The sequence below is a fragment of the Artibeus jamaicensis genome, unplaced genomic scaffold, assembly GCF_021234435.1.
Source record: "Artibeus jamaicensis isolate MK-2021 breed Jamaican fruit bat unplaced genomic scaffold, CSHL_Jam_final scaffold_847, whole genome shotgun sequence".
NCBI lineage: Eukaryota > Metazoa > Chordata > Mammalia > Chiroptera > Phyllostomidae > Artibeus > Artibeus jamaicensis.
The window spans coordinates 16,789,907-16,930,802 of record NW_026522057.1 but is presented as its reverse complement, the minus strand read 5'-3'; the positions used below and the strand labels follow the sequence as shown (position 1 = coordinate 16,930,802).

The 140,896-nt window shown below is 52.2% G+C and overlaps 3 protein-coding genes across 3 annotated transcripts; 2 read left to right on the top strand and 1 right to left on the bottom strand.

Moving 5' to 3' along the window:
* Positions 1–25,804: 25,804 nt before the first annotated feature.
* On the top strand, positions 25,805–58,080 carry GRHL3 (grainyhead like transcription factor 3). The gene is made up of 16 exons (XM_037135998.2): positions 25,805–26,022; positions 37,571–37,757; positions 40,191–40,252; positions 41,453–41,798; positions 42,027–42,100; positions 42,579–42,732; positions 42,952–43,063; positions 44,400–44,494; positions 46,697–46,855; positions 47,302–47,380; positions 47,504–47,637; positions 49,214–49,248; positions 50,425–50,513; positions 51,356–51,441; positions 53,760–53,824; positions 57,762–58,080. Exons 1-16 carry the CDS (start codon positions 26,006–26,008, stop codon positions 57,874–57,876), a joined length of 1,809 nt encoding a protein of 602 aa, XP_036991893.1. The 5' UTR covers positions 25,805–26,005; the 3' UTR covers positions 57,877–58,080.
* A 3,976-nt stretch (positions 58,081–62,056) lies between these two features.
* STPG1 (sperm tail PG-rich repeat containing 1) lies at positions 62,057–98,304 on the bottom strand. Its single transcript, XM_037135773.2, has 8 exons — positions 98,229–98,304; positions 94,139–94,257; positions 87,175–87,276; positions 80,754–80,924; positions 76,591–76,699; positions 72,179–72,344; positions 64,161–64,345; positions 62,057–62,133 (listed from the first exon to the last, which is right to left on the bottom strand). Exons 1-8 carry the CDS (start codon positions 98,302–98,304, stop codon positions 62,057–62,059), a joined length of 1,005 nt encoding a protein of 334 aa, XP_036991668.2.
* Positions 91,103–134,743, top strand: NIPAL3 (NIPA like domain containing 3). Its single transcript, XM_053660464.1, has 14 exons — positions 91,103–91,182; positions 94,468–94,689; positions 102,141–102,346; positions 105,308–105,647; positions 111,335–111,403; positions 112,651–112,822; positions 115,324–115,383; positions 115,924–116,069; positions 119,353–119,449; positions 121,948–122,083; positions 124,069–124,157; positions 125,472–125,535; positions 127,253–127,347; positions 131,431–134,743. The coding sequence occupies exons 4-14, from the start codon at positions 105,555–105,557 to the stop codon at positions 131,628–131,630; spliced, it is 1,221 nt and encodes a 406-aa protein (XP_053516439.1). The 5' UTR covers positions 91,103–91,182; positions 94,468–94,689; positions 102,141–102,346; positions 105,308–105,554; the 3' UTR covers positions 131,631–134,743.
* The last annotated feature ends 6,153 nt before the right edge of the window (positions 134,744–140,896 follow it).

Below are 140,896 nucleotides of genomic sequence, written 5' to 3'. Positions count from 1 at the left end.
ATGCCTTGGCTTGCCTTCGCTCACCTCTTTTCTATTTTTCCTCTGTCTGCGCTGACAGAAGTTTCTGGTCTGATCTCCTTCCACCTCCTTGCCTGCACCGAATGCCGTGCCCCCAGCCCAGCCCAGTGGCTCCTTGTGCCCCCGTCACACCCACGCGTTCCTTCGGGCCTTCCCTGCTGCCGTTCCTTCCTCGGCCCGGAATGTGCTCTCCCATCTCTGTCACAGCCTCCCCGCATCTGCAAGTCAAACGTGGATGCCACTCTGCCTGTAAAGCCCTCCCTGATTGTCCCTGTCAGAACATGTCGCACCTCGCCCGCCTGTGCGCTTCAGTGGCTGACTCTTCATCACCCCAACCCCCACCTCCCACCCCCACATCCCACCCTAAGAAATTCTCATTGACCAGCACCCAAGGCTGCATCTTCAAACCCCTCCCCACCCTAGACGTTGGCATGCCAGAGAGAGGGAACTCTGTCTAGCTCACGCCCTTGTCCATACAGCCTAGCATAGTGCCTGGAGTTGTAAACGGAAGTTCTTCTGACCCCTCAGGTGCAGTGAGTACACTGACCGTAAGAGCCAATGACAACTGGAACGTCATCCACCCTGTGAGTCCGTGTTCAGCCAGTAGCTGGAAACAACATGCGGTGCCCCAGAGTCTTCCATTCCAGGGCTCCTTAAGGCTCCCTCTGTACACGCCATTTTCCATCACAGCCTTTGCCTTGCTGCTGCCTCTATCTGGAATGCTCTTCCCCACGTTGGTTGCTTGGAGAATCCAATCCTTGCTAGCTCAGTTCAGTGTCCCCTCCTCCAAGAAGCCTTCCCTGATTGCTCAGTGGTTGCCCCAGAGCTTATACTTCTTTCAAGTTGTGTCCTCATATCACACCTGCCTGGGTAGTTGCAGAGCCTGCTGCTGTACTGCCATGGATTTGTTCGTAGGTCTGTCCAAAGACCTAACACAATAATTTTCAAGCGTGTTTAGGGGTGGACCGTTTTCTCCAAAAGAAAATCAATGTGCATCTCAACATAAAGCAGATGCAAAGAAGGCATTTCTTGACGGAGTAGGGGCAGGGTTGGGGGCTGGGGATAACCCTGCCTGTGTGGTCCCCTCAGACCTTGCCTGGGACCCTCCCTCAGAGCTCCTGAAAGCCCCTAACTCAGCACAATGCCGGGAACAAGGTCACTGTTCAGCAAATGCCTTTTAAACCATTTGAAGACCAAGCACCTTCATGACCCAAAAGAATGGATTCCTTAGAGTGGAATTTCCGATACCTGGACAGTAGGAGGGACGCTCTTGGACTTTGGGTCAGCAGTAGAGGCTGGAGTCTCAGTCCCATCGCTCTGCGGCTAGGCAAGAACCACACCCCTTTGGGCCTCATTTTTCTCCTCCACAAAATGAGGAGGACAACAGTCCCTCACCGGGGCGATGAGGTGTGACTATTCCTGGGGGACAGGCAGTCTGCCCCTCTCCTCCTCATTCGTCACATTATTCGTGTCCACCTGCAGAAGGCCAGCAGCAGTCAGGATGCAGGCCAGCCGTACAAAGATTTGAGCCTGGGCCCTGGCCCCAGATCCCAGCTCTGACATTGACTAGCTGTGGACTCTGAGCCTCCGTTCACTCATCTGCCAAATGGGGATAAGAACAGCAGCTTATGGGATTGGGGTAAGTAGGTGGCCAGGTCCTGACTGCCTGCTTTAGGGACTGGCTCTGTCACTTTCTAGCCCTGTCGCCTGGAGCAGGTTAGGTCACTCAGTCTCTCTGACCCGCAGCTTCCCCACCTGTAAAAAGGGGTAATAGTGGGACTCACCTCACAGGCTTGGGTAGATGAACACACAGGAAGTGCTCAGAGCGGGGCCTGGCACCTAGCAACAGTTAGATACATACACGCAATGATTCCACCCCACAAGACTGTTAGGAGCATTAAATTAGATCGTATGTAAAATGTGCCCAGCCCAGAGCTTAGTATATGCTAAGAATTCAAATGACAGGGGCTATTATTTAATGTGAATTTAGTGCAAATTCAGCATATTACACAGGAACTCTTGAGGGGAAAGAAAGCTGGGCAGAAACTCCAGGGCTTTCGAGCTCACGCTGCAATCTCCCTGAGAGGGGCAGCGGCAACCCTCCGTGTGGGCGGGTGCCGTGCGGTGCGGTTCTGGGTGTGTCCTGCCTCCTGACTCAGAGAAAAGGGCCCGGCTGCCTGCTCCCCACCCGATTCCGAGGCACAGCTGCTGCTCTTCCGTGCGATGATCGGACTGACCCTGGAGAGCTGCAGAGATCCTATCACTGCCCCAGGGCTGGGGGTGGCAGGAGGGGTTATAATTATGGGTTTCATCGAAATTGTGGATATGAGGCGCTCCGCTTTCTGTGGCTCCTCTAAGGAATCTGCCCGGGCCTCCCCGGCCCCTCCCCCTGGTACCCCCAGAAGCCAGCCCTCCCAGGCCAGTGACTGACCAGTGCTAAGCACTTTGTGTGAAGCATCTCATTTAATGCCCACAAAGGGCTTTGCTTTTACCATTGTATAAATGAGGAAACTGAGGCTCAGGGAGAGGCCAAGAAGCTCCGAGGACCTTCTGGCTCCACAGCCCTGAATCGCCCAGTTCGCGTCCCAAACATTCCCACACTCGGGCTGCTGTCACACGGCCAGGAACCTGGGCTCCGGAACACAGCAGCCCTGGGTTTGATTCTAGCCTCCGATGCTGCGTGATCCTGTACAAAGACATCACCTCTCTGAGCCTCGGTTTCCTGCCAGGTCTCCTGGGAGGACGAGGTGAGAAAATATACCTGTCTACACGCACCTGAAATAGACAAGGATTCCGTAGGGGTCAGGTGCCACTCACTGACCATTGTTGGTACTGGTAGGCTTTAGTCCTGAAATCGCTGTCCATGTGGAGATGGCCATTACAGCATTAGGAGTCCACGTGGTATTGTATGTGCCACATGTGGCATTTCTGTCCAGATCCTGAGCAGTGACAATGTGGACTAGGTCACAGGGTTTCCTTTGCTTACATTAAGACATCCAAATTGTGGGGTCTATAGTAAGCAGCTGGATCTTTCATGGGAAGCAAATAAAACTGATCCCCCATATGCTGTGTGTGTGGACTTCAGTCAATGAGCCATTCTGTTCCCCAGTTTTTCTCTAGTCAAACGTGTTGTTCTCTTGCCAGTGAGGACCCAGGAGCTCTTAGAGCAAAAGGGACTTTAGAAGCCCAGGTGGTCCTGCTTTGCTTCCCAGCTGTCCCTTATTTTCCGTGATAAAAGACAGGGAGGGGAGGATGTGCAACAGGGAGAGGGGGAGGGAGGGGGGTGTTGTTTACCAACCTGCGAGCACCTCTCTGAGACAAAGCCCGTGCTCTGCTCATCCCTGGCAGAGCCACTTCCCTCTGACCCAGAGCAAGTATTGCTCGGGTTGGCGGTGACGGTGCTGTGATCACCTCCCTCTAACTTACTCATCTCTGCTAGGGAGGCAGGAAGGAAGCACCGTGCCCAGTGTTGCGCAAACCCAGGGACCAGGCGGGTTCCATTAACCCCAGAAATGAACCTGGGCTCCATCCACCAGGCCCCACCCTCAACTATGCTGGGCTTTGTCGGTAATTTATGAGCTTCTCCACGTTGCCTGTTATTATGTTCCCTCTCATTAATGAGCATGCTTAGGAGATTCAGGATTTCCTTAATTAGAGTTTCCTTCTTCCTGAGCCTTCTGTCCCTGGATTTTTATAGGTCATTTACAGCATTGTTGCAAAGTTTGACATTGGACCAGGCAGCTAGGTTACATCACTGGGAAGGACAAGGGGCAGGTTGAAGGACAGCTCACACCAGCGGGTAGAGAGGTGCTATTTCAGCTCAGATCAAGCGGCGTCGGGGGCCGTCTTCCTCATCCAGGGCCACGAGCTTCCCACTTCCTGGCCCCAGAGGCAAACACAATGCACACAACTATCATGGAACTGAGGAGACTTTGCACACACATTTCTTTTCACTTCAAAGGCCCTGACATTGGTCTCCAGAGGCGGCAGGGTCACCTCCTCTCCATTGCGTTTCTAGCATCCTGGGCTCTGAGGAAGGCTCAGCCTCCAGCTGCTACACAGAGGTGGGTGGGGGAGGGGGCAGGGGAGGGACACAGTCCTCGTTCACACACACGCATGCACACAAAGCCTCCCTTTTCATTCCGAGGCGTTGGACACACCAGCACGCTTAATAAAACAGGTGGCAGCAGGGCGAAGGCAGAGTGCTGACTCAGCCCCGCCACGGCCCTTGCATCTGGGGCCCGGACGGCTGAACAGCCTCCCGAGAAGAGACGGAGGAGTTCATCTCCTTAATAAGCCCCCTCGAAGTTGCTGTGCTTAATCGTCTTCATCTCCCAGGAGGCGGGGGGATCATTGCTGGTTATATTAATAATTTACCTGGTGTGCCTCAGAACTATTGACATGGACATTTAAAAAACAACGACAAAGAAAAACCATTGATACGGTTTTCTTATTTTTTAAAGCAAGTCGGAGACACAGCACCTGGTGCGCAACTCCAGTCGTGTGCGCAAACCCACTTAGAACAGGAGGAAATAGTTTGGAAGGTTTTAAATAACGGTGCTGACGACACTGTGGGGGTCACATGGTAGGGAATACAGATGGCACGTCCCTGTGTTGTCCGCCTGAAACTAATATAATATTGCATGTCAACTATGCTTTAATTAAAAAAATTAAAATGGTTATTTATGGTTATTTATTTGCTTTTGGCAATTTTGAAAAGTTTCTCCAGCAAACATATTATATTCGAGACTTAAAAAAAAAAAGTAAGCCCATAAACCCCAGCATATCCTTGGTAAATCAAACCCAAGCTTAGTTTAAACGTCTTTCAGATTTAGGCCAAAACAAAATCTCTTTATTGATTTTTGGTAACTTACACCACCTTTTGCCATTCAGGCCCACCTCCCCGAAAGCCCAGAGAGTTGAAGCTAAAGAGACATTCTCGCTCCTCATTGGCACTTGGCTCTGTAGCACTCTCTTTTTTTCTTTTTTCTTTAAGTTCTGGCTTCTTCCCGTAGTGAGAGCTGCCCCAGAAGTGCACAGGGCGGGAGCGGCCGCCTTTCCCCAGCCCTGAAATGTTCCGTTTCCCCTCCCCTGTGCTTTACCCTGAAAGGCAGGGGATTAGACTCACTGCACGGTTCCCAGAGTGGGTGTGATTACAAAAATTTGCTCGTTAAGCTTGGGTCGAGGTGACCAGAACCTGTGTGTGGAACCAGCCTTCTCTGTCTGGGACTGAGTTCTCAGCAGGCCCCGGGGACAAGTGAGGCCTCGGAGACAAGATCTGTTCCTAAACCTCCTCAGCTCCCTCCAAACAGCCTGAACCCCGCCTCACCCGAAGTTAAAACTGGGAAGTCTGGGTGTCATCCCACTTTGAGGAAGGAGAAAAGTTTATAAAACAAACCCAGGGTATACACCCAGAAGTGGAATCACTGGGTCAAAAGGCAGTTCCATTCTTCATTTTTTGGAGGAAATTCCATACCGTTTCCCACAGTGGCTGCGCCAGTCTGCATTCCCACCAACAGTGCACAAGGGGGCTCTTTGCTCTGCATCCTTGCCAGCACTTGTTGTTTGTTGATTTACCATGCTAAGTAAAATAGCCAGTCCGTGAAAGACAAATACCATATGATCTCTCTTGTAAGTGGAATCTAATGAACAAAATAAACTAACGAGCAAAACAGAGCCAGAGGCAGAGAAGCGTGGAACAGCCGGACAGCTGCGAGAGGGGAGGGGTGGGGAGCGGGGGCCGGGTGAAGGAAGGTGACGAGATTAGCGGAGAACACAGCTGCACTGACCCACGGACATGGACCACGGTGTGGGGATGGCCTGTGGGAGTGGGGGGCAGCGGGCGGGGAGGAGGGGGGCCAAGGGGGGAAAATCTGGACAACCGTAATAGCATAAATAATAAAATATTTAAATTAAAAACATAACAAAACAGATCTAGAAGATCCAGGTGATGACAATAGGTCATTCTGGAGTAAAACAAACATTTTTAGCCAAAAAGGAAGGCTGAAAACGCGTTTTGAAACCCCAGAATGCAGTTTCCCACAGGATGGGGTGAAAGACCCCAGCCCGCCAGGCAGGGGGCAGCTGGCTGCTGGTCCCTGCTCCTCCGTTGCCCTGCGGTGCCCCCCTTCCTCCCCGTGTGGGTGCAGGGGGCCCTTCTGAGCGGCCCCGTGCTGAAGGGGGAGTAAAGTGGACTTCGGAGCTGGCGGATCTGGGCTCACATCCCCATGCTCCACCGGGGGCTGTCTTTGAGGCGACAGAACCGAAGGCCCACCTCACAGGGCTGTGGAAGGGATTTTTGAAGAAAGCTTCTGTGCAGCCCAAAGCTGGGGCCTGGTAAGTGGTGGGCAGCCGAACACTGAAAGTGCGGGACGATTATGGGCAGCAGAAGGGAACTGGGGAGTGTCAACCGTTCTGCATCGTGACTGTGGTTGAGGACACGGATGCGGAGCAGTGCACCACAAAGAGAAGGTGACTTTTTGAAACCTGGTTGCGTCAGTCCCTTCCGACTTTGACGGCCTGTGGAATTCCTCAGCTGCAGAGTTGCTGTTGGGAAGGTGTGATGAAATTGGTGTGATTTGGCACCAATGGCGGGGAGGAAAGGGGCGCACACACCCTTTCAGCTTCATTCATTCACCCCGCCGTCCTCGTACCCGATCTGCCTCCAGTCCTGCAGGACTTGCCCAGGGAGTGGCCCGGGGCGGCCTGTCAGGACCTCAGTGGGTCGCCTGGAGCAGCAACACCCAGAGCGGCATTGTCTATCACGGTTGCCATTGGCCACACGTGGCTTTAGAAACTGGAGCTGGGGCTGGTGTGACCGGGAACTGAATTTTAAATTTTATTTAAATCTCAGCTAGTTGACATCTAAGTTTGGAAACGGAGTCAGCATAAAATATTTTCCTATTAAAGGCAACTTTATTGCTTCGGTAGGAATACATTTTATTTTTAATGTATTTTACCATTCATTTTTATTGAGATATAATTCACGTGCCATTAAATGTACCATTTTAATGTCTACTATTCAGTGGCTGTTCACATATTCACAAGGTTATGCAACCGTCACCACTAACACTGCATCACCCCGAAGAGCAGCCCGTACCTTTTCATTAGTCACCCCGCACTTGCCCCAACCCCCAGGCCCTGGCGACCATCATCTACTCGCTACCTCGATGGGTTTGCTTAGTCTGGACATTTCCACATGCATGGACTCATTCAGTGCATGGTCTTTGTGTCTGGCTTCTCTCACTTCCCACGTTCTCAAGGATTCCTCCATGATGTACTTCACATTTTTATGGCTGAGTGACATTCCGCCGTGCGGACACACTGCCTTTGGTTGAGCTCTTCATCAGCCGGCGGCCATCCGGGTTGTTTGTAGCTTTTGACTCCTGGCCCCTGAAACTCTAGGATCCAAACTGAGGTGGGTTGCAGGCGTACAACATCTATCAGATTTCAAAGACTTGTACAAAAAACATATAAAATACTTCATTAATAGTTTATATTAATGACATGTTGAAATGACAGTTTTTATATACTAGTGTGAATAAAAGGTACCATGTGGAAAAGATTACCCTAAAAACAAGGCAGGGGAAGTATGAGCTGCGGGGGTGGGGGCGAGGCAGGGGCCCCTCGTTCCCAGTCTCATCCTTCAGCTGCCCCGCCCACTGGTGGCCTCACATGGGGTGCAGGGTCGGGCCTGCCAAAAGAGTGGCCACTTCTGGCGTCATCCTGCCTTGGCGCCGAGGGGGCTGTGGAGAGGACACGTCCAGGCAGAGCTTGGCAGGCGCTGTCCCCCTGCAGCGGGACTGGGGACTAGAACCACTGGTGGCTGGCCTGTGCTGGACTGCGGGGGTGCTCGAGTCCGCACGTGCTCCTGGGCTCCTCTCCCTGGCCCAGGAGCAAGGGCAGCGAGGTGAGAGGCTTGCTCACCTCTGGGCGTCAGGCGGCCGGCATAATAAATCCTCAATAAATGTTAGAAGGGAGAGGGAGGCAGAATCCCATGATTGTTAAAACACCTCTGGTGGGAACACTGTTAAACTCCCCCAATAAACAGATGGGGACACCAAGCCCAAAAGGATGAGATGACCTGTCCTGAGCCACTGCCAAAAGGGTGACAGTGCGAAACTCAGAGCTGCCCTTAGCATCTGAAACTGCAGGAGAGCTCGGGTTACACCTGCAAATCCACTGGCAGAGAAGCGGCCCCAGCCCAGGCTGATGGCAGAGCCTGTCACTTGGCTGATTAACATCTGCATCTCATCAGGGCAGTGCCTCTGGAGATGCCTTTGCCTTGCCCCCTGTGCAGTCTCTGAGCCCCAAGGGTGCCATGCCAGGCACCACTCCTGGTTGCTCGGCTTTGCACTGGACAGGAACTGGCTGTCCAGGGTACTTCAATGCCACTCTAGGCTTCCGAGACTCCGTTCACATGTTTCTTGCGTGCCTACTGTGGGCAGAGCACGCAGGAGGCTCAGGAGCTGCCAGAGATGAAGGAACTACCTGTCCTGCCCTCCAGGAGTTCCCAGTTGAATCAGGTAGATAAAAGAAATTCCCTTGCTCAACAATAATTGTTTCAAGATGAACAAAAACGATAAAAGCAGGTGTTGGTGACGGTGCAGCGAGCTCATCACTCTCGTTCCTTACTTGGCACAACCTCTCTGCAGGGCAGTCTGGTAACAGGTATCAAGTATAAAACTGTTTGTTCCTATAAAACCCTGCACTTCTCCCCCTTGAAACTGGCCCCAAGGAAATAATTAGGTCTGGGCACAAAGATGTAGTCACAGTTGTGTCCACGCAGCACTGTTTGTAGTAACGAAACACTGGATAAAACTTGAGTGTCCGTCCGTGGGGGACTGGTAAATGAGGCCAGGTCTTCTGTGCAAAGATCGTTAGGGACTATTTAGCCCTGCCCGGTGTGACTCAGTGGCTTCGCACTCACCTCCAAACTGAAGCCTCACTGGTTCGGTTCCCAGTCAGGGCACATGCCTGGGTTGCAGGCCAGGTCCCCAGTGGGGGGGCACACAAGAGGCAACCAATCAGTGTTTCTCTCCCTCTCTTTCCCCCTCCCTTCTCCTCTCTCTAAAAATAAATAAGATCTTCTTTTTTCAAAGAATATTTAATGCCAGAAAGAGATCCACATTGTTGCTGGGTGTGAGGGGAAAAGGCAGGTTACAAACAGTGTCTATGGCGTGAGAGCCACTTGGACGGGAGAATCTGTATTTGCTACACTAAGAACTAGCATTTACTGAGTCATATCCAGGCATCATTTTAATGTAACGACATAGACGCTCTCTTTATTTTCCATTCACGACTGAGGAAATAAGGCTGGGGGGTGGTCTCAGCGTCCAGGGCTGGGGTGAGGGTCCCGCTGGAGGAACCTGTGCTCTAACCCTGGGGTGGCGGCCCCCCTCGGAGCAGAGAAAAACAGCGGGGAGAATAGCAGTGGTTCTCTCTGGATGAACAAGTGTCATCAGTATTGAATATTTTCCTTGTATTTATCAGCATTTTTGTTTGTTTTTCCCTGTCAGTGAGCGTGGGTTGCTTCTGTAATAATAACACTTGCCTGTTGAACTCTCCAGATTAAAGAGACCGAAGCTTCACTTGCTGGGAGGGTTTTTCCTGGCAAGTCCTCCACCTGACAGAGGGTTGTTTCAGGCGGAGGCCGGGAGCCCCGAGGTCTGGTCCTCAGAACGACAGTGGGTGCACCTCATCCCGAGCCAGCCCCCTCCGACGGAATCCCAAAGGGCAAGCAAGGGTCCAGCTGGCAGCTGCCCGTCTCCCCACCGACCCCCAAACTCCAAGGCCTGGACTCCACCTGCACTTCAAAGGTGGGCCTCGTGGACCACAGCGGCCCCGTTCATCCTGTTGTAAGGCTTCTGACCACCTCATCTCAGGACAGAGTGGTCAAGGAGAACCCTGAAACAGGTGGCAAGGATTCTTTAAAAAAAATAAGGAAAGCTCCCTGCCCCGCCCCCCGCCCCCGCAAATCATCCCGGGATCCCTGGGCTGACTGGTGCCGTGCTGAGTGTTCCTGATGCAACTGTTTGTCACAGCTGCCTGTAGTGAACCACATCCTGGGGTTCTGGCCTCATAGGAAAGGGAGGGGTTGGGAGCGGGCCAAAGGACTGCTGGGGGTGGGTGGGCCGGGGAAGGAGGAGGAGGGCAGGGAGTTATAATCACAGTAAAAATAGTGAAGTAATAATAATAAACTGGGCAGACATTTACTGGGAACGTCCCCATGCTGAGAGATTTACACGCATGATCTCAGAGAATCCTCCCCTAAAACGCCATGAGGTAGGCGCTGTTTCACAGCAGCCTGGGTGACAGTAAATGACCTGCCCCAGGGCACATCCTGCAGCTGCGAAGTGGCACAGTTAGGACCATAAAGCCAAGGGCTCCTCTTGCTAAGCACCCCCTTCCCGGAACCGAGGAAGCCAGACACGGCCTTGACTCTTCTCAGAAAACGCACGTGCACCCTCGCTCACATCAAATTTTCATTTCCAGAGAAACTGCTGTTTTTAAGTCTCTTGGCCAGAAGCCTCACAACATTTCTTCTGGATTATGCGATGCCTCTTTGGAGGTGGTCCGGTGAATGGCTCTGATGGCAGCATCCTGGGCCAGCACCGCGTGTGTCCCCGACTGTGGGTCTGTGTTCTCAGGGTAAACTGGAGACTGGTGATTGATCATAAACACACACACAGTCGCACAGTGACCACCAAGTTTGGAAACAGACACGATTGTTTTGCCTGTATTATGATGTAATAGAGCTAAACCATTCACATTTGTGAGGCATGTTTGCCTACTTTCAAGCTTAATGGCTACTCTGCATTTATCTTGTGGGGGTTATACATATGTATGTGCATACACATCTGTATACGTATACACCTGTATGTGTAAATGCATGCAGTCATACAGTTAAATGTGTGTGTAGGGAACTCAGCGTGCAGCCTGGCACACAGTGGGTGCTTAACACAGGATAGACGTTGTTCTTTAGTTTTATGGGTCTGGCCTCATCAATCCCGTGTTTGCTGAATGCTTGCTGTGCAAGGGCCGAAGGGGCAGCTCACGCGCAGCAGAGGAAGAGACTGGACCTGGCCCCGAGTGACCCCCCAGAAGGCCGTCCCTGTTAAGTGTGTGCTGCCAGAACAGACGAAGCGCTTGGAGAGAATAGTGAACAAAGGGGTGCACTCTCGCTAGGGAGATCCAGGTGGCACGATTTTAATTCTTAGATTAAATTTACAATACAAAGAAATGCACGGGTCTAAATTCAATGACTTCTTTTTTTTTTAAGCAGAGACTTTTTTTTAAAACTTTTTTATTGATTATGCCATTACATTTGTTCTATTCCCCCCTCCGTTCCCCTCCACCCTGCATACCCCTCCCCCACCATTTCCCCCTTTAGTTCATGAACACGTGTCTCAAATTCTTTAGATTCTGTATTTCCCCTACTATTCTTACCCTCCCCCTATCTATTTTCTACCTACCATCTATGCTACTTATTTTCTGTACCTTTTTCCCCCTCTCTCCCCCTCCCACTCTCCTGTTGCTAACCCTCCATGTGATCATTTCTATGGTTCTGCTCCTGATCTAGCTGTCCTCTTAGTTTGCTTTTGTTTTAGGTGTGGTTCTTAATAACTGTGAGTTTGCTGTCCTTTCACTGTTCATCTTTTTTATCTTCTTTTTCTTAGATAAGTCCCTTTAACATTTCATATAATAAGGGCTTGGTGATGATGAACTCCTTTAACTTGGTCTTATCTGGGAAGCACTTTATCTGCCCTTCCATTCTAAATGAAAGTTTTGCTGGATAGAGCCATTTTGGATGTAGGTCCTTGGTTTTCATGACTTGGAATACTTCTTTCCAGCCCCTTCTTGCCTGTAAGGTCTCTTTTGAGAAATCCGCTGACAGTCTGATGGGAACTCCTTTGTAGGTGACTGTCCCCTTATCTCTCGCTGCTTCTAGAATTCTCTCCTTCATTTTCATTTTGGCTAATGTCATTCTGATGTGCCTTGGTGTGTTCCTCCTTGGGTCCAACTTCTTTGGGACTCTCTGAGCTCCTGGATTTCCTGGCAGTCTATTTCCTCTGCCAGATTGGGGAAGTTCTCTTTTATTATTTGTTCAAATAAGGTTTCCACTCGTGATTCTTCCCCTTCAGGTAACCCTATAATTCGGATGTTGGAACGTTTAAAGATGTCCTGGAGGTTCCTAAGCCTCTCCTCATTTTTTTGAATTCTTGTTTCTTCATTCTTTTCTGTTTGATCATTTTTTTCTTCCTTCTGGTCCACTCCATTGATTTGAGTCCCAATCTCCTTTCCATTACTATTGGTTTCCTTTGCATTACCATTCATTTCAATTAGTTTAGCTTTCATATGTTTCTCTAATTTGTGACTAAAATCAACCAGTTCTGTGAGGATCCTGATAACCAGTGTTTTGAACCGTGCATCTGAAAGTTTGGCTATTTCTTGGTCACTTAGAGTTATTGGCTCTGGGGCTCTGAGTTGTTCTTGAGCCATTTTTGGTCTGTTCATGCTGGTAAGTAAGAGAAGCGAAGCCTTAGTTGTTTACCAGGGCAGGGCCACCCAGGTCGCTGGTTTGTGACGTTGTGTGTGGGGGCGGGGTCAGAGAGGGAGCAATGGCGGCGCTCCTGTCCCATCTCACCACTCGCCCCGGCCTGTTTATCTGATCGTAATTGTGGGATCCTGCTGCCCCGCGCCTTGCGGTCTCAATGCTCACCTCTTCACTGGTTTATCTGCACGCAGATGCTCGACCTACTGCAAACAGCCAGCCGCGCCTCTTCCCTGTGTGCTCCCGTAGCTAGCCCGCGATCCGCGCCTTCGGCTGCTGCGCACCACCAGGTCAGGGATCTTTTTGGTCAACCTGCTCCACTGCTGGCTTCGCTCCTCTTACCAGTTTAGCTGAGCATTTTGTTTTTTTTCGGACTCCGTATTGTCGATTTTCTGTGTGGTTTGGTTGTGTTTATTGTTGTTAAAAATAGTTGTTCTTAGATTTGGTTGTGCACGGAAGCAAGGTATTTCCACCTACGCCTCCATCTTGGCGCAAGTCCTAAATTCAATGACTTCTGACACACGTATATGCTCACGTAACTACCACCAGCATCCAGGTATAGAATATTTCCCCCAGAGCCCTTTGGAGCCTCTTCCAGTCAATGCCACAGCTCTGTTTTTCTACAATAGATTAGTTTTGCCTGTTCTTCACCCTTATACTGTCCAATTTTTGTATCTGACTTCTTTCAATTAACGTGGGTGGTAGGTTCTGAGCTGAGCCTCACAACACTGCTGGGGTTGACTAAGTAACAGTCGGGGCAGGAGAGACCTGAGGCAAAGAGAGTCGTTTGAGAAAAGGCAAAAAGGGAGAAAGACCTACATAAAGTGCATTCGGGAGTGGAGAGTGGGACCACAGTGAGGGGGAAGGATAGAAGGCAGGTGGAGTTTTGTTTTGCAGGGTTTCAAATGCCAGGTCGAGGCATGTGACTGTTTTCCTGAAGGCAGCGGGCAGCCACTGGGGTCTCCCGATCAAAGGAGCAGGCTGACAGGACCTGGGTTTGGAGAACGTGCATCTGTCTCCGCAGCAGGTAGCATGAAACGCACACGTCTGGAGGCCCAGAGACTAGTTGGTCATTTGTTCGTTCATTCATTCATTCATTCATTCACACACACACATCCATTCAGTCAGCCAGTCTCCCAACTCTCTCACCAAACAGTCCATTCACTCATTTGTTCATTTGCCCCAAAGTTCTTTACCTCCTATTGGGTGCTGGACTTTATCCCCATCACATCACATGGCTTTGGTCCTTTGACTAGAAAGCAAATAAAAGTTTGGTTAACCCCAGCTGTTTAAATTCTGATCCCCTTTCCCAAGTTCTGGAAAACCCTCAATCTTTTCTAACAGCATCCTCTTGAAGTTTTGTTAGGAAAGTCTTCATCCCTGTCCAGTGTGTCTTTCTAGAAGACCCTACTGAGTACACATCTCCTTAGACTATCTGTGAGCTTAGCCCAGAGAAACAGGAAGGGTCTAAATCCATGAAGGTCAACTCCACGCTTTGGTAGAGGCTGGGGGCAGCATTTCCCAAAGCGTTGTCCACAGAGGACCACTGGTTCTGTGCGTTGCTATAGATACATGGCGAGGATGCAGGAGATGATTTCACAGTCATCTCGGTCTGGAAAACTCTGGGTTAAAAACACAAACAAAACAGGTTTCCTGACTGCAGGACTTTCCAGGGACTTGCCTTGATGGCCTGGTATGAAGCTTTTCCCAGATGTTTTGATCCCAGAATCCTTTCTGCCTGGACCATTCTTGGGCATTCTTGTGTTACCCAGAATGCAGTTGTGGGATTCTCTGATATGACCTGGGGAATTCAGAGGTGGTTCAGGTCCAGGAGAAGTATGGGGCAAGCTGCCTGGAGCCTGGTGCCATGAAGTAGAGGGAGCTAATTTCTCAGGAAGATACAGGGAAAGGAGGGAAAGGAAGTGGACCTGAGCTGAGCCTAGCAGTTGCAAGGAAATAGGAAGAGGAAAACAACTTCCAAGCTACAAAGGGAACTAGCTCAGGGGTGGTCTGGTGCCTAGAAATGATATCAGTATTGCAGAATTGCTACAGAAACTTTATCTTCAAAACTGGCCTCATCTTGCCCTGGCCGGTGTAGCTCAGTGGATTGAGCATGGGCCTGTGAAGCAAAGGGTAGCCAGTTCGATTCCCAGTCAGGGCACATGCCTGGGTTACAGGCCAGGTCCCCAGTAGGGGACACATGAGAGGCAACCACACATTGAGGTTTCTCTCCCACTCTTTCTCCTTCCATTCCCCTCTCTCTAAAAATAAATAAATAAAATATTTTTAAAAAACAAAAACACCGGCCTCATCTGGACTCTGCAATTGCTGGACAGAAGGGAAACGTTCATGGTTACTGGCTACTGGACAGGACAGTGACTGGGAGACAGGGTCCCCCTTTGCACTCTCACCCCCAAGTCGGCCTCTTTCATGCAAACAGAGGCGCGAAGACCGCTGAGCTCTGCCCCCTTTGCTTATGGCTCGGACAAGCTGCCTCTCCTCGCTGTGCTTCAGTCCCCCAGCTGTCGAAGGACCAGAGGTGCCCCAGGGGGTCTTCCGGAAACAGAGTCTGGGCTTTCCTGGAACGTGGGCAGATCTGTGTCTCTTCACGGTCAACGAGGCTTCAGTTCGCATATGCAGCCATGGCTGCTGCTGATGTTTTGGAGTAATGTGGGCCCTGGGTTCAAGTCCTACCCCTTTCCTTGAGAAAATCACTTTACTTTTCGGAGACTCAGTCTTCCCACCTAAAAAATGAAAATCACATTTTTCCCCTATGGCAAATATGAGGGGGGAATAATATTTTTAATGTTATTTTATTATATTTTAAAATATTTTATTATTTTAATAAAAGAATTTTTAAAAAATATTTTATTTATTTATTTTTCGAGAGAGGGGAAGGGAAGGAGAAAGAGTAGGAGACAAACATCAATGTATGGTTGCCTCTCATGCGTCCCCTGCTGGGAACTGGCCTGCAACCCAGGCATGTGCCCTGACTGGGAATCGAACTGCGATACTCTGGTTCGCAGGCCTGCGCTCAATCCACTGAGCTACACCAGCCAGGGCCCTAAAAGAATATTTTTGAATAATAGATTAATGGGTATAAACTGTTGGGTGCCATTTGGACAGTAGGAGCTTGATCAAAGCTGCCTGTGTCTGTTAGTTGCCACCAATAAATTCCTCTGAAAACTTCATCTCTGCAAAGAAAAATGTGTTACATTAAAATGGTTAAGTGGTGTTTGACTGGAGGGGGAGGGGGAAAAACTGGCAGAACTAGTTGAAATCAATTCTTTTTCGTTTTGCGTAAATCCCACCTATAGTATCCCCCATAACTCAGGGGGACTCTGCCTAAACAGAGACCCTTACAGGAAAAACTTCTCATTCTTAGGGGTGCTGGTTGCCTCCTCGGGGCTCCTGCATTCCCAGCCTTGGTCTCCTGTGGGGGGTTTCTCAGACTGCTAGGCGGCCATGCATAGAGGAAGGGGGTCAGAGAGGTCACTAGACCAAAAAAAAAAAAAAAATTCTATTGCCCTGGTGGGCCTGTTTTACTGCAGATCAGGACACCCTCAGGCTCCAGAAGAAAGGTCCCTCCCGGGCAGTAAACTAATCCATTCTGGGGAAGGGAAGGGCAGCCCTTGCCCAGGGCACCGAAGGGGGAGGTCCCCGAGTGCGACTGGCTGGCGCTTTGTGCTGTGGGCCTTCCTTCCCAGGCCTTGCTATGGCTCCAGGGGGCCTCCCGGGGTCTCACAAACAGCTTGCGTGGTTGGGAGGTTCTCCCGAGAGGCTGCAGGACGGGGTGGCTTTTGGAAGGTGGCGTCCAGGCCCTGGGAGACACATGTGATTTTGTGAAATGTGATTTTGGCGACAAAGACATCTGCTACTAATTCTTTTTTCCTTCTGTTTTCTTTCTTTTTTGAATGGAACCTTCAAAGTCATAGATCTTAGATAGCTGGAAAGAACCTAAGTGACCTTCAAATCCAAACCTTTCATTTCACATTGAAGAAATGCAAGCTCAGAGAAGGGAGTTAACTTGCCTAAGGTCGGCACAGCCAGTGAGCAGGAGAGCGGAAACAAACCCTCATCTCCCAACTCTTGGTCCAGCGCTCTCTCTCCCACTGCAGAACCATGGTCCTGGTTACAACTATGTCCCAGACACTATATTAGGTACTTCGCCTGCATTAAATCCTCATAACCTATAAAGCAAATACCATTATCCCCACTTTACGGATGGGGAAACAGACTCAGAAAAACAAATGATAAAGTTCAGGGTCACAGTTAACAAAAAGCTGAGCCAGGCTTCAAACCTAGGTCTGTTTAGAAATCTGAAGCTTGGCACACAAAACTATCTAAGACACACTGAGTCTTTCAAGATGAGGGCCTTAACTTTGAACACCCCAAGTCCCCTCACGGGAGTTAGGGAAGCCCAGGACCTGGGGACTGAGAGAGGATGAAACAAAACACTCCCAAACATGCCCCATCCAGACCGGCCGTGTCTGAGTTGTCACTCAGTCCAGGGCAGCCACATGAAATACTGTGACCCAACACTGGGTCATCCGTCATACTCAGAGGCCACTAGTGTTTTTGAAACATGGCCAACCAGCCACCTGCTAGAGAGTCAAGTCACTGTCACCTGCCTGTCAACACTCTTCACTTCTTGGAGGTTTCCTCAAGGCCCAGCCGTGGGCAATACTGATCGTGTCAGAAAGGAGCGAATGACTGAGCTCATTGTGAAAGGCGAGAGGGCTGAGACTCAAGGAAGCATCTCTTCAGGGAGCGCGGTGGAGGCGTGACTCAGATTTGGAAGGAGCCTGGGAAGAGAGGAACACCCACGCTTGCCTGCCCTCTGAAGCTGTGGAGCCCGGTGACTAACACCCCCCCCCACCAGGCACATCTGCACCGGGCTGAGCGCCCCGGGTGGCAGGAGCAAAGGAGGAGACAGGGAACTCACTGTTTCCCTGGGAAGGTAAGATAGGCCCGCCCCTAAAGATGACAACAAGTGATGACATTATCTGGACTTAGTGAATGAGAGAAGCCCTGCATGCTTTACACCGGTTACCTCATTTAATCTTTGCAAGAACCAACACAGTAGGAGCTATGCCTACTTTAAAGATAAACTAACTTAGATGCAGAAAGACCAGAGAACGTGCCCAAGGTCACACAGGTGGTACACAGCAGAGCCGAGATTTGAGCTGCAGTAATTCGGTCCAGAATTCAAGCTCTCAACCAGAAGTGCTCTACCTGGTGTGTGTGTGAGTGTGTGAGTGTGTGAGTGTGTGTGTGTGTGTGTAAGTGTGTGTGTGGGGGGGGCGTGCTCTGCAGTACAGAGCCCTGCGTCACCCGGAGGGTGACATTAGAGAACGCCCATGGAGACCTCCGGAAAGAGGATCTCTGAAACTTGATGGCAAAATGAATTTGGAAGAATTCCAGTTGTAGATAAAGGAGGAAAGGGCTTCCAGAATAGAGGGGTTGGTGAAGGTGCCCCACCAGGCTTCCTTATGGGCGGAAATGCACCTCACTTTTTTCCCTCCGCAGCCCACGAGACAGATGCTTGACCAGGACGGTTCCTAAGTTTACTGAACGGCTGCTCGTTGAGGAAACATACCGTGGTGGTTCACAGCTCGAGTATCCGAGCCAAACAGCCTAGGTTGAAATCCCACCTTGACCTGACTGAGTTCTCTAGCCTCTTTAAGCCTCGGTTTCCACGTCTGTAAAAGGGAGGAGGTGATCGTGCCTAAATCCCTGGGCAGTTGTAGGAATTGAAGGACACGGGGAGGTGAAGTGCTCGGCACAGAGCCCGGCACACAGTTAAATGCTCAAAAATGAGAGCTGCCTTTGTCATTTTTAATGATTAAACAAATCCCTATATTCATCGCATAAGCGAATGATGCATCAGTGCAGAGATCTGGGTTTAGCATGGAGAACATCCGAGAGCAATTGGAGAACGAAAGGTGGGGCTTACAGAACCAAATAAACGAACCCCATCTGGGAGGGAAAGCTAACCACAGCACGGCCTGTGTCCGGGCAGTGGGGACAGCCTGTGCAGTGCCCCGTCTGAGCGGGTGGGCAGAGGCAAGGGTGCTGAATTGATGGTCACTTTTCCTGAGGGAAGAGCCAGAGGGGCCTGATTTGGTGCGAGACCGGTTTCCACCGGGCCAGTTTCTATGCCCTTCCCCTTCTCACCCCCCACTGCCCAACCACCTGCACCCAAACTTAGAGCCTTAAAAATTCAGGCAGGTCGGCCATGGATTTAGAGAAACCTTCACCAGAGTGTCCAAGGTCCAAGGTCAAGTGCTTAGCCTCTGGCCACATGGCCTCTGCCTTCCTGAGAAGGTGCGGGGCCCAGAGGCCTTAGCAAATCACTCCCCCTCATCCCACCTCCAGTGAGATTGGATCTAAACAAACACCAGTGGCAGTTTGAAGGAAAACTCTTATGGAACAGGAAGGGGCCTTATGGGTTCATTGTGTCCCCTGAACCTCTCTGAGCTCAGAGCAGGCCCCATCCAGCTCTACCCCGCCCTACCGCACCCTGCCCCACCTCACCTCACCTAGGAAAGCAGCGCTGCCCCCAAACGCTCACCCCTCCTGTTCGGCCCGGGGGCACCAGGACCCTATCTGCCCGAGCCAGGCATTGGGCATTTCTCCTCTGCATACAGTTCCTTAAGGAGACCCTCATTTGAGCCCTCCAAGCCCCCAGCTTGACCACTTCAGATAGATGGGGGGTATGTTTTTAGTGCTGTTTACCATGCTGGTAGTGGGGATACATAGGTTCTTCTCAGCAAAGCCCTCTTGTATTTGGCAGAGGCAGTATTTTGTTTACTGGCCCTTTTAAGATGCAGACTGGTGATGGCCAACAGCGGGCGGTGCGGGCACGGGCGCTGCTGGGCTCCCAGGAAAGAGTGGGGCCTCTGGGGCAACGCCCGCTGGATTCCGTCGGTCCGGTGGGCACTCTCCTTCTGGGGCCGAGGCTGCACCCTTCCTGGTGGTCCGCTCCCTGGCTGCGTCCCCTTCTGCCTGGTTCCTGGCAACAGAGAAAGACCTCAGACAGCCGTCTGGCTGCCTGCACTGTCCCAGCTCAGGGATCCGCCTTCTCTGACCTGTTACTTTATAATACCTGTAAACAGTTTCTTTATTCCTAGTAACAGAAGAAATAATGTCCACAGACAAGCTAAAAGAATAAAATGTAAATCACCCCTCACCCCATTATCCATGACATTCTGATGTGTATCTTTCCTGTATTTTCTCTATTCACACAAATGGGTTTTAAAAAATAGGAATGGACCAATTTACTAAAGGTAAGTGGAAAACGTAAAGGTAGGCTACCAGACCCAAGTTCAAGATCCAGCTCAGAGACTCCCCAGAAGTAACCTTGGGTAGACCATTCCACTTCTGAGCCTCGCTCGTCTCCTGTGTGACGTGAGGATAACAGTCCTTCCGTTACAGGGTTGTGGGGACTAGACGGGAGTCCGAGCTGAGCCCAGGGCCTCCCATACGGGAAGGACTCCTGCGTGCTGTCAACTGTGCCGCGAGCTTGGTAGGCGACTTCCATGGCGCTAAGGGGCCTCGTGTGGCGCCCTTTTAAACTGGGGCTCAGGATGCAGCTGTGTTCAGTATCTTCATTTTCCTCGCCGAGCCTCTGCTGAAGGGTATTTATATTCATTCTCATTCTCCAGGATTATGAACAGTGCTCTGCAGACAGCTCTGCTCATGGAGATCATTCGCTCAGACTAAATTCCTGTGAGTGAAATTGCTAGATGAAAGGGTGAGCTCACACCCGAGGCCAGAGTTTGGACTGGTTCACACTCCCTCCAGCAAGGAGAGAGGGTTCCCTTCACCCGTGCTGGCACTGGGGCCTAGCATCCTCTTTCATCCTTATCACCTTGATTAAAAAACAATAAAAAAAATAACTGCTTGTTTGTTTCCAGACTATTGGGAGACTCTTGGCTTTTTAAAGGGAGCTTTTAAGAATGACTTTCGACCCCATGATCCCGCATGTCCAAGGAACCTCGGGAGGAATGTAGGTGGTGGTGTTGGCAGAACTGTGATAAAAATCTAAAGTACAGAATGTAAAAGGGCCTGGGGACTGCCCTCTCCTTCTCCTGACCGTCCACAAGCGCAACTTCCAGGTCCTTCTATGCCTTCATGTTAGGGCCATATTCTCTACGAAGGGTGGGGACCTCTCCCCTCACTTAACTCCACTGACGGGGTAGGGATTGTGACGAAGTATTGGCAGAGCTTCTGGTGTGCACCCAGCATAGGACTTCTGGGACCCATCAGGATCCATAGTGGCATCAGGGGTGATGCTTTACCCAAAATCCGGGGCTCCAATCCAAACTCCTTTGCTTAAGTAGGGGTGCTTTCTCTGAACCTATTTATCTACCCCACGGGGCCAATAACACTCTCCCTTTCCCCACCCCTGGCTTTATCAGAGGAGATAAGCACAGGGAGACACTCTGTGAACTGAAAAGGGCCTTACGCGCAGAGGGGGCTCATTTGAGGGGAGACCCAGCTGTGGACTAAGCTGCGCATTGAGGCTGGCAATGGGTGGTGGCAACACACCCCTAAGCCGGGCGCTCGCCCGGGACACCAGCTGCCCTTTGCCGTGCTCCTGACGCTTGCCATTGGCTTTCCATTGCGATCTTGTTCAGTGTCATCCTCAGAGCAGCCCAGTGAGGTATGATGGGAGCCAAGACTTACAGAAACGAGTCATGGGGCCAAGTGCGTACACTAATAAGAGGGAGAGTGGGAATTCAAACGGCTAGTGGGAGGTCTTCCCTGGGGGTGGAGGTGGGACAGAGGCAATGGCTGATTTTCCCACACACTCCCCCATTTTTCATCTATTTAACATGTATTTATTGAAAACTTACTATATTGAGGGCTGGGACAAATGCCACTTAAACTTTATTTTTCCTTGTGTAGTTTCATATTCCAGAAGCATACACATCCTTCCTATCTTACGAATCCTATCAAGAGACTTTATCTACTTTTCTTCTTTTTTGTTCCTTCCCTCTTTCCTTCTCCCCACCCATCCGTCCTAGGCTTTGTTCTGAAAAGGAATGCAGGAGCCTTAAAGAACTATTTCCAAGGCTTTTCGGTAAGGCACGCCTTGGTCTGATTCTATCTCTGCCTCTAAGGAGAGAGCCAGCTGACCAGCTGCCTCACCCCTCCGAGTCTGCTTCTCTTCATGCAGATAATTATGGTGACTCCTGGATAAGATTCAAGAGAATTCCGTAACATGTACCTAGAGCATGGGACGCACTAAGGACATTGTGTTATATCCTCTAATCCGTGTAACAGTCATTTCCCTGAGCAGGAGTTTAAGTGTGAGGAAGTGAGTTGCCTGTTCTAGGTCTTATCAACTCCTTTAGCAGCTTGGCCCACACTCCAGCCGCCAATTCCAGCTGGGTGAATAATGCAACCCTATCTTATAGGGAGGAATTAGACAAAATATCTAAAGCAAATATCATAAAATGCTCATTTTATGATAGCTGATCATTTTAATTAAGTCGAGATCAGATCTGATTCCCAAACTCACTGCTCACAGCCCGCAGGCTGGGTGACGTACTTCGCAGGGAGGCTGCAAGCCGGGATTCTGAATCTTTGCTGTCTTCCCCTGCACCTTTGCCCCAGGGAGAGCAGGGACACACTGACCTCTTAGTCAGTGGACATTTATCTGGGTTAACGGCATTTAAACTGGAATTTTTATATAGAATTTCTCATTACAAAAGCAATGGGAGATTAATGCAGAAAGTTTAAGGCAGGAAGCTGGTTGGGGAGAGGGGATAAAAAAATTTTAAATTCTGTCATTTAGGAACCTCCAGAGAAGCACCATTGACATTTGGGTACTTGTCCTTCCAATATTTTTATAGAGGTCAATGGATTTTCATTGTATTGGATAACCGTGATGTCTTAAAGAGTACAAGGAGCAAGGGCTGTTCGCAAGGCCATCACGCCCAACGGAGCAAGTCCCGCACTTTAAGTGGCGCTGTGACTGTAGTACCCAACCTTCACGGACACACAAAGCAGCCCTGGCTCTTGGCGCGTACTTGACTTTGTGGTTCTAACCTTTACTCCTCCCCGTGCTAAGGGTATCACGCTCCTTTCGAACAGTGTCTCATGGGCAGCCGTGGTCCTGGAAAGGGGAGGGAAGGATGACGCACAGGGCCATCCTTCAGGGAGGCCGGAGGAGTAATGTCAGGAGGAAGCGCATTTCTGTTCCGGAAGTAATCTAGAAGCTAAGTGATTTAACATGCAACTGCACCCTTATAGTGATTCACTAATCTTGTCTTACACAGAGGGAAACTGAGGCTCCAGGATACGAACTTTACCCAGTCAGGCAGCTAGTGAGTGGCTAGTGATCAGGCAGAACTTGAATCCAGGACCATCCCTAACTCAGAGTCTAGTCCTACAAGAACGGAAACAGAAAGATGTGGGCTCAAATCTCAACTCTTTCGCTTATTAACTTCTGACTTTTAACAAATCATTCAATCCCTCTGAGTCTCAGTGGCTTCATCTGTAAAATGAAGTTGCAACAGCTTCCTCGTTACATTAGGTTTACATGAAAATGAAATAAGGAAAAAAGCTTTCCTTAAGATGATTAAGTGCTGTGTATCAGGCACTGCACCATGTAATGCATAGACATTATCTCATTTAATCTTCACGACAACCCCCTGAGGGGGACACTCTTTTCATGTCCGGTTTTACAGATGAGAAGACCGAGGCCCAGGAAGACTGGCTGCCAAGCAGCACCCAGCAGTGAGTGGCTGAGCTGGGCTTTGCACCCAGGTCTGTCGGTTCCAGAGCGACACTGTCAGATAACACAGGTAACTTTCAGCACAGTGCTTATGGCCTACAAACACAAAACGAATAGTAGCTATTGTTTACCGTGACTGTTGTGAATGTGATTATTCTGTCACATGTGATCAGCTGGTCTCAGATTCTTGGTCCCTGGGCCAAGAATCCAAGAACCGGGCCCATCCAAGAAGGGGAGGAGAGGCCGGCCCAGCCTCGCCCTGCCCCAGACCACGCCATCCCCTCCGGGGCACCTTCTGGGGGACCCTCTGTGTGGAGACACAGAGACCCTCTGCCCCGGGGTCTGGGCCTCTGCCGATCTCTGCAGATGGGCGCAGGCGATTGAAGAGGCAGGATTCAGTGGGGGAGGGAGAGGACCCATTTCAAAAAGCCCAGCAAGCACAGACACGACACCTAGCTCCCAGTCTCCACCTGGGCCCAGCCAGCGTGAGTCACCCCACAGCCCTTTACCTGTGAATTGCAACACAGCTGACAGAAACTCCAGGCCTTCCAGGAGGTGGGCAGACAGGCGCACAGACCAGCGTGCCGTCGTTTGGGCTGCCGTAAGCCTTGCAGGCACCTCTGTGAAGTGGTTGGGCGCCCCGGCTCCGCTCTGCGGTCCCAGCCATACAGCTCTGCCACCCCCAGGTCCGCGGCCCAAGTAACTTATTTAAACACTTTGTACTTCAGTGTTCTCGTCTCTAAAACAAGGGTCATGAAAGTGCCTGTCTCAAAGGGTTGTTCTAAGGATTAAATGAGACAACGTATGTAAAGGTTTAGCACAATGTGGTATATTGAGCACCTACTGTGTGCAGGACGGTGCAGTGGGCACTGGCCATGCAACAGGGAACAAGACCGACAAGGTCCTCGCTCCTATGGAGTGCACGTTCCAGAAGAGAAGACAGACAATAAATAATTAGAAAACGATCAAATGTCCTGAGGGCTTTGCAGAGAACCGAAATAAAGTGGTATGACACAGTGACGGAATGACTCCACTTTAGTAAGGACAGGTAGAGAGGCCTGCTCCGAGGAGGTGGCGTTATTAGCAATTATCATCACTATTTACTAGTATCTGACGAGCCCATCTGGGCTGCCCCCAGCACAGCCTCCAGTTCGGGACCAAACCTTGACGGCTCCCAAACCTACTTCTCCCTCTTCGTAGGCCTGACCCCCCTCCAAGAGGGCTCCTTTGGATTCTGGCTTTACCCTGAACACCTCCATCAAACTGGCAGGAGTAACTGAAACCCCACCTTTCCCCGAGAAGGGGTGGGCCACGGTAAGACTCGCAGGAAAGCAAAGCAAAGGAGTAATTTGCCAAAAGAGAGGGGGGGGGGGGCGGTAAGAAAGAAAAAAATGGGAAAAGGATGCCAAGATTTTTGGCTTAGATTTAATTTCAAATTAATCCTGGTGTAAGCTCTAAAAAAGGCTCCAGCGTTCTCCTGTTTGTGTTTGTGGATCTTCTGGGTTTACCAGCCTTGTTCTGCACAGAGACAGCTCTCGGCAGCTACTCCGCAGTTAGTCAGTCTAACAGGCACCTGATTTCTCTGTTTCCAGTGCGGAGTGCAGCAGGCATTCAGGGTTTGTGAAATGCCCAGTTTGCCCCGGCTCTGGAGGTGGCTGACCAAGTTTTCCACCCTTCCCGTGCTGGCCAGAGGTATGTGGTTTGCTTGCTTCTCATTCAGATCTGTATCGCACCAAATAAAAGGTTGCCTCCCACCCCATTCCCCCACCCCGTGCCACCAACACACACACACACACACACACACACACACACACACGCCACACTGTACACTCACTCCCCCAGAGCAGCGATCCTGTCATTCTGGCCTGTGTCTTCTCAGAACCCAGAGTAGGGCATGGCACACAATAGGTGCTCAATGAATGCTGAATCGAGGCCACTGAGTGCAGCTCGCAGGGACAGCCGGGCTTGGAGCGAGGTGGCTGGAGAGGTGGGTCTGGGCTCTGACACTCACTAGCCTGTGCCCTTGGGCAGGTCGCTTTACCTCTCTGGGCTCCATTTTCTCACCTACAAAGGTGATAGTAACCTGGAAAAAAAGGAAGGGAACTTATACAGAGACCCACCAAGATCTCCTCTTTCCTTTGAAAATTCCTCCATGGCTCTGGCGTGTGATGCTGGGTAGAGGAGGGGGCAAAAGAACTGGGGGTGGGTGGGCAGCTGTTCCTGGGTATCCAGAACACTAACTAGACACAGGAACTGAGATTTCCTTCAGCCAAGTTTCTGTTTTGTCCCTGTACTTTTCCTCTAGCTGTCTTCTGTCCAACTTTTTTTTTTTCTTCCCTCTCTCCTCCCTCATCTCCACCCCCCACCCCCTCACCAAGAAAGGAATTGGCCAGCTCCACCCAGCCGGCCCCCAGGGCTCCACCCCCAGCTCAGCAGGGCAAGAGTTAACAGCTGCACCTGTTGAGGTATACCTGCTGTCGCCGGCACCTGTACCTGTAGCCAATCAGCACCAGCGCTGCCAGGAACCTACCTGTCAGCAAAATCCCGACACTCAAACCTCAACATAAATCACACACTTCCCTGGGCAGAGAATGTCTGTGTCAAGCGAGGACTAGAGACCAGAGCAGTCAGCAGAGTCTCCGTGCGGGTGCCGGTGCCGCCTGTCGCTGGAGCCTGGAAGCAGGAAGATGTCGAATGAACTTGAGTGAGTAAACACCAGTGGATGCCTGGCGCTCCGCGAGCGTGGAGGCTGGATGGGATTTCCAGAGGGGAAAGAGCAGGGAGGCCGGCGCCAGGATTCACAGAGCAATTTGTAAGGGTAAATGAATGGGCTGACGATCGCACTCCGGCGTGTAGGGGCAAGCACCGTCTCAAGGGAGAGCTGAGTGTTTCCCTGGGAAAATAGGGCGTTTTTTTTTTTTTCTTTCCGTCTCTGCCAAGCAGTTTCGAGCTAAGCAGGGGAACACAGGGCTGAAACTCTGAAGGCTTTCGGCACCACTTTCTGATACTCCGAGAGGGCTCGGCAATCAGAGAGAGCCTCAATTCCGTCTCAGCTTTCTACCTTCTTGCCAAAAGAAACTTCTCTGAGGTGGTTGATTCTAAGAGCTGTCTTAGGCAGAGAGCTGGGTTACGCCAAAGGGACTTGTTTGTTGGGTTGGAACCGTCCCGAGTGGGAAGGATACAGTGTGATGGTTAAATACACACACTCTGCTGTCTGCCTGACCTGGGTTCGAATTCAGACTCTGCTCCTCATGGGCCGTGGAATCTTGGATAAGTCATTCAACTTATCTGAGCTTCATTTTCCTCATCTGGAAAATGGGGATAAGAATGCTTTGTTGGATTCTTAAGAGAGTTAAGTGCGATAAAGGCTGTAAAAGGCTTAGCAAAGCCAAGGTCTGAGGAGGCATTCGATAAAATCCAGGGGATTTTATTGTGGGGCAGGTCAGGCTGACGAAGCTGAGAGGTGGTTTTCCGTGAAGTCATCTCCACTGGCAGGATCCGGGTGCCCGCCTCCCACATCTGGGGTTTAGAATCCCCACTGGCCGATGCTGACCTTCAGCAGGACCCCCTTCCTGGGGTATGGATCTCAGGGAAGGTGGGATGAGGCTGAGATTCTGGGCCGCTTTAGCCAGGCTTCTAAAATACACTCTTTCTGCCACCTTCAGAGGTGAGTGGGCACAGACAAGGTCAGAGCGATCTTTTTTTTTTTCCAGCTGCCCTTCCACTGATTGTTTTTGAAACGTGAAGGCAGAGTAGTTGGTGGGTCCTGACTGCAGACAGGGTTCCATGATACCAGCTAGCTTTGGGGCTCTCCTGGGCTAGACAACTACGCTCACAGTACAGTCACTAGGCGTCGGGTTTCTCTTGAATGAATTCCCTGGAGGTGATGATGTGTTGCTAACCGGAGTTGGAGCAGGGGCACTGGAACCAATACCCGAGCCCCAGCTCTGCCACAACTTAGCTGTGTGACCTTGGGCTAGTCATTTCTGAGTCTCAGTTCCCTTGCCTGTACATTGTGGCCACAGGGGCACCTACCTCACGGAGTTGTTGGGTGGATCCAACAGCTTCAGAGAAGTGATCAGCTTACAACCTGGTGAGGGACGAGCTGATCCTGCTCCCGGTACATCACACACGAATTAGCAGGCATTGAACATTTCTGAACCTCGTGCTATTTTCCACACTTTGAAAACAAAGAGTGTGTGTGTGTGTGTGTGTGTGTGTGTGTGTGTGAGTGAGATGTGTCTCTAACCCACTTAGAGCTGCTTCTTCACACTGCAAAGGCTGCAGGCAGAAGCTGCTCATTGATGCCCCACAGGGGGTAAGTGTCCCAGGGCCGAGTTCCTCCCCAGAAAGGCTTCCTGCTTTTCCTTAATGATTTGGGTTTGAAGTCAGACGGCTGACAGTCAGGGCTTCTCCATGTGGGGTAGGGTGGGGTGAGGGGTCTTGGGCCTGCAGAGTAATTGCAGGGGACTCTGAAGCCACTATTTAAGATTACAATGACAGAGCCTCAGTGCCTGGGGGCTCAGCTGCCCTAACTGAGGTGTGTGGGGGGGGGCGGCAGCAGGGCATCCAGTGCTCGGTTTGCTGCTGGTGCTGCTGCTGCTGCGGTCACGCTCCTGCTGCCCCTACACTCCTGCTGCCCCATTCCCTTAAACGGTGTCACGTTGAAGAGGACTGACTGGTCCTGGAGTCCACCTCGATCCCCATAGATAGATAGCGGGACTTGAAGGTGACTCTAAATTCTGTCCCTTCCCAACCTCGAGATCCTGGTGAATTTGGTCCTCCACCCTGACCCTCCGTTTCCTCCTCTGTCCCACAGGGACTATAAACACCTGGCAGTGGCACAGTGTGGGCCCCTCGGCCCAGAGCAGGCGCTCCATAAACACGAGCCTGATTCCTAGGCTTCAGGTGGAAGGCCCTCTTCGAGGGTTGGGTGTGGAGGAGCCTGGAGGCCAGGGTGGTGTCGTTAGACTCAGCTCCAGGCAGCTGCGGGGTGGAGCCCGGGGCCTTTCTTGTGGCCCGGCCCAGCCCACTGGGGAGCGTCAGCCAGCCTCCAGGCCTCTGCAAGCGATTGCCTCCAGCGCTTGGCTTCCAGCGTTTGGCGCTCCGCTGCCCCGGGGCTAGAGCAGGCCGCAGGGCACCTTGGGGCCGTGGGAGACTCGAAGTCGCTGTCAGAAGTCCTTCTCTGCGGGGAAGACGGCGGGTGCCTGTGCACTGCTGCTTTGGGGGCTGCAGGTCTGGCGGCCTGAGCCCGGGCCGCAGGAGGGGTGCTGTGGGGCCCTTCCGGATGCTTTGGGGTTCTATGTGCAGTGGTGCCCAGGGGCCCACTGTGTGCCAGGCACAGCTGCGCCATCTCATCCTGCCCCTGCCCTCGAGGAAATGAGGGTTAGGGTTAGTGACCAGCACGTAGTATGTCTGTGGAATGGACAGCTAAGTGAGCGAGGCCCTCCCAAATTCCCCTGCACAATCTCTCTGGGTCCACAGGCTGGGCTACGGAGCCTTGGAGAGATTCAGGGTGTGTGTGTGTGGGGGGGGGGGGACAAGGGCTGTCCCGGCTAGACCGCAGGCCTTGGACACGTCTCCATCTGATTCCAGGAGGCTCAGCTCCAGACTGCCTGGAGCGCTGAAAGAGTTAACCAGGAACGCCTCCCTGCTGTGGTTTTGTGGTCGAAACCATGATTGCCAGGAGCAAATTTTTGTCGTGCACAAGGTGTGTTATTAAAAGTCTATGCTGGTGGTGAATGAAAAGTTAAAAGCCCTCATTAAGCTCGGGCTGTAAAACAGGGGGACTGGGCAGAGAGGCCGAGACAACCCTAACGGCGGTGGGAACCCCAGGGCGCGGATCGGCCACTCCGTGGCGAGCTGCCCCCCAGTTCGCTCAGTGAGGGCCCCGGGGAGGGTGCCTGGAGGCAAGAGGGTCTTCAGGGCCCACAGAGAGGCCGCAGGGCTGAAGCACAGTTAGTATACCCAAAGCTCTACCTTGGTTAAAACAAAAATAACAGTCAAGCATTTATTGAGCGTGGATCCCACACTTGACTCAGTGTGCAGTGCCTTGATCAATACGTGATCTCCTTGAACCCTCCCACAATCCCTCAAAGGGTGAGGAGTGTAAATGCAAGTTTGCAAAGAAGAGGACTTAGGCTTGTCGTGAGCTTGCCCAGGATTTCATGGAATAACCGGGATTCTAACTGAGGGGTCCAAAGGATGTCACCAGGATGCCACCCTGCTTCCCATCGGCACAGGCGCTGAAAGGACAAGCAGATGCGTCAGACTGACACAGTCATACAGTAGCAACCTCTGAGGGAAGGAGTGCAGGTGACTCCCGTGTTTCGGTTTGTTCCCCATTTTATACATTATGTTTTACAAACCCACATTACTTTTGAAATGGGAAGGGGAAAGCGAATACTTTTTTTTAAAGGGAAAATTATTGGTTCACCTGAAAACAGTATTCTCAAAATGTGATCCCTGGACTATCACCATCATCACCATCATCATCGCCACCTGGGAACTTGTTCCAAATGCAAGTTCTCAGCCCCACCCTAGACCAACTGAATCAGAAATTCTGGGGGTGAGACTCAGCAATATGTGTTTTAACAGGCCCTCCGTGTGATGCCGATGCGTGTTCGGGTTTCAGAACCACTGGCCTGGAGGACGTGGCAGAGAACTGGGAGGCAGGAGTTCCCAGATCCCCTGCTGACCGGCAGCGTAGTTGCTGAGTCAGCAGGCTGAGAGCTTTGCCACTTAGGACTGGGGGGCTTTTCACTGAGCCTCTTCTGAACCTCTGGAAGTGTGCGTTCCTGCACGTGTGAAACAACAACAATAGCCCCGCCTCCCATGGGCTGGTGCTAAGAGAAATAACTTCATTCCTTTCCCTTCCCTTCCCTGCCCCTCCCTCCCCTCTCTGGATTCAGCTTTCCCGTGTGTAAAATGGAGCACATCCAGGCTGGCTGCCTCCCTGCCTCTCTGTTCCTTTTGCCTCCTAAAAGGATCAGAGCAAATGATCTAGTGAAGATTCGGAAGAAGTAATCTTTCCGATATTTGTTGTTATTTCGCTGGATCTTCCCAGCAGGTCAGCAAAATTGGAAGCTTTTGAGGGCGGGGACAGCACGGTATTCGCCTTTCGTATCCCAGCACCCAGCACAGGCCCCGATACAGAGTAACCTTCAGCCAATGTTTGTGGAATGAATCAGCGAGCGAATGAATGAATGAAAAGATGTGGCACCCTGGGTTCGTGTCAACTCCTTTCACAACTTTATTGAACAATAAAGAAAAATAAAAGGGAAAGGGGACCCAAAGAAACCCAAGAGAAGAATAGAGCATGAAAAATAAATTCAAAGGGAAAGTGAGTTTCTGGTATAATTAGAAAGTGGCATGTAAGTAATTTATGTGCAACTAGAAGAGTTTGGCTGGAGCCTGACCGCCCTCAACCTGCCCGCCTGCACCCAGACGATGAAGCTCGCAGTGCTTGCCCTTGTATCTGGGGATCTCCAAGCATCGGGTCTCCTTCTGCCACGAGGAGGAGATGCCCCACTTATGGGTGGGAGAGAGTGAGGCTGTGACTTGTCAGGCATGGTGCTGGGCTGTCCCACAAGGTGTATGTAATAAGAATAAGAGTTCATGTTATTATGTGTCGGCACTGTGCTGACTATTTACCTGCATTATCTCATAGCATTTTCCAACAGTAATACCTCACAGAGTTGTTGTAAAGATTAAGTAAAACAATGACTGAGAAATAGTTGAGCCAGCACCTGGCACTTGGTAAGCCTCAACGAACCGTAGCTATCATAATAACTCCGTGAGGTTAGCAGCCTCATCTTCCCCCCCATTTAGCAGGAAAACCCCCTGAGGCACAGAGAGGTCGAATTGCACCGTCACACAGCCGTGCACAGCAGAGCTGGAGCCCAGGTCTGGAGCTCGGGGGCCCACCCCCAGCCAGGAATCGGTACTGCCTCATTCAAACTGGAACCAGTGCAGAGCCATCCCCCACGCTCTGCCATTTTCTCACTGACGCCCCCACACGAGCCCCAGCATGTGATGAGGCGCATTTCACAGCCTGTGCCTCCAGAGACCAGATGGGCCACAGGAAGCGTGAGAAGCCCAGGGCACCCCTGCGGTGCCAGGGGCCACCTTGCATGGGGCTGACTGTCAAATGAGTCCTTCATGAGTGGCTGTGCCAGGGCCTCCCTGTGGGTAATTAGTGAGTGTGATTGATCACCACTGGTGAGGCTGGGTGGCTCACGCAGGGTTTGGCAAGTCATTGGGTGTATCTGGGTGTCAACACCCAGCCCAGGTGGCCCCTGGAACGCTTCCTCCTCGGCTTGGAGAGCCATGGGGTCCGGCTTGCTCAATTTGTCCTGTGCCAGGACCTCCTCCTTGGGTGGGGCTTGAGGTCACCCCCCTGGTGGTGAGTTTTCTTCCCCCTTCTGCAAAGTTGGGTAAGTCCTTATCCACCTCTGAATCAGTGAGACGCCTTCGAGATAGGGCAGTGGTTGAAGGAAGCCCTGGACAGGAAGCTAGGAGACATGAGTCCCAGTCCTGTGAAATAGCCTCAGGCAAGACATGCCTTTTCTCTGAGATGAGATTTCTAAGGTCTTTTCGTACCCTAAATCGCTAGGATCCTAACAAAAGGAAATGAAACCAGAAGGCTTCAGCTAATGGCTGAGACACATTTACCTAATCTTCCTGGGAGGTTTAAGTGGCTCAGCCAGAAAGCATGGGCAGGTAGAATCCAAGAGGACTTGTGGGGATGAAACCCTACTTCCCCACAGTGGGCTTCCACTGGTGCCGACGGTGCATGTAGGGGTTGGAGGCTGAGTCTGAGTGGGCAGGAGCAACTGGAACCACCCCACCCCCTCCCCTGCCTGAGGAAGGGCCCCACCCACATTGGAGCCCCTGCTTAGCACAACTGCACATGCTCACATTCTCACCGGCAAGGGGTAGGATATCTGTTAGATGCCCGGGCGCCTCTCTCTTGATTTTGGGCGCAGCCCTCTCTCAGGAGAGAAGCCAGACCAGGCACGCTCTGAGGAAACAGCCCTGTGAAGGTTCTCAGTGCTGGAAGCCAGAGCGCCTCTGTTCTAGGCTCAATGCCATGAGATACCAGCTGAGTGGCCTTAGGCAAGCCGGTGGCCTCTCTGTGGCACGGTTTTTCCTTCTATCGAATGAGGACAGTCATACCTTCCCTCCCTGCCTTATGGGGCGTTGCAGGACAGAGGCGATGACAAATGTATGAGAAGCATGTTGAAAAATATAGCACAGTATGCAAATATGAGAGATTATCAAATCTTGGACTTGAGTTTCCTCCTCCGTAGGCTGGCCTTCCTTGAAACAAGGGAACGTATGCAGGACCAGGCTCACACCTGACACATAGTAGGCAAACAAGCTCTGGGAGCCGTCCCACTCACATCCATGTTCCCTCTCCCCACTTTGGCCTTTTTCTCAACAGCATCCAGTCACTCTCCGGAGTTCAGCGCTGGGGGGAGGGGGGTCCTCCTGCTCCTTCACCTCTGCAGCTTTCTTCACCTCTCCGATCTTAGCTGATTTGGCGGTCATTCTGTCTTGCTACCACTAAAACGCAGCCTCTGAGACGGCAGGGATGACCTTACTGTCTTGTTGGCCTAGGGCAAGACCTGGCACATGATGGGAACTTGATAAATGTTCGTTCAGATGAGGGATGGGTGCCTCCCAGAATTATTACTTTTATCCCTCTCTCCTACATTCCTTCTTGGAAACTGGTGGTTTGATGGAAAGGTGTCCAGTCACGGAGTTAGTTCCCAGGCCAGCCCCTGGGGCTGGAGGGAGGTCTGGCTTTGTAACTCACGGGCCAGCCCCCACCCCCCCCGCCCCCCGGAGCAGGTTATCTGTCGTCTATTCCCTGGCCCGCAAAGTAGACATAATAACATGGCATTCGTGCTGGGAGGCTCTGTGAGATAATGAATGTGAAAGTCAAGGCAGGGGGTTATTACATGTCTCTTGTTTTTCACTCAGAACCTCACTCACAGGAGGCTTGGGGAGGCTCTTAATTTAAGAACCTCAGGCAGAGTCTCCCCTTTACTCTCATTCGGGGGTTCTGTGACGATGATGGTCATGATGATGGTGGTGGTGGTGACGATAGCTAGTATTTACGGAGCGATTAGTCTCTGGCAGGCTCTAGGCTAAGCACATTTCTGACATTAATGCACTTAATTCTCCTAACAGCCCGCGAGATTAGCCCCGCTCCAAAGCGGCCAGCCCTGGTGACTCCATCGCTTGACTGTGTTCTAATTTTCTCCACAGCACTTATCGCCGACTAAAATTAACTTATTTACCTGCTTGTCATGGTCTGTCTTCCCAATTAGACAGTGGGTTTCGTGGGAGCGGAGCCTTATCTCTCTTGTTCTTGGCCAATGCCCCAGTGCCTAGGAGATTTCTGGACTGGCACAGAGAAGACACTCAATAGACCCATTTAACAGATGGAAAAACAGGCTCAGGGGCGCTGAGTGCCTTCCCCAAGGACACACAGTTCCTCGGGTTGGCCAGGCTCTGACCCTGGTGCTCCCGGTTCTCCCACGCTGTGCTCTGGCAGGGACATCGCCCGGGGCCAAGTCCTCTCCCCATTCCCTGCACCCCATTCCCTTTTTCTCTTCTGTTATCTGAGGAGCTCTGCCTGCAACGGGGACACCAACAGGGAGCTTGTGGAGGCCCCATGGACGGCGGCCGCGTTGGGTGGGCGTTGCCCCGTCTCTCCTCTCGGTTCTGGCTTTGTCATCCGGAGGCCTCTCTCCTTCTCTGAACGCTTTTCATGGCTCCGACCCACTGGCCCCTCAGCCCTCAATTCCAGCCTTGAAGGGAGCAGGTTCTTGGACTTCAGGATTTGGCACAGGAGGCAATGTTAACCTGTTCCATGGCCAAGACTTTCTAGAAGGCCGTTCTTAGTCTTGGAACATAAAGTTGGTTGGTAGCATGAGCGGGCTTCTGGCCAGAAACTTCCAGTTATCTGGCTTCCTCACGTATGTCTCCTGCACCGTACGGGTGGGGGACCCCTCTTTGTCTGGTGGTTGAGGATTAGTTCAATGTGTTGTTCCCGAGGAGGGGACTTTCCACAGCAGGAAAGGCGTCTAAAAGGAGATTAGTTTGGGGTTCAGAGCTGGATCTTGAAGTCCCACAGACCCAGGTTCAAGTCAGCCTCCGCCGCCTGCTAGCTGGGTTACCTTGAACGGGTGAAAGTGCCTGTTTGGGTCTCTATGTCCCTGAGAGCCGTCTCTCAGGGCTCTTGTGCAGAGCAGAGGCTTTGACACAGAGGAAGAGCTGGTGACGGCGTCTGCCCATGGTAAATGCTTAAGGCAGCAGCTGCTGTGCATCCGGGAATCCGAGTCTGGGACCGCGGCAGGGTGGACTGGAGACCCTGGTGGGCCAGGAGAGCCTCCCAGGCGAAGAGCAGACATTGTCTCTTTTGTCTCTGATGTGACTTTATTATTCTCTTCTAAAATGGTCATTCCACTAGAATCAGCAAGTTGGGGCTCGGGGCCCAAATGTGCCACCGACTTGCAGGGTGGCCACGCCTTGTGCCACTTTGCAAGAGCTTGGTGTCCAGCTCCAAGCCAGGCCCAGGCCCAATAACAGCTCAAATACACTTGGCACTTGTTAGGCACCAGAAAGGGTTCTGAGCATTTTTCATGTGGCAATGCAGCCAGTCCCCATAATTTTACATGGTGGGTACGTTTATTACGCCCCTTTTACAGACAAGAAACAGCGCTGAGCACTGGGGGTCCCCGCTGACCAAGGGTGCGAGGTCTACAAGGCCTTTCCCTACTTCTCCCACGCCCTTTGGTTTGGGAGTTCCCTGTAGCCCGGGGCCGGGAGGGGTGGTGGCAGCCACCCTGGGCTTGCTCTGTGAGTTCCTCTAACCCCAGACCCAGGAGGCAGCTAGGAGGGAGGGGCCTCTTCTCACCTCTCATCTTGAGGCCCTTGATTTACAGCAGCAGAATCTCGGGGTGTGCCTTCCTCTCCGCACCCCTGGAGCAGGAAGGTTTCTGTCATTTCTCTTTTTTTGTGACAGCTCTCTCTCCCTCCCTGCCTCTCAAAGCCCAACGCCCTGTACCCTGGGGCCCGGTGGGATGGGAGACACTGTGCCCTGGATGAAGCCCCTGGGAGGGCCGCTGCCCACGGGCTGCCTGGGTGTGGCCTGGCTGCTGCTCCCACTCGGTGTCTGAGAATGCAGGCCTGAGCCGCAGGGCAGCAGGAAGGTGCTCCCTGTGACGTTATTTGCACCCCCCCACCCCCCCACCCCCGTCTGCCACAGCACCTGGACGTTTGCCCCTTCAGTGTGCATCTGCTGGGGCAAGGGCTGCCCTCCTGCAGGGCGGTAAGGCTGTGTGGCTTAGTGGGGAGTCTGTGGCTCTGGTCCGAGACAAGCCGGGCATTATATCCAGTTGTGCCGTGGGCTGGGCTAGCAGCCTCATCTTGGGCATTTTCTTATCCTCTCCAAGCCTCTGGTTTCTTCGTCTGTGGAGCGAAGCAAACATCCCTTACCTTGTAGTGCTCTTGTATGGAACAGGGTTAATGAGTGGAGAGTGTTCAGACATATTCAATGAAAAGCAGCTGACACTGTTGTTCCCATGTGCCTAACCTGAGCGAGTCTACTAGGCTCACATAGGAAGAAGGGACCTGGGGACCCGGAGACCAACCAGTGTCCACTCCATCTCTGCGGCTCTCTCTCCCAGCCTGACTGTCCCCATCGTCTCGCTCACCGCTGCCCTTTGCACACTCTTCGCTCTGAAATGAACACGGACAGAACTTTCTCACCTCCGTGCCTTTGCTCACGAAGAAGAGCGTGCTCTACGCCAGAGAGTCTCTGAGTGTGGCTCCCAGACTGCCCGCACCAGCATGGCCGGGGAACCTGTTGGAAAAGCAAGTTCTCGGCCACCCCAGACTCACTGCATCAGAAATTCTAAGCGTCAGGCCCAGGCATCTGTTTTAACAAGCCTTCCAGGTCATTCTGATGCAGCTCAAGTTCAAGACCACTGTTCTGTATGACGGCATCATCCCACTGAAGCCTCACCCACCTCTGGGCCAGGAGTTTGGGCAAGAGCCTTAAATTCTCTGAGTTTCAGCTTCCTCACCTGCCAAATAGGAATAATAATAGTACCCACCTTACAGGGTTGCCGAGACAGTTAAATGAGAGAATCCATGAAAAGGGCTTAGCAACGTGCCTAAAACATGGTTGATGCTCAAAAAAGATTAGGGATTGTTTTTTTTAAAACCTGCTTTAAAAAGATTTTATTTATTTATTTTTAAAGAGGGGGAAGGAACAGAGAGAGGGAGGGAAACATCAGTGTGTGGGTGCCTCTGTCACACCCCCTGCTGGGGACCTGGCCCACAACAAGGCATGGGCCCTGCTTGGGAATCCAACTGGCAACCCTTCGGTTCTCAGACCAGCGCTCAACCACTGAGCCACACCGGCCAGGACAAGTATTGTTTTTATCTTCATTATCATTATTTGGTGTATCCCTATTCCCCACCCCTCCTGCACATATTCCTGAGCGATTTAACCCCCCGAGCTGGGCATCCCCAACTACAGTGTCTGTGTCCTCCAAAGAGCCTTTCCCGATCTCTCTCCTTTGAGCCCACGTGGCTTGACTCTTGGGCCGCATGCCTTGTGTTTGTCCAAGTTCTCAGCACAGTGCCCAGGCCCTGCTTGCCTCGGGGGGCCAGCAGTGTTCTGCTCTAGGTCCTGGCCTCTGCTGGGGACATCTGCTCGGACACAGCAGTGCATGTTGGTCTGAAATACCGACCCAGTGCCCCCTGAGGGCTTCCTCGCCCTGATTCTCTCTCTCTCTCCACAATCAGAAATGATCTCCAGCCTTTTGTACCTGTGGCTTTGAAGAGAACTTCTTTAGAAGAACCCACGCTGGGTTATCTGGAAATGTTATTCTTTGCAGCTTGTCTTTGTTAGTTCCCATCCTGGTGATGCACATTTCCCTCGAATACCTATCTACTACGGAAGCATTTCATGAACCCTCTCTGAAGCCTTGCCAGGTTGGGATTATGGTCCTCAGGTTGTAGGTGAGGGAACGGAGGCCCCGGGTCTGCAGCCTCTACATGGTGACATTTGGTGTTGACCCGAGCACCTAGCTCCAGGGCTCTGGTGCGTTCTGGGAGAAGAAGGGCTTTCAGGGTTACTCTCTGCATTCCTGGGCATGGGTCTGAGGCCAACCATTCTTGGACCTTCTTCTGGGACAGCCTAAATTTGCCCCTTCTCACTTGCCTTCCAGTTTCAGGTCTGTGCGGCTGCTCAAGAACGACCCGGTCAACTTCCAGAAATTCCCCTACACCAGTGAAGACGAGGCCTGGAAGACCTACCTGGAAAACCCCTTGACGGCTGCCACGAAGGCCATGATGAGAGTCAACGGGGATGACGACAGCGTGGCGGCCCTGAGCTTCCTCTACGACTACTACATGGTACGTCAGCCACCGTGGGCGCGGCCCGCTTCCACACTTCACGGCTCAACAGCCTACGGCCATGCCCAGCCCGTCACCACGTTCTTTCTCTGCCCTCGGCCCGACACCCTCTGCGTTCCCCTGGCTAAATCCTCCTCTCGGCTTTGGGCCTCAGCTTCCGCCTTACTCATTCACTCACTGAGATGGGGACAGGCTTTCTTGGCTCTCCCACTGGGAGCCTCCGCTGGGCACCCTCGGCAACCGCCATCATCGTCCTTGATTCGGGCTGCAGAAACTTGCTATTTGTGTACGTATTTCTTCCTCTCCCCTTGGTCCTGAGCTCCTGGGGGTCAGGAACCGCGTTGTGATCAGTACCGAGTCCCCGGCACCCGGTACTGCCTGCCGCACAGTACTCGGTACGTTCCGACCGAATGGTTCGCCGCCCCACCCACACTCACTTCACCATAGCAACACCCCCGACCTGCCATCTTCTCTCTGTCCCTGTCCCTCAGGTCATCCCAACTGCCTTGTCAGTCCCACCTGCCTATTTGAACCCCACTGCCTAGGACATGCCTTCTGCTCTTGAACCCATTCCCTCCCTTCAGGGCCCTCCCCACGGCCCACCTTCTCTGGGGAGCTGTCCTGCCGCATCGCTCCCCCCTCTGCTGTCCTACCAGCCTTCCTGCCCCTACCCCTGCCACCGCTGCATGCACTGGAATACCTCTGACAGGTCGTCTCTTATCATCCTCTCATGGTTTCCAGGGCTTTGGCCTTGAGTCTGGGAAACGGTCAGTTACTGGGGACAGGAGTGAGGTCCTCCCACATTTGACAGGCAGGCTCGAACCAGCTAGCAATCACAAATGTATAACACTTCCGACATCACCCTGCCTGGCCACTGTCTGCTGCACAGGAGGCTGCAGAAGTACGGCCCGCATTCCCACGGGGGGGGGGGGGGGGGCGGGGGTGAGGCCACAGAAGCCTTTTAAACCCAGGCAGCCCTGCCCAGGTGTCTGAATCGTCATGTGGCAGCCAACTTCCTTGCCATCCCTGGGCTGGGTGATGGCTCCAGGAGACTTTCTCAACTTTGAGGATGGGGGACATCAACAGCTAACTGTTGAGATCACTGGCTCTGAGCTTGAAGACGTAAAGCCATCTTGTAAGTTCTCAAATTCACTGGCCCAGGCAGTGTTTTATCTACCCTCAAAAGAAGAAAAGCAGACTGTAAATTTAGACACCAAGGGACGATATGGTCCCAGGTATGAGAAGGCCCTACTTCTCTGTCTGGCATTGGTTGTCATCCTGGAATGGTGTGGTTACCCTCGCCGCACCGGACCAAGAGCATCCTGGTAGCATTTAGTCCAGGTTGATGGAGAAGAAATTTGAATTGGCCGCCTTAGCTTGGGGACATGGTAGGAGGCAGAATTCTAGGTCTGGACTTAAACACCGGCCTGGTATTTACAGCTTATGGTTCAACCATAAAATAAAATCCACCTCCCCTGGGCAATCGGCCATTCCCAGGGCCGGAATGGTGGGGACAGGCTCTGTAGGTGACACATGAAATAAAGGTTTATTGAGATACAAAGTCCTGGTGAGGTACACCCACCCCACCCCAGAGCACTATGGATTCAAAGCAGCCCTGAGGGTGGCCTGACAGCGTGGAAAGAGCAGCAAGTTGGGAGTTTGAGATCTCGTTGTGCCGCAAACTGGCAAGGCGGCTTTGGGCAGTGCAGTCTCGAAGGCCACTGCTGACCGTTTCTTACTCTCTGTGGGGTGTGATGAGGAGCCCAGGCACTGGGGGGACTGGACTGGGTTGGAGACCCGGGTCTGGCTTTAGGAGTCTGAGGGAGAAACGACCTGGACGCTCAGAGATACAGCAATATTATAATTATAGTCAAAAGGTGACATTTATGTAGTGCTCTCCATGTGCAGGGCGCTGGCCTGAGCACTCACACCCCGAGGATGGTATTCCTCTTATGATCCCTGTTCTACAAATAAGGACAATAAGCTACAGAGAGGGTCAGGGACTCTCCCAAGGTCACACAGCCAGCATGCGGCAGATCTAAAACCTGAGCCAAGAAGTGTGGATTCAGAGTCCATGCAGGTGTTGTGATCTCCATCTGAGGTAGGAAGAAATGGTCCCGGAGAGGTGCAATCATTTATTCAAAGCACAAAGCCCTTTACAGTGGCACAGCCAGGACTGGAGCCGAGCCTACCTGACTCTAGCATTCTGAAATTTCTAACTGCCAGCCTGGGGGTACTTCTCCCACCTCTGACTCAGGACGCAGACTGAATGAATGATGGCTGGAGCTCCCGCCGTCTTGAAGTATAGGCGGTTTTCTCCCAGTGACCAGGGTTGCTCCCCTGCCTGGTCAAGTGTGCAGAAGTGGGTTGAGGCTCCTGACAGCCAGGCCTCACCCAAAAGCCATGCGTAAATCCTTCCTTTTCTCATCCCAGGGCCCCAAGGAGAAGCGGATCCTGTCCTCCAGCACTGGGGGCCGGAACGACCAAGGAAAGCGGTGAGGCCCCCACACCACCGTCTCTGCCCTCTGCCCTGCCCACCTCCACCTCCACTGCGGGCCTCTTAGCCACGGAGCACAGAAGGCGCAGTGCTTAGGGCCCGCGGTATTTTTTAGGGGCCCAGAAATGTATGTTAATGTCTTTTAACATTAGAAAGAAAAACATATAATCTAACCTGAGTTATATTTGTTTTCATACCAATGCAACTGTAAAAGATATTTTAAACTATTTTTTAACTATGTTTTATTGGAGAAAGGGACCTGTGAAGGCAAACTACGTCAGGGCTGACAAAAGTCCATGAGACCCTGCAGACACGCACACACTGAGACACACACCCCAGACACATGAGCACACACAGGGACACTCACAGATGCCAGCAGGCCATGCGGGCTGGAGTTTACAGAAAACAAACTTGGAAAGGCCCTGAAGGCAGCTTCCCGCCCCCCTCCCCCCCCAAACCCTCCGCCTGCAGCCTTCTGGGGAGGGGACGCCAAGTTCCTGTGCTTCTCTCCCCTGGCTTTCTGGGGCCTCTGCCAGCCCGTCCCTCTCCAGGTCCCCCTTTCCCCGGGGAGGTCCTCTGCTGGGAAACCTCTGGGCTCCTCTGCCCACGCTGCTGAGGCCCCTGTGGCTGGCGTGGGGCCCTCTCCTGCTGGGAGCAGGGAGTGGGTCTTGGTGCATGGAGACTTTTCTCAACATGAACTTGTAAAAATGTTAGCTTTGCTGATTATAAAAATAATACCTGCTTGTTGGAAAATATCCTAACTCTACTGCAATGTAAAAAGTAAAACATTTCCCGTAATCATACTCCTCCACCTCCCCGAAAGTTCGGGCCATATCTTTCCAGACCTTTCTCTCGGCGTACATTAACTATGCTCACAAAGACGCACTTCCCGCTCACACACTCATGGGAGAGTCAGCAGTTGTTTTAAAGTAGGGACATTGAACTCTGGCTACCAAAATGAACAAGCTTTCAGTTGTTAATATTGCCAAAAACTTAAATGAATAAGGCAACTCTGAGCCTGTCCTTGGTTCCGTTTTTGCCCCCCTGCTCATTCCTGTGACAAACTGGCCTACTCCCCAAGTCTGGTTCCATGCGAGCATCTAAACGTCACATGGGATTAAAGAAGGCCCGGTGCCAGTGTGAGGGCCGCCCCTCGGAGGGAAGGGGCGCGCTCACTTAGCCCCCCCTCTCTCCCCAGGTACTACCACGGCATGGAGTATGAGATGGACCTCGCCCCCCTTGAAAGCCCCACGCACCTCATGAAGTTCCTGACAGAGAACGTGTCTGGAAGCCCGGAGTACCCAGATGTGCTCAAGAAGAATAACCTGATGAGCTTGGAAGGGGCCATGCCCTCCCCCGGCAAGGCAGCCCCGCTCCCCGCAGGCCCCAGCAAACTGGAAGTGGGCTCTGTGGACAGCTACCTGCTGCCCACCAGTGACGTGTATGACAACGGCTCCCTCAGCTCCCTGTTCGAGAGCATTCACGGGGTGCCGCCCACACAGCGCTGGCAGCCGGACAGCACCTTCAAAGATGACCCGCAGGAGGTGAGGCCCAGAGGGAAATGCGCATGCGTGTGGCGAAGGAGCGAGGGCAGCGAGGAGGCCGGAGCTCCGAAGTCCAGGGGAGAGGGTCCTAGAGCGGAGGCGGGGCTGCCCCGTGCTGTAGTCCAGGTCGGCACCGTGTGACCTGCACCGCCACACGCAGCGCCCCAGGCTGAGGCCCCAGCGGCCTAAACACGTCATTTATTCCCTTGGGGTTGTGCTTCTCTGCAGTCGCTGCTCTTCCCGGATATCCTGAAAACATCCCCGGAACCCCTGTGTCCAGAGGACTATCCCAGCCCCAAAAGGTAACTTGGCCCCTATGAACCCTCTGCCACCTGGACAGTGGGCAGGGGACGGCAGACAGAGCCTTGCACTGTCCAAAACCAGGCATCGTCATGAACGAAAATTGGGGAGTGAAGATACATAAAAGAAAAGGCATAAGAAGGATGATTTCCACATCCCTTTCCTGGTCTCCGGTCTCAGCACCCTGTTAGAAAACCAAGGCTCTGTGGCCCCTAGTCTGGCCTGGGGCTTTGTCACCTCTCCAAGGTCTCTCTGCTTTCCATTATGCATTATTCAGCAGGATGGTGACTCAACAAAGCCATTAAATAGAACACCTCAAAATGTGGAAACTGAGGCCCAGAGAGGTAGAGTGACTTACCAAGGTCACACAGCAAGTCCACAGCAGAGCCTGAGGCTTCCTGTCCCATTGACCTCTGAAACACTTCTGCCTGGGAGCCCAGTCTCACTGTCCTGTACCTCCTGTCCTCTGCCTCCTCACAGTGACTTTGAGTACACCCTGGGCTCCCCCAAGGCCATCCACATCAAGTCAGGCGAGTCGCCCATGGCCTACCTCAACAAGGGCCAGTTCTACCCCATTACTCTGCGGACCCCGGGAGGCGGCAAAGGCCTTGCCTTGTCCTCCAACAAAGTCAAGGTGCGTTGGACCTGGAGCAGCTTGGGAAGGGGGTCGGATGGCCGGGTCAGCCTGGCCTGCCAGGGGCCCAGAGAGATAGTTCTGTGGGATAATTGCCCATTGCCATGGAGGGGGGAAGCTGGGGCAAAAGGGCAGGGCCACTGGAGCCAGGCTCAGGGAAGGGACCCAGACAGCGGGGAGCTCCCCAAGGCTGGGGTCACACGGCTGCTGTGCTTGCAGAGTGTGGTGATGGTGGTCTTCGACAACGAGAAGGTCCCGGTGGAGCAGCTGCGGTTCTGGAAGCACTGGCATTCCCGGCAACCCACTGCCAAGCAGCGGGTCATCGACGTGGGTGAGAGCCGGCCCGAGTGCCCCTCCCAGCCTCTCTCTCTCTCTCTCTCTCACACATACACACACACCAATCACACCCTTTCTTTCTGTGCCCCCTTTCCCTAGCCCCCTGACCTCTGCAGGACTTAGTTCTGACCCCAGCTTCCTGCCTGGCCCCTGTCTCTAGGTCAAAATCTATGGGTTTGCAGGGATTTGCATGTTGCCTGGAAGCAGCGGTCCCTGTTCTGTGTCCTTCGGGATATACAGGGCCTTGGGGGTCCCAGTTGTGTCAGATAAATGGCCCCTCGGACACGGGCTGCTCCTCTCCATCAGGGGCCTTAGAGGACCGAGATGCAGATGCGTAAGATAACAGTGCGGCAGGTCACTGGTGATTCTGTAGGCTTGAGGCCCGGCGCTGGCAGGTCTGTTTCGGGAGCTGGGATGTGGGCTTTGTCAGAAGTCAGGGGGCGGGGGCAGGCCCTCTGTGTGTGCCGCCTTATCCCTGTCCCAGGCCCCGAGGTGGGTGGGAGACCAGACCATGCTCAGGCCTCCTGGTCCTGGCTCCATCACTCTCTTCTGGGTGTGTGGCCTCTGTCACCTCTCCTTCCTGAGCCTCAGGTTCTTCCACTGTCAGATGGGGTAAGGCCAGCTGCCCTGCCTGCCTGGTGCCCTGTTTCTGCCTCGGAGCAATGTATGCTGGAGGACACACTGCAGACAGGGACAGCCCAGTGGCTTATCTGAGAGGCTAGAGAGCGGAGTGCCTAGGAGCCAGGGTTCAAGAGCCAGACAGAGCTGAGCTCCACTCCTTCCGCCTATTCACTGTGTGACCCTGGGCAGGTGACCAAGCTTCTCTGAGCTTCACTTTCTTCATGTATCATTGTTTGTGAGGAAATACCAAGTGCTGGCTATACTGTACATGTTCTAAGTGGTAGTGGTACGGCTGTTTGTTCACTGCTGGTTCAGTGGTTCAGTGTCAGTGGTACTGGTGCCGCTGCTGTTCCTGCCACTGTTACTGCTGCTGTTCCTTCTGCTCCATCTGAAGGGCCTCCTAACTCACCATCTCAATGAGAGTATAATCTTCACCCTGAAACAACGAAGACCTTGGCCTAGGTGGCAGAGTTGGAGATTCCTTCCAGGCTTCGGGCAAATCTGCTACCCAGGCTTGACCTCGGTTTTCTCACCAGTGACCCAGGGCAGAGGAACTGGTTTCCTCTCTAGATTCTGAATTCTCTGCATGGTTCTTAGGGGAAAGTATATCAGTCCCTGCAAGAATGGGCCCCAGCTTCTCAATGCCTCTTCCCCGTGGTGGCCACAAATCCCTTCCCTCCTGACTGCCCGTCCGGTCTCCTGCATTTCAGCCGACTGCAAAGAAAACTTCAACACCGTGCAGCACATTGAGGAGGTGGCCTATAATGCACTGTCCTTTGTGTGGAATGTCCACGAGGAGGCCAAGGTCAGTGCTGGGGGGCGAGGCTGGGCTGCAGAAGTCACCATCCTGGGCGAAAGGCCTGCCTGCCCCTAGGACAGTGGCAGCTGCTCCTCGGGGGGCACCGATGGAGGAGGCAGGATAGAGAGTGGTCAAGAAGCACAGGCTCTGAGGCCAGAAGGGCTGGGCCCGCATCCCAGCTCTGTGGTCTCGGGCCAGTGCTGGGGCTTTAAAACTGGGATATAATCGTAGCACCAACTGTTCGGCGGTGGACAGAGGGTCATGTGGGGTAAGAGAAAGGTAGAGCACAGCCTGGCTCAGGAGCAGCGGCTGTTGTCCGTGGTCAGCCCACCTGTTTACCAGAGAGGGAACCCAAGCGCAGAGAGGTCACACAGCGAGCCGCGGGTGACACCAGGCTTCCTGACTTGCGGGGCAGTGCAGAGAGTTGTAGGGGAGATGCTTGGGGGGTCCAGAGACAAGGACTGAAATCCCAGTCGCCTCCCTTCTCGGGCCCATAGGGAGGAAGCAGTAATCTGCCTCCTGGGGTTGTGGTGAAGATGCCACGAGATCCTTTCTGTCTGTGAGGTGGGCACATGGCCAACCCATCAGGAAGGCCTGTGAAATGGAGCCTCTGGTGGTTTTTTTCGTACCGGCAATTAAGCCACTTAGTGCTTAAGGCCAGCCTCCAACTCACCGTGTGCTTCTGGGCCTCTCGGTGTCTCGGTTTTCTGTTTGGAGAGCAGGCATCGTGTGGAGGCCATGCACTAGTCTGAGCCTCAGGGGCTGGCTGACCTTGCCCCTGTCCCTTCCCCTGCCCTGTCCCTTACTTCGCCAGAGCAGGGTTGGGTCCAGTTCATGGCAAGGGCATTCCTGGCCTTGGACAGGCTGGGAGCTAATCCCTGTCTCCCCGCCGTCCAGGGAGCTGGGGGGGAAATGGAGGTGAGGGGCTCTGAAGACACAAAGGCAGGGATTATTATTATTCAAACAGACGCCAGGAGCAGGAGGAGGAGCTGAGGCCTCCAGTTCGGGGAGGTGGGGAAGGAGTTTCGTGGGAAGGGAGAGGTGGGTTTCGGTTGGATTTTCTCACAGCCTCTTAAGCCCCCAGGCTTGGGTCTTTCTCAGGTGCGGGCTGGGCGGGGGCTGCAGTAGGGCTGAGCTGGCTGGGGGGAAGGTATGTCTGGCATGTGCCCAGGGCCCCCACAGCCTGGGAAGGAAGGGGGTCTGCTCGCACCCCACCCCTGCTGTGTAGGTCAGAGTCGTTTCCAAGGGAAATGTCTGGAAGAATAGGGGCCAGCTTGGGGTCAGCTGGCCAAGGACTGCCCAGCTGAGACTGGCCCCAGGCTGCCCTCAGTTGGGCATAGGCTGTGGGGCGAGACTCCAGTTGTCCCACTCACAACAGCTATGTGTGCCCAGCTGTCACTGTGTGTCAAGCTGACCGGGCAATCCACACATCCTCCCAGCACCACAAGATAGGTTTAATTGTGCCCATTTTGCAGATAAAGAAACTGAGCTCCATGTGGTTAAAGCAGTTGTCTTGTCCAAAGCAGCTTGGCTAGTGAATGGCAGAGCCCAGCTTCCCGCCCCAGGTCTGGGTGGCCCCACGTCCAGGCTCATCCCACTGTGCACCCTGCCCGTGGAAACATCAGAAAGTCACGTCCCTGCCCAGAGCCTCTGTTTCCTTGGCTGTAGAGGGCGCTGACTGGTCCTGGGGTGGCTGGAGCTGGTGGTCGGGTGCCGGGGGGCAGTGTCTTGCTTGCTGTGGCCCAGACCCAGCAGGAAAGTGGTCTCCTGAAGCTGGGAGACTAGGAGTAGGAATCTGGTCCTTCTCCGCCTTCTCACTCTGAACTGCAGAAAAAGGAGGCCCTTGACTTTAAGTGCCCAAGGGGCCCTTCATCTCCCCCTCAGGACCTTGCTCCTCAGCAGTGCCATGCATGGGTCACTGGTGAAGGACTGGGCGCAAACCCTGGCTCCCCTGCACCCTCCCTGAGTGACCTTGGGCAGTTGTCCCCCTGCCCCTGAACATCAGCCTCCCTTCTGTAAGAGGGGTGATGTTCGCCTCCCAGGGCAGTGGGAGAGGACAGACGCCCGCCCTCCCCCCCAACACACACACACACACACACACACACACACACACACACACGCGCGCGCGCGCGGCTCCATAAAGGGGACTGTGGGCAGCAGAACCGGGGATGTGGGCAGGCTGCTTACTCAGCTCCCGTCTCTCCCCAGGTGTTCATCGGTGTCAACTGCCTCAGCACAGACTTCTCCTCGCAGAAGGGGGTGAAGGGTGTCCCCCTGAACCTGCAGATTGATACCTACGACTGTGGCTCAGGTGCCGAGCGCCTGGTGCACCGTGCTGTCTGCCAGATCAAGATCTTCTGTGACAAGGTAACCCTCTCCCGTGCCCAGGGAGGGGAAAGCGCTGGCATCCTCACCGACCATTCTGGGGGTGCCTGTCCCTCTCTGTGCTTGCTCTCTGAACCTCCCCCCCCCATGTGTGCCATCTGTCTTGGTCTCTCTATGTACATCTTTTTCTGTCACTCTTCATTCCTATCTCATCTCTTTCTGAAGATGTCTTTCTAGAGCTCTATAGATGTCTCTCTCTTTCACATTTGTGTTTCTTCTCATCTCCCTCTGACTCCATTTCTTCTCCCTCCCTCCCTCTCTCTGCATTGATGTTGGGCTGGGCAGGGCCAGGCAGGGCCAGGCACTGGTACCTTCCTGTTTCCTGGTCTCTGGGTAGAAAGCAGCACCAGAGGCTGGCCATATTTAATATGCAAAGCAGCCAGCCCCTCCCAGACACTCGTTCACTGCCTCCCCCTCTGCCCTGGCAGGGAGCTGAGAGAAAGATGCGGGACGATGAGCGGAAGCAGTTCCGGAGGAAAGTCAAGTGCCCCGACTCTGGCAACAACGGTCAGTGGGGTGGAGTCGAGGGCTGCACTGGGCCGGGCTGGGGTGAGGGGGGAGACTAGAGGGCAGAGGTTGGGGACGTAGATGGCGGGACCTCAGGTCACAGTGCCTCCCTTTTCTCATCAGGCATCAAGGGCTGCCTGCTGTCCGGCTTCAGGGGCAATGAGACCACCTACCTTCGGCCTGAGGCTGACCTGGAGACCCCGCCGGTGCTGTTCATTCCCAACGTGCACTTCTCTGGCCTGCAGCGTCCTGGAGGGGTGAGGGCCTTGGGCTGAGAGAGGATCCCGGGCCCTGGGCGGGGCCCGCCTTAGCACAGGCCAGCGGGGGGCAACCCGCCACTCGGCCAGTCCAGGCCTGTTTTAGATGTATAGGGGTCCTAATATTCTTCACATCAGATACCTTTACTGAATCCCAGGAAATTAGACAAACCTATAAATATGGTCCCAGAACTTCAGTGACCTTTTCTACTCAAGAGGAGAGTGCTAGTGAGGAAATGGACTTCAGAGCCATCAGAACCATTCTGCCCGAAGCAGACACGGAGCAGGTGTCTGATGTCTGAGCCCCAGATTTGGCTGCAGCCCCCTAAAGCTGGGAGGATAACAACCGTCGAGGGGACCGTTGAGGGGACCCTCGGGTGCATTCCCTGTGCACTAGGCTCGGCGCTCTCCCCGCACCCCTGGGAGGTGGACCGCACTGTTCTCCCTGAATTTGTAGGGCAGAAATTGAGGCACAGAGAACTCCCAGAGTTATGCCGGCAGCGGCCAAGCTGGAGCCAGGCGACCTGTCTGTAGGATCGGTGCCCTTTACCACTGGCTACACCCCCTCGCAAGGCGGGAGCCGTTCACCGAGCACCGGCACGTGCCGGGCATGCTGGGCCCAGCCCTGTCTGCGCCCTCTCGGGTCCCCTCACAGCCATCCTTTGAGGCAGAAACTGTGTCCCCATTTTCTGGACAAGGTTGCACAACAAGTCAGTGGCAGGATCAGGATCCCAGAGCCTGTCTACTGGTTTGCTGCCACATTAAACAATTTGACGATTTCCTTCCCTTGAGTTGAAGCTCACCACTGACCAGGTGGGGCTGTGGCAAAAACAGCCTTTGGGGTCTGAGACAGATAATGGGACTGGAAGAGCCACCGATACTGGTGTGGCCCTTGGCACACTTTTAAAGCCCTTTCCACGTCCACGGCCTTCTCCTCACTCTGCTCCACGATAGGTGCCATGGCCTGCACGCATAGGTCACTCTTCTTCCCCAACCAGGGGCCAAGCAGGGAGATGAGCCCTGGAGATTCAGGGCCCTGTGGCCAGGCCAACAGCTCAACTGTGGGGAGGCAGGAGGGACCAGTCTTCGCATAAATACCCTGGGAGGGGAAGGCCCTGGGAGGTGGGGAGCCTGGATCCTGACTGCATCCTGCCAGGGTTTCCTCGGGGTCTCTCTGCCCTCTCTGGGCCTCAGTGCCTCCTCTCAGGGGGCTGGTGGAGACGCACCAGGCAGCTCCCACACCTAGTTGCCTGCTGCAGGACAGCCTGTGGCGCCGGCCCTCCTGGGCGTGCTGGGGCTCCGGTGGGACTCCCCGATCCTGCCAGCACTGCGGCGCCTCCTGTGGCACCGAGTCCCTGACATATCCCACCAGGGTGGGATGCTTCCTCTCAACTCAGGACCTGGGCTCACCGGGGGCTGTCACCCGAGCATCGTGGTTGGAGATGGGGAAGCGCTGAGACTGAGCCTCCGTCCTCTGCCCCCGCCAAAGGCCGTCTCTCCCTGACAACCCCCGGAAGCTCAGGGCTCCTCTCATCTTCCTGCACATGACGGAAAACGTCTCCTCTTTTTATTTCAGGCGGTGCCCTCGGCAGGACAGGGCAGCTCCAACAGGTACGGAGACAACAGCCCAGGGCCTCACCTCCCCTCCTGGCCCCCTCACTGCTCTCCCTGCCCCCACCTGCCCTTCCCTCTGCTGCTCCCCAAGCCAAGGGCTGGGCTCAGGGGAAGCAGCCACGGGACTCTGCCCCCAACCCCAAGCTCCTGGATTCATGCTCCTTGCTCACTGAAACTGCCTGGGTTTTTATGGGTTTGTTTTATGTGAAAAGCTGGCGAATCTCTGGCGAGACATTTGCTTGTAAAAGGGGGAAGAGAAGGTCTCAGAGATGGTGATGCAGATTTGGAGAGTGAGGAGGGGAAGCTGTGCTGTAGGACGGGGGTCAGGGGTGGGGGGTGCAGTCAGAGCCCCTCCTCTCCTCGGGAGGGGCCTGGAAGGACCTCCGTCCTCTGTCTGTCAGCCACAGTCCCTTCAGGTCCCCCAGCCTCGGCCCAGAAATCCGTCAGATGAGGAAGGTGACCCGTGGGGATGAGTCTGCTAGGAGTAGATGGAGCGGAGATGGGATCTTTGTAAACGGGAAGCACTTTAGAAGGTCATTTGTTGATACCAGTCTCGTCCCCATAAACAAGAGGTACTTTTCCTGAGGGGCTTTGACACCAAATTATGTCACCCCCCCCCCCGCCACAGGCTTGGTGAGGCAGGCGAGCAGGGGTTAGTGTTCCGCTTATAGACGAGGACGCGGAGGCTCAGAGAAGCTAAGTGACTTGCCCAAGGTCACACAGCTCTTAAGTAGCAGAGACAGGCTGGAACCTTAGTCTTACTCCAAGCGCACACCCTGCCTCCTCCCGTGGACTCACATCCGATCTGATTCTGGCAAAGATGAATACCGATGATGAAACAGTGGCCCATGTTCACTGAGGTCCTCCTGTGGGCCACACGCTGTTCTGCGGCCTCACGGCCTTATGAAATACTGTCATCATTACTCTATTGTCACCCCATTTTATAGATGGGAAAGCCGAGTGGCTAAGAGACTTAACCCAAGTCACCCAGCTAGTGAGAGGCAAGGCTGGGATTGGAACCCAGGCAGTCCACCTCCAGAACGTGCTCCTCTAACCACTGCTCCGCTACCTGGTGCCTGCCCTTGGGGGGTCTCCCTCACCTCTGAGGCTCGTGGGCCCTCCGGCCTCTGGACTCCCCTGGGTTCCTGATGAGCCCCCTCTGCCGCCCCACAGGCTGCCTCTGAAGCGTGCCCACTTGCCCTTTGCTGAGGAGTTCGAGCCTCTGCCCTCCAAGCAGGCCAAGGAAGATGATCTGCAGAGAGGTAGCCTCACCCCCCTCCTCGGTCGTCTGAGCCCACCCTGCCCCGGCCCCTGTGGGCGTCCCTCAAAGCCCTGGCCGCTGATCCTGGCCCAGGCAGCAGCCGTTCCAGAAAGGGTGCGGGGGACTGCTTAGACCCCAGAGCTGGGGTGGGGCCGAGAGGAGAGCATGGGGGAGGGGTAAGGAGGGCACCCAAGGTGCCTAGAGGGACAGTCACAGAGCTGGAAGGCTCCTGCCACCTTTGACCTTGTTGGACGTGGGTGTCCTGGGGCAGCTGGTGGAGGTGATGGGCTGGTCTTGTCGGGCAGGTCCCCTCACCGTCTCTAATGGAGGTGGGAGCAGGGTGGGGTTCCCATCGCTGGCTTTCTGGCTTGGACACTCCAAATCTGTGATTTCCTGGGGGCAGAGGGCATGCCCAAAATCCTGGGGGCCAGGGCTGACCCTCAGGAAGACACCCACCAGCTGCTAAGATCCAAAGCTTCCAGTGACCTTGAGCTGAGCCCTACCTTGCACTTGGCATTTCCAAATGTCATATTGATAATTCCCACAGCAACACGGTGGGTTCCACCTTTGTTTTCTGTTTGGATGAAATGGGACTCAGCGACGTTAAAAATAACCTCTTTGGGTCACACAGTTGGCAGGGGGGACAGTGGGGATTCACACCCGCCAAGGTCGGCAGGTATGAGCAAGTGGGTGGCGCCTGCAGGGCCGGGGGTTTCCCAGCTGCGTGCTGTCCCTCAGCAAGAACTGGCTTTTTCTGCAGAAATCAGTCTTATATTAAAAAAGAGTATTCTTTTACCCTGGTAGCCCTCTGGTAGTCCTAAAAGTGACCCCTTTGCCTCTCAGTTCTGCTGTACGTGCGGAGGGAGACCGAGGAGGTGTTTGACGCGCTCATGTTGAAGACCCCGGACCTGAAAGGGCTGAGGAACGCGGTAAGTGCCCGCGGACCCCACCTTGCCTGGCCAGAAACACCCTCGTGCGCCTGCGCATGTGCTTCCTCACCCTTTGCCACACAGTTCCTTCCGATTTCCCACAGGAAGGCCCTGGGAAGGAAGCTGGGCTTTGCGGTGGCCCACCCGGCCCCCCTCGCTGGGGAGGCCGGCTGGGCTGGGGGGGCGGGGCGGGGCGGGCCTCAGTGATGTTATCTGGCAACCAGAGCCCTGGCTCCACCCGGGTGTCCCACACGCCATAAATCCTCCGTAATGAGGATTGGGGGACCTAGCTAGGCCTGGAGACACTTTTTTCTTTCCCAGGGGGCCTCATTCCTGTAACTTCTGGTTGGCTGGGATGGGGCGGGGGTGGCACTGGTACAAGACACCCCCCAACCCCCACCTCCGAAACTGTCAGAGAGCAGGTGAAATGGCCCCGGACAACACCCACGGCAGCTTCAGAGCTCAACTAAAAACTAAGCAAGCAGCCTCAGCAGGGCCAGCTGTGCTTAAAGGTCAAACCGCTCAGAACAGCCAGATCTCAGGCTGCAGGAGGAAACCATGAATCGGACTGTAACGTTAGCTACCCTCCGCAGACCCACACTGTGCCAGGCCTTGTGCGGGCACGCTGCCTTTGCCGGCTCTCCATACTCTCCTAACAACCCTGAACAGCGAGCACTGTGATTGGCCCCCCATTTCCTGTGGGGAGACAGCTGCCCAGACAGCAGTCAGGTGACTTGCCAAGGTGACCAAAAGTGACAGAGCCAGGACTGCAGCCGGCCGCTGTCCACTCTGCTCTGCTCTCCTGTTCTCTTCACAGGTCCTCAGCCCTGCTTGGCGCCACCCCAGCAAGCTGGGTTCACAAAAGGCCATTAAGTGGCATTTGAATATGCTGGGTCTCATTTGGGTTCTCTGAATACAGACTCACAAGCACCCGAAAGCCTCAGCTCCCCATCTGGTGCCTGAGCTCTCTCTGCAGTGGCTCCTGCCAGTGGGTGCCCGCTCTGGATGGGTACAGTTCCTGGGACGGAGAGCTCTTAACTAGTAGGGTGGCCCATATTCTCTCTGTGGAACTTACGGTGAGAAAGTTCCTGAAGTCTTGCACACACTGACTGGAGAGCTTCCTGGTAGCTTGCGGCCACATCACCACTGAGATAGCCCAGGAATTTTCCTTGCCTGGAGGGACCTCTGTCAAAGCAGAGCATAACTGAGGAGCTGAAGCTGCTCCTTGTCCTAAAAGGCCCAGCGAGGACCCCGTCAGCCAGAAGCCCGTGGCCTGAGGTTCACTGCCCTTCGAGGCAGCCAGTAGCACTAACGTGCAGCACTTGACTGGGCCCTCCCCCAGGGGCCGGGCGCCCTGTTGGTGCCCCACTTATCACCCCATTTTATAAACGAGGAAACTGAGGCTCGACAAAGTTGGGCTTCTGCAATCCCACGTGGAGAAGCTGGGACCAGGCCAGCTGCGTCGGCCTGGAGGAGACTTGAGGTGCTCTGGGCAGAAGTGGCTGACGGGTGAAGTGCGTGCCGGCAGGTGCTCACAGCCACTGAGCTGCAGTTCCCTCACCTGTAGGAGAAGCTCTGATGTTCTGGGGGTGGGGCGGGGGCAGGAAGCCTGGGCTCTCGGCTGGGCCTGGGCAGTGCTATAGCTTCTTCAAGCTTAGCATCCCCGCCCATCAAATGGGATTACGGATTCCTGATCGAAGGAGGAAAGGTTTGGGTTATCTGCCCCCACCCCACCACCATAGGGCGAGAGCATCCCCACTGTTACACTTCTGCAGTAATGACATGGCCACTGACTGAGTACTGACAGTTTATTCAGTAGGTACCAGGAACTGTCCTACGTGTTGTATGTGGACCAGTTCATTCAGTTCTTCCAGCCACCTTAGGAGCTGTGCACTGTGGCCGCTGCCATGAGCAGTGTGCACAGAATTGGCCAGCTGGCGGAAGGGGCGCCCTCAGCACTGGAGCAAAGCTCTGCCGTTAGCCTCGGGTGGAGGCAGGTGTTTTCGGGATATTTTATAGCCACTGAACGTGCTGTTTATTGTGATGTGGGAAGACTTATAACATGCAGTGATAAGTAAAACTGCCTACCTAGAACATAAAAATACCTATGTGCATGGCCAAGTGGCGGGAAGAAAGACATCCAGATGTTGATGGTTATTTCCCCAGGAAACAGGATGATTGTAATGTTCTTCTTTGTGTCTTCCCACTATCTGGACATGTATTACCTTCATAATTCGGAAAGTGGAAGTTGTGACATAAAGGAATGTTGCACATCCACTTGGGGCAGCAGCCAATGAGCTCCTACCATTCTCTTCCAGATCTCTGAGAAGTACGGGCTTCCTGAGGAGAACATTTACAAAGTCTACAAGAAGTGCAAGCGGGGGTAAGTGCTCAGTGCAGCTCCCCTCTCCGTCCCCCCTCTGCCATTTTCCTATGAAGCATCGGCTCAGGGAGCTCCCAGCAGGGCCACTCCCACGGACGTAGCCCTGCCGCTCAGGGCTGCGTGGTGCTTGTACTTGGCTTTGTGGAGAGGACCAGGGGGTCTAGAGTTGGGTAGAGCGCTCCCAGGCAGGCCAGTGCCACCTAAAGGACCAGACAGCCATCTCTGTTGGGAAGGAAAGGAGTGGGAGATGGGGAGGTGTAGGGCCACGTGCCGGGAGACTCAAGTCCAAATCCCAAGACAGCTGGATAACCAAGTCCTTTGATGGTAATGATGATGACAGTGACTGTCATTCACTTGACCACCTACTATTGTCAGATAATGCGCTTAATGTATCTCATTTAACCCCCACTGGCCACACTTCACAGGTAGAGAAACGGAGGCTCAGAGGTGGTAACGTGTCCAGGGGCAGGAACAGAGTAAAGTCTCAGCGCAACGGGCCCAGCAGGGGTGCTCCCGGCTGAGTCAGGGTGCCCAGCAGGGAGTGGCTGGCTGTGTGTCTGGAATGCGACTGGGTGTGGTGTAGAGGGAGCCCCACCGGGGATGCTCCCCAGGCCTCCTCCACCTTCGGGTCTGCACCAGGCATGGGGGGTAAAACCACACCGTCCAGGGGGCCAGGCAGTACCTGCCGCCCGCCCTGGGCTCCTGGGGATTTGTGGTAAGGACCCCGGCACTCTTTGTTTTCTTTCCAGGGGACCTCTGGGTAGGGCGAGGTGGGGACAACATGGTGACTGCCCTTCCAGGCCTCAGTCCCTTGGTCAGAGCCCTTGCTACCTAGGTCACCCCGCCAGCCCAGCTTGGGGCCCCCGGGCAGTGAGGAATGGCCATTGTCATGCCCTGCCCAGAGGACTGAGGCTCGGGGCTCTGGGAAATACCCCCAGCCTCCCGTGCATAGCCCCGACCCCAGACAGCTACTCCTACTGGCTGTCCCCGAAAGGTATTTAGGCATTGTCCCCAGGTACTGTCTGTGGCCTTTCCTTTTTAGAAGACTGCAAAGTGAGGCAGATTTTGGACTCAGGCTGAGGCCCCATCCAGTTCGGCCCAGGGGCGGCTTCCTGCTCGCAGGCCCAGCCCTGCCTGCCGCCTCGGTTCCCACCCAACTTCCCATAGGAGGGCGGGGTGGGGAAGGTGTGCGCCCCGCAGCCCCTGGGAAAGCATCTGTTTGGTTTTGGTTGTATGTGTCTAGTGTTTTTGTGTGTGTTTTTTCTTCCAAGTTTCGGTTTCAAACTGGGGCTCACACACTCTTGGGAGCGGGACCCAGCTCACAGCAGCAGGCAGGCTCTGCTCTGCCCAGACAAGCCCAGCTCCGCTCCTGTCCGGTGCCAGTGCCGGCACCCGGCTGCGGCCCCGCCTGCGGCGGCCTCCCTCCCAGGTCGCACCACAGGCTGGGCTGAGGGGCTGGGCAGAGCCCTCACGTATGGTCTGGGGTATGGGGGGTACTGCGTATGAGGATGCCCCGGCCCCTGGCCCCACTGGCTGAGTTGCAGGTCTTTCCCTTCAGCTCAGCTAGCTGGCTGAACCGTAATTGTAACAACTTCCGTTTGTATAGCACTTTGCACTGCCAGGTGCTGGGCTGGATAACTCTCAGAGGTCATCTCAGTGACCCTTCAGTTTAGTACAATTGTCTCTGTTTCTACAGAGGAGGAAGCTGAGGTTCTGGGTAGTTGCAGCCACAGAGTTAGTGACTGGCAGAAGGAACCCCGGCCTGGGCACACAATCACTGTTTTATCTTGCCTCCTGCTTCTTCCTCTAACCACTAGCAATGAGCAAATAAAGGCTGTGTCCAGGCCAGCTTCGCAGCCCTGGGCATCACTCGGCAGCCCTTCAGAGGTACCCCACACCCCCTTGCACACCCCCAGCCATAAAGACCTCAGGTCTAGGACTGTCTGTGATGCCCAGTGAGCAGAGTCCCCGAAAACCCTCTGGGGTGAGGCCAGGTTCAGCGCCACCTCCGGCAGAGTCAGACTCTCCTCATCTGAGGAGCGGGAAGTTCTCATCAGCGGCCTAGTTTATTTTCATAGAGCCCTCCCAACAGTCCTCTGGACAAAGGTAGATACAATCAGTTTTACAAGCACCACTGAATGCTTGAAAGATGAACAAATACATTGTTTTTGCTGGCAGCTGGCCAGCAGTTTCATGCAAACCAGGAGAGAAGACAGCTAGATGCTAGCAAGTGAAGAGGCCCCCATTCAGGGACGGCGGTCCCTGACAAGCCCCTGCCTCCAGGGCCTTGTTGTCTTTGACCTGTAAGGGTCTGCGGGCCTGTCTGGGAGCGCACAGGTGTGTGCCTGGGCCCTTGGGGGCCTGGCCTGGGAGCAGGTGGGAGGCAGTCCTCAGTCTGTGCACGTGGGTGCTTACTCAGTGCCCGGCCCCTGGGCTCACCCAGTACAGGCCCCTGTGAAACAAACAGAACCCTGCCCACCCCTCCACCCTGGGCCTGGTCCCCTGCGGCCCCCAAAGACCCCTCTGTGGAATGGAGGACCTGCAGGTGATACCCGAGGACGCAGGTGCCCGTGATGAGACACCGGCGCCAGCACCCAGGCCCCAGGGCCGGAGCCCCGACCTCCTCCCGAACAGCAGCAGCAGCCTGACGCTCCCGCAGAGGCCACCGAACCGGGGCAGTGGCTTTGCTCACTGCCATCCCCGTTGCCCCTCCTGATCTGCGATGGTGGGGACAAGGCAGCCACCTCCCCTCCAGGGTCCTCAGGAAAGCAGACAGCTCCCTGCCAGGAATGGTGGCCTGGCCTTCTCGCCCTCCTGCCCCTCTTAAAGGAACCGAGCCCCATCTGAGCTCTCCCCCAGCCTTGCCTTTTATCTTCCTTGTATTTCTACTTCTCTCATTTATGGGGTTTTCGTATTTTCTTTCTAAAAAATGATAACAGTGGAAATGGACAAAAGTCTGGATTCTAATCCCAGCCCAGCCATCTGCTGCCTGTGTGACCTGAGGGAAATGACTTGGCCTCCGTGAGCCTCAGCTTCCCCATCTATGAGCTAGAGGAACGGGGTTACAGGGCTTCCACTCCGGGGGGGCCTGGCTAGAGTCTGCATGCTGGGCAGACAGGATCTAGGACCTCTGTGTGTCCCTTGTTTCTGTTTGGGTCAAGGCGCTGCCTGTGGAAAGGCCTCAGCAGATGCTGGTGGGACGGGCTGATGAATGAGTGGATGGGATACTCAATTCCATTACGAAGGAAGAGCTGATCTGATCAGGTCGGGTCACGTCTCTGTGGGTCCTTCATCAGGGTGACCTTTGGTGTGTGCTCTGGCTTCATCCCCCTGCAGAGGGCCACCGCCATGGAGGCTTTGTCCCTGGAAGGTTGGCCCAGGTGCTTGCCTGGAGAGTGTGGGGAGACGGCCAAGCCCTTCCAGTCTGTTGCTCTGCCTCTGGGACTCAGCTTCATGGGGGTGGAGTCAAGAGTGGGCTCTCGTAGCACCTGCCTCTAGTTTGGGCAGGCGCACCTGAGTGACACACCTCATCTGGTGGACGGGGCCATGCCGGCCCGCCCACCACGCCTCCTGTACGTGAACTCACATTCTGTGCCCGAGTCCTCGGTCTGGCCCGGTAACTAAGGAGCACCACATCTTCCCCAGGGCAACAGTTGCTCGAACGTGTCCATACGCATATGTTTTAAGAGAGGCACCCGGCACAGCAGGTGGGCCTGGTCTGAGTTGTGGCTTGGCCACTTGGGCATCGTGCCGCCCCTGCAAAGTGGGACAGTGAATACCCACCTCGTGGGCTGATGTGAGGGTGAGAGAGTATCTGTGAGGTGCTCAAAATATTTGGGGCACCTGATATGTAGTAACCATTACTGTCATCCTTGACTCTCAGAGGCCCTGAACACAAGGGCCCACCCTCAGTTCAACCCTGTCCCTTGTCTTCCAGAATCTTGGTCAACATGGACAACAACATCATTCAGCACTACAGCAACCATGTCGCCTTCCTGCTGGACATGGGGGAGCTTGACGGCAAGATCCAGATCACCCTCAAGGAGCTGTGAGGCCCGGGGTCGGGTCCAGGCACGGAGCCAGCCTCACGGTGGCCCTGCCACACACAACCTCTCCTCTTGCCTCAGTGCTGCTACTTGAACGCCTTCCCCGGGGGAAGTGGCCCCGGAGCCACAGAGGGCGGCCAGGAAGGACCCCGTCTCATGCTTGAATCTGCTCTCTGAGCTCCCGCCAGTGACTGCTCAGCCAGGGACAGCGTCACCTGGGTTAACACGCCCGACAGGCCCTCCTTGTCTGCAGCTGCGCCGCACTTTGCCCATCGGGTGGGGGGGGGCGGACCCGCTCTCCCCTCGCTGACTCGGCCGCCGTTTTTGGCTATTCCATTGACTTCAGACCAAGGAGCCCTCCCTCTTTGGTCAGTTAAACTTGAACAGTCTTGATTTTCAGTGCAAATGACTTTTAAAAGACACTGTGGAGGATACACCTCTTTCTCATGGACTTTGTCCACACCAGATGTACATAACGGAGCTGATCCACCCAAACCCAGTGGCTGCTGCTGACCACCATGTCTGCTCAACTGTTGTACACATTTCTCACGCCCGGTTTTCATTCATGTTATATATATAAGTATATATTGTATATATATGCAACATTTTATATTTTTCATGGATACATTTTTATCATTTCAAAAAATGTGTATTTCACATTTCTTGGACTATTTTTGTAGTCGTTATTCAACTATGCATTTTGTATACTCATATAGTGTTTAGTAATAAAATTCCTCCTATGTATGACTTCAAATGCTACGCCTGTGCCTTTTGTGGGAGTCTTTCAGGAAGAGAGGGTGGAGGTAGACAAGGCCTCGCTCCTTCTCTGCCCGTGAGCGGTTTGCCCTGGACTTGACGGGCGGAGGAAGTGCTGGGCACTGGGGAAGCCGAGGTCCCTGCCCAAGGGCAGCAGGCTCCTGGTGCCCAGATCTCTGTCTTGTGTGGTCCCACAGGCTGGAGGTTATGACCTTAGGGCCACTGACTGGACACGAAGACGTCCTGGGAGAAGGGTCCAGGACGACCTTGTTGCTGGGGGCCAGCAGGCAGAGCCGGGGCTGGGAGCGGTGCGACCTGACTTCGAGTGCCCACTCCGCCCCTGCGCTCCGGGCCAGGCCATTTCCCCAAGAGCCTGCTCCTGCCGGCCCACAGAAGCTGCTGTGCTCGTGTCTTCTCAGTGAGACCCGTGTCGGTGGAAGTGCTCACACCACGGGAACTGACATGCTGCCCACCAGACCCCTTGTGTCCCTAAGGAACAAATCACAAACCACTCCTCCCTCCCTCCCTCCCTCCTCTCCCGGCTTACCGCCTCCAGCCCTCAGTTTCTCGGGCTACACAGCGAGGGGTGTGGTCTGCGTGGGTCATTTGTAACTATCGTCTTCGAGCCCCAGGCTTCAGTGGTGGGTCTCAAAAGCTACCACGATGTGGGTGCAAGGACAGCAGGCAGCTCTCGAGTATCCTCCCGGACTTAATCGTAGCAGCTTTGCTTTTCTCCACATACATACGAGAGTTTCTCACAAACTTTTGTCTGCACAAAACATTTTCTTTAAAGTCTGAAAACCCTGGGGATCTCTAAGGGCCCCCAGCCCTGACAGCAGAGTGTACGGTGCTCGTTCCGAGGCCCTGCCTGGAGCTGGGGCCGGGGCTGCAGTTGGGCACGTGTGGCACCGGTCCCGGGTACAAAAGGAAGAGAAGCCTCAGGACTCAGGACTCGGTGATCAAGATAAACCATAGTTCAGTGCAACTGTGTCTGTTTAACAACCAAAAGCTTTACGATGAACAAAATATCAAAATTTGAAGTCAGGATCAGTACTGATGCCTCCCACGGCCTCGGGCTCAGACAGGGCTTGCCTGGAGCACCCAGAGTGGGCACCTTGCCCGCTGCAGGCCCCACCACTGCTCCGACACCACCCGAGTGGCCAGAGCGGCGTGATGTGTGAGGGTGAAACGGCAGAGTGGGTGCCGAGTGCCGGCACGTGGCCGGGCACGCTGCGGTCCCCAAGTCTGCGCATTTCCTTCCTTCCTGGGCTTCCGGCCTCCTCCCCTCCGGGAGCCAGCTGGGAAGCTGGGAGGTGGTGCTTGTCACCCTTGGCTGCACATTGGAACCGACCAGGCAGCTTTTGTCTCAGCGCAGACCCCACCCTGGAACGATGAACTCAGAATTGCGGGAGGTAGGGCCCAGGCCTCAGGACCTTTGAAAGCCCCCTTGGTGATTACATTGCACGATCAAGTTCGAGAACCACTGCTCTGAAGGGGCCAGAATTGCACTGGCGTCTGGCTGCAGGAATACGCACAGGGAACTGGCAGTCTCGGTGCGAAGCCTGCTGCAGAGCTCAGGGAAGGGGGGCCAGCTCCCAGCCACTGTACCACAGCCTGCCTCCAGCGGAGCCACCTGTCCGTTCTCTTCCCCTCCACACGAGGAGACGAGGGCCGTTGGGGCCCAGAAAGGCCCCTGGACCTCGAGGACAGAGCACCGCCGGCTGGGAGGAAGCCCAGAGCTGCTCTCACAGAAGGTCCAGGAGGGACGCTCAAACCCGACACCAGCCACTCAGGGCCTGTCCTTCCCTCCAGAGAGTGAAAAAGGTGACAGGCGTGAAGGGAAGTCCTTTCCAAACAGGGGGCCACTAAAGAAAAGTAGCTGCTGGCGGGTGGGGCAAGCACCCCCTGCCTGCAGGGAGCGTGGGCCTAGTAGTCACAGTCAGTGGGTGAGGGGAGGAGGCGATGGGTGAGGGAAGCCCACGTGTGGGCAAGAATGAGGGAGTCAGTGAGGAGACAGGGAGGAAGGGAAGATGGGAGGCAGGAAGGAGGGAGGGAGGGAGGGAGGGAGGGGGAGGGGGAAGGACAAACGGAAGGCCCGGTGAAGGGCAGAATAATGGGGTGTATTTTCCAGACCGTTACCCCTCTGAGTGTGGCCCATGGGCCAGCAGCATCGGGACCACCTGGGAGCGTGTAAGAAACGTTTCCACCTCAAACTAATGTAATGTTCTATGTCAACTATATTTCAATTTTTTTAAAGGGAAAAAAATGCAGACGGGCCCTGCCCCAGACCTACGGAATCTGCCTTTGTAACGAGCTCTCCAAGTGACCTGCGTACACATTCACATTTGCAACACTTTATTAAACTACCAGTGTATCCTAACCCTAACTAGACACATCGTAACCACGCTGAAAACTTGAATAAAGACACCCACGTGCAGCCCCTCCCCCAGATCAATTCGGTCAGAACTCTGAGGGTTGGGGCCTCCTGGGCAGGCTGTCCCTGCACCAGCCCCCGAGGGATCCGTACAAACAGCCAGGCCTTCAGAACTGGGGGGCTTCACGGAGCTGCGAGCAGCCTACGTCATCTTAAGAGGGGACGGAGACAACCCAGCCCCTCTGAGCTCATGGCCTCAGCTCCAGTCATGTCTCCTCCAGCACACAGACCCAGCACGGCCCAGAGCAGCCCTGCTGTTCTCCTCCCAGGCTCCCTTCTTCCCTGACCCTGCTGGGAGGGGGCTCCTCCTGGAGGGACGGTCTTCACCTGCCAGGGCTCAGCCCAGCCGGTCGAGGGGAGGAGGAGCCTGTCTTGTCTTCCCATGTGTCACCCCCAGCCTCTGGGCACAGTGACTGCAGGGCTGGCTGCTTCCAGCCCAGTGGCCTGCTAAGGTCCCCCAGGGTCAGAGGGACCTGAAAGCCAGGGCCTTAGGGTCTGTCTGGCGCCACTGTTAAGAGTCTGGGATCAAGGAGAGGCACAGCTCCAAGCGTCAGCTTTGAAAGGGCCTTCCAGACTGTCCAGCACCCGAGGGGACAACTAATGGCTTGCAGAAGCATCTCCTTTGGCCCAAACAAAAGAATTTAAATTGGAGTGTGGTTGTGAACATCTCAAATGAAGAGGCTGCACGACTTAAAGGTTTCCCAGACGCTGCTGAACAATCTGCACACCTGGCAACTGTTTGCTGGACCCGTGGCTCTGTCCACTCCTCGTTTCTGTTCAGGAAACCGAGGGGTTGGTGGGCGGGGAGAGGGGGGGTCCAATTTCCCCAGGCAGCTGGGGGCCACGACAAATGCAGCAGCTTAGCTGTAACACCAGACAGGGGTGGCAGACATCATCAGCTGTCACTCATTAAAATATGCGTTCTCTGACTGAATGTCCCGGGGAACCTGGGTGGGGCGCTGGTGGCCGGAGCTCTCGCCATGGCGTCGGAGGCCTCTACAGCACTGGGATCCACTTGTTGTCCTCATTGTAGAGGAAGGACTGCTTGCCAGGGAATTCCGGCTGGTACGTGGCTGTGGGGACAGAGCAGGGCAGCATTAAGAGAGAAGAGGCCGAGGAATAGTATAGGAAACACAGAAGCCAAAGAGCTCGTATGTACGACCCATGGACGCGAACGAAGGGCGTGAAGGAAAGCTGGTGAGAAGGGGGTGCAGGGCAGAGGGGAATAAAAGGGGGAAAATGGGGGCAATTGTAATAGCATTATCAATACAATCTATATTTTTTTAAAAAAGAAGAAGAGAAAAGGCCAGTTGCTGGAGTCTCTTTCCTTCTCTGTACGTCAGAGCTGGCGAGGCCAGCGGTCCCGCCCCGGCCCCTGCACCAGCCGTGTGGGGAGACCGATGGAGGAAGTTCCTGCCCAAGGTCGTCGGGTGCTTAACTGGCCCAGGCAGGCCTCCAACATGGCTTCCCGCCTTCTCTAACTCACTTTAACAAGAAAATTGACCAGAGATCTTGCTATGAAATTTGGAAAAAATATACTGAGCGAATCTATACTCTTAAAGAAGCAAGGTGTCGGCTTGATGAGATTTTGTTTGGCTCTAGTTCAGAAATTCCCAGACAAGCAAGAGCCAAGACATCGTGGGCACTCTAGGCCGCCAGCTGCCAGGAGCACATGGGGCGGCGGGACCACCACCGGGGAGACTCTCTGTCAACACCGATTTGGCTGCTGAGGGGCCGTGCTGGGCCCAGCTGGTTAGCCGCAGAGCTGCCGCTGGGGGCACATGGCGGTCCAGGCAGATCTGCACCCACCGGAAGCCAAGAGGGCAGATGTCTCATGCGCTCACACCCAGGAGGCGCCTCCGGGAAGCCCACCTTGGGGTGGACAATCGGCCTGCCTGGAGTGCCAGGTGTCTTGCACCAGGCACGGCACAGAGAAGTTACCGAGAGAAAGCTCCTTGGGGATGGGGCCCAACAGGGTCAGACGAGGCTGTCTGCAGGTCCCCACCCGCCGGAGCTCACCACTGGTCTGGAACATTATTAGCACATTTACTGAACGAAACCGAGTTCTATCTGGACTGACCAGATGACCTTAGTTAAGATCAAACCTCCGCAGGCTTGTTGGTTTGATTACATTTCCAAGGCCAGAGCTATGAGAATGACTTTCTCCCTGTCCTGTCCACCTTACACCCTACTCACAGATGTGTTTGGAGGGGACGGTGTCTCCCCCACCAGACGGACACCTCTGGGGGAAAGCACAGGGCTGAAGTCGCCTTTGCCTCCCCAGGGTGGGAGCAGCACCCACACTCCCCGAAGGGCTGCACGCGGCAGGCCTTCCTCCGCCCGCACCAGCTGCCCATCAGTCCCGTGCCACCAGGTCTGGTCAATGTCGGGGGGTGATAAAGAGCCAAGGGGACCTACAGACAGCTACGGATAGGTCGGTGGGTCCAGAGACCACCCACCAGAGTGAGTCCCTCAAGCTATTAGCTCTCAGGTAGGTCCCAGAGGGGACAGGGTATCACCGCTTACGCCGCCGGTAGAAAGGGGATGGAACTGGGCGTCTCAAAAGAGCTGCCCCAGTGAATCGTCCTCGGTTTATTTCTCAACAAGCCAGGCACAGGGGGAAAGGGCCGTGCTCTGCCCTGGCCCTGGCTCCCTGAGACCTGCGTTCCAGGGCCGCCCCCCAACCCCCACCCCGCAGAGAGTGACTCAGCCAGACGAGGCCGGTCGGTCTCAGCATTTTAAAGAACATGGACTTTTCTGAAAACCTGGCCAAAGCCACAGCTCCTTCCCCAGAAAACGGTGTCTGCAGACAACTCGGGGTCCCAGACCCAGACCCCTCGGTGCCTGTCTCTGAGCCTCTAGGACGCTCACAGTCCTTGGCTGTGGATCCCTGGCCCGGATCATCCCTGAGATGCCTTTCACCTTAAGAAAAGAAGAACCTTTCATACTCTGAAAGTGTACGCTGAAAAGTCTTCTAAGTCTGCTCTCACCCCTGTAACCTGTTTGGCAAACAGCCCACAGATCAGCGGCATCTGATGGCCCAGGAATGACAAACAGCTCCAGGTTCGGTTTTTACGATCATTTCAAACACCCCTCTGACCTGGGCCAGGCAGGCCGGGCTGGGTCGGCACCGCCGTCCACCGTCTGGTGTTGGACACGAACGAGGCACTGGAGACGAAAAGCTTGGGGGGGCCGTTGTAGTCCACGATCTCGTACTGACCGGGGCCTGGGAGAGGCGGCGCCGGGGGCAGAGGCGGGGCGGAGAACTTCAGGTTGGGTTTTCTCCTGTAGAAAAGAAAATGCAAAGCTGTCACTGAAGCCATCTGTTGGGGAATTGGGAGTGTTTGGACACAGCCAAGACCTGCCCCACACTGTCTGTGAGAGGGCCAGACATGGTGCGGGGCGGGGGAGTTGGGGGGGCACTGGGGACATGGCGTCGGGGGACCTGCTTCTTCCTGGGGCCTGTCCTCAGGGTCCCCGAGACAGTACATTTAAGACAGCCCAGCCCCAAGTGGGAGCTGAGGACACACTGTGGCTGTAACGACGCTACTGAGCCACTCAGGAACAGCAGGAGGCACTCAGCTCGTTGTCAACTCTGTCCCCTGGGTAGTGCCTCGCAGGAAGGTCTGTGTGAAGACTGAGGCTTCACGGGGGCTCTATGGGAAGAGCATCGGCAATCTACTTGTGATGTCTGCCTTGGCCAGGGGACAGGCCTCCCACATTCCTGGGGTTTGCTGCCCCCAAACCAGTGGATCTCTAGAGGCCACCCCAACATTGGCATTCCGGAATCCTACCAAATACCTTCCCGTCCAGGCAGGACACGGGAGTAGGAGAACGTTGGGTTGGAAATTAAGGGACGTCTGCCTAACACTCACCACTTATGTTGGAATTGTTTGTTTTCAGGTCTGCCTCCCCTTCTTCCAGAAAAGGGGGTCTTTCATGTCTGGTGTCGAGAGAATAAGTGAAAGAGAAATGGCACCTGGACTTAAACCCTGGCTCTGGCGCTAATTTACTCTGTGCCTCAGTCTCCCCAACTGTAAAATGAGGAAATTGGGCCTGATGACCTGTGAGGTCCTTTCCAGCTGTGACATTTCATCAAGCTTTGACTCAAAGGGGGTCCACTGGGTTGCCCAGGGAGTTCTGGGATTCTTACGGGAGTCAAACGGCTCCCCTGGCCACGCCATAGAAGGGCTGCAAACTTTCGCCTCACACCCGAAGCTTCTCCTAAGGTGTCTCAGCACAAGGGAATGGAAGGTCCCCAGAGCCCTGAACAGCCACAGGAGCCTCCCCCAGCTCGAAGCCAACCCATCGGAAGAGAGGAGGGAACAGGGCTTCCCGGCCACTGAAGCTCTGCTGTCCCCTGGCCAGCTCCTTCTAGAATAGAGGTATTCTTAAACTTGGGGAGCAAGAGGGGACCTAGAAATGTCTTTTCCAACCTCCTTGTTTTGCTAAAGCAGTTGGTGCCCAGAGAAAGCGAGTCACCCCCAGTGCAGAGCAGATGGGAGGTCACACCAGCACCGGAACCCAAGTGTCAGCTGCCCACCAGTTTGGGGAAGGCACCATGGCGGGGGCGGGGAGCTTTTGGGTTTTAGAGCCACGCAGACCTGAGTCTGAATTCCCGTCGTGCCTGTCACTGGCTGCGTGACCTTGGCCGGTCCGCTGACCGGCCTGCCTGCGGCAGGGCACAGCACCACCCACTCTTCCCAGCAGAGCTGGTGAACGGGGAGAAGGCACGTAAGGCACCCAGCGGAGTGCCAGCACACAGTAAGTGCTCAATAAAAGTCGTCATTGTCATTGTTATGATCCCTGCAGCGCCTCTGCCCGCTGCTCGGCCTCAGAGGAGCCACCGAGCCTCAGGACACGGAGACTAAAGGGCTCCCTCCCAGAGCCACCCGGAGAGTGGACGCTCCCACCCCCGGGGAGCCTTTGGAAGCCACGGTAAACCTTCCCGAGGCTCAGGCAGCTCTGACGCTTATTTTTAGAACAAAGGTGCCCGTAGAAGGGGGGAAACACGTGGCCTCCCGTCCTCCCCTCCAGCTGGCATGGAAGAACGGGTTATAGTGTGTGATCAACCTCCTCTCCCCTTAAAAATCAAAGCCGGCTGCTCCTTGTTCTGGCTTGGGCCACCCCTTCAAAGCACCTCAGAAATCGGATGCGTGCGGGACTGGCATCCTTGAGAAACAGGCTTGACTCCCGGGCATTAGGTCTGAAATGAGCCAACCGCTGTGGGAGGTCACTGTCCGGGTCACCCCCAAGCCCGAGTCTCTGAGAAGACCACGAGGTAGCTGCTCTCCCAGCCGGAATGGCTTGCAGGAGGCTGAGCAGCCCGGGAGAGGGACCCGTCAGCGTTCTTGGGGGGACTGGGTGGGCGTGGCCCCGTGCCCTCCACTCCCTCAGCACCTCCGGGGGACCTGGACACCGCCAACTCTGCTCTCTGGGTCTGCAGAGAGTGCCGGCCACGAGTGCAGCTCTGCCCCCGGCACTCTGGGGGGTCCAGGCTCTTCTGTGTGAAGACACAGACCCTGAGAGCTCCTGAGGGCGTGGCCACCCACCGCCAGGGACAGCCGTGCTGGTGACAACTTCGGCAATCGCACTTGGCTTTGCCCTCAGATGGGCTTCCCCGGTCACTAGCTGTGTGTCGTTGAAAAAGTGTCTTCACCCCTCCCTGCCTGTTTATCCTTCTGTGAAATGGGGGGCTCATGATACCTGCCGCCCAGGGCTGTCATTAAAACTAGCTAGTGCTTGGTACCCGCATTGGTATTTTTTAATTTTTTTTGAAAATATGAAATGTAAGACTAGAGATACAAACTACCTTGGGAATACAGAGAGAGACTAATTGCACCTGAGTGAATCCAGAAGTCTGCCCTAGCAGAGAGAGCACTAGCCCTGAAAGGGAAGCTGGAATTCTTCAGGTAGAACATGTGGGGGAGGCGGCATTTCCAGCAGAGGAAAGAGCAGGGGCGGAAGTGGTAGCCCCACGTGACAGGAGCTGGGACACGAGGAGATAAAAGATGCGCCACCCAGGCTGCCTTCAAACCGCAGTCGCCCCACGATTCTGGGCTGTTTGCTTGTTTCTGAACATCTGCCCTCATAGACCCCGATGAGAAGCTACAGGAAAAGCTTCTATTCATGGCCCTCAGTCCAGCCCAACCTGCTCTGTACCTGCTCCCCTGCCACCTTCCAGAAACGCCCCACGCCACACGGTAGCAGCTCCACGCCTTCGCCCGAGCGGTCCCGTCCGCCAGGAGCGCCCCTTCCCCTGCAGACTCTGATTCAGTCTTCCCTGTTCTCTGCCTGCAGGGAACCCTCTCTGACTGTGGCGCTCTCCCCCACCCCCACCCCACCGGGCTCCTGGGGGAGCAGGTGTTGGGGTCCCACGGGCCTGGACTCTGCTCCGCGCTCCAGCACTGGGGCAGGTCCACGTGTCAGCTGCGCAGTCCACGGACAGTGCCGCCTGCAGAGCACGGGCCCAGATGATATCGGTGCACCTGGCCCTCCACACATTCTAGCCATTCTCTCCTTGGCACAAAAACGGGCTGCATTTTTTATGCTCCTTGCTTGCCCAGCTCTCTAAGGGGGAGGGTTCTGTCTGCCCGACTCATCTCTGAGGCCCCTGACTCATCTTCTGGGACATGTGCTGAAGGGCAGAGAAGAGCAGAGGGGCTGAAGCAAGGAGGGGAGCCCAGAAAAAACGTCGCCCCAGCCTTCCTGTTTTATCATCACCCAGGGCTGCCCCCTTCCACGGCTGCGGGACTGGGCAAATCCAAAGGTCAGGCTGGATCAAACCTCGGGCAGCCCTCAGTGCTCTGTGGCCAGGGTTTTGTGAGCCTCATGGCTCAGTTATGAAAGCCAACCAGGCCCTGCCCTGTGGAAAGAAAACATCTGTCAAAGGCTCTGCGGTGGCCACAGCTGGATTAAGTGTGTTTGCAGCTTCCAGCGTGAGCTGTTTGCAAATCTCCCGAGAAGAAAGGGTGCCTTGGAGGACTCAGCAGGTCGCTGGGGGAAGGCTTCGGGACCCTCGGGACACTCCCAGGCACAGCTTCACTCTGCCTCGGGGGTTCCCAGGGTCTGGAGGGATAAAGGGGCAATTTTTTTTCTCATCATTAAAGGGCAGCCGATGCCTCTGGGGTGGAATGCAGTATCTGTTTAACAGGGTAGCAGGTGACAGATTACAGTGCTTGGGAAGAAGCACCCCATGTCTAATTGAAAATCCCGGGGGAACTTTAGGTGGGTCCCTCGTAATTACCCAAATTGAAGCGGGGCCAGCAGGCTTGATTCTTGGGCCCTGGTTGTGACAGCGCAGCGTGTCGGCGCAAAGCCGGGGACTTAAACCTCCGGGAAGTGGCTGGGAGGTTAGGAGAATGTCAGTGGGTGCGTCACCTCCTCACCGGGAGCGTGAGCTGGGTGGCGGCAGCTGGGAGGGACTGTTTTGATCTCTGACAGCCCTTCTCCCGGCTCGCCTTGACGGACTGAGTCAGCGCTGAGACACGCTCTCCGGCCCTGAAGACGGGCACCTTGGCTGACCCCTCTCTTCTAAAGATCCCTGGAAGCGGACACATCAGCTTAGGTTTTGAGTCGGCAAGGTGAGCCATAGCGAAGGGACACTCTGGGACGTGTTCTGCAACCAAGGACCCCAGAAATGGCCACGCTAACAGCCTGCCAGCCCCTGGCACAGACCTGCCCCCCAGGGGCGCCGCCATCCTGGAAACACCAGTCCAGCGTGGAAAGCCCTCTTCGGCCGTGTGCCGTTCCTGGTGTGCCGTGTGGGTCACCTTATTTTATTCTCCCGAGCACCTTATGAGCATCTGCTCTAATTCACAGAGAATGAATTTACATTTCCCAGGGAGTGAGGCTACCAGCCCCCCGCCTCACCCCTGGTTCTCAAAGCTGGTGAGTGGGAAGGCGGGAGGTTGGCAGGGGTGGGGGCAGGGCCCTGGGTCGGCCTCCTGAGCACTCCTGTCAATCACCAACCTCTCACCTGGCTGGGACCCACTCCCGCTGGTGGGGAACCTGGCTGACCACTCCAGGGAGAATGAACATCTCCCCCATTCCTCCTGAAGAAAGCAGAACCAGACATCACTTTGCAAGCCGGAGCCCTAGCCCAAAACACGGAGCCAAGCACTTCCAACCCAAGACACACTGTCACATGCATGTTTGGTGCTGGTGACAGGAAGTCGAGCAGACCTTCTCAGGGGCCTGACAATCCCGGACCATCAGCGCCCAGGCCCTCCCGTCCCTCCTTCCTCCAGGGACACGGGAGAGCACCCAGAACTCGAATTGAAGAGGCTGAATTTGGACATTCCCTCAATATTCCAACATTGAGCTGTATCTGTTCTTCATATTATTACATCATTTACCATCCAACGTACATGGACAGATGCCTTTTTAGAATAACCCAAAGCACACCTCAGCTCTCTGCTCTGTTTCTCAAACGAAATCACACATTTCTCACTTTCATCCCCTCCTTGTCAATCTAGAACTATATTTTTTGGACCTCCTCCGTGGGTCCAGGCTGGCTCCACGGTCACTGTCCCCTCCATGCTCTCCCGAGTGGCATGCTGAGCACACCTGGGGTCACGAAGTGTCAGAAATGAAAAGAGCTCCCCTCTTTTCACACACGCAGAGACGGAGGTGCAGCGAGGGGCAGAGAGCGGCCCCGGTTCTGCCGCAGACGCTGGGACACCATCCACTCAACAAAGTAAACCTGGACCTGAGAGACCCCGGGCTTGCCAGGTTCCTTCCCTGCAGGCTTTCTCGGAGCCTGTCCTACGCCCACGCTCTCTGCAGTGGCCCCAGGGGCAGAGGGTTTGTTAGGGGCAGTGTTTCCAAGGCTCCTTAACCGAGGACACACAATTCACAAAGTGTCCCAGAGAGCCAGGGAGCTGGACACCCACAGGCACCCGGCCCCAGAGCACTGCCCAGCCGGAAAGGCTGCCCTCGGGGAGGTGTGGGCACACGGCCTGGTGTTCTGAGCACGCTCCTCGCCCTTGCCCTGAGCTGCTCCCAGGTGGGCCTGGCCGAAGGTGTGCATGGTGTTCTGCTCACCTGAGCAACTCCACAGCCTCCAGCACAGAACCTGAAACCTCCAGAGCCTGTTGATTGACAGATGCAAATGCCATTAAATGAGAATATTTCAAACCACTCATCCTAACTTAAGCAAAGCCGAGTGGCACCTCTCCGGAGAAAGCTGTTAAACACTGAGGATTTGCCACGCTCCTTGCACCAATGCCTTGATGCAGCTGCCAGACGTGTGCTGGGGGCTTGAGTGGCCCGGCTGATTGCCAGCTGCTCCCTCCGTCCTGATACGCCTGTAGGTTACCGAGCAGTAGCAGCTGTACTAGGAACGGCTATGTTCAAGCACTTTCTCATCTGATCCTTGCAGCACCCCCTGAGATAAAGTTCTCCACCTAACAACGTGGGAACGGAGGGTCAGAGACAGAAGTGTCTGCAGGGGACAGAGCCAGGGCTCCCACTCGGGTCCGCCAAGCTGGTCCTCTTGCCCACTCTGCTGTCCAGTGGAGCGGGGGACAGGCAGTGCGCTGCGGTGCTCCCGGGCAACCTGGAGGCAGGAAGTCCCCGAGGTGCGGAGACCGTCTGCTCCTGCAGACTTTCCTGCCCCAGTCCCGAGGCCCGGAGCCTGTGAAGGGTCAACGTGCAGGAGCCCAGGACCAAAGGGCAGAAGCGGCTTACGCGGTGGGCTCCACCTGAGGCCTGGATCCCTCCTTGGGACCCTGAGCTGCCCTCGTCAGGTTCCAGTCTTGCTTCCCTCCCCGACTCCCCTCTCCTCACCCTGGTCAGAGTGTGCCCGGTGCTGCCCGCCTCCCCGGGTGCCCAGAATTCTGACCGACTGTGGCCACGAGCCCACGCGCCTGCTCCGAGGTGCCCAGGTGCCTCTACAGGTGGTCCCAGCCCCCCCCCCCCCCGCCCCGGCGGCCGGTCCTGCCTGGAGAAGACTATGCAGGGCTGAGGTCTGAGACGCTGACAGCAGGCCCGTCCTTAACTGCTGTTAGTTTTAGAAGTTCTAGAACCATCTGAGGAATAAGTAAGCCTTGTGAGTTTTTTAGCCTCTTAGGTGAAAGTAACATTAAATTAAAAAGTAAACGTAAATTAAAAGTAAAATAAAAAGTATATAAATTAAAAGTAAATAGACAGGATATTAAAAATGGTAACACAAATCCCTGTCTTTTCAACTTGTATTAATATTAAGTCACCATTTGTACCTACTATTCATATGCCAAATATGTGTGTGTGTATGTGTGTACATTTTATTTATTTATTTTTAGAAAGAAGGAAGGGGAGGGAGAAAGAGAAGGAGAGAAACACGGATCAATTGCTTCTCACACACACCCCCAACCAGGGATCTGACCTGCCTTGCAGACACGTGCCCTGGCCAGGAATCGAACAGGTGACTTTTCAGTTTATCAGATGATACCCAAGCCACACCAGTCAGGGCATATGCCAGATACATATTTTTAAATCTGAAAACAACACTATGGGGCATGAGTTATCCCCACTTTACAGACGAGAGCATGGAGGCTCCGAGGGGCTCGCACAGTGCCCACGGTCACACAGCATAAAAATGGCAGGGGTGCAGTTTCCGTCCAGGTCTGGCCCACATCAAAGTCTAGGCTTTTAACCCATCAGCACAAAACTGGGAGAGTGTCGCTGCTTCAGTATGTCCTGCCCCACCCCCCAGGGCAGGTTTTGTGTTGTGAAACAGAATAAAGTTGGCACAAGGGGAGTGCGGCCTCACGGGGAATGTGGGAAGAGCCAGATGGCCCCGAGCCCCATGCCCGCTGCACCGCCAACTGGTGGGGTGGGCTCGGGCCAGGCTCAGTCTCACTGAAGCCTGACTTCCTCCTCTAGGAAAAATAACTCTTACAACAGGGTTATTATGATAATTGAATGAGATGTTAAGTTCCTGGAACATAGTAGTTGCTCAATAAATATTATACTGCCAATACACATTTATTGAGCACCTACTATGTGTCAACAAGTGTCCTGGAGAGCAACCTGGCATAGCGTCCTGACAAACTGTGACTCCCCTTCCTTTTCCGCCCATGTTGGGGTCCTTCCCAGAACCACCTTTCAAAAGAAATCAGAAAAATCAGGACTCACGGGATGACAGTCTTTGTTGGAATTTTGATGTGCTCATTTGGGCTGTAGTAACCGGGTCCCGGGACTGTTGATGTCACTTTGAATCCACGGCCAGTTTTTGATTTAAAACAGGACATTAATACCTTTGGCGATGGTTTCACAAGGGATTCATTGATATTATAATGCCCTAAAGAGAAGGAAATATTAAAACAGAATAAGAAACTCTTCTCAAATAAATAAAAAGCTATACCTCACTCTGAAGGACATATCGAATGACTGGAAGGTGACATCAGTCCAAGATGATCACATGGAAGGGCCGCCACTCATGGAACACGAGCACCTGCACCACATACGTAGCTCACTGGACCCTCCCAGCAGCCCAGCAATGTGCCTGCTGTCCCCTCCGTTCTAAACGCAAGCCATCTGAGACTAGGCGACACTAAATAATTTGCCCAGAGACATTCATCTAACCAGGGACTGAGCCCAGCTTCCTCCTCTACACAGTAAGAAGAATAATTCTTCCAGCAACAGCTGGTTATAACAGTTAAATAACATTTTAGGTTCCTGGCACATAGTAGCTGTTTCATAGCTATTTTGCAACCAACAAATATCTATTGAACACCTACCCTGCAGACCCGGGGCCGTCTGTCTCCAAAGCCCTTGCTTCCCCACCACGCCCCGTCTCAGGAAACTGTGGCAGAATGAAAGTGACCTGACTGTGCACAGCCTTCCAGGAAGAACAGGAAGGTCTGAGCTGGGGTGCCGAGGAACAGTTTTGCCCACTGGGGGTAGAAGTTGTGCAGTCCAGGAGCAGTGCTCGGCAGAAGCCTGGAAGACGTCTGCACACCCAGGCCCCCCCTTACTCAGAAGTTAAGAAAATGATCCAGCGTGATGGAAAGGCTCTAAGCACCAGGATGCACATCAAAGGTCTCTACACCGTAAGGAAGGATAGCCTAAGTGTCTACAGCCCAATCTGAGGGAACGTCAGCCCTGAAGATGATAAATATGAAGACCGTAAGGCCACATGGCCAAGTTTCTGAAAATAAAGGTGAGTGAGAAGTAAAATAAAGCCTGAAAGTCTACATGTTCTGTGATGACATCTGGATACAAATGGACGTGTCTGAATAAAAACAGGCAGGAACCCAGGAAAGTGGAAGTAATTACGAGGTCTGTCCAGAAGGTATCAAGCCATGCAATGTGAAAAATAGAGACATTTATTGCACAAGATACAAATACAAGAAACATTGTACATAGGGCAATGGCACCTCACTCCCCTTCCCAGTAGGTACATTGGGACCTCACACAGTTCTCCCAATCACCATCAGCTGCTCCATTGTATTTTCTTGAATCTCACTGATGGTCTGAAATCTCTTCCCTTTCAAAGGTGATTTTAGTTTTGGGAAAATCCAGAAGTTGCTGGGCTCCAAATCTGGGCTGTAGAGGGGCTGAGTCACCTGGATGATTCGATGTTTCACCAAAAAACGCTGCATGAGATGTGATACATGAGCAGGTGTGTTATCAGGATAAAGCTGCCAATCACCAGCTGCCCATACATAGCCTTGGCTTTCTGAATCATCCCAATACTTTCCAGTGAGGAATGTTCAAACTTAACACAAAATCTGTTGCAGATTCATTGCTCTACTTGCTCAGTTTGAATCTGACGGCCACACAGTGCACATGCTCACTGAACAGTGTCTGCCACCCCCACTGACTAGTTCAGTGAGTCATCATTGTTCACGCATGTGCATTTCAGTCCACTCTCTTTACAGGTTACACTGATGTCGTGCAAACTGTTCACCTTATATTAACAATGGCTGGACTTTTCCCAGACAGACCTCATATATTAGTGGTAGCATTCTGGGGCAGGGGGGCAAATATTCCAAATTTTCTAAACATTGAGAACTTAATTTTGTTTTAAATAAAATGTACTTTTCATTGCCAAAGTACTGAAAACATCATTACTACCCGATTAGCAAGATTTTACTTGGATGGTCAGAGGCAGGGACGGCAAGGACAAGGGACGCGGTGCCTCAGAGAAGCAGGAGGACAGACCGTCCCTGGGCTGAGGGCAGCTCCCTCAGGAGTAGCAGACACCTGAACGATGCCCCCTTCCTTCTGACTCGGCAACTTCACTTTGAGCGGTCCCCGTGCGGAAGGACTCCCGATTGCACACAAGCTGTGAACTGCGGGGATGCCGGCTGCCACTGTATGTACACCAGTGATCGGTTCAAAACAGCGGACATCTCCTCAGAAGACGTTTGTTCCTTAACCGTGGTTCGCCATTCAACGGAATACTATACGTCTGTTTAGTACACTCTGGTTTCCCTTCAGGTGTATAGATCTTTCCCTTTTTTCTATACACCTGTTTTAAAAATGATGTTCTAGGAGGATTTTTAATAACTTGGAAAGATGTTTCCAGACTATAGTTAAGTTTTGTTAAAGCGCATGTCCAGCCAGCAGCATGTATAACACTGGTTTGTGTTTCTCAAGTTATTTTCCTGTTTCTTCCCTCCCCTCTGTCTCCCATTTACCCCTACAAAAAAGAAAAAAGAGGATAAAGCAATGCTTGATTATAAAATGCTGAAAGGCAGAAGTAAAAAAAAAAGGAACTCCCCCTGCCACCGGGGCTCAGGGGGCACCGAGGGTGACATTCTGGTTCTCGAGGGTCGTGGGACTCTTTTGCAATGCGGCGGGGCTCACGCAGCGGATCCAGTTCTGCACCCCACGTTTTTCAGATGGCACTTTAGCACAGGCATTTCCCTCTGTGGTTGGTACATGCAAACTTTAGAAAAGCCAACCAGCGAACGGGTAGAGGTGAGCATGTTGCCCAGGCTTGAGGGCAGGGCAGGCGGACGGGCCCTCAGCCTGAGGCAGGGCCCTGGACCTGCAGGACAGAGTGGGGGTGCGAGGGGGGTGCCATCTGCGCTCACGTCTGCTTTTGTCCCTCCAGGGGGGAAGTGGGACCACAACATTGCTTCCAGAGGTCAAGGCGGAGTTTTTCTGGCAGGCAGCAGAGGTGTGGGAGGTGTCAGGCATCACGTAGGCCTCAAGCCCAGTAGGCCTGGGTTCAAATCCAAAGGGACCCTGGGCACGTCGCCTGCTTTCTAAGTATCACTGAAGCTGTAAAGTGGGCATAAGGTATTAGCAATAGCTCACACCTTCTGATCGCATGCTGGGCAAGTGCTCTGCGGGGCAATGCGTGTCAAGCCTCGGACTCACAGGAGGAGTTTAGCAGCTATTGGTGCCTCCCTCCCCCTTCCTGTTCTCTGTCCTAAGGGGCCGGGGCCCCTCTGACCCCCCTCACAGGTGGTTGGCTGTGGGGGTGCCACACCACCGGCTCCCTGGCAGGCCTCTGGCCAAACCCCAGGGACACCGGCTTTGTTCTCCTGTGTAAACAAACAAGGCGGGGCTGTGCCCTCGATGATGCAAGGCGGGGGAGCTCCGGGGAGGTTTAGCCTCCTAATTAGGGCTGCTTTTGTTATTTGGCTGCAGACTGATCTCAGCTCTAATCTGGATTTGCACAAATCTGAAATCTGACGTGCGCTGCAATTTCAACCACGCCCCCCCTCCGAGAAGCGTGACTGCTGGGGCAAACCCTCCTGTTCCTCCAGGCCCTGGGGTCCCTTGGGGTCTTCTGTCCCCATTAGAAAAAAAGTCTGATAGAAAAAGTGCTTATGGGGTGCAGACCTCGCTGAAAACTTTTCACTTGGGCTGGCAGGCGGGGGCAGGGGAGGTCGGGGCACCGGAGGGGCTCAGTCACGCAGGGAAGACACTTGACCACATGCTCTCATGCGCTCCCGAATCCTGTCGATTCCGGATGTCAGAAAGGAATGACAGGGGAATAGTCTCCTCAGTCAGACACCTCTGCCCTTGGGTCGGCCGGCCGTGTGGTGCTGGGTAAAGTCACTGCCCCTCTTTGAGCCTCTTCCTCACCTGGATCACAGGCCCAGGAGTGCGGACTGTGAGGACAGGCGTGTTCGGGCCGCAGGGAGTGGGCGCTGGGTGATTGATAGGGCTGTTTTCCTCTGTTTGGGGGCTAGATGGTGAGGTCGCCTCCAGGCACAGGAGGAAAGGAGTCCTGCAGCTGAATGCCAGGGCACTGGGTGTCGTGCGCCCCCAGCGGTGGCGCCTGGGGTACAGGGATGTGCACACTTCGGAGGTGAGACACCACTTCCCCACCTGGCTGTCCCAGGCAAGTGTAAAAGGGGACGCCAACCAGGCTGCTCTGGGGACATTGCAGGAGCCAGCCACTCTTCCCCAAAGGGGGACAGCTGGTCTTTGCCTCCACCTTCTCCTCTTTGTTCAGCACCTGCCTCCACCCCCACCTCCCCAAGGCCCAGCTCCTTGCAGAGACCCCCTGCAGGAATGGGTGCCCACAGCTCAGGTCTGCACAGGAGCCCTTAGGTCAAGGCCAGTGCGAGGCGGCTGCTCACCTGGGGCAGGTGCCCTTTCAGCAGTAGTGCAGTGTCCTCGCTGGGTTTTGGACACGAAGCCGGCTCGGGCACTGACGTTATTTCTCTGCTTGCAGCACGAGACAGAGGCCTGGGGAGAGAAACTCGGCATGAGGTGCCCGGTGCCTTCCCTCCCTTCGTCTTTGTCACCATGCCTGGACCAGGGTCACGTTTGGGGACAAAATCAAATTTAAACGTGTCCTCAGAACATGAACTGACGTGAGCAGAAAGGCCACATGGACAGCACCTCACCGCCACGCCAGCCAGAGCAGTCCTCGAGCTGGGGTCTTCCTCAAGTGTCTGGCACCCCAGAGCGACAACCCACAGGCCCGGCTTCCAGGCTCTCGGTGCCACGCACAGGGCGGGCGACCCTGCACGCACAGTTTAATTTCCCTGAACTTGAGTTTGCTCCTCTGTAAACCGCTCAGATAATCCCTCTTCTACCCAACAGAGGGGGGTTGAGGTGGGGCTGGGGGGCAGGAGGTCCCTGGAAATCATCTACAGAGAAGTGTTTTGCATTTTTTAAATATATTTTATTGATTTTTTAAAACTGTGTAATGCTGCACATGCAAATCATTTTCATTGTTTTTCCTAGGGTCCTCGCTCTTTTAGAACACTTAGCTCCACACCGCCACCCCCCCCCCGCCCGACTCCCTACTGTTCAAACAGCCCTACAAACGCAGGCTTTGGGGCACACTTGGAAATCGAGTGCTTTAAGGTTACAATTGGGTTTGTAAGCACAGCTCTTGTCTTGATTTTTCTGGACTGACCAGAAATTAAGAATGTTGGTCAATTCACACGCTATACATTTGAGAGCATCCAGTCTGCTGGAACTCTAAAAATAACAGAAGAAAAAAAAAAAAAGAGCCGTGAGATCGCTCTTATGTTACACATGAATCATAAATATTTCAAATGCCAATTCGCAGTCAGTCTTCTGTACTCATTAGATAAAGCATACCATAAAAACCGTTCCTGCGATGGCTGGGAATATTTACCGAATGAGTGAAAATATTTGCTGGGGCCAGGATGGGCTGATTTTTCTGTGATACTCCTTTGTCAGAAAAATGTTTCTCAAGAAATGCAGATGGCATTTTGATTTTGTGTTGACAAAGGTGGAGGAATTCAGCGTTTCCCAGGGTCCTGATGGCTGGGCCGCCTGCGGAGCCGGCAAACAAAGAGATCAGATGGAGCAGGCTAATCACTGGACACAGGGAGGGGAGCCAGGTTGCCGGGGAGGAAGTAATAACAGAACCAAGGCAAAGGATTCCAGCGGAGAAGTGGGGATCGTGGCGGCAGAGGGGGAGAAAGGCCTGGGCGGACCTCCAGGCGCAGCGTGGCTAACAGGATTATCGCCTTTCTGCTCCACGCCCGTGGGCTCAACCATTGTTCTCCGGGTCTGAAAACAGCCACCTGTAACTCCAGCGGTACTGCAGCCTTCCTCCCCCGCCTCACCGGCTAGAAAACCAGTGGGAAAAGAGGGCATTTCTGTACACGCTGAGTGTGTGTCACTGGGAGACAGCACCACAGGCGGTTCAAAGAGGGCAAAGCTGATTTACTGTACTGCGTGGGGGTTGGGCGGAGTGTGGCTATGTAGTTCAATGGAAAACACACACACAGCGTGGACAGCATAATCCTGACGCTGGGGTGTGGGGGAGCGAGGGAGGAGGAGACTATGAAAGAAACCACGCCTGATTTTTGATGGTGGTTTGCTTTGGGGAACAGAGTTTTAAGGGACTTCCACTTTGTAGTTCATGGGTTTCTATAATGTTTGAGTATATTTTATGATGAGAGTATATTATTTTCAGAGCCACATTAAAATAATAATGAACAAAAAAAAACCCATGCACCTAAAATTAATCGGTTGGCAGAAGGACAGAGCTGGCTTGGGAAATGGTCTTTTCTAGATGAATAACTGCACACTAATTACTGGGGAGTCAATCCTTTGATGTTGTCAACATTTACTGCGGGCTTTCTGAATACTGGGGCCTGTGCTGGGCATTGCAGGCAGGAAGCTGGGGGAAGGAGCACCCCGTGGGGCGGGGAAGCAGGCTCACAGAGATACTGACTACCCCTGCAAGGTACACAACAGGGCGACTGCCAGGAATCTTTCTTATCACTTCATTATCAGGCCTCGACCTCTCTCCTGTTAACATAACAGCTTCCTAACTGGTTTTCCAAAGCCCACTCTTGACCCGAACTGTAGTCCATAAAGCTGCTGGAGGGAGCTTCTTTAAAAACTACACCAGATGACATCATCCCACACCTCCCAGCCCCGTCAAGGGCTTCCCAGTGAAATTCGAAGTCCTTCCAGGGCCTTCAGAGCCCCACAAACTGCTCCCTGATCCTCTCATCCCCTCCCCTCCTAGCTAATGCTACTCAAACTACCTTCTGGTAGTTCGCCAGGGGCTAAGCTGCCTGCTGTTCCAGGACTGTTGCATATGCCGTGCCCCCAACTCTGGCTCTCCCTTCAGTCCCAGCCTCAGAGCCCTCTCTGACCGCCCAGTATAAAGTGCACGTCAATGCCTACCCCTCGCACATTCTCTCTTTCTCAGGCGCCGCTGTTCTCTCTCACAGCTGGCACCAGGTGCAGCTCTCGTCAGTCTGTTCACTAGTCCTTGCCTTGAGCTCCCCAGTGGAACCCGGGCTGCCCCGGTGGCCGGGCGCAGGGGGGGCGCAGCTGGGTGACCCTGGGAAAGTCCCTGTACCTCTCTGAGCATCAGTTTCCCCTTCTGTGAACTGAGAATAAGATAACCCACTGCATGGATTCTTGTGAATGCCAGGGCGGATGAGAGCGTGACACCACGGGCCATGCAAAGTGCTTCATCGTCATTGTCACCATCTTCCAGCTCTGATTACCCCAGAGGAAGGCTCCCTGGGGTTGTGCTGTCAACGCAGTAGCCACTGGCCATGAGTGGCTACTGAGCACTGGACACAGAGCTGGTCCAGGTCAAGATGAGCTGCCCGGTGGTGTCCAATGGGTCCTAGACTCACCAGAGTGACCCCTACGTAAGGTACATAACTGTCCAGTCACTATACTGTGTGCCTGGAGCTAAGATAAGATTATATGTCAACTGTAATTTTAAAAAATCCTTTTAAAAGATGTGTTTCAAATATAAAATATACACTGGATTTGAAAAACTTAATATTCTGAAAAATGTAAAACATCTAATTAATAATTTTATATTGATTAGATGTAATATTTTGAATATACTTGGTTAAATAGAAATTATTATTAAAATTAACCTCACCTGTTCCTTTTTACTTAAATGTGGCTACCAGGAAATTTTAAATGATGTATGTGGCTTCCATCACATTTCTATTGGACGGTGCTGGCCTGGCGGCCACTCACAGTCTCTAAACACATTGTAACTGATTGGTTCTGTCATAGAAAGTGGGCGGGATCTTTGTGCTCAGAAAAATAAGTACTTATAAGTATTATAGAAGAAAAAGGAAGTGAAAAATAAAGTATCTGAGACCAAAATATTTTGAAATATGGCACAACAATACTGCTCACGTACAAGTCATGCCTTGTGTGTGCTAAGTGCTCAGCCCAGGTTACCTCACTTGATATTTGCATAAACACTATGGGCTAGACACATTTCCCCATTTTGCAGATGAATAAACTGAGTCCTGAAAGGTTAAGGAACTTGCCCAAAGCCACGCAGAAAGTGGTGGAGTCAAGATTTGAACTTGTTTCAAGCTGTGAATTATATACCATTCTGCCTTTGTGATTCCAAAGTGATCATAAATGGCATAAACTCTTAAAAAACTGGATTTTCTGATATGGAAAGATAAAGGTTTATTTCCCTTGGAAGAGTCTAAACATTCAATGAATAGTGTCTGCAGGTAAAGGGGTAACTGGCACACTCATGGTCAGAGGTGCGACACACTGGCAGGAGTGAGACCGGTGAGTGTTTCCCGGGGAACAGTCCTCCCGTGCTCCCCGCCGGCCTCCACGTGGCCACAGTTTCCTCTGGGTTCTGTAAATCCCCTCCAGGAGTCTTGCACCAGCCTCACGTACCAATTGGGAACCCAACACATGCTGACTGGTTTACCAATTGCATTAAAACACTATTTCTCCAAGTTCCTGATTTAGTAAACCACTCCTTCAACATAGATTTAGTGAGCATACGCAGTGTTCTTACATTGTAATGGTTTGGTGCAGGAGTTTCAGTTTTGAGAACTTTCCCAAAGCTTGGCAACTGGAACATGCTGGAACAGGAGTTGCTGAAGTCTTTCTTTGAAACAAAACGTGACGGGAGAGTGTACGCATTAGCTGCCGGGTACTTAGAAACGATGGTGTCCAGTCGGGCACACTGTGAGGAGAAAGCCAAAGGGATCAGCACTGTCACGTAATGTGGCTCCGCAGGACAGATGTCCGAGTGCCGGTGCCCAACCACAGGTCTGAAAGCATTTTATAAAAGGTCAAGCTTGAGCAGGTAGCAACAATAAACTGACATCAGGCTTTGAGGATTGGCTCTGGGAAAACGCAAGTTCAGAACTGTTTGAACTTCTGTAAACTAACCAAATTACTCATCTATGTTTAGGACGTGGCCAAAATAATTTCGCCACGGATGCATTTTCACCCAATCCTGCCTCCAGCCACTGACAGCTGACTCACCATCAGCTGTTGGGTGATTAATAAGAGGGAACCTGTAGACGTTCTTCTTGTAACCGAAGCCTTCCTTCCACTCAGAAGGAAGCATCCTGCCTTCTTTCTAAGGTTAAATGATCTGAATTGCCTAAAGAACGAGTCTGTTTCTGACGTCTTCTGGGTACCAGGCTCCAGAGAGATGCCTGTCCACCCACACCTCCTGTCCCTGACTTATTACTGATTTCATAAAACCCTGCAATGCTTTTGCTGTTTCAACAGAACCAATTCTCCTTCCAGGAAGTCACAATAAACCACTTTTACAAAAAACAAACAAACAAACAAAAAACCCAGAATCAATGTTTGCCAGTGAAAAAGGACAAAAGCCACAGAAACTAGGCGATAACATCACTTTACCCAGGGACAGTGTGGCCAGGGTTGGAGCCCAGCAAAGCCCAATATTTCTCACTACTTTCTGGCTAAAAGCTCAGGAGCGTTGCCCTGGGTTCCCTCGGCCTGGGGGGGTGGGAAACCACACACGCACAGAAAGTGTGGGCAGCGGCGGGAAGGCGTGAGCCCTCCCCCAGCTCCTCTGTCCCTGCGTGGTGGCCACTGCTCTCAGCACCAGATCCGAGGACTCCCGTGGTGTGTGGGGGATGGGCCGCCCCACAGAAGCAGGAGGGCTCTCGTCCAGGGTCTCAGCTGCTCAAAGTCTAAACTGGGTTTCAGTCCCACCTCTGCCTTCTCCAGCTCTAGCAGATTCACTGATGTTCCCAGAAGTAAGGTCACCCCAGCCCTCTACTCACTTCGTTGTTGCATTTTGTTTATTTGTTATTTAGTTTAGAGAGGGGGGAGAGAGGGAGAGAAACATGAAGGTGAGAGAGAAACATCAATCAGTTGCCTATTGCACACGCCCCAACCGGGGACCCGGCCACAACCCAGGCATGTGCCCTGACCGGGAATTGAACCGGAGACCTTTCGCTTTGTGGGACCACACCTAACCAAGCCCCACCGGTCAGGGCTGCCTTTGCATTTTGGGCAATAGTTAACTGAGCAGTTTTCATGGGTTGTTGCATTTACTCCCCATGGCAACCCTGGGTAGTGGATATGATGACTATCCTCACTGCATGCATGAGGAAACTCAGCTTATCAGCTGGTCAGGGGGCAGAGCCGACATTCTCAGCCAGGCAGTCTGCCTCCACCGTGTGATGTGGAGTAGGGGAGCGGCCCAGGCACCCCACTCCAGAGAGAAGGGGGCAAGAGGAGCGAGAGCAGTACATGTGGCCGGTTACGAGATGAGCAGCCGATGAATGGCTGCAGGAGGTTGTCGTTCAAGAAGCATCCCTGCCCCGTGTCCCCTCTGCCCGGTGGTATCAGCACACCTCTGCTCTTTCTTTCTTTTTTTTTTAACTTCCATGGAAGGAGGGTGGTGAGGTCAGACCTTCCTCGGCGGTGCCATCTGAGTCACCCGAGCAGGCGAGCTCCTGTTTCCGAAGCGCCGTTTCCCAACGTGCGTTCCTTGGCGGACCATTCCATGCGCTAGGCTTGTGCTGGTGGTGGCAGCGGCTGGGACAGGGCTCGCCAGTCAAAAAACATTTGAGAAACCTCATTCCGTGTTCCCACTGGGAAGGTTCGTGGCACACACTGACACATGAAATGCTCTGAGATAGTCTGCCATGCAGAAACCTGTCCAGACTTCATTCAGTTTACTGGACCATCGAATCTTTTTAGCCTAGAAAACCTAAGTATGTACGTTTTGGGAAAAACTGCTCTAAAACATTCCAAGTAGAGGTGATGTTTTGTAAAGCACTGTAATTTGTCTTGGAGTGTAGCTGAAGTAATGCTCCCTCACCAGCCCTCCCCGCCCCTGGCTTTCTTTTAACGGCCAGGCCTGTGGCCTCCGCTCTGGCCACACGCTGGCATTTGTGAACCTCTCACAGCACGCACGCATGATCTTTTCTAGAACTGCTCCTGACACTGTGCAAACAGAGAGAGGCCGTCAGAGTCTCCTCCCACCTGCCTCGTGCACCTCCTGGTCCTGTGAGGAATTCTGAAGCAGAGCTGCGGGACGATTGATGAAGTTCATGTGCAGTCTGGACTGAGTGAGATGACAGGTCTCTGAAAAGGCTGGGTGTAGCCACTCCACTACTCACCAGGAAGCATCTCAGATTCACAGACCCAGAGTGTTTTGGGGCCACCTCACCCACAGTCACACTCCTCCTGGTGGGACCAGTGTCAGTAAGGCAGATCTCTCCCTGACGAGGGCCACTCTTCAATTCCTGAGTCGTTGGGTCCAGAACCGGAGGTGTTGCTAGAGGGGCAGGCCACTCAGAGGGCGCGGGTATGAAGTTCACAGCCAGCTCAGAAAGGAACTAGGTCAGGCGTAGGGATCCCCTGACAGATCTAAGGGTATAAAAACTTACGTGTTTATAAACACAAATATAAATTCTCACATCCGTCAAGGAGGGGAGAGGAAGCCTGAGGAACACGATGTGTGCCTTGTTTGGGGTTTGGCTTGAACTTTTTCGGGATCTGTAAGGCCTGATCCGACTCTGCGGTACTCAGACCTTCACCTGGGCCCTGGCTCCTCCCCAGAGCGCAGCCGCGTCCTTTGGGAAGTGACCGCACACAGAGCCTCCCAGGGACCCGGCCGCGTGCGTCCTCTGATTCAGCCCCTTCGCTGGCACCACAGAGGAGTGGGCTGTGCCACTACTTGGCAAAGAAATTCGCGGAGAAAGCCTGGGTGTTGCAGGAAGTATGGTTAGTGACTCAGGTGGTAACAATCATAACATTTAACCTGTTTACAGTGCTCTGCAGTTTCAAAGGGTTTTCCACCCCTCGCAGTGGTAAGGTGCCCAGCGCCTCCGGGGAGTCTCCACTTTATGAGCCAGCTCAGTGCAGGAGGGTGACGTGCAGGAGGTCACATCAGGGACCCACAGCAGGGAGTCAGGGTTAGGCCTTAAGTCTTGTCTCTCGTGCCAGGGCATTGTGAGATGAGGCGCTTCTTTCCCTTGTCGCGTTTGAGTCTCTACTCTCGGGGCCCGGGGCAGAAAGCGAGGTGCAGGCCTGTTGTTCTGTGCCATCTGCAGCCCGTGCGGCCCCGGCGTCTTTGCTAACAGGGAGGCAGCTTCGCAGTGGGTTCGCTCCCGGAGCATGAAGCTCCACCAAACTTGAATTCCAATAAGTAGCCCCATTCAAAGTGTCTTCAACGGGGTGTGTGTGTGTGTGTGTGTGTGTGTGTGTGTGTGTGTGTGTGCGCTTTTAAAAATCAATTCCAATGTCAGGCATTATAATGCATTTCTGAAAGAGATTATTACAACTTTTTAAGGGATAGACAGCCTATGTGTTTTGTTAATAATAGGGTTTGGGTTTGCTCTCTTTTTCATTTTTCTTTTTAAAGATTTTATTTATTTATCTTTAGAGGGGAAGGGAAGGAGAGAGGAAAATATCGATGTATGGTTGCCTCTCGTGCGTCCCCTGCTGGGAACTGGCCTGCAACCCAGGCATGTGCCCTGACTGTAATTAACCCGCAATCCTCTGGTTCGCAGGCCCATACTCAATCCACTGAGCTACACCAGCCAGGGCTCTTTTTTACTTTTTTTAAAAATATATTTTATTGATTATGCCATTACAGTTGTTCTATTTCCCCCCTTCATTCCCCTCCCCCTGCACACCCCCTCCCCCACCATTCTCCCCCTTTAGTTTATGACCATGTGTCTCAAGTTTTTTAGATTCTATATTTTCCCTACTATTCTTGCCCTCCCCCTATTTTCTACCTACCATCTATGCTACTTATTTTCTGTACCTTCTCCCCCCTTCTCCTCCTCCCCTGTTGCTAACCTTCCTTGAGATCTCCATTTCTATGGTTCTGCTCCTGATCTAGCTCTCCTCTTAGTTTGCTTTTGTTTTAGGTGTGGTTCTTAATAACTGAGTTTGCTGTCTTTTCACTGTTCATCTTTTTTATCTTCTTTTTCTTAGATAAGTCCCTTTAACATTTCATACAATAAAGGCTTGGTGATGATGAACTCCTTGAACTTGACCTTATCTGAGAAGCACTTTTTCTGCCCTTCCATTCTAAATGAAAGCTTTGCTGGATAGAGCAATCTTGGTTGTAGGTCTTTGGATTTCATACTTGGAATACTTCTTTCCAGCCCCTTCCTGCCTGTAAGGTTTCTTTTGAGAAATACACTGACAGTCTAATGGGAACTCCTTTGTAGGTGACTATCTCCTTATCTCTTGCTGCTTCTAGGATTTTCTCCTTCATTTTAATCTTGGCTAATATAATTATGATGTGCCTTGGTGTGTTCCTCCTTGGGTCCAACTTCTTTGGGACTCTCTGAGCTTCCTGGATTTCCTGGAAGTCTATTCCCTTTGCCAGACTGGGGAAGTTCTCCTTTATTATTTGTTCAAATAAGGTTTCCACTCGTGGCTGTTCCTCTTCCCCTTCTGGTACCCCTATAATTCGGATGTTGGAACATTTAAAGATGTCCTGAAGGTTCCTAAGCCTCTCCTCATTTTTTGAATTCTTGTTTCTTCATCCTTTTCTGTTTGGTCATTTTTCCTTCCTTCTGGTCCACTCCTTTGATTTGAGCCTCAGTTTCCTTTCCATCACTATTGGTTTCCTGTGTATTTCCCTTCATTTCAATTAGTTTAGCCTTCATATGTTCCTCTAATTTGTGGCTAAAATCAACCAGTTCTGTGAGCATCCTGATCACCAGTGTTTTGAAAGGTGCCTCTGAAAGTTTGGCTATTTCTTGGTCACTTAGAGTTATTGGCTCTGGGGCTCTGAGTTGTTCTTGAGCCATAATGTTTTGCTCTGTTCCCGCTAGTTACATATGAGGAGTGGAGCCTTAGGTCTTCGCCAGGGCGGGGCCACCCAGGTCGCTGGTTTGTGACCTGTATGTGGGGGCGGGGTCTGAGAGGAATAATAGTGGTCCCCTCTGCTGCTTCCCGCTGCTGGGGCCGGTGCAGTCCATCTCACTGCTCGCTCCTTTGCTGGTTTATCTGCACGCGAATGTGTGACTGCAGTCATCCTTCAGTGGGTCCCCCTGCTGCCACCCCACACCTGGGATTCGCCCACGGCTGCCTGCACGCCTGGGTCCCACGCGCCCGGGTGGGTCTGGTGGATCTTTCCTGTCTGACCCCGCTCTGCCCCTGGCTCTGCCCCTCTTAGTGATTTGGCTGAAAGGTTCATTGTTGTGAGACTTCTGTATAGTTCAATTTTCTGTGGTTTGGCTGCATTTTTGTTGCTAAAACTTTATTGTTTTTAAACTTGGTTGTGTGAGAAGGCACAGTGTTTCCACCTACGCCTCCATCTTGGTAGAAGTCCAAAACCACACTTTCCTTTTTTTCACTTTTTAACTTCAGTCTGTCTTACCCTAGTTTGACCCTTTCCCTTGCTATACATATATTTTTTGGCCGATTTATAAATATTCAAATAAAAGCTACCTCTGCCCAAGCCTGGCCAAGAACAATGACACTTCATACAGCTGCTTGCCTGTCGGACTCCGCAGAGATAAAGAACCACGTCCGACAAAGAAGAGAAATGGGGAGGGAGGAGCATCGCTGCATTTCAGGTCGCAGCCTGCCTTCTCTTCGGTCCCAACGGATTTCTCAATAATTTGAATAATCCAATTAGTCTAAGCAGTGTAAAACATCATACTAGGGAGAGGTGTATAATACTAATAGCTTTTTGCTGGTATGCCTAAAAATCTCGGGAAGACGTCTGCTTCTTCTGCTCCATGATGACAAAGCTGATTTTGGATGATTAGGTTCTGGCAACGTGTAGTGACGTCAGGGGGGAAAATTAAAGACACAAGCTCTAACTTACCTGCACGAAATCCGGGGAGGCGGTTACTCTCCTAATTAGAACTGGGGCCTTTGGAGAGAGAAGGCACCAGCTGCTGGATCTGTGATTATGTACCACACGAAGGGAACCACTAGTTACTGCCCGAACTCGAGAGAAGGGGGCTCACCATGGAGGGGAAAGCGCACGTCCCTTTCTTGGACAGCGAGACGCTGTTGGACACTGGAGATTGGTGAGTGACGTTGTAGAACCCAGGACCTGGGATGTCATCCTGAAAGAAAGAGTGCGTGGTGTCACCGGGACGTGTTCGGCTCCGCGGTGCCTCTCCCCAAGTTTCACACCCACTGACGCTGAGCCTCGCCGTAATCCACCAGGGCGGGCACCGCCGCCACTTCCCAGTGCCAGCCGGGCTCCAGCACCTCCTGACCTGCCCTGCTGCTGTGGTGGCCTCCGAGTGCTGAGGCTGGAGTCCAACCCGGGCTGGGACCCCCAAAGCTCTCACTCTTCCTGCCTCCTATGTGCTTTATTGCTGCCGTTTTTGCACCATTAGAGGCATGAGCATAAAACAGGGTATTAAGTGTGATTGAGGTGCAGGGCCGTGGACATCGACTGGGTACGCCGAGCCCATGGGGAGGGGAGGGGGACCGATTCCACGCAGCCACACCTCGCCTGACTCAGCTTCCTCGTCAGCCTTTCAGAAGAGAAATCAGGGAGTGTTTCTGTTTATGAAGCAAAATGAAACAAAAACAACCTTCATCCCGAACAAGGCCGTTTCTGACTCTCAGACAATAAGAGGCAGGTGCACGGGGCTCAGGTGCTGAGCGATGCGGCGTGTTAGGAATAAACAAAAGTTTGATTTCGAGGCTTAGTCCTGCTGTAGCCGTTCACTGACCTTCATCTCCTCTCCCACACTGGTCGCCAGGGGCGGTCCATGCTGACAGCAGTTGGCTGAGCAAGAAGCATGAAGCGATAAGGGTGCCGCTCTGTCTCGAGGGCTTGCTGGACGGCGACCCGGGGCCAGGAGCTTTCCAAAGGTTGTCTCATTAAACCCTCCGATGCCAAAGGGACCACTGCCCTCGCTTAACAGACAGAGACACCGCCACATGTGCAGACGAATTTGCCTACGGCCCTCCTGCGCTCAGGGGCACCTTCAGGTGGTACCTGAATCCAGTGCTAAGCGCAGGGTGTACACAAGTCCTTTGCGGTGGGGGCACGATCAGGCCCATCGTAAGGAGATCGGGGCCCAGAGATGCTGGGCCTGCAGCCATTACATGGCAACTCCGGAGCGCGCCCTCTCCAAGTCCTGCCACGCAGGCTCATCCTGCTGTCCTCGCCGTCCCTACGACCTTCCCTGGGGCAGAGCAAAAGCTTACGGCACCACCAGGGCCTTTAAGGACTTTCCATTCTGGCCTGAGCAGTGTGCGATTATGATTTCATATAAAGGATAAGGTCATCCGTGCTGTTGACAGGTTCTTCTGTGCCAATTTTAAATGCAGGGCATCCGTGGAACCTTGCGGATGGCAGCAGGGGAGCTGGCTGCTGTCTTGTAGGTGAAGATGACCCCCAGGGGACAGGGCAGGACTGGCTGCCCGGGAGAGTGAGGCAGCCTGTGAAAGAATCAGCACAACTGGGGGCACGAGCACCCCATTCAGAACTGAACCCCAGGCCCAGTTCTGGGCATGGCCCAGAAGAGCTCTGGCGTACGGGGCTACAGATCGAGGGGCCGCAGGGAAACAAGGAAGAGTTTTTTCTAGGGGGGCTGTGTGTGGGGCTAGCATTTATTTGTCAAGGGGTCCCTGTGTGCCAGGTACTGTTCTGAGTACTTTCCACGCACTGGCTCATTTCCTCCCCATTTGGAAGATGAGAAGCCAGGGCCGAAGGAGGTAAGGCCCAAGGTCGCGGAGTCAGTTACTGTCAGTCAGAATCTGAACCCAGGCAGTCTGAGTACAGAGTCTGCTTTTCACCACTGAACGTGTAGGATAAAAGCAAACATTTCCACTGGGCTAAGAATCAGAAATTCTAGTTCCCAGGGCTGCTACTAGCCAGGCGACCTTGAGCCAGTCACCTACCTAGACCTCAGTTTCCTCATTTGCAAATCAGAGATGTTGGACTAAAATGTCTTTAAGTGTCTGTTAGTTTTCAAAGCCCCTAAACCAAGGGACAGTTGAGGCAGAGAATGTGACTGTGACTTTTCTAGGTTCATTTGCTTGTTTTGTTTTGCTTTCTTCTCTTCCAAGTTTAAGGAGTGAACAGTGAAGATACACATCTCTACTCCCAGCCTAATGCCACTCTCTCAGCATGGCCATCAGCTCACAGGAGTTTTCTGGGCAACCCTGGCTCTTCCTATAGCATCGGGGGAGCTGGGGTTGCCGGATAAAATACAAGACCCGCAAAGCTGCCCACGTACATTTGAATTTCAAATAAACTACAAAAGCTACTTTGGTATACATATTCCCGTGCACTAATTAGGGCATATTTATAGTATAATAGTTCTCTGCTATTTATCTGAAACTCTAAATTAATTAGGAATCCTGCACTTTCACTTTGCTAAATATGCAGCCCCACTGGGCCTCAGTCATGTTTTAATTCTACACATGGCAAACCGGTTTGAGTCTAGGCCGCACAAGAGGAGGAGTGTCCCTCTTCGCCTGGAGAGGAAACTGCTGCCTCTCTGCTCTTCCCGGATGCCCGAGACGAGTCCTCCAGGTGGCGTACGTGGCAGCCTGCGAGGGCTACTGTTAACTCTCCAGAAGTGAGAGTCTTTACACCACAGAAATTGGCAGATGCTATAAATCAGAGCTTTTCCTGGTGGAGGGGAGAGCTGGTTTACCAGCTTGCTAGCTTCACCAGATGCCCAAGTAGGCTTCTAGGTGACATGAAGGCACTCACCGCCCTCCGACCCCCCCCCCCCCAGAGATCTCTGCAGGTTGTGGGAGGGCTTACTGTCCCACAGCCTGTAGCTGCGGATGCCCGTACACAGCCTGGACTTCCTAGTCCTGCTTTCATAGATTCTGTTCATACTTCGGGTGGAGATAAGATGTGCACGCCCTCTACCATCAGGCCAAAGCAGAAGGTGGTCAGGGGCGTAAGACTGGCTTGGGGAGTTCAGAGGAGGGTGTGCTGGCCTCCACCCAGGGGAGCGCTGGGGTACAGTGTCTGGGGACCAGGAGCTGCGGCCTGGGATCGTCCTCACTCTGCCTGGACCCTGGCTGCACAAGTTACTTAACCCTCCTTGTGTCTCAGGGTCATTATCTGGACAGTGATGGGAGGCAGCTCACAGAACTGTGATGGGGATTAAATGAATTCCCAGCTGCGAAGGTCTTTTAGGGGCACCCAACTCGCTGCAGTGCCAGCTGTTTCTGGGGGTGTGCCCAGCAGGCCCCTCAGCAGGGCCCTGTGACTGCTGCAGAGAAGCCAGGTGTCCAGAGGGGGCGCTGTGGCTCTGACGTGCAACCGAGTGCACACTTGGGGTGATTATCCCCTTGAACATGGTGGTCTGTACAAAGTCAGCTTATTTTCATTTAAATATCTATGACACGTAAAATATCCGCAGTCCGGTGCCTTATCAAGTTAATGAGCGAACAGTATTAACTTTGTACAATTTCACTCAAATTCACCGGCTTACCACTTGAGAGGGCAGATGGACCGTCAGGCTATGCGTGGAATTAACATGTATTTTCCAAGCGTGCCCAGTGGAGGAAATGGAGCCCACATCCTACCACTACTTGTTCATTTGAGCCCAGAGGGATCAATCAGGTTTAGAACCAAAGAACAGTAATCCCTGCAGAGAGCCCACCTGGGATAACATCCTTATTTTTAGGATGAGGAAGCAGAGGTGCAAAGATGTTAAGTGGGTGTCCTGACTGCTACACGGCTTGGAAACAGTAACTAAAGTCCGGGGTGACACGGGGACAGGACTGGGGAGGTGGGGGAAGAAAATGTCCAGCGGGCTCCTGGGCTCAGATAAGACGTGTCTCTTCACGCAGGAGAGTCGCCAGCACACTGTAAATAACTGCGACACGCTCGGGAAGCAGACTTCACTTCCAGCAGCCAGAGCCACCGCCAGACCCGAGCCTGAGCACCGTGAAGGGTTCCTCATGCCCAGAAGTCAGATTCTTACTCGGAAGGCGAGCTGGGGACATGGCCTTGGCATTTTCTGCAAAGTCAGGCTGAGAAGGTAAGAGTGTGTTTCAAAGGGCGTCCTTGGTAGATGTGCTAAGTGGGTCACAGAATTACTGTGAGGCCACAAGCAAGTCATGAGATCAGGCCCAGGGTGTGTGTGAGCAGTTTTAAGAAGGGCGGTGAGACACTGGAGCTTTAAAATCTGTTCTTACTCCGCATTGCCTCACTCAGTTATGGGGTGATGCTGAACGAGATCCTTGACTTGGCAATGCCCAGTTCCCTCAGGAAAGACAAGAAGCATGAGCATAGAATAAGACATTTTCTTCTGTGTTTATAGCTTGCAGAGCCTAATAAAATTATATAATCCAAATTTTATGTTTCGGATGAGAAGACTGAAGCCCAGGAAAGTCAGTTGACTAAAGGCACGCAGCTAGTTAACAGAACAGAACACAGGGAACAGATTTGGGGACTTCTTGCCCTTTCCACGACATTTTACACTTGTTTACCAAACGCTTCCAAACACTTCGGTGAAAGTTTTCGTGGCAAACCAATGTGGCCATATTCAAAAAGTACAAATCAAATTTCTGAGCTGTTTCTCCATGTTTGACGCTGCCTACAGATTTGGCGGGCTGTTACCTGGGTTCCTTCAGCAGAAATTTCCTGAAAGCTAATAGTAATTTAAGGCGCTGACTTTAAAAGCCAGCCTGCTCCATTTCTGTACGTGCATCTTTGGCACTAGGTCGCCTAGAATGGAGACTCGTACCCACTATTGACCTCTTCCCCTGTCTTGAGCTCAGTCTGTTCTGCTCGGTCCTCTTCAGAAACATGCTCTCTGCCTTCCATAGACCAAATCTGCGGCTTCCAGACCACAAAGGGAGGCGTGCCGCCGTGTGTGGCAAGGGCAGGAGGCTTTGGGGTGAGCTAGACCTGGGTTTGAGGTCTAAATCTTTCAACTGATTCAGCAAATATTTATGTAGGGCCTCTTATGTGCCAAACCCGGTGTGGTGTGACCTTGGGCGGGTCACTTAAGTTCCCTAAGCTTTGGTTTCCTCTTCTGTTAAGATAATAAACCCTTCCCTGTAGAATTGTTCTGAGGATTAGAGATGCGGTCTCAAAGTGATTTCACCCATAGTAGGGTTCAGTACATGGTGGCCGCTATTATTTTCATTGGAAGCTGAACGGCAAACACCCTAGAGATGGACAGTATGTTACTGTTAAATTAGCAAATGGGAAACCAAACCCAAAAAAGGGACAAACAGGTGCACAGTTTAAACATGGAGATACTACAGAGAGAAGAGAGGAAACTCTAAGCAAATATTTATCATCTTTGGGGAAAACCTACAAGTAATTAAAAATATGTGTGCGTGAGAAAGTGTATGTATACACACACTATAGTCTTTATTATTTGCTTTCTTAGAATCCTAAAATACCAGAAGGGGAAGGGACTTAAGTGGTCTGCAGTTCAGCGTTCTTGTTTACAGAGGAGGAACAGGGCAAGGGGCAGAGGGGAGGCCCCTCAACTCGCTCCCGACTCACCTGCATCCACTCAGACCCTCCATCTCCTCATTCCCTCTGCACCATCTTGGCAAGACAGTGAGATGAAAAGCATTTTTAGAATGCGGCAAAAGGTAACTGAGATGATGATCACTCCCCCCCAAAAAAGTGATTCTAAAGGTCTTGATCAAATAGTCAAGGAATGAAGATTTTAAAGAAAATTCAAAACGTTTGCAAGCTGCTTGAGCCCCCTGCTGGTGAGAGAGGAAAGGTGAGATTCCCCAGCGTGGAGCAGAAGAAATCCCCAGTTAGGCGAGGGGCCCTCAGAAGCCAAGGAGAACTTTCTAGATCAAAGAGGATGTGAGACACAGATATTTGGGGGAGAGAGCGAGAGTGGAGGAAGTGCAGGAACAGTAATAACACATTGTTAAAAGGAGCCTAAAAAAAGAGGGGGCTCTCACCACAAAGGTCATTTTAAATTTATTAGATTTTTATTCTTCCTTTTATGTTATTTGAAGAAAATCTTACTTCCTTTCATGTTGTAAGAAGAGAAGCTGAAGGAGGAAATAGGAAAGTATTTTTTGCCTTTTACTTATATCTCTGGGGTCTTTTTGCATGTTTTATTTCTATCATAATTTAAAAATACATTTCTTATTAACAAATTCTTTTTTGGTCCTGTGTAGTGCCATAAGTCCCAACATGCTGCTTCCCCTAGATGTGATATCTTGTCAACCCATTTCTAAAAATTCTCCATTTTTTAAACTTGCAATATAATTTTGTTTTGGATTCAAGCATACAACATATTGGTTAGACCAGCAATTTTCAACTTTTTTTTTAAATCTCATGGCACACAAAAACTAATTACTAAAATTCCGCGGCACACCAAAAGATACTTTTTGCCAATTTGACAAAAAATAGGTCTAACTTTGATTCATTCACCCTGAACCACTACGGCTAGGTTGGCTGTTGTCATTTTGTTATTTGACTATCTGACAAGGGATAAGAGGTCAGTGCCCCTGACTGAATGTCAGGTGCTGCCTGTTTTAACAATTCCAGAGGCACACCAGTGCCCCTTGTGGCCACCAGCTGAAAATCGCTGGGTCAGACAATCACACACTTTACGAAGTCCATCCCCGCCCCCACCTCTGCTTCCTGATACTTCCAGTGCCCACACCCTCCTGGCACCACACATAGTTATTGCAATATTATTGAGTCCATTACACCCCGGCGACTATTTTGTAGCTGCCAATTTGTACTTCTCAATCCCGTCATCGCCTCTTTCACCCAGCCCCCCCAACCCCCCTGCGCTCTGGCAACCAGCCCACAATCTGTGTCTATGAGCCTGTTCCAAATTCCTGGTACAAGCCAGAGAACAGCTGGAGAGGCTGCTGTGGCCACTTGGGTAACACTGCCCTCTGCTGGTCACTGAGATAGACGCACCAGCCAGGCTTGCCTGCTTATCGGGGACAGACTAAATCCAAACTGAACATAAAGAATCTCTAAGACAATGTCATTACCGTCTTATGATAAAATCTCTTGGCTTGACTATTGAATCCTCTTTTTTCTGATTCTGGAATTAGTGAAGACTTATATTTAACAGGAATGGAGGATTGTGTTGGGTACGCAGCAGTAAAACCTAAACAACAACAAAAAAACAAAAATTAGCACAGAACAAAGAATTGAGAAGTGCAGAAAACACAGAGCTGTATATTAACGTTTTGTCATAAATGGAATAGAGGAGAGACTCGCCTTTTGACACGAGATAAACATGAAACTGGACTTTTTAAAGTATCCCCCACTTTCATTTCTTTCCTTCTTGGTAATCTTTGGGATTTCCCTCCTCCAGCTCTTAAAACCAGCGAGACTGGGTAAGGTGGTGGCAGTGAATTGTCCCAGGAAAGAGGGAGGACTGACAGGGAAGGCGTCCTTGCCAAGCAGGAAGGGGACGCAAAACCATCACTCGCCCCAGGGCCAGAGTCACGCAACAGCAAAGCACCGTGAAGACCCAGGGGGACAGGGAACTCCCAGCCTGGGGCCCTCTCCCTTTCAGGGCACTGTGCAAAACAGGGTAAGTTTATCTCTCTGCTTTGTGCAGACATGGGGTTAAAAAAAAAAAGCAGAAGGGCTTTATTTCTAGGAAATCAAATTATGACTTTGTACATCTGGGTTGTGAGGTATAAATGGTGTACAAAAACCCCCCTTTCCCCTCCCACTCCCCACGTGCGAAGAATGTCCACGGTATTGGTTCCACAGGCAGCATCTATCTGCACACCAGGCTGATGGCAAACTCTCCCCTGTGAGCGTGAGAGAACCTGACTCCAATTTTTAGTGAGACTTGCTAACACAGTGGAAGTGAAAAGTTTGGCTGCTGAGAGCTTTTCAGCCTCGCCCGTCCCTCTTCCTTTTCTGCCCCACGTCTGGGTGAGCTGATGAAAGGCCTGGACGCTCCCTCCCGTGGCACCGGCCAGGAGTTCGGCCAACCGCGGCCCTCGCTCCAGCCCCACCGCCCAACCCCAGTAAAGCCCCAGGTAGGTCTCCTTTCCCTGCCGGCTCACGCTGTGGTCTGCTGTCCGGCCAGATGAGGAGGCCTGCCCTGCTCTCCCTGAGAAAGGCTCATTACGTGAGCAATAAACCTTCTCACATCCCTTGATGTGTATGTGGCATCATCGGTCTTGACATCCAAGCCAGGTTTGGGGTGGACGCCCTCCCGACGGCGGCATGTCCACAACCGCCGGCCACCCCTCCCCCTCGGAGAGAAGATGTGCAACACCCAAGGTTCGAGGTTCGAGCACAGCGTGTCTGGTGAGCTCAGGCTCCTGAACTCTAAGCTGCGGCCCCTCTTTCTGAGCCTGCCTCATAGACAATGAATGAACGAATGAAATACTGGGAGGCGGCCAACTAGCCTACTGTGCCTGGGCTCTGGATGAAACAAAAGAAGCAGTAGACATGTCTGGTTGGGAAACATTGGGCAGTATCTGTCTATGGTAGGTTTCCTCTCTTCGCCCTCCCCCGCCTATTTACGTAGGTGGCTGCTTACGTGATTTTTCTTTAAGGGAGCTAAGAGCACATGAGAAGGCAGTAGATGCAAGGCCTCCTGTGTCTAAAAACCTAAGTCAGTGGAATAGCTGAGTTTGCAGAGGAGGCAGTAAAGAAAGGGGGGGGGGTTGTTTGTTTGTTTGTTTGTTTATTTAAAAAGCTAAAAGGGAGGACATTGCGCTGGTGGAAGGAAGGGTTTCTCCTTGACTAAAAGGGAGATCGGACACTTCGGCTCCTGGCTGTGGTGGGACATTGGGTGTCAAAGCCACCCTTCGTGAGACCCACCAAAAAAAATAGGATTTTTAAAAAACACTCTAGATAACTAGCTTTCCATTTCCAACCGAAATGGGACTGGATCTGCCCTCCTAACTGGGGAAAAAAGTTAACAATGGGCAAAGTATATGCAACAATAATTTTCAAGACACTGAACACCGAGCAACAGAGGACAGGGACCCGGGGAATGGAAACATTTAAGGTCTGCTGCCAGATGGCCCTCAGCTTCCTGCTGACGGGGGGAGTTTCCCAGCCACCGCACAGGAAGGAGGAAGGCGGAAGGCAGGCGGGGCTTGGTGGCCTTGAGTTGGGGAAATTGATCAGGGAGCCCAGAAAGCCCAGACTGTAGACATCACAGGACTCAGAACCAGAGAAGAGAGACCATCACAGTGAAGGAGCTCTGAAGAGGGGTGCTGGGGTCCCTTCGAGTGGTGTCCTGAATACTGATCAGCACATGACCATGAGAAAACAACCCAGGGCTGGGGAAAGACGCAGCTGAAAGAATTAGGGTGGATAGTGCCTGAAGTGCGCGCTGGGCAGGAACAGGTCTTGCTCCACAGTCAGAGTGGAAAACCTCTTAATTCACAGAACCTACAGCAGCGTGTGGGGAAGGGTTTGGCCTCAGAAATTGGGTGAAATTGTTCCCAGATTAAATCCTGCTCTGGTTCCAAAGGACAACGCTTCAAAGTGAGACTTCATACGGTCAAACTGTTTCTAAGTAGTTGAAGTGGATCTCAGAATAAAGTGCAGGAATCGACAGGACTACAAAAAATATGTAGACATAGACCCAATTCAGAATATCTGGCACCCAATAAAAATTTAGTGAACATGCAAAGAAGGGAGAAGATACACTTTACCACAAGGAGGAAATTACTGAACCAACTCAGAAGTGATACAGATGAGAACTACAGAAATATTATAGTCTATAACAGCTGTATGTGAGATCTTCCAGAAGCTACAGAAACAATTAGCATATATTAAGTAGAAGCATATATTACACGTAGAAGGTGTAAAAATGATCCCAAACACACTTTTATAGATGAAAAGTAAGATATCTGAGGTTCAAAAATTCACCAGATGAGATTAACACAAGGCTACACACTGTTGGGAGGGGTGGAGCTAGTAAAGTGGAAGACATAGAAACTACCCCAAATAAAACACAGAGTGAATTTTGTGTTTAAAGGACTTAAAAACTCAGAGTACCAGTGAGCTGTGTGACAACTGCTAAGAGGCTAATATACACTCGATGGACTCTTCAAAGAAGAGATGTGGGGAGAGAGAAAAAATATTTCAGGAAAAAAAGAAATAGTTTCATATTGGGTAAAAATTATAGATCTCCAGATCCAAGAAAATGCATGAACCTCAAACACATGAAACATGAATAAAACCACATTGTGGCTGTGATAAAGAGAAAAACCTTAAAATTAGGTGGAGAGAAAAAAGACACTTTACATACAAAGGGAACGAATAGGAGATAGCAGTCTACTGCCAGAAACATCTTTAAGGTAGGAGAAGAAAAAAAAACCCTGTCACCCTAGAATCCTGTACCCAGTAAAATACCTGGCAAAACAAAAGCTAAATAAATAAATAAATATAAATATATATACACACACACACATACACACATTATATATATATAGAGAATTAATCACCAGCAAACTGGAACTATAAGAAATGTTAAAGGGCCGTGGCTGGCATGGCTCAGTGGATTGAGCCCAGGCCTGCAAACCAAAGGGTCGCCAGTTTGATTCCCAATTAGGGAACATGCCTGGGTTGCAGACCAGGTCCCCAGTTGGGGGCACATGAGAGGCAACCATGCAGTGATGTTTCTCTCCCTTTATTTCTCCTTCCCTTCTAATCTCTCTAAATAAATAGAATCTTTTTTAAAAAGACATGTTAAAGGAATTCCTTCAGGCAGAAGAACAATGATACCAGTTGGGAATCTGTCTCCATCTGAAGGGATGAAAAAGTTCTGAAAATAATGAATACGTGGATAAATACAGGGTCCAGCACAAATAACAGCCCCCCATTTTATTACATAATAAGCATGTAATTCTGTAACATAACAATATCACACTCAAGCACACCATATGCCATTTTAAATGAAATGTTCAAATTAAAACTATAAATGATCACACCCATGTTATTATTACCGTACCAACCACCCTCAAACAGGCGTTACTTCTGCCAGATCCTGTATAAAATATAGAATGATGAGTATAAACAGATATGTTTAGATGCAACTATAATATTCAAACCACCCCCTCCCAAAGACACCTGTTATTAAATTCACTAGACCTTTCTGTATTTTGCTGACAATTCTGGAATATTTTTGGCCAGGCTGTTGTTGGTCTTTCTGTGTGGAGATGTCCATCTTATTAGCAAAGTTCTGTGTTGTGTTTCATTTGATGAAAAACTCTACTACAACATGTTCTTCCAAGCACCTGAAACAGCAAAAGACAGCATTCGTAGGGGTCATTTCCCATTGTTTGGCTAACTAGGTTGAGTGAGTTCTGTTCTCCCTGCAGACTAGGAAACCTGTGGGCGGGGCTGAGGTTGACCACGCCTCCGACCTCGAGTCCCCAGCGCACCGCACTCAGCACCTCTAGGGGGAGCTCTGCGAGTCCTCCCGGCTGGAGCTGCTTCCAGAGCTTTCGGAGGCTGGCATTTTGTGAATGTATCTTCATTGAGATAGTTTACATACGATATAATCCAGTGGTTCTACGTGTACCAAAATTCTAAATTTTGGCAAATGTTTAAAATGGCGTGAATTACCACCACAGTTCAGATGTAAATATATCCATCCCCAAAGTGTTCTGAGCTTCTTTGCAGACGATACCCTCCCAACCCTGGTGTCTGGCATCCGTTGCCCTGCTTTTGGTCACAGCTGGCGCCTTTTCCAGAATGTCATATATACGTAATCATACAGTATACACTGTTTTTGTGTCTTTTTTTTTTCACTTAGCACAATGCTTTGGAGATTCTTCCATGCTGTTGCATGTATTGGTCGTTTGTTCCATTTGCTACACACCCTCACCAACACTTTCCTGATAAATCTCATTAATTTATTCATTCCAGTGGTTCTACAGTGGTATCTCATTGTTACTTTAATTTGTATATTTTCATGTGCTTATTTGCCATCTATTTACCTTCCTTGGCAGTTCAAATCTTCTGCCCTTTTTTTAAACAAGTGGGTCATCTTATTACAGAGTCGTAGAAGTTCTTAGTATATTCTGGATACAAGCCCTTCATTATATATATGTTTTGGAAATATTTTCTCCCAGTTGGAGGCTTGCGTTCTCATGTTCTTAATTTTGAAGCTGCCTTGAATTTTCACAGAATGTTAGGGTTCCCTACAACTTAGTTCAAAAATTCTCGAGGCAGTTCACTGTTGGGTATTTCTAATTATGTTGGGTAAAAATGTTGGGTAAAAAGTCCCCATCCGTACTGAAGCTTCTCTCTCTCTTTCTCTGTCTCTCCCTCTCTCTCCACTCATCCTAATTCCAACCCTTCGAATCAGCTCAGAATAAGGCTCACTCTTCTTCCACACTAGTGATTTTCAAAATCCAGGTCATAGCCTCTGGGTTTTTGTTAAATTTGTTTGTTATGTGTGTGTGTGTGCTGGGTCACAATGTAAAATGTATTTCTAACCACGGGTTACAGTCAAAAAGTTTGAAAGTCACTGTTCTATAGGACTAGTCTTCAAGTTGGTAAAGGTGGCTGTCATATCACACTACCTGAAGACTAATCCCCTTATCCATGAGGGACCTCTTCAGCTTCTACTACACCTCCTTGTGCCATGGGGACTGCTCCCCTCACTACATGGGATATCGTCTTTTGGCCTTGACACCAGATTCACTTGGGTCTCTGCTCAAACCTTAGGGACGACTTCCTTGACCGCTCTGAAGAAGCACCACCCCAGCTTTCTCTAACCCGGGCCTCTGCCTTATTTTTCCCATAACATTTTTTTTCTATCCAACATCTTATTTTATGTATATTTCTGTAGGATCTTCCCACGAGAATGTTCACCACTGAATCCCCGACTGTTTGCTGGCACATAGTAGTTACTCAGTAAATATGTGTGGAGTGAATGAGTGACTGTGTTTGCTAGGAGTAACCACATTTTGGCAACAATCTGTATAGATGTACCCCTGATACAACTCCTTCCTTCAGGAGCTGCATGACTAGAACCATAGGCATGTTTTCACTCCACTACCTCTATGTTTTCAAAAACCTTTGTCATTTATGTTACAGTATTATCACATATTTTACCCATTTATACCCGTATGTTACTGTATGGGGTATATGGATGTATGCTCATACTTTATGGGATTTGCTTGAGTAGTTTTGACTATGAGAGTTTTATCCACTCAGTTATAATGCCGTGGTGCGTTTTGGAAATATTTTATACTTTTCAAAGCCCTGTCAGGTAAATAACCCATTCGATCATTTTCATAAGCCGAGAACAAGTGTCGGAAAGTTTCCTTTCGTTTTACCGAGGGCTAAACTGAGCCCCGGAGCAGGGAGGATGTTGGCAGAGGGACCGGTAAGGAGCTGGGATTAGAATTCTCCTCTTTGTCGCCCACCAGCTGCCAGGCACCGCAGCCCCCAAACGTTTGTACATTCGCAGGGGCTGGGGCAGGGGAGTCAGATGCCCACGCCCATCACAGAAGCTCTGTGGGGAGGGCATGCTAGGTTATAATCACCACTTTCTTGGCAGGGACTCTGAGGGCACAATTTCAGGGAAGGTCGCCTCCAATGGTGGCTTCTCACCCTCAGGCCATCACCTAGTAAGCACCGAAATTCGACAAGCACCCAGGAGCACGGGGACTAAGTGGCAGTCCCATGAGATATGCCAGGTCCTCCTCCCCTGACCCTGGGACCCGTGCCCCGCCAGGAACCGCCTCCTACCTCCTTGGGTCCCCCTTGGATGAGTCTCTCTCGCCTTGCCCAACCTTCCCCGTCGCTATGGCAACCACAGGCCTAACATTCTAGAGTCCGCCTTCCTGCCTAAGTAATTCTAGCCAATGGTGTCTTCTGTTTCTTTAGAAAGGAAAGTTATTGACCAATCGTTAGAGACGTTTTAAAAACTGCAGGGAAGCTGCCAGAATTTTAGACTTCAGTTCAACAACCCCAGGACTGGTGAGGAAACTTAATAAGGTTTTATCTGCGCGACCCCTCGAAACTCTTGTGATGGACAAAAAGCCTTACAATTTGTCCACCCGAAAATCCTACTTCAAGGAATGAGCCTAAAAGAACTAACCATCCAAGCCCTGTTTATAATAAAAGAAAATGATTGCTCCAGGCAATGGTACAAAGTCAACCACGTATTGCTCCTTGACTCCCTCTTCTCCCGCTTCCGAGCAGTCACACCTCATCTCGTCATTCCCCTGCTTAGAACCCTCCTATGGATTCTCTTTAAACTTTAAACTCTTTAAACAACGAAATCCAAACATCTTGATATAAGTTGTCCCTTGCCCGTCCCTCTGAAGGCAGCCCCTATCACCACGGTCCGGAAAATTCTTGCACCAGTCCCACCCTCGATCCGCTCTCAGGTGTTCCCTCTGAGCTCTCTCTACCATAACTGGCTCTTTGTCACCATTGAGGGCTCTGCCCAAATGCCGTTTCTTCATCGGTAAAATGGGTGAGCTTAGTGTCTCACTCAGAGGATCTCGAATGAAATGTGTGTGAGGGGAAAGGTGGAAGTTCCATGCTTGTGGTAGTGATTCTCGTTGTGCATCAGGGAAACACCACTGCGAGCTAGGCTCGCCGGAAGCTATCAAGAGCTGCTGAGCTGCGGACGTGCTGGGAGGGTTGGGATACAGTGCACCCAGCCGCTGTTCCGGGAGGGCAGGCAGGCCCTGGGGGGCCCAGGTCTAGAAGGATGTGCAGGATTTAAATCGTGGTGAGAGTGTAAGGGAACATCCGGGAAGTGGAGCAAAATCCGGGAAGTGGCTCTGTGGTTAAGCTGGGAGGACACCTAGCAAGCTGCCCACCACCTGAGCTCTCCGGGACAGAAGGAGACGGGGAGCCGAGTATGTTCCAAGGTCCCTCCTGCGACCGGTAGAGGGGTCCCGCTTCAGACGAGCACAGCGCTCCAGCAGGGCGCTACAGCTGGGCGCCGCCTTCCAAAGTCTCACCCTGCGCTTCAACCAAGCTTTGCGGGGCAGCGAATACCGGGAGATGACCCGCCTACCCTTCTCCTCACAGCCACTCGTATGAGCGCAGTGTCTCCAGTTTATGATTGGCAGAGGGAAGAGCAAATCAAGTCGCGGACTCTGAAAGCAAAACACTGCAAGATCCAGGCAGCACCGTGTTGGGGAAGGAATTAAGGGGGCTGTGCCTTCGGTTGCGCGAAGAGTCAAAGTCATTTCTCTGAAACCTCTGATAGGTGGGCCTTGGAGGAAACGCCGCTGGTGAGTAGTGATTAAGGCTGATAGAGGGGGGACTTGAGTTCAGTCTTCGTTTCTGGAAAAGCGAGTGCATTTGTAATTATCTAAGGTTCCCTAGTATAAATTACCCTTCCTTCTTGCTGTCATCAGCCTTGCCAGTGTGAGTCTTGCTGCCTCCGAATAATTTTTCCATTTCGGCATCTGGAGTGAGAGGACGGGGGCATGGATTTGCCTTAATGAAGGTGATTACAGGCTCTACTAAATCAGGAAGTGAAATGGAGTAACTTTGCCAAAATTATTCCTATACACGCTGGCTCGGGCTTCCTGGCAGTAGCAGGTGCATTAAGAGGAAGTATTTCTGATCTGCGTTGCCTGCTGGAAGTTGCAGTTTCCAGTTCACTAGGAAGGGACTGGGGAGCAACTAACTGGCTCTCAACAGCAAAAAAGCTGAATCGTGGGGGAGGAGCATGTTTTATCTATTTTTTCCTTATTTTTTGAGATCGAGCCAAATTCTGATACAGACCCTACTCTTAGCAGCCATGACTATAGCTCTCTCCTCTGTGAAACCTGCTGTGTGGGTTGATGAGATATTGTAATTCATTGAGATAAGGCGAACAGGGTGGAGTGGAGCAAACACCTAGAGAATTATACCTTTCCTTTCTCCAGCAGGAACCCTGTGCTCCGTGGTGACTGTGAGGGCCTCAAAATTAAGAGACGGCTGGTGACAGTCAGTTCCTTGCCCCTTGGGCATATGTCCGTCCTGGGGAAGTGCTTTGAAGTCAGGAAAAGGGGGCCACTGGGAGAAGTGTGCGCACCTTATAAGGAAGGACAACTTGCAAAGCGTTCCTCCAAGGCTTTTAGTCCAAACTCCTAGCAGCTAGGGAGAGCCCTTTTTCCTAGACAGTTCCTCAGGGGCCTTGGTCTTCCTGAGGCAGACAGGGAGGCTGCTTTTTAAAAGCAAAGTAAATGACAGCAACAACCACCACCACAAACAAAGCAGAAACAAATCCACCTGGCCGAACCAGCTGGTCTAGAGGAGGGTGGCAGGCCTGGGTTCCCATCACCCCCTTGGCGTGTCCCCAAGGCCTGTTTGCTTTCTCTCACATCCTGCCGGTGGGGCTGGGTGTATCTGTCGAATCTCTGGAGTTGTGGTTGAGTACCACTCTTGACTGGGAAGCAGCCACAGTGCAGCAGGTGCTTAACAGGCCTGCCTCTGTAGGCTGTCAGGAGGTCGTATGGAGGTCACCGTGCCAGGTTCTGGACTAGGTCTGGGGAGGGAGCGACTGAACAGGGGATTCAGCAGATGTCTTGCCAGTTTCTGCCCCTCCAGCTCCAGGTTGAAAGCCTCTAAGGGCTTTGCCGAGGTAGAGAGAGCTCTCGGCCACTCTTTCTTCCTAAGGCTGTTGTACTAAAACATTAAAATAGGGATAAAGAATTTAACACAATAACCCTTGTCACACACACTTAAAAGTGAAGTGATAAATAATTATGCTTTTCACAAGATTACAAACATTCTTAGGGCTTTACGGTCTGGAAGGTCTGGTTATGGGATGTAAGTTATGAAGTTGCCTGATGAGTGTGTGTGTGTGTGTGTGTGTGTGTACGTATATATGTATGTGTATACACACACACACAGAAGTATAACCCCATCTGAAGGCCCTTTGATAATGTGACACCTGGGCCCAATGGTCTTCATGGCTGTCCCTGTGCCAAGCCCTGCATCTGGTGTCTCCTATGTGCCAGACACAGTGTTAGCCCCATGACACATGACTGTGCTAGTCATACCAGAAACCACTGTTCCTGGGCCCGAGGCTGTCTTCCAGATAAATGAAGAAACTGACACTACAGATAAGAGCAGCGGCAGCCTTTTGGGGCCTGGGGGCATGGCAGAGACACATAGTAAGCCCTCTATAAATATTTGTTGCATGAAATGAAGAAAGGAATATTCATGGGTAAATTAAATAATTAAACTGGTAAGAATAAAAGCAATATTTATAACAGCTGACATTCATTCACCACTCACTGAGCATGCATTTTGCATGCATGATTTCAGGAAATTCTCCCCACAACCCTGTGGGATATCTGTATTTTACAGCAGAGGAAACTAGTTGAAAAGTTAAATGATTTGCCCAAGGTAAAACCAGTAGCACATGGCAGATAAAAAGCAACTTAAAATATTTTCATATTAAAATAAACATGGACTTCGCAGTAGAATCCAAATTTGTATGATTTTGTTTCCATAGAAGAGGACCTCAAAGAAACCCTTAACATTTTTTTTTGGGGGGGAGCAGTTAGGTCATGTTTCCTGATGTTTCCTGGACCATGACAGGCATACTTTCTCTACTCTGTTTGGTAGAAAAGTTTGAGACCCCCTGAAAGTATCAGTCCAGTGGCGTTAACAGGAATTGCCATCATTGCTGGTTGTACTTGAAGTCACATTATTACCCCCACTTTATAGATGAGGCAACTGAGTCTTCTGGAGGCGAAGTGAGTTGGTCACGTAGCCACCTTCCAGGCCAGTGTCACCTCTGTGATCCCCGGTAGCAGCCCAGTTCTTCCCTCTTCCATGGAGATAACTCTTCTCATTCTTTCTTTCCTAGGTCAGAACCCAGATGTTCCCTATTTATGGCAGTGCGGTTTATTTTGCGTTCTTTGGGGGGCTTTTTTTGGAGCCAGGAGTAGACATAGGTAGGATTCTACTATGTAGAGGAGCCTGTGGAAAAGGTAGAACTTAAATTAGGATGTAATGGGAGGAAGAAAGCAAAGGGGGAGATGATAGGGGATTTTTAAGGGCCAAGGAGAAAGATTCTGGGGTAGAGGAGCTATAGCTTTATTAGGGGGGTCAAGGCATAATATAATTTTGTAAATGGCCTCACTTCTCATGACAGCTTGTTGCTTTATCCTACTGGGATTCTCAGGTAACAAGGTTGGCCTCCCTGTTTCATGGTACATGCATTTTTAATGTTCCTCCACCCCCCTTCCCAGAGCACCGCAAGATTTGGAAACGCGTTCCTGGGTGTCTGCTCCGGAAAGAGAGAAGTTGGCACTTCTCTGCGCGAAGATGAGGAGAGGTCTGTAAATCAGCCCGAAGAGCCCCGAAGCACAGTTCCGGTGTGAGACAGAGATGGCTGGTCAGAGCAGGTGAACACCGTGAGGGGACACGGCTTCCCCTGACCCGCCTGCGCAGCCCCAGCTTCCGAGCCAGGCCTGCGGAATGCGCCGTTAGACCACCATGGACGGAGCCCACAGCGCGGCCCTGCACCTGGAGCAGGTCCCGCCCACCAGCAGCACCAGCCCCGCCAGCCAGGGCTCCTTCTCCTACAAGGCAAGAGCACTTTTTTTGGTTTTGGAATTTTGTATTTCTCTAACGAGAAGGTAACAGAGACGTCTGGGGCATGCGTGCCTGTGTCTGGTAGACATAGGCCAGCTCTCTGTACATGCAGGAGAATGTGTAACCAAAAGAAAAGAAACGCTCATTCAAATGCAAAAATATAGGGAGGTACGAGAAATATTTTTAAAAGAATGCAGTCACACTTAGAAGATTTGATTTGTTTTAAAGATTTCATTTATTTACTTTTAGAGAAAGAGGAAGGGAGGGAGAAGAACATTGATGTGTGAGAGATACATCAGTCAGTTGCCTCTTGAGCACCCCGAACTGGGAACCTGGCCCGAAACCTAGGCATGTGCCCTGACTGGGGATTGAACCAGTGACCTTTCCGTTTGGAGGCTGGCACTCAGCGCACGGTGCTGCACTAGCCGGGGCAAAATTTGATTTCTTTTCAATGACCTATCCCATTGTTCATAGACAAGCTAAGTTCATACTTCAGTGTTATTTGCTTCTGGTCTGTTTCTGGCAACACAGGTTTGGTCAGATTGTACAGGAAGTTGTGTGCCTTGGTTGTTTTGGTCGACCTTGTTCACGGAGTGTTTCTGCACGTCACTGAGTAGAATCACGATCGAAAGCGTGTTGTTGGAATGATTGTCCGGTGATCTGCTGAGCGTCTGTATAGGACCTGCCAGCAGACGCCCTCTGGGCAGGCGTGCAGACTCTGTCTAACGCAGGGTGGCTGTAAGCAGTGAGCGTCCCAGGGTGCGTGTCCCTTCGCTCTGCTAAGAATGGCTCGGCCTGCGAGAGGCAGTCTGTCCTGCTCAGAGAGGCCGCCAGTGCCAGAGCGCCAAGAACACGGAAAATAAGAAAATATTGTTAATGTAATTGGTCCTGTATGGAACGGATGCCAAAGAGACAAACACAGAATCAAAGACACCGCAACACTCTCCCTGATGAGATGTTTAATGTTTCCATTTTAATCACAAATTAATTCAGCTACTTATTATAGAAAGGCCTCTGTGCCAGAGCAAAGACAAATAATCCACGATGACTCTACCAAAGAGCCTGAGAACTGAGGTGGGAGGCAAGGGTGTGAACGAAGGGGTGTGAGCTGTCTGAAACACCAGGCGGGGTAAAAGGACAAAGACCTGGGTTCAAGTCCCTGCTCTGCTCCTTCCTAACCAAGTGACCTTGGGCATGATGGCTTAACCTGTCAGAGCTTCTGTTGTGGGTAGAGTGGTGGTAGTAACACCTCCCTCCATCCTTCATCTCTCCAGGGCTGTGTGGATCAATGAAAAAGCCCCCAGCCCAAGTCCTAGGCATGAAGAAGTTACCTGACTTGGAAATGCCTCGTGGTTATCAAAAAGAATATTAAGGTGCAGAGAGCAGAGGCAGGTATAGTTCATTGTGCCTGGGGGAGCCCTGACTAGTGTGACTCAGTGGGTTGGGCATCATCCTGCAAACCAAAGGGTTGCTGGTTCGATTCCCAGTTCAATTCCCAGTCAGGGCACATGCCTGGGTTGCAGGCCAGGTCCCCCATTAGCCGCGTGTGAGAGGCAACCGATCAATGTTTCTCTCCCTTTCTCCCTCCCTTACCTTCTCTAAAAAAGTAAATAAAATATTTAAAACAAATTTTGCCTGGGGGTAAGAGAAAGGGTTTTTAAGGGAAGTTGTCGCCTTCTTTTGATTTTGTTAAGTCTGTTGCTTGCAAGGAATAAAAACTCCTTTCAGAAACACTAAGGCAAAAAGGGAAATTCTAATAAGGCTACAGAGTGGCTCGTGAAACCCAAGGGCAGGAAGGGCAGTGGGGCTGCCAAGGTACTAGAACTCTCACATCCACCTTCAAAAGAGGGTGGAGCTGAGGGGTGTCTACATTGGTCCAATGAGTGGTGGCCCGGGGCGGGTCACCCCCGCCCCCGGCCAGACATGATCCCTGGGCCCCATCACTGCGGGCAGCTCTCAGAGGAAAGTGGGCCTGTGGGCTGGGCAGGCTGCCCTCACACCGCCTCTTTCCTGCGGGGCAAGGGAAACGTCAAGCAGCCCCAAGTCCAACTTGATCAGTGGGATGGAGGTAGGAGCACGCAGCTTGCCTTGAGTTGCAGCCCTGCGCTCTGCCCGACCCAATAGGGAATGGATCCTGGTTGTTGGGGGAAGGTGGTCTGTGAGAGACCCACAGCCGAGCTGCCCAGGAGGCAGCATGGCAGCAAGTCCTTGACATTGGAGGCTGTGCCTCCGCCCAGAAGAGTCAGGCCTCCATTTCTTCTATTCAGCAAATAGGCACTTCCACCGAGCCTGTGTATCCATGCCTGCACCCGGTGGGTGGGGGCGGGAGCGGTCTACATTGTTGCAATAGTGCTTCCCTGAAGGGGCTTACCGTCTACAAGGGCAGTAAAGGAAGCTATTTCCACGAGTGCCCGCCCTCCAGGACAGAATTTGGTGCACAAACGGAGACAGAGCAGGATGTTAGGACCACGGCCTTTAGAATCCAAGATACCTGGCTTCAGATCCCCGCTCCGTCACTTGCTGGCGTTATAACTTGGGGAAAGCCGTGGAACTCCTCTGCAGGTCTGTTTTAATTCCATCCCAGAGGGTGGTCGCGAAGATGACCTGAATTTACAGGGGAAACTGAAGCTGCCCACGCCGTCCCGTTTCTGCCTTTGGAAATCCTACCCACCCTTCCAGCTCCGGCTCAGGTATCACCTTTTCCATGAAGCCTTTGTCGGCCTTCTGGTCAGGAAATATCGGTCCTCGCTCGATCCACACTTCCATAGCCCGTTCACAGTTACTGGAATGATTAGTCTCATCACAGTAATAATAGCAGCTAAGATTTGTTGAGTGCTTACCAGATGACAAGGACTGTGCTAGTCTTCACAAAACCCCCAGAAGGTGGGTACAATATAACCCCATTTTACATCTGAGGAAACTAATCCACAGAGAGGCTCATTAACTTGCCCAATGCCACACAGTTGCATTGTACAGCTGGGATTCTAATGGAAGTCTGTGCATTGCCAAGGCCCTTGGTTTTATCCACCTCTGCCCGCTGCCTGCATTATGCCAGCGCTCTGGGAAGCCCCTTCTCTCCCTGACATGGGTTGTTTACTGTTGAAATGGCAACGCCTTACCTGCTGGGGAAGGTACGTGTCAGGAGCTGGCCGGAAACCGGGTTGTAGGGTGGCAGAGCCTGGCTACCCAGGCTGCTGTGTCTCCTGTGTGCGAATGGGAGTAACCCTCAGAGCAAGCTGGATGCCTACGCTTAACTGTTAGCAGTTTAAGCCCAAGGGGTTGTGGGAGATCAGTTGCAACAACAAGTGATGACTGGTCCTGTCACCGTGGGGTTTAAATAAGAGTTGTTGTTGGCAGAGGTGAAGTGGCCCTTGGAACAGGAGATTCGCGCTGAGCTTTCCCCAGGACGCCGGTATCCAAGCCGTTTCCCGCCTCCAAGACTGTTGGCTGCTTTTCTGGGAACAGCTTACTTCCTTTCAGAGTTGTGGCTGGTGCAAGATCAATTCTTGGATCAGAGAATATCAGAGCCAGAAGGGTCCTTAGAACTGCTGCTAACACTAATGACAACAATACAAATAAAAACCGTAAAAATAACCGTAACAGCTGGAATCGCTTTGGCATCTCTCATGTGTCATGCAAGGTTTCAACTTGTGCCTTATTTCACGTAACGTGACAGCCGTATGGGGGTCTGCAGTCAGCTCCATTTTTCAGAGGGGAAGCCAAGGCTCCGAGAATGAAGGTGATTCCCCCGAAGTCCCACAGCAGCGAGTGGCAGAGGCAGGACCCAGGCCCAGGTCTGCTGGCTTTCGAAGTGCCGAGCCCACACAAGGTAGCTGGAGGTGGCTGATGCAAAGAGGGAAGTGGCTTTGGGTTTGCCGCCCTCCCCCGCCCCTCCCCCATATTTGGTCCGTTGAAGCCTCGCTAGAAGCGGCTGAGTCTGAAATCCAGTTGCCTGCCTGTCGTTGTGCCCCCACCCCGTTTCCGTGGCCAAAAGCACTCCCGTTCAGGGCCTGTGCGATGAGCACAGTGACCGAGGGTCCTGGTTTGAGCCCCGTGTCCATGTGTATTAATAAAGCCCCCCATCCTTCTCAAAATACCCCAGTTTGGACTAGATGTGTCGTAAACATGAAGTCCCTGATAGTTGGGAGGCCTCACTCCTTCCCTACACTGGGGAGCAAGTGTTAGGAGACCTGTGTTCAGGTCTGGTTTTGCCACTTTGCTCACTCTGTGACTTGGGCTGAGTCTCGGACCCCCTTAGGTAACTGAGATTCCCCCCCATCCCCCAGGAATTTGCCTTCAAAAGGAGGACAGCCCTCCTCCCCTTCCCCACCCCCTTCATTGCCTCAGAAGAGTCCTCCCCCTCTGGTGTTGTGGGCGCAAGGACCTCAAGGACCAGAGATGCTGCAGGTGCAGGCGCTGGCCGCCAGGAGGCCCGCGGGGCAGCGGGAGTGGCGGGGTTCCAGTCCGCACGTTTCCTCGCGGCACCGAGCGCTGGGTCCAGGGTCAGACCCCTGTGAGTCCTTGTGAACACCCCCAAACTGCAGGAACCGTCCATGAAGACACCCGGAGTGTTCCGCAGCAAAAAGGGGCCACGCAGACGGGCGAGCGCCCCTGGGGTCCAGCGGTGGGAGCTGGCCAGGCACCGCCTGCACTTCCCTCGGTGTCCAGCAGACCTGGACACTCCGCTGTACAGTTCAGAAGCTCTGACCCTGTGGGGGGACGTCTGTGTCAGGAGTCCTGCCGGCTGGCGCCTGACTCTGAATTGCCCTTTGCCAGGCACTGGGGGCGGCTCATAGGTGTGCGTTCAAACTGTGACCCCTGGGCCCGAGGCAACTTCTTTGCTTGACTTGAAATGCCTATAAAATTGTACCCGTCACCACTTCACAAAGGTTTGGGGCATAATTAGCGTTGAGGAAGCCCTTTGAACCACTTGGATGACAGGACATTAGTTACATTATGCTGTTACTAACTGAGTCTGTAGCCAGTTATTATTCATGGAGACTAATATGCTTATAGACATGGCTTTTTAAAGAAACCTCAGCCGCCTGTGTCATTAGCAGGAAGGTAGCACTTACAAGGTGGGTTATTTTTTTCCTAATTTATCTTGAAGCCATGGTCTGGAGAAGGAGTCGTCCCCAGGAGAGCGGAAGTCAGACCTCTAGCTCCAAACCCTTCCGTCCTCACCTTGGGCAGGTTATTTTACTTCTTTGAGCCTCACTTTGTTCATTTATAAACTCCTTTCGACTTATGTGTTAAAAATAGGTCTCCTGGCAGTACCCACTTTGGAGGGCTGCTCGTGGCCCAGAGGAGGTGATATGTACAAAGGATTAGCACTGTGCCCAACGTGTATAAATGCTCCATAAACATAAGCCTTTATTATCATAGTAGCCTTTTAACCATGTTTCTGCTGCTTAGTTTGGTTTATCCTTATGAGGTTTACAGGCTTCATTTCCAGTCTTACCCCCTCCACATCCGCTCCCTGAAACGGTATCGGCTTGTCTGCTGGCCCCACGACAGGCCGGTTTCCCTTCATCTCCTCACTGCTACCCCAGCAGAGGGTCTGGGGAGGGGCTTTGTGTTGGACGTTTTTCTGGGGCAGCAAACACTTGGGTTCCAAATGCGTCCTGGGGCCCCTTAGCTCAGGCCCGGCTCACATCTGCCTCTGTGAACTTCCCTTACAGGAAAACCTGATCGGCGCCCTTTTGGCAATTTTCGGGCACCTTGTGGTCAGCATTGCGCTTAACCTCCAGGTGAGTTTGCCGCCGGCGCAGAGTCCAGGCAGCGAGCCGGGGCGCCCGGTGCAGGCCCAGCGGCCGGTGCTCTGTCTCGGTTGCCCACTCCCTCCCTGGGCTGGGCCTGGGGCCGTAGCTCGCGGGTCTTTCCAGAATCTCTTGATCCTTTGCCCCAACTCCCTCCACCCATCACCCCTCTAATGCCGGTGCTCTCCATTACTTAACAATCTCTGGCCTGCAGGTATAGCTGGGAGGTGTGGCGTACGTGTTGGGTGGTAGTTAGTGCCCCTGGGGCAGCCTTCGGGGGGGGGGGGGTCAGGCTTTGCCTCAGGTGGGATGGTTCTGAGGTGCGTGTACAGCATTCTCAGAGGGTCCCCAGTGGGACTGAGCCCCACGTGCTTAAAGCACTGACTCACCCGTGAGTACGCTCCCCCCTGGGCCTCCCACCCCCAGCTTGTGCTTCCTGGAATCACTTCCCAAATCGACTACCTGCTCCCAGCAGCTCGTTCCAGGGACTGCTTCTGGGGAACCCAGACTAAGTAAGTCCTGACCCCGGGGACAGAATAACCCCACAACGGGGCAGCCACCTCCCCTTCCCTGGTGGTGAACCCTCTCCCTCCCTGGAGCAAGGATGCCAACACACATGTACGTCTTGGCTCCCATGTACACATCTGTGTGGGCATGTTTCTGAGGCCACACGGCCTCCCAGCTGCTTGTCTGCTTCATGCTCTTCCTTTTGCAGACCAGCACCTCTGCTTCTGTGTCTGCTGCTCCGCAGCCCCCATCACGACCCTCCCCGGGAGGCAGCCTCAGCCCTCCACGTTGGCGTGACTTCCTGCCTTTCCTTAGTCACTGCCTCGGTTCCGAGTCCACGGTTCCAGAGTAAAGGATGTTGTTGGCCCACGTGGGCCAAGCCTCCACCCAAGGGTCCGAGACACCCACATCCTGCCCAGCAGAGTGGCCGACACTCCTCCAGAGGAGTGTCGCTGAGCAGGCACCCAAACATGGGGACTCCTGGGCATCACAGTCGGAGGGAGAAGGTCACCCGAGGCCAGGCTAAAGTGGGTCCTGAGACCATGGCTGCCAACCCAGACTGCTCGCAGCCATGGTGTGTGTTAGAAGTGCACACCTTCTCCGAGGGTGAGACTCTGCGTTTTTTCAGACCTTCCCGGGGAACTTTTAAGGTGTCCCAGCCAGTTTGAAACCTACCGTCCCAGGATAACGGTATAGCACTTAGATCTCCGCTGCTTTACTTGCTGTTCCAGAAGTACTGCCACATCCGGCTGGCAGGCTCCAAGGACCCCCGGGCCTATTTCAAGACCAAGACATGGTGGCTGGGCCTGTTCCTGATGCTGCTGGGCGAGCTGGGCGTGTTCGCCTCCTATGCCTTCGCCCCGCTCTCGCTGATCGTGCCCCTCGGCGCAGTCTCCGTGATAGGTGAGGTCCTGGTGCCCCCATTCCTCCCCTGGGACTTGCTGCCTGTGTGACCACAGTTTCCCCAACCAGGGTCGAAGACACTCATTAAACATACCGGCTTTTGCTTTGATGATAACAGCCAGCACTTACAAAGGGCTTCACACACTCCGGGCCCTGCTCTAAGCACTTGGCGGATGTTGACTCTCCTAATCCTCCCGGCAGTCTTTTGAGGGAAATACTATTATTGGCCCCATTTTATAGAAGAGGAAACTGAGGCACAGAATGGTGGAGTTGATGACCCCAAATCGCATAGCTGTTGAGGAGCAGGGCTGGGATGTGAACTGGGCTGTCAGGCTCCAGAATCTGTTTAAGATTCAGAAAGTTTGTCAGAATCGCTTTTTATTTCTACTACAGAAGGAAGCTAAACTTTAAATCATTCATTCTAATACCGTCAAGATCATCTAAGCCTTTACAGAATTCGGACATCTTACACCTCTAAGAAACTCAGCCTATTGTCTGATCTTTTATACGTCAACTGATACCACTTTAAAAACATCATTAACCTCCTCTGCCGCCTTCCTGTGACTTCTGCAATCACTGAGCCAGTGTCTCGGAACACTGGAACCAACTGAACGACAAAGGAGCTTTAAAATCCATGAGGTCACAAATAAAACAGAATTAGAAAATAATTCTTTCCTTCTTAAGTGAAAGATGTTCGTGGACTGCTGATCACTAGCTCACTGGACATAGGAGCAAGGGCAATGAACTTGCTTTGAAATGTTTCCTCCCATCTTGCTGGCAAGCGGTGCACTGCCTAGAAGCTCCTCCCTGCTCTTAAAGGAGAAGGTCATGTTTCGAATCTTACTCTGCCTGGAATTAAGAGGGCCTCTTCCACACCAGGGACGGCATACTCATGGCAACGGCATGCCCCTCCTGAGCCCAAGGCAGACATCAGTAATAATCAGCATTCCTTCCGAGCGAGCCTGGAGGGGCCCTCAAACTCCTTGGACCTTCAGGCAGTCACTGCCAGTCACCAGGGGCAGGCTTCCGCTGATCCTATGATGAGACCCTCTTTTTCCTCACCAGGGTTGGTAAACTGGCAGCCCACAAGATGAATGACGTCCTCGAACGTGTCCTTTCCCACACAGTAGTTTTTAAGAACGTAGTTTGAGTGCCTGTAGTTGAGGCAAGTCGTTGGCCACAGCCCCAACCATTCCCTGTTGTCTTAGGTCCAGCCCGCTTCCTGCAGCCGAGTTACTGCCCTGCCCCCGTGTGTATTTAGATTTGTCCTCTGTCCACTGCCGACCTTGCCAAAGGGCTCTCGGGACTTTCTTTACAATGAGGAATAAGTGGCTGGGTGACCAGACACATTAGATAATAGTCTTTGAATTGTAATAAAATTTAAACAATCGAATCCTTCAAAACAAGGGGTTGAACTATAATGATGGGCATTCTGGTGTCTGCCACTGGAAATTAAGAGGTTCTTAGAGCTTCTCGGGTTACCCAGTGAGAAACAGTATTAAAAGTAGGAATCACCACCATTTATTGGTCCTTATTATTCATCAGGCATTGTTCCAACTACTTTAATACTAATAATGGCCCAGTTACTGAGCATTTACTGTGTGATGAATGGTTTACATATATTAGCTCATTGATTTGCCCCTCTCTATCAGAGGAGTAGGTATTTTCAGTGGTGTGCTGATAAATCAACTCAGAGAAAGAGTGAGAGAAGAAGAGGAAGAGGTGGAGAGAGGAAGGGAGGGAAGGAAGGGTCAGGAAAGTGGGAAGGCGGAACAGGAAGACCTGATTTGTAGTGTTTCCGATTTATATGTTCTAAACACCCCTCACTGTGGCTGTTTTCAAGCCACCGATAATTTCCTGGGTATTTAACAATCCGCAGCTGATGCACCCGGATCCAGCACATTATTTCATAGACTTGGAACCCGAGACCCAGGTGAACTGACTTTCCCCGGGACGCAGGGCCAGAAGACGCAGAACTGAGATGGCAGGCCAGGTCTGTTCTCAGGGCAGGCCAGCCCCGTCTCGTAGGGCCGTCACAGGAAGTTTGAGAACATCTGCGAATGTGGAAGGTCCGGGGGAAACAAGATTCAGGGTCAAAATACCAGAGGCAGACGTTGCCGGATGAGGAGCAAGGGCCCTGGCGTCTGACAGTCCCGGGCTCCAGTCCAGCCTTCACCTGCCAGCTGCACGGTCTTTAGTGGGTCCTTCACCTCTCTTAGCCTCAGTGTCCCCATTTTTCAAATAAGAATAATAATAGCACCCAGATCAAAGGGGGAACATACCAGAAATAACTTTAGTAAATTGCCTGTTGCCCAGGAAGTACTTAACAAACACCCAGTGCTCCTGGCCTTGTAAGAAATCCTCCCTGTTGAGATGGAATAACGGGGAAATGGGAGGGGCCTGAGCTCTTGGGAGCCTGGGCGAAGGGGCTCCCTTTGACTGGTGGCAGCCTCAATTCTTTTCCCTGTGTTTTTTGTTTGTTTGTTTGTTGTTTTTTATAGCTAGCGCCATCATAGGAATCATATTCATCAAAGAAAAATGGAAACCTAAGGACTTTCTGAGTAAGTTCACCGATTTGGAGCCCCTGTTAATTTTGCGCTTGTGCTTTTTCTCATTATAAAACCAGCTCACCCCAAGTTCACTTCCGTTTCCCACTCCCCAGTGTGGTTCTCAATCCCACTCTCATCAGGAGAGCTGGGTTTTTTCATCACTGGCTCCCAAACCATTCCGTCAATATTTGTGGAGTACCTGCTTTGGTATTTTAGAAAGCCAAATACAAGGCACCCCCTTTCCCTAACTGCCTTCTAAAACAATGGGGACTAAATACGCAGTCACACGCAGGAGACCAGAAGTCAGGTTTCGTTACCAACGGAAGCCAAATTAGAGCATGCAGCCAGGTGACCTCTGCCCCCTGTGCCCCGGCTCCCAGCTAGACCTTGGGCCAATCTGCCAAGAAAGTATTTGGGTTTACAGAATGGAGCACTCAGCCCGAGTTACTTGGTCACCTAATCTGGGGCAGCGTGTGCTTCCGGGGCAACGCCGCTGACCTGTGGTAGTTGGTGCCTGCGCTGAGCCCCGAGACAGCCTCCCCTTCCCCGCAGGGCGCTACGTCTTGTCCTTCGTGGGCTGCGGTTTGGCTGTGGTGGGCACCTACCTGCTGGTGACATTCGCACCCAACAGTCACGAGAAGATGACCGGCGAGAACATCACCAGGCACCTTGTGAGCTGGCCTTTTCTCCTGTACATGGTAAGAGAGGCCTCTGGTCCTTCTGCCTGAGGTGTTGGGGGTGGGGGGGTCTGGTTCTATTAACAGAACCCGGAATCCCCAGCCACAGGGTCCACGTGAGCCGGGGTGGACTTCACAGCACTGAACACGACGCTTGTGCAGGGTGCACGGTTCACGGGAAACGCTTTTTCTCGCAGGTCCTGAGTAATGTCCACATTACTTCATTTCACTTCACTCTATTTTAATTTTATTTTATTGTTAGAGAGAGGGGAAAGGAAGGAGGGAGAGAGGGCGAGAAACAGCAACGTGAGAACATGAGAAAGAAATATCAGTGGGTTGCCTTTCGTTCATGCCCTGACCAGGAACTGAACCTGCAACCAGGAATAGAACTGGTGACCTCTGGCTTTGCGGGACAGCGCCCAGCCAGCTGAGCCACACTGGTCGGGGCCAGTGACAGCTTGATTTTTTAGAGGTATTTGTAGGCTGCACATGTAATGTAACTATGAAAGACTACAATGGGGAAAAATTCCATCAGTAGTTGTCTCTAAGAGATAGAATGATGACTGAGTTTATCATTTTGTCTTTATGTATCATCCAAAATTTCTACAGGGAGCATTTAAAACTTCTATGGTGAGAAGAAAAGTCAGCATTTTAAACAGTTACTAGGTGTTATTTATTTGTTCATTTTTGCCCAGCGTCACACGGCTGGGAGACACAGGGGAGACCCTGGAAGGGGGGTCTCCTACTACCCCGGCCCAGCTCCGTCCCGTCCGCTCCAGGCACATCCCATGTGGGGTCTGCAAGTGAACCAACCAAGGAAAACGTCTGAGGGGCAGGGGTGTCCAGCCCACAGCCCACAGGCCACCCCCGGCCCAGGGTGGCTGCGGGTGTGGCCCGACACAAAATCGTAAATTTACTTAAAACACGGTGAGATCATTTTGTGATGATGTGTCGCAAGGTATTTAATGTGCGGCCCAAGACAGCTCTGCCTCTTCCGGTGTGGCCCAGAGGCAACACAAGGGTGGACACCCCTGGACGGCGTTTGCTAAAGCTACTGGTACACGAGCGCCCCCGTTCCATGCCTGGCTCTGCACTCGGCACTTCCTCTGTGTCATCTCGGGGCCTCTGCACACCCCTGAAATGGAAGCGTTTTCTCTCTCTGTTTCCTGGATGGAACAACCGGAGCTCAGGCAGGTTAGCTTGCTTGTTCCGAGTCCCACGAGAGCAGTGCTGGACTCGAAGCTGGGCTGGCCTGGCCCCCCGTGACGCTGCCCTCCACCGGGGCCCGCTGAGGGAGGCGTTCACTGTGCCCCCTCTGACGTGAGCAGCCTGGGACTGCCCCGCAGGCCTCAGAACACCGCCTCTCCTCGGATCGCCCACGAGGCAGAAGAAAGATGTCCCTAGGCTGGCCCTGTGTCACCTCCCTACCGCCAGCCAGCCCCAGCATTTCCCTGGTGGTCACGGAGGCATGTCTGTGGGAAAGAGCCAGAGAGCTACCTCTTCACGGAAAGGTTTACCCTGAACACAGGCTCGAATCCATCATGTGCTGCGTGACCTTAGCCAAGTCACTTGACCGGAAGCCAAGCCGCTGGACCTGGGCTGGCTGCTGGGAGAGACACAAGGTGGCATGGAGGCCACCCAGCACCTGGCAGATGCTCAGTTGGTCTTTATTCCTTGTGACTGAGACAGTGCTGCCAGCTGGAGAGGTGTGGCCAATTCAAATTCAATAAATACTTCTGAGAGTCTTTTACGTGCCAGACACTGTGGACTTAAAAAAATAAATAAATGAGGCACACTCACAGAACTCATGGTCTATCGGGAGGCCCCAGCTCGGACGCCACCATCTCGAGAGACAACGCCAAGTACCAGTCCAGCTGGCATTTGGGCATCGTGAAGAACGGCGGAGAGACTGGGCCCCCTGGACGCGCGCACGCCGCTCGGGAATGCTGAATACCCCCATCTGCCTGCTGGGCTCTGCCGCAGCCATTAAAGATGATTATGACAACTTCATAAAACATGGAAGTTGTTTCTGGTAACTAAACGCAGCCCCATACAAAAACGTGCATAAACTACGACAATGAGTAGATAAAATATATATTCGCTGAGACAAAGCCAGGAAGAAACAGGAAAGTGAAAACAGCTGTGTGTTGTGGTCTCTCATTATGAGGAATTTTCTAAAATGTTCTTTTCAAAGTGCCATTAATGTCGCCGCATTGGTTTTTATAACAAATAATCTTTGGTAGGCGGTTGGGGTAAGCAAACAGAGCTAAACTACTGTTGGATATTTTTGCTTTAGTTTTGCTGGGCTGACTTTACTCCTTGGAAAGTACTGCCCAGGGTCTGAGCCCTTAAGGAGTAGAAAGGACACGTTGTTGATCCATAAGAAAGCGGGGAATTCTCACACTTTAGATTTGCTGTTGTTTAATAGTAAGTCTGTTGATTGAGAGCCTTGTAATTGCCAAGCGCGTGGCTATCTGTCCTCAGGCAGTGTAGCTTAGTGGTAAAGTACATGGGCCCTGGGGCTAGAGTGTCTGGGGTTCAAATCCTGGCTCTGCCATTTTTCTAGCTTGGGGGTGTAATAGTGCCTATTTCATAGAACTATTGTGCCGGCTCAGTTACTTGAGTATAGATAAAATGCTTAGAATAGTACCTGGCTTATTTATGTGTTCATTAAATGTAAGCTTTAACTGTGGCTCTGGTAGGTAAGAATTAGTATTCCTGTCTCACAGAGGAGGTAACTGGGTTCAGAGAAGCTCAGTGACTCGCCCAAGGTCACACAACTAGTTTAGAAGCAGATCCAAGTCCACTCCTGGACCTCCCCGACGCCAGTGCCCTCTTCCTCCCTCTCTGCAGAGCCACACACGTTGGGGGCTGGGTGAGGGGCAGGGGCATGGATACGTGCATACCTCACCGAAGGCTCACCTCGGTGAGCAGGTGTTCCCTGTTTGACCGACCCCCACAGACCCCAGTGGGGTTACCCACAGAGCAATAGAGTGGGAAGAGACCATCTCAGCCTGTGAACCTTGTCCATCCCAGGCAGGGTCGAGGTGAGGCCAGCCCCTCACCCTCGGAGCTCAACCGTGAAGCACACTCCTTTCCCGTGTTGTCCAGGGACTCGAGAGAGGCACGCAGTGTCCCCTCCTCTCCCACGGGATCCGTTCAGCAGTTTGGGAAGTGCTGGGTGTTTCAATGCCCTTGAGGGTCTGTGACTAGTGAAGTCAGCCGAGTAACCTCCAGCCCAGGCCGCCAGGGTCTCCCGGCCTTGCCCGCTGACATGCCCACCCCCTCTTGCTGCTTCCCGTAGCTCGTGGAGATCATTCTGTTCTGCTTGCTGCTGTACTTCTACAAGGAGAAGAATGCCAACAACATCATCGTGATTCTTCTCCTGGTGGCGTTACTCGGTAAGCGGGGCCGGGGGAATGAGTTGTGCCCTCACCACGGAGCACCAGAAGGTCCCCACTGGCTGGAGGCAGTTCCCGTCACTTCCGTCACATCACGGGCTGCGTCCAGCATTCTCATTTGGGAACTGAGTCTCCTGAGTGCCAGGAATGTGCTGGAAACTGGCGTCAGTGACGTACAGGACAGACAAACCCCAGGTGCCTCCGTTCTGGAGGCGGTGAATGGCAGTGAGCAAGGAGACAGATACCCAGTAACATACATTTGGCTGGTGACGGCGCAGTGAGGGAAAGGGCCGGGTAAGGGTGCAGAGGGTGAAGGGGCCGTTTAGGAGAAGCCACAGGTGGACCAGGTTTCAACAACCCAGTCCTTAAGCGTCCGTGGGAAACCAGTCAGAGCTCAGGAAGCAATTCTGGACTCAGAGGCAGGAATTGCTTTTGTTTTCTCTTTCTTTCCTTTTCTTTTAGAGAGATGGTGCCATGGGGGGAATGGTTCCTAAATCAGCTTGGGGCAAGGCTCTAACCCCCCACAGTGTTTGATTAGTAAATGCAGCTTTGACAAATGCCTGCTCTTCCTGGGGAAGGGGTGGGCGGAACCCCGCCGCTGTCTCCCCATTCTCTCCTTGTCTAAGCCACACCGCCCTCTAACAGTGGGCCTAGGGGAACACGCAGGCGCGGGGGGACAGGGGAATTCAAGGAGATGAGCACAAATGCCCGACACGTGTTGTTTCTCCTCTGTCCTTCCCATGGCGAAGCCCCCACTCCAGCGACACGCCATCAGCCAGACAGAGAGGTGTCACCCCAAGACAGGGTGCATTGTTTTTATTTTTCTTCAAACGGCTTTATTTTTTAAAAATAAGATTTTATGTATTTATTTTTAGAGGGGAAGGGAAGAAGAAAGAGAGGGAGAGAAACTTCAATGTGTGCTTGCTTGCACTCCCCCTACTGGGGATCTGGCCCGTAACCCAGGATGTGTCCTGACTGGGAATCGAACCAGTGACTGTTGATTCACAAGCTGTACTCAATCTAGTGAGCCACACTGGCCAGGGCTAACAACAGCTTTATTGAGACATAATTCACATACCATAAAGTTCACCTGTTCAAAGTACACAATTCAGTGGATTGTGGTGTATTCACAGAGTTATGCAACTGTCATAGTTCAAGTTCAGAACATTTTTGTCACCCAGAAAGGAACCCTATGCCCACGAGCAGTCGCCCCCCGCGTCCCCCTCCTCCCAGCCCCTGGCAGCCACTGATCTGCCCTCTGTCTCTATAGACTTGCCCTTCTGGGCGCATCACGTAAGCAGAATCATACATCACGTGGCTTTTCGTGACTGGCTTCTTTCACTGAGCAAAGTGTTTTAGGGGGTTCGTCCGTGTTGTAATGTGTCAGCAGTCCGTCCCTTGGTGATGTTTTAAAACTGGATTAGAAGGTCACGGCCCCAGAACATGTTCTCCCACTGAATAGCAAGCCCAGAAGGTTCCGAGGCACGTCGGCCGCTGTCTGTCCCCTTCTCACTCACAAGGGCGGCCTGATGAAGCTGCTTATCCCACCTGGCTGCTGCCATTTGCAAACCGGCCTCGGAGCCGGAGCCGAGGGGGCGTGGAAGCCGCTGTGTGTGCTGGGCTGTTGGCCGGAGAAGGCAAACCGGGCAGAAGCTGAGAAAAACGGGAAGCAGAGCATTTCGGCCAGAATGAGGGGCTCCCTTCGCACCTCCGTTGGGGGTGGCTTCTCTGAGCCCTTGCTTCAGCAGGGGGATCTGACAGGTTAGAGTCAGGAGTCATTTCTGTGCCCGTGGTCTTCCTGGTGCAGTGAGGAAGACCATCCGCCAGGCGTGTGAGAAGACCACATTAGAAGTTATTTTCATCTCCACCTTTTAAGTGGTGTTTCCTGCACATGTCCCGTCATGGACACACACATAAGCACAGTGTTGCATGACTGTAATTTTAGAATACATAAACACGTGTGTATTGGAAAAGCATGTGCCCATCCATTAGGAGTAGGGTTGTAAAACATGTGGGACCTCTGTCCGAAGAAGTGATTTTTAAAAATACAACTGAGATTGTTTTTTAAAGAGCGCTTCACACATGCCGTGTTATTCCCCTGGTTGCCATGAGGACGATACTCAGGAAGTTTGTCCGTTCACAGATTGCGTGGCTCCCACTGGGTCCCGGGCACCTACATGAGTCGTGGGGATGAAACGAACCCACGCCAGGGTTTGGAGACCTGAACTTCTTGCTTTTTCTCGGTAGAGTTTAGAAGCGACATTTGGAGATACCTGGCGGGGCTCTGCCTCCCTTGCTTCTTCAGTGTAGTGGCACGAACGGTGGCAAGTCCAAGAGAGGCGGACAAAGAGCGTCTTCTCGCCACGCGAGTCACCGCGTTGGCTGTGCAGGGTTCCCTCTGTTCTCTTCACCAAGGCCTTTGGGGCGATAAACTGACTGTCAGGGCCTGCCTCCCTCTGTTCCCTGGGTCCCCACATGCTTGTTTGCCTTCTTTGCAGGCTCGATGACGGTGGTGACGGTGAAGGCAGTGGCCGGGATGCTCGTCTTGTCCATCCAGGGGAACCTGCAGCTCGACTACCCCATCTTCTACGTGATGCTCGTGTGCATGGTGGCGACTGCTGTCTATCAGGCCACGTGAGTCGCGAGTTCTTTCCTGCTGGGCCTCGGCACGCAGGCCTGGTTCCTCCGTTGTCTGGACCCCATTTCCTCGTGGTTGAAGCTGCGGGGAAGGCAGAACATTCAGACGCAGCCTGCCGCCCTGCCGCTGGGGTCTGGCGCCCACCGCAGAGAGTGCGGCGCTGCTAATTTGCTGAGCTGTCACGTGGAGGAGGTCTGTTGCTTGAAAGACGCAGCCTGGAGTGGGTGTGCTTGACCCTGTGCCTCAGAACGTGCGAGGTGGTCAGAGGCAGCCTCGCCCCCCACCTGCTCCTGGCAGGCACACGTTCCCGGTGCTGGAGGCACCGGTTGTCGGGGAGGTGAAAAACACAAGGTCATCAGTTCTTGTCCTCAAGATCATCCATTTCAAGCGGATGTCCCCCAAATCATCCCAAGTGGAAGAGCGAGGGGGGATCACTTCTCTCTGAGCACAAGAGTTAAGTCAGAAGCAGCCGTACTGAGGGGGCCTTGTTCACATTTGAGACTCTGTGACCAGCAGTGGGCCTGGAAGGGAATGTGACACCCTGTGTGGGGACAGGAGGGTGGACTGTGAGGCTGATTCGCCTGGGCAGGCCCAGGCTCGCTGTCTACCAGCCTGGCCTCGAGGGATCGTAGGAGTGACTGATGCCCGGCGTGGGCCAGCCTCGCTCTCACTGATTCCACGTGAACTTGAATTCATTGCATCCCCACAGCACCCCATTCATGTGCATGACACAGCCCTCATTCTGCACATGAGGGACGGACTACACAGCACAGTGAGGTTCGAGGGCCAGGAAGTGGTGGAGCCGAGATTTGACATCCTGCTCCCAGCCCACAGCCCTTACCCCTCTGTTCTACCACCTTCCCCTGCTTCTCTGAGACGCAGTCTTTGTCTGCAAACGCGAATAACTGCCCCTGCCTGAGGGAACCATGTAAAGCGTGGTAGACAGCAGCTTCTTTTAGGACTTGTTACTCTGTCGATTATGGCTGTTCCCAGTCCTACGGCATCAATTCTGGGCATCACCACTGAGCCCCTGCCAGACGGAGACCCTGTTTCCAGCACCTCAGGGGTCACTAGGACAGATCAGATGCCCTGCCCACCTCCTGTGAGCTTCTCAGTCACCTACTCAGTGCACATTCACTGAGGGCCTACTGTGTGCCAGGCCTGTGCCGGGCCTTCCACACACTCAGACTGTTCTCGAGGCTCTCACAGCCCCGCTGGGGGCAGCCGGGCAACATGATTACAGCCGAGTGGGAAGTAAGTTACGGTGTAAGCAACTGCAGTAACTAAAGTACTACACAGAGAAAGGACAAGATATATTCTGAAACCATGGCAGTGCTTACCCCAGAGGGAGAGATTAGGAATAACTCCAACTTTCCCTCTTTTTCCTATATACAGGAAAGTAGGTTCCCTATATACAAAAGTAGGTTTACAGTTGTGAATACGCGAAATGGTTTGTTCTTGTGTTATTATCATCATGACCTGAATGTCTTTTCCCACACAAACGACTATAAACCTACTTTTGCCTATCCCTGTATGTTATAGATATCATGGTATTTTTGAATGAAGAAGGAAATTTGACTTAAAACATTGTTAACAAGACAGAATATTATAAGTGAAATTAGAGTTTCTCAGAGTGTTTCAGCCACCTGCAATGGCTCTTTTTAGTGGAGGGGACCCCGGGGACACAATGGTGAGGGAAAGGACATTTCCAGTTACGAGAACCATGTGGTCAAAGGTGTGAGACGAGGCACAGCCCACTTGGTGAATGGGGGTGGGCCTCAGCTTATGAACCTGGGGAAGAACGGGAGCAAAGCATGGACCTCAGACCTGGGGATGCACGAGGGTGGCATCTTTGTGAACCCAAGGAAAGTTCTGTCGTGGGTCATCTCCATATTTCAAACCAGGGCTGCTGTCCGCAGCTCCCACCTTGGCCTTTCCAACATCCCCGCAACCCGCTGACCAAAGCGCTTTTGCATTGCAGGTTTTTAAGTCAAGCCTCGCAGATGTACGACTCGTCTTTGATTGCCAGTGTTGGCTACATTCTGTCCACCACTGTCGCCATCACCGCAGGTAAGGGTGGCCGATTGCTATGTTTCTGTCTTCTCCCTGAGCGGCAGGGGTGGTGCCCCCGTGTCGGGGGAGGCGGCTCTGCCTTGGACCATGCTCCGACTCATTCTGCCCCTGGAGAAAGTACAGGGTTTAGAGCCAGAGGGACCTGGGTCGGCATCCCAGCACAGAGACAGCGCTGTGTGGCTCTGGGAAAATCACTTCACCTCTCTGTGCCTGAGTTCTACTTTCATAACCTGGAAGTAATAACACTTACCTCCTAAGATTGAAATATGTACAAACCGCATGTGCCCGATGTTGCGGCGCTTATGCAAGGTTTCTTTAACCGTTTTGCTGTCCTCTGCTGGCCACACGGCCGTTGCGGGACACGCGCCCACAGGCTCCTTCCATGTGAATTCCAGAGATCATTAGTATACGAAGCCTCTGCAGTGATAAGGGCTCAGTCCGTGATCACTGTTACAATACTACCCTTTTCTTCTACTCCACCCCTAATTTAAAAAAAATTTTCTTTCCGAGGGGGCTTTAGAGGCTACAAGCATGTCAGAGTTAGTTTGTTTTTAAGTGTCTGCGATGACTAACATCTTTGAAGTGGCGGGCTGCTCTGGCTCCCTAGAAACATTACAGGGAGGAAGTGAGCTGAGGCCGGGCTGCTGCTGGATCAGTGCACAGTCAGAGAAAAGGGGGCCGTGGGGACAGGTTCAGGGGGTGAGTCAGGGACAAGCTGCTTTCGGACAGGGACAGTGCTGCCCATTGCTCCCCTCATTGCAAGTCTCGTGGAGTCCTTTTCAAACTCACTTTCACCAGGGGCCACATTAGCCTCGAGGTTGCCTTCAAAGGGCCGAATGTAATCTTAGGACTGTATCAGTGTAACTACTCCTTAACAGTTAAGCGAGAGCTTGGTGCTGCCGCTGGGTAGAATCAAGGTGCCAGGCTGGGTAAAACAAGGTGGAGGGCCGTGTTCGACCTGTGGGCCTTGTGTTTGCCACCTGTGCTTGGCATTTAAGAGAGAAAAGTAAAGATGCATGCCTGAGAGGGAAGTTGTGAGCATGCCCAGAGAGAGTGCACCATTTTTGTGAGTCGAGTATTATCTTGAAATAAAAAGCTAAAAATAGATGAAGATAAGAGGGGCCTAGGAGTGGGAGAAAGAAGACAATCTCTTCCCTTCAATGGCTTTTATTCCGTTCTTCTGGGGTGTCACTAAGTGCAGGCACAGTAGTGTTTGATTGCTTTGGTTCCCTGCGGGGAAGAGAGCTCAGCCAGCCCGACTCACGGCAAGCAGGCGATCTGAGAACAGCTCTCTCCCACTGTCCGCTGCAGGCGCAGTGTTCTACCTGGACTTCATCGGCGAGGATGCGCTGCACATCTGCATGTTCGCGCTGGGGTGAGTCCCGCCTCCTCCCTGGCCGCAGGGCCTCCTGAGCAGCAGCGTCCCAGCAGGCGGCCCCTCTCCGGTCCCAGCCTGGGCCTCTCAGGCAGCACTTTGTCCCCAGAGGTGACCGCTTTACTCCCCCGTGGGCTTTGGTTCCTTCCCCTTTCCTCTCTTCTGGTCTTTAATCTCCTTGTCATTTCTAAAAATCCTACTTCAGTACTTGAAAGGCCTCGCTCTCTGACCTCAGATCAAAGAAATGCATATTGAAGCTACATGAGGTGCCATCATTTTACAAAAACTAATGGGACTGATAATATTCCATGTTGGCAAGAGGATGAGGAGACCCTGAGAAGTTCTTTAATGTGGAAGAGGACAATTTGGCCATATCAGTAAAAATTGTAAATGAGCGTACTTTTGAGATAGCATATCATTTATAATCATTTGTCTTGGGAGAGTAATTGAAATGGGGCACAAAAACCCATGTATGAGGCTACTTGTTAATTTTCAAATTAATTGTATAAGCAAATAATCGGAAGCCACTTAGATGCCCGGCAGTAGGAGCAGGGTAAGTCATAGTGTATTTATACAATAAAGTTGCACGGTGCCGTTTTGAAAAATTGAGGCCAGTCTATTGGTATGGATACATTAGGTGGAAACGTTACTCTTTCTGTTGATGTGGAGTCTATTCTAAGATCCCACAGTTCCACCTCTAGATAAATATATTCCCAAAAGAAATGAATATGCATATTGACCAAATGACTTATACATGGATATCTATAGTGGCTTTATTCATAACATGTCCAAATGGGGTACAGCCCAAATGTCTACAGACAGGAAAGTGAAAAACACATTGTGGTCTCTGCAGACAGTGGGTTCGCCACAACAATTAAAACGAATGAACTAGAACACACAACAAAGTAGATGGATCTGAAAAACATTTGCTGGGTGAACGAAAGTAGCCATGAAAGAGTCATACACACTGTGAGGTAGCTTTGGAGAAGGTCAGAACCTGGCAAATCGAGCTTGTGTCGAGAATAGTCACAACAGTGGTTTCCTCTGGGGGACGGTGGCATAAACTGGGACAGGGCCCAAGGGCACTTTCGGGAGCAGAGGGGATGGCAGTGTCTTCTCCGTCAGCCTGGCGGTGATCGCACGTGTGCGTACACAGATGAAATTCATGAAATGGTAATCAGGGTTTGTTCATTTCACTGCACGAAAATTATACCTCAGTTTTTAGGAAGCACGCTTGTTTAAGCTCTAGGGAAATGGGGGAAAAAAAAAAAACAAGACTCTGGGAAAATATACGCCTCCCTGGGGTGTGAGATGGAGGAGTGCAGGGACTTGCATTTTTACTCGCTCCACTCCTGTACTGAGTAAGTGTGGGCTATAAAGAACTGCTTAAATTAAAACAAACCCTTTCCAAGGCAAGGTTCTGAGATGCGGGCTAACTACGAGTGAAGAGCCGCCCGAGTTTTGCCTGGGAGAGTCTAATTTATTCTGATGAAGGCTTGTGCAGAGTGCAGGCGTGTGGGGGTGTTATTATTCATCTCACATCTGCTCCCCGCTGGTCTCAGGCCCAGCAGCCTCCGCAGGCCGCTGGGCAGCAAACACCCCGCTCCACAGCTGCAGCCTCCGTTCTCCCATTTTTCCGTTACCTGGGTCTGGAAGCATCCCTCCCGAACTCGCTGTGGCCTTACTTCTCTGCCTCCCTTATCTCTCTGTCCCTCAGGTGCCTCATTGCATTCTTCGGCGTCTTCTTAATCACACGGAACAGGAAGAAGGCCATTCCATTTGAGCCCTATATTTCCATGGACGCCATGCCAGGTAATGTTAAAACCCCCGTCTCCAGCTGGCCGGCTCTCCCTGTAGAATGACTACTACTTCCCGTTTGAAAGCAGACAGCCGGCCGCTGGGTGTGGTCCAGGGAGGGCATGCTGTGCTATACTGGTGTGACTGTCTCTCTGTTCTTTATTTGTTTAATCTCAGTGTGCCGAAAAGGAGGTAATGGCTGAGGAGCCTCAGTTGGTTCTGAGTACATCTTGCCAGTTCCTGTGTCTATTTGGGGATCTTTTAAAGACCATCCTGATTCCCACTGGATATCATTAATTATGCTCTGCAGCCCCAGGCTTCACACCTGCAAAGGGAAAACCCGTTTAGCTGGAATGGATTGATCAGAGAGGGGCAAGGAAAGTAGGATGAATGAAATTCAGATACTATAACCTCACTCCCTACACCACAAAGGAGTGGATTGTTCTGGAAAGCTGAATTTCCTAGGACCTAAGAAGAGTTCATGCTGAGAAGCACAAGCCCGAATGCCCTTAAGGCCTCACAGGAGCAAGAATGTGCCATCGCTGAAGCTCAGCCCGAAATGGGTGTGGGGTGGCCAGTGGAGAACTGGAGAGGACCCGCCCAGCCCAGTGGCATCCAGATCGGAAAAGTTAGGGCTCTGGGCCAGCCCCCTCCAAGTCTGCTGACCTAAATTCTTTGGAGTTGCCAGGGACCACTAGCTTTCACTGTTTAACGCACACTTGTTATTTTCGCTATATTTGATAGGACTCTTTCCCACGCTTCATTAAGACAGTCTGATGAGCCCAATATAATCACGTTGGTGGCACAGAGCGCTGCATTGTCCAGAATGCTGTGGCGTAGGTGTGTTCTCAGGGCTGACTGAGGTGCCCCTGCCTCAAATGACCCCAGGGTTTGCGTGTCCACTTTTTGTACCATTTCTTCCTCCCTTGCTGTTAGGCCGTTGTCTGTCGTTCTTGCCGCTACCGGCCTGGGATTCCTGCTGTTACCAGCAGGGCAACTCCGTGTCCGTCTTGTCCTTGGCCCCCCCTTGTCTAAATTGTGTGTAAAATTACATTAAATGCACCCTGAGATGGGGCCTTCAGGTTTCCCCAAGGAGTGACGTGCATGGGCTTTGGTGCATGGACTTTTTAAACGTCTAACCAGCAGCTCAGATGCCTTTTTTGCTTACTTCCTTGTTCTTGGCTGTGTTCCGGATAGATGAGGGCGCTGGATAGCTGAGTTCCAGATAGGTGAGGTGTCAACTCCATGCGTGTGCAAGTCCGTGTATGTGTCCGTGTGTCTGTGCATTGATGAACTGTGTACGTGTGTGTATCTGTGGCAGTGTTTGTATATGCACATATACGGATGGATTTCCTGGTAGGAAACAAGGTAACCTAAGGTCATCCCGAAGACCAGTGTTTCTGTGGCTGGTTTGTGGACGTGGCCCGTGCTTCCTCCTTGTACTTTGTGACCCGTGGGAGGTAGGTGTTGGAGGAAGGAGACTCTGCCCTGTCGCTGTAGCCTGTCACACACTTCTGGGTGGACGTGTCCCGTGCCATGAAGTACGTGGGCTTCGAGTTCGGGTGATCTGGAGTCAAACCCCAGCTCTACCCCCGCCCGCTCTGCGACCTTGGCCTCCTTTCGGGATAGTGGCATAACATGCGACAGGCCCCTTGCACAGTGTCTGGGACATGGAAGATGCCTGGTTGAATTTGGTTTCACTGCCCTTTTGCTTTAGAACATTTCAAACGTTTGTGTGGCCTGAGGCCAGGTAGAACTTGGAGAGCACCGCTCCATACGCAGAGTGGCTTTCCTAGCTACTTGGTTTCCCTGACCAGCATCGGGGCCTTGCTCGTGGCCTCCCGGGACTGGTCTCTTCACAATAGACCGGTGCCTGCTGTTCAAGAGTCATTCGAGTCCCCCCAGTTCACTCCCTGTCAGAATTTGCCTGAGCTTGAAGTAATTTGAGCACCTGAAAGACTTCTCGAGAAGGAGAGAGGGAAAAGCAGTGCCTGGTGGGTAGGAGCTGGGCCTTGCTGTCCCCCGGCTGCACACACACAACCTCACAGAACATCCACATCCGGCAAGGCCGCTCTGTGACCTTGAAGGATCGAGACACAGACAGGGACCACTCCAGAATCATGTCCGAACACAGACGACACTTGAACATTGTCTGACCACAGAAAGGACCGACCATCCCCCTAACATGAGTGACCGCTGCTCTTAACCCTTCGTAGCATTAGCCTCAATCTGGTCTTCTCTCCTTCTAGATAAGAATTAGTAAGAGCTTTTATTATAGAATCATCTCCACTTCCTGACAGCATTTAATCCAAAGCAGAGCCCTGCTTCCTTACACCCTCCCCCAAATCACCTAACACAAACCCAAGTAATAAGTCCTTCCTGCTGTCTTCTTGCCGAAGCAGCCCACGGTTCCCCCTGGAGTCCATCTCCCTCCCTGCAGTGAGCTGGTGAAGCCAGGACTGTCAGACGATAGGTGTGTTCCTGGTGATTTGTGGCTGGAGAATATTGGCAAAATCCAAAAGCTCAGCTACACCTAGTAAGGCCACTCTCTTCCCTGAGGAGTAGGCTTCCCCTCCTCGTCCCCCAGATTCAAACCACAGCCACTTAAACTGCGTCCTTCCGATGACCATCAGCTCAGGCTTGTGCAGTGTGGTAGCAAAGCGTCTTCCACAAACCGGGTCTGCCCAGCCCGTTTGCAGAGTGAATTAGAGCACAGACCTCAGCGCCGGATCCCAGCTCTCTCTCATTGCTGTGTGACCTTGGGCAAGTTACTTCACCTCTCTGAATCTGTTTCAGATTCACACTCTTAGCATATCTCTGCCATAGGATTTTTAGAGATTAAGTGCAGGTGTGTAGGGTGGCCACGCAGCATTCCAGTTAAGAGTGTGGGCTTCTGCCCTGCCTGGTGCGTCTCAGTGGATTGAGACAAAAGAGTCGTCTCAGCTGGCTTGCGAACCAAAGAGTCGCTGGTTCAATTCCCAGTCTAGGGCACATGCCTGGGTTGTGGGCCGGGCCCCCGGTTGGGTGCATGTGAGGTAACCACACACTGATGTTTCTCTCCCTTTCTTTATCCCTTCCCTTCTCTCTAAAAATAAATAAGAGTGTGGATTTCAGAGTTTAAATGACCTGAGTGTGAACCCTGGCACCGCCACATAATCGCTTTGTGACCTCCGACTGCTTCATCTTCCTTACTGGTAGCTGTGAGGATAGAATGAAATAAAGTTTTCTGATCATGTCTGCCACCAAGTAAATGGTCAGCACACATCAGCCATTGTCATTATTCCTGCTGTTGTTATTACTACAGAAGCACTCAGCCCGGTGCCTAAGGCACATTAAGCAGTCAGCTGTCCTCTGTTTTTACCACTCACAGGAAACACTGTGCATTGAGTTTCTCATGATGCAGCCCGGGGACAGGCGGGTTCGAAGGGTCTTCATTGCCTGCAGGGTCAGACTTGGCCTCAGAAAGCACCAGGCCCCCACCGGGCTAGGGGAGCTGTAAAGTAAGGCTAAAGGAGTCAGTGACTGGAGTCTTTGCCCTCAAACGTACGTGGAGATCCAACATCACTGTGCCAGAGCAACTAGCAGAGGGACGCCTCAGCCTGTGCATGGCTCGGGGGGGTCGACCTTACGGTCAGGCTGTCCCTCTGAGCTCCTCGATGCATCTGTCACAGTGACGTGTCCATGGCACAAAAGTTACCTTCTGTCAACAATATGATGATGTTTTCTGGATCCTGATTTAACTCAGAAAAGTGATGGCATCTACCATGTTCAAAGCACAGTGCTGGTCCCCCCACCCCCAACCTCCTGGTGGCCCAGAAAGGCACTCCCCCCATTCTAGATCGACCGATGGTTCCTCGTGACAGGGGTTGGTCTGTGTGCATACTTCCTGAAGATGCCTCCCTTCCTGCTTAGCAACCATAATGTTTCCAGTGTATATTTATGGGTGTTCTTTTTTCAATCTAAAGCATTCAGGAAATTGACAATGCACATGATTAGCTCTTGAGCCCTGTGATTAGTCTGTGGTGGGATAGAGAGAGGTGCAGCCTCCTTGGGCCCGCGCACTGCCTAATGATTTGGGGGAAATGGCTTTCATTTCAGGTATGCAGAATATGCATGACAAGGGGACGGCAGTGCAGCCCGACCTCAAAGCTTCTTTTTCCTACGGGGCGCTGGAAAACAACGACAGCATTTCCGAGATCTATGCTCCTGCCACACTGCCTGTCGTGCAGGAAGAACACGGCTCGAGGAGCGCCTCTGGCGTTCCCTACCGAGTCCTGGAACACACCAAGAAGGAGTGAGCCCGCCTCGAGGGGGACTTAACCTCCCCTCCACTTACAGCTGCTCAGGCCAGGCTGTCAGTGGTCCGACTCCTAGTTCTAAAACTTGCCTTTCAAGTCTAATTTTTGTAAACCAGGAACTGTGTGGACAGGGATCTTGAAAAGGCTTTGTCTTTGGCAGAGGATGTTATCTTGGTCTTGGGAATTTCACACACTGGGGGTGAGGGGAGAGGACAGAAGCAGGACTCTGCGGGTGGAAGGGTGGTCCGCCTCTGCCTGGTTGGCCACGCCGGACTTGGAAAGCCTTCATCATCCTTGAGGTCAGTAACTGTGCTTCCTCAGTCACGGACCAAAGGCTTCCACGTTCCTCAGAGCTGAAGCGAGGCAGAGTCTGCTCTTCCTCTCCAAGTCCAGGGAGAGACTGGAGACCTTTAAGTCTCGCCTTTCCCCACCTCATGTGCGGGCCTGACCTCTGCCCCTCTCACTTTTGCTTCCGTATTTGTGATAACATTTGTGTGGCCTTCACATAGCCCAGTGGGCCAGCCGTGGGTGGGACATTCTGGCATTCGCCGGTAGGAAATGCACTTCTGCCTCCCATAGTCTGCCCTCCCAGTGAAAATGTGCTTGATGTGTTTATAGTGGATCTGCTCTGAAAACTAACTTGATTTTGGTTCTGTGAACTGTTTGCTTGCTCTCCCTCCCTGCCCCTAGAGGAATCGGGAAGTTAAGAGAAGAAGGATGAGAACAGGACAGGGGCAGAGCGACGTCGCTCCAGCCCGTAAGGGAGGGAGATTCGCTCTCCATCCTGCAGAATGGGATCACATCACTTAAAAAGGGTAGACAGGAAGTCTGGCTGTTTTACATGTATCTTCCTGCACACCAGTGCCCTCTGGGAAGATTGAGGCGTTGCTCACCTCCTTCCATCCTCTTCACTATAGATCAGCAAACCAAGCTGGAGTCACTGGTTAATGTCTTTGGAGTCAGCACAGACTGTTTGGGTCCCCATCCCCATGTATACATGTCTGGGAGACGCACACAATCTCCGAAATGGAGCTACGCAGGCTTCTTTCTGGCTGCAAACCTTCTTCCCCTAGACCGACTGTGCGTCTTCGAGAACTTGCAGGTAGAGGTTTGCAAACCTTAATGAGCCTCAGGATCCCCTAGAGAGTTTCCTTAAAATGCAGAACCCTACACCCCAACCACAGATACTCCAAGTGGGACTGGGGTAGGGCCCAAGAGTCTGCATTCTTAACCAGCAGTACAGGTGGCTCCAATGCCGGTAACCCACGGATCACACACCTTGAAAGCCTAGTGTTCGGGAGGATCTGCTTTAAACCCCCCAGGGCCCGACGAACTCCTACTGGAAGGTTGGAGTGACCATTCCTTGTCTCCTTCCCAGGGTTCGTTAGGCAGGTCGTGCAACCCCTGAAGAAGCAGAGGCGGTTCTCCGTTCATTGATTACCACTTAGAGCTACACTTACTGCTTCCCACGCAGCCTTTAACTACCGGGCAAGATAACAGTGTTAAGAGACCAGTGTTGATAGATCATTAACCTTTATGGATTGTGCTTAATACTGATTTAGTACCTTGACTTCAAAAACTGACTGTTGCCTGTGGTAACACTTCTGTATTGTATCTCGGCCACTTCCGTACTGTCTCTTACATGCCTAGGCAAGCAGCCGGCGATGAAGGACCTTTTTCCCTTTAGGATAGGTATCAACTCCATGCAACAATATTTATGAGGCATTCATTCACTGTTTGTTAAGCATCTGGATGGTGAGAGCAAAAAGTAAGGATGGTTCCTGCCCTCCAGGCCAGCAGCTGGGGGAGACACAAATACCCAGGAGGGGAACCGGCAGGGAAACCAGCAGGCCAGGCCAAGTGCACTAGTGGACCACAGATAATGAGTTTTGGAGGCCCCGCTAAAGGTCAGGCCCAGAGCTGAGAAGGAGGGATTCAAAGTGGAGGTGGTTTTGGCCCCATTCCTTGATGAGAGGCAAACTCAGCAAAGTTTGGGCAAAGCATAGAAGGTTGAGTGGTCACCCCCACACCCACCCCCCAGGTGGAGGAACCAGCATTTGCAAAGGCACAGAGGGAAATCACAGGAAAGGGGAGCCAGGGAGGGGGTGGGAGATGAGCCTGGAAAAGGAAGCGTTGGAAGCTGAATCACAGATGGCCTCAAATGCCTGGTGAGGAGTTTAAAGTGACCCTAGAAGACGTGGGAGTCATTGATGGTTCTTGAGGAAGGGAATGGCAGGATCAACACCGATTAGAAAGGAGGGACACTTATGCAGTGTGGGGGAAGGATCTGAAGTGCACAATAAGTGCACTTTTCAAGGTCAAGCGGCAGTCCTGTAAGACAGAACACAAAAGGGGAAATAAAATCGTTTCATTGCTGTTTGGGGGATGATGACATCAACTGTACACTCACATCCCTGAATCCTGATCTCCTCTCATGGCTCTAACATCCCCCAACCCTCTTGAATGTTCTAAGCAACATTAAATATCACGCCTCTTATCTATTTCCTAGCAGCCACGCAGTTACACTTGGGTTTAAATTTTTCAGTCACTCTGTGGCCTTTCTCTCCCTACCCTTCTCCCCCCCTTGTTTAGAGGCTGGGATTCTGGATCCCCAAATCAGAGATCAGAACCAGCTCTTCACAGACTGGTTCCTGTGGGTTTTGACAAGAGCTCAGTGCCCCACTTCCTTTGACCCCCCTCCCATGAGGCTCCAGGTCTGATGACCCCATCCCATTAAGCTTCAGGTCATGTGGGGGGCTCGGCAACATGGAACTGCATGCTGAGTAGGGAAGGGGGGGCTGGCATCCCTTTACTTTTCTGGCGGAAACCAGCCAGCGGGGTGGTGTGTGGATACCAGTCGCCCGTCCCGGTCGTGTTGGGAAGTCTCCACTCTGCAACCTTGTGAATTCTACATCTAGTCCAACACTGGCTGATAAGCAAAAAAAAAAAAAAAAAAGATTGTGTGTTTCTTTGAGAAGCTATGTAAATGAAGTCACCTTAGAACATATTCTATGTGGATGCTTATATTTTGTTAACTTCTTGACTAATATGGCATGTCTTATTTTTTCAAAAAAAATGTGCGTGCTAGGTGCAAATAAAATTATGAAGTGGTATTTAATTTTAAAACAGCCCACGTGACACCTGTTGAGTGTGAGTCTTATATTTGGCTAATCACTTTCTGGAGTTATCTGGAGCAGTGCTGTCCAATAGCACTTTCCGTGATGATAGAAACGTTCTATGTGCTGCCCGGTATGGCAGCCACGACCCACGTCCATTCTGATTGAAGTAAATCATGGTGATTCGAAGAAAGAAAGAAAACAGACTCTACTCTGCACATTTCCAGTCTGCTGCAACCATTGTCAAAACTGAAGACTCCTAAAATCAGGAAGGGTCAAAGCTCCTTGGCGGCTTCTGAAGTTACACAGCCAGACACACCAGAGCTCTGAGTCGATTCGCCTCGAGTCAGCTCACTAACGCCGACAGCTTGGTCTGAGACCCACTTGAATAAATGTGTTTATCTAATTTGCATTTCGGTTTTAACCCATCCTTACAGGCCTCGCCAGACCATGATTTTGGCTAGCAGTGTTTTTCCTCTTTATACCCAGATTATTGTCCCACAAGTGCCTGAGAGCGGGAAGTTAACCCCCTTCAGGGTGACATTCTCTCCCCCACCCACATCTGCTCCTTGGAGAGATTCTCAGGGAGGGTTTACAGTGTCCTGGGTACTCTGCAGCATCTCTGGGGCTTCATGTTCCCATCTGCCGCGACCTCTGCTCTAGCAGCCCCTTTGAGACCAGCACTCCGTGAGGTCAGCTGCCCCCCTGCTGGTGACCTCTGACCCTCTGGTCCTAGAGAGGAGACAGCTCTTGGGCCTCCCCCTCCAAAGCATGGACTGGGCCCTCAGTGGTCCCTGGAAATGGCTTCTTGTGAGCCAGCCCATCAGCAAAAACAACCATGGGGTGGGGGGCTCACTTGGCTCCAGGTAGGTCTCCTCACCATGGGGCCAGCAACCCATCCCTTTCCCCTTTACCAGGTTTCTCCAGACACATGCCAGTCCAGACCTGACTGACCCTGGGCCCAGAAAGAGCAAGTCTTTCCTCAAGAACTTGACTTACGTCTGCCTACCCAAATAATCCCAACTCGGTGGCACTCCCAGAACTGAGGCAACTCAAGCCTCCACCCTAGAATCAAAAAATATTTCAAATGGTAGATCTTTCTAGCTTCAGAATTCTTATTAAGGCCTTCACCAAGCACCCTCGAGGGTGGAGCCTCCATGAATGGGATTAGTGCCCTCAGTGGGAAAGGCCAGGAACGAGCTGGCTCTCCACCCTGTGAGGGCTCAGAGAAGACAGCGGTAAACCGAACAGCTGGCACTCACCAGAACCTGGTCCTGCAGGTTCCATGCGCTCGGACTTCTGGCCTCCAGGAGTGAGAAATAAACTTCTGTTGTTGAATAAGCCACGCAGCTTATGGTATTTTGCCGTAGGGACCTGAACTGAGTGAGCCGGTCAGTAGGCTCTTTTCTCTCCTTCTAGGAGCCGGCTTTGGGATGCTGTGGCTGGAACTCTGCCAGCTGCTCCCTGCTGGGAGCCTGTGAGAGGGACTGCAAGGCTGCAGGGGGCTCCTTCCTGTCTATTTCCGGTTCCTTGCCTACCACCCGGCCACCCTTCTTCACGCTAGGATAGCAGCAGCCGAGTCGAGCTGTGCAGTGCTTCCCGACTCCTGCACAGTCAGCTTCGTGGTACCCCCTCCTCAGAGATCTGGGTCCTAGCTCCTCTTACCTCTCTCCCTTTTTTTTTTTTTAACAGCTTTATTGACATAATTCACATACCACACAATTCACTCACTCACAGTGTACATTTCAGTGTTTTTAGTGTGTTCACGGATATATGCGCCCATCACCATTGGTCAACTGGAGAGCATTTTATCACCCAAAAGGAAACCCCCAAAATAAATGTCGCCAGGGACGTGGGGAAGCTGGAATCCTTGTGTATTGCTAGTAGGAATATAATAAAACAATGCAGCCACTACAGAAAACAGGTGGTCTCTCAAAGCATTAAAAGTAGAGTTACTGCCATATGACTCAGAAATGCCACTTCTGGGCACATATGAAAAGAATTGAAAGCAGGGACTCAGAAGATGTTTTCACACCCGTGTTCACAGCAGCACTAGTCACAACGGCCAACAGGTGGACGCAACGCCGTGCCCACCAACAGAGGAAGGGGGGGAAGAAAAGGCGGAGCGTGCTCAATGGAACGTTCTTCAGGCCCTAAAAGGAAGGAAATTCTGACTTGTGCTGCAACATGGGTGAACCTTGAGGACATTGAGTGGAAAAAGCGAGACCCGAGAGGACAAACACTGAATGATTCTATTTACGTGTGTGAGGCACTTCAAGTCGTCAGAGTCCTAGAGACAGGAAGTAGAATGTGGGTTGTCAGGGGCTGGGGGAGGGGCAGGGTGGGGGCCAGGGAGTTTTTGTTTATTGGGTAGAGTTTCAGTTTGGCAGGACGAAAAACGTTCTGGAGATGGATGGAGGCAAAGACTGCACATCAGTGCAAATGTACTTAATGTCACTGAATTGCACACTTAAAAACAGTTAAAATGCTAACTTTTACATATATGTTGCCATAACTTAAAAAAAAAGAACCCCTGCACCCTTCTGCTATCACCTCCTTAGATTCCCCATCCTACCTCCTCTCCCGGCCTCAGGCAACCTCTAACCTCCTTTTTGTCTCTACAGAGTTCCCTATGTTGGATTTCCGTGTGAATGGAATCGCACGATACATGGACTTGTGTGTCTGGCTTCTTTCACCTTACATCCTGTCTTCACAGTTCACCCAAGTTGTAGCGTGTATCCAAGCCTCATTCATTTTTATGGCTGACTACCCTCTTATCTTTTAACTTTTAATAACTGCAGCCACTTCCCTCAGTAACTTTCCTCCTGGGAGTCATAGCTGCGTTCTGCAATTGCTCTTCCATAATCCCTCGGAGTTCTTTTTAGCCTGTTCAGTTACTAGGTAATAACTTTATGCGTTTCTAGATAACAGTTCTTTATACTAAATTCTTCCTGGTCAAATCACCAGTATGACTCCTGTCTCCTGACTTACTCTTAACTGACAGTTAAGAAAAATCAAAATAATTCGAATCCCCAGGCTACTCCTACAGCTGCCCATTTTTAATGTCCCATTTTCTCCGTGGTGCTCTCTGCACCCCTTCCTTCCTGACTATGGTCATGTGACTGTTACTCTCCTTGGCCCATCCGCAGCTCAGATGAACCAGGAAATAATATCTCCTCCCAACAAAGTCAAGGGCAGCATACTTTAAAGAGTAACCCCTTCCAGGAAGTGTAGCGTTGCGTTGTTCGAATACACCCGATTTTGTTTATCCATCCTTCTTTTGCTGGGGACTTGAGGTATGTCCAGTTCGGGGATATTATGAATAAAGAGCATTCTTTGTACAAACCTTTTTGTTGTTGTTGTTTTGGTGGACATTTACTTAAATTTCCCTCGAGTATATATCTAGGAGTAGAATTTCTGGGTCATAGGGTAGGTGTACATTCAGCTTGATAAAGTGGCACAGAGCTTCCAAAAACGGTCATCTCCGTTTACATTCCACCGACAGCCCATGAGTGCAAGGCAGGGGGTCTTTTATCACTTCTGCTCCTTCCCCGGCACACACCGATGCAAACATAACACAGACATTCTAAAGTGCTGACTTTTCAGTCTACTCAAACAAGAAGGACAGAATCTGAAATGAAATCGCCCATCTGGAAATTCTCCCGAAAGGCCAGAGACAAGCTACTCCAGATCTGCAGCGTCACCTGACGGGCCCGCCTTCGGTTTTCCAGGGCAGCAAAACACTCACCGGCCTTGGCACAGCTTCCAAAGGGATCAAGCCACAAGGGATCGATTTCTCTCTTTTTTTCTCTCTGCCCGAAACTCAAACCTCACAATGATGAGGAGGAGAGGGAAGAAGGGAGGGCTGGAAATGTGAAACTGTGTAAAGTTCATTCATAACCAGCATTTATTGCGCACTGTGCCCCACCTTGCTGGACGCAATGGCAAAGAGGAAAGATGGGGAAGATTCCATTCTTGTTCTCGAGGTTCTCATAACCTAGTTGACAGATGCAAGATGGAAACTCTTCCTGGGCCCACCGTGTAAAGGCTGATGCTGTTTCGGATCCTTCCCTTTGCCCTTCTTGGGTTCTATTCTGTGCTCTCCCTGGGGCAGCTCTTCCGAGCCCATGATTTCAACTACTCACCAAGCCTCCCCCCCAAGTCACTACACTGGGGCTTAGTTCACACTCAGGCTCCAGACCTATATTTTCCAACCACTTCCATCCTCAACTCCTCTCTAATGCTCATAACTTACATATAATTCACTGGTTAATTTTGTTAACCTCGCCCTTCTAATATAGCCAGAATCATACTATTTTTCACCACTTCCTCCCCTGTGACCCTTGCCCAACCCACTATCATCTCTGGTATGCATTTTTACAATAACTCCACCAAAACCAGGACTGCTATGTCACCGCTATTGCCAGTTCCTTATCGCTTCCCTTTCTTTTGGTAAGAGCAACTTGAATTGCTTTTCATGGCTGTAACCTTCAGGGTTCCAGCAGAAAGTTAACCTGAGGGCAGCTTGGAAAAGGTTATTTACAAATATGAGGACATTGTTGAGGGAAACGAGAAAGAATGATGGTAATATAGTCTGAGATTCCAACAGAGAGGACCCATTACTGCATCTAGGCCAAGAGAAAGGAGACTCTATCGAAGAGTCATTTGACAGAAGCCTTGGTAGGTGGATGTGGCCTGCCTGCAGTGACCTAGAAGGGAAGGGGCCTGTGAAATATAATACAACCCTTACTCCATCCTTCTCCAACCTGCTGACCTCCTCCTCATGTCATCTATTGGATAAATCCAAATGTCAGCCAGAGGCACCCATTGGAGACATCCGCGCAGGTCGGTGTCGTGAGGCGCAAATCAGGAAGGAAAAGGGTGAAGAGGAGACCTGAGGGGAGCAATGGAAAAGACCTCGCACAGGAAGCCACCTCTCCCTGTACTCGGTCCATGAGATCTGAGGGCTGCTGACCTCAGCCCAGCTCCAGGGGGAAGCATGTGAGCCAGGCCTGGGCTGTGAGAATATTCCAAGCTCCTTCTCAAGAGGGTGGTTACGTGATGTACAAGTAGCCAAGTTAGACCAAGAAGCAGCAGCCCTGGGACTTTGGCTGACAATGTGGAGGAAGAGAAACTCTCTTTCTGGCGCTAAGATTGTGACTGGAAGTTGTAAGCAGCCATTCTGTCATCTCATCGGGAAAGGCGGCCAGAGAATGAAAAGTGAACTCAAAGAAAACAGAGTTAGGAAATGAAGAACAAAGACTACATCCTGATGGGACAGTCTATGCCCGTGGATCCGGCCATGTCTTAAGTCTGTGACTTTTCTGTTACATGAGTCAACGAAATCCACTGTTGCTTAACCCAGTTTGAGTGGTATATTGCACGTGAGAAAAAAAAAAGACTCTTAAATAATATTTAATAACTCAAAGACCAATGCAAAACTGTACTTATATGTCCAAATATACTGTCATTTCTATGGAATGCCCTTCCCATATTCTCTACCTAGAAAACTCCTACTCAAATAGCCTCTTTACTGCAGAGCTTCCCCTTAATTTTCCAGGCAGAACTGCTCACTTCTTCCTCTGCTTTTGTCAGCACTTTACAAATACCTCTGTGAGTGCATAAAATTGGATCACAGTTACTGTTTACTTACCTGTCTTTCCTCACTGTGAGCCCTCGAAGGCCTAGATTCGTGTGGGCCTCACCCTTTCAAGCCCAGTGCCCTGCACAGGGCCTACAGGGAAACTCTGAGTTAGGGCTAAACCAGTCTTTCTATTTGGGGACTTCTCAGAGCCATTGCTACACTTGTGTGCATTTTGGATCCCCAACAAGGGGTGCAGAGTGCTGCAGTTTCTGAACTCAGTTGACCTAAAAACTCTTTTTTTTTTTTTGCTGAAGTTGCTGTGTTAGAGGAATTTAGAGAAGGAAAATTACTGTGCTTCTTAGGGCAACAGTGAAAGAAGTGGTTCTTAATAACTATTTGTTCAGTAGATGAAAGAGAAGAATCTGGTTAGGCCAAGGTGGGAGGCAGGGGCGGCGGCCAAGCTGCAAGCAGCAAGCAGCAGAAATAACAGAAACAATGAGCAGGAAGCAGGAGGGGGTGATCCTCGGCTGTAACCCTCTGATGGTGCAGAGTCAGTTGTGAAAGTG

Excerpts from the sequence above, each read along its gene's own strand:
- GRHL3 (XM_037135998.2), top strand. Across the intron at positions 44,495-46,696 it reads ATGTCCACGAGGAGGCCAAG|GTGTTCATCGGTGTCAACTG; the intron begins GTCAGTGCTGGG and ends GTCTCTCCCCAG. Across the intron at positions 47,381-47,503 it reads CCCCGACTCTGGCAACAACG|GCATCAAGGGCTGCCTGCTG; the intron begins GTCAGTGGGGTG and ends TTTTCTCATCAG.
- STPG1 (XM_037135773.2), bottom strand. The coding sequence starts at position 98,304 with ATGGACATCTCCACACAGAAAGACCAACAACAGCCTGGCCAAAAATAT. Across the intron at positions 80,925-87,174 it reads CGTGCGCTTTCCCCTCCATG|TGTGCCCGACTGGACACCAT; the intron begins GTGAGCCCCCTT and ends TTCTCCTCACAG. Across the intron at positions 76,700-80,753 it reads CTGCACCAAACCATTACAAT|GCCTCTGTCTCGTGCTGCAA; the intron begins GTAAGAACACTG and ends TTCTCTCCCCAG.
- NIPAL3 (XM_053660464.1), top strand. The coding sequence starts at position 105,555 with ATGGACGGAGCCCACAGCGCGGCCCTGCACCTGGAGCAGGTCCCGCCC. Across the intron at positions 111,404-112,650 it reads GCATTGCGCTTAACCTCCAG|AAGTACTGCCACATCCGGCT; the intron begins GTGAGTTTGCCG and ends TTGCTGTTCCAG. Across the intron at positions 115,384-115,923 it reads GAAACCTAAGGACTTTCTGA|GGCGCTACGTCTTGTCCTTC; the intron begins GTAAGTTCACCG and ends CCTTCCCCGCAG.